This window comes from Capsicum annuum, chromosome 9 (genome assembly GCF_002878395.1).
Source record: "Capsicum annuum cultivar UCD-10X-F1 chromosome 9, UCD10Xv1.1, whole genome shotgun sequence".
Classification (NCBI taxonomy): Eukaryota; Viridiplantae; Streptophyta; class Magnoliopsida; order Solanales; family Solanaceae; genus Capsicum; species Capsicum annuum.
The window spans coordinates 180,087,830-180,232,008 of record NC_061119.1 but is presented as its reverse complement, the minus strand read 5'-3'; the positions used below and the strand labels follow the sequence as shown (position 1 = coordinate 180,232,008).

General features: G+C 34.1%; 2 protein-coding genes and 1 long non-coding RNA gene across 9 annotated transcripts; 2 read left to right on the top strand and 1 right to left on the bottom strand.

Moving 5' to 3' along the window:
- Nucleotides 1-49,693: 49,693 nt before the first annotated feature.
- Nucleotides 49,694-55,484, top strand: LOC107852303 (vesicle-associated protein 4-1). Its single transcript, XM_016697368.2, has 7 exons — nt 49,694-50,058; nt 52,442-52,512; nt 52,944-53,025; nt 53,144-53,262; nt 54,742-54,819; nt 54,904-55,023; nt 55,122-55,484. Exons 1-7 carry the CDS (start codon nt 49,917-49,919, stop codon nt 55,185-55,187), a joined length of 678 nt encoding a protein of 225 aa, XP_016552854.1. The 5' UTR covers nt 49,694-49,916; the 3' UTR covers nt 55,188-55,484.
- An 878-nt stretch (nt 55,485-56,362) lies between these two features.
- Nucleotides 56,363-123,307, bottom strand: LOC107852302 (cyclic nucleotide-gated ion channel 4). Of its 6 annotated transcripts, none has more exons than XM_016697366.2 (8): nt 122,563-123,307; nt 117,891-118,106; nt 96,294-96,607; nt 95,673-95,781; nt 70,718-70,954; nt 57,510-57,596; nt 57,253-57,395; nt 56,363-56,902 (listed from the first exon to the last, which is right to left on the bottom strand). In XM_016697366.2, the coding sequence occupies exons 1-8, from the start codon at nt 123,115-123,117 to the stop codon at nt 56,530-56,532; spliced, it is 2,034 nt and encodes a 677-aa protein (XP_016552852.2). In that variant the 5' UTR covers nt 123,118-123,307; the 3' UTR covers nt 56,363-56,529. The 6 variants fall into 6 exon arrangements, with proteins under 6 accessions (XP_016552852.2, XP_016552851.2, XP_047253064.1 ...); XM_016697365.2 differs by having other exon boundaries at nt 57,498-57,596; nt 122,563-123,281; XM_047397108.1 differs by lacking the exon at nt 70,718-70,954 and having other exon boundaries at nt 122,563-123,284.
- A 106-nt stretch (nt 123,308-123,413) lies between these two features.
- Nucleotides 123,414-132,656, top strand: LOC107852304. 2 transcript variants are annotated; one of them, XR_007045168.1, is made up of 3 exons: nt 123,414-123,704; nt 129,966-130,059; nt 132,082-132,656. It is a non-coding gene; the product is annotated as an uncharacterized LOC107852304 (long non-coding RNA). The 2 variants fall into 2 exon arrangements; XR_001669380.2 differs by lacking the exons at nt 129,966-130,059; nt 132,082-132,656 and adding an exon at nt 126,994-127,545.
- The last annotated feature ends 11,523 nt before the right edge of the window (nt 132,657-144,179 follow it).

The following is a 144,179-nucleotide window of genomic DNA, read 5'->3' as shown; positions in this document are numbered from 1 at the left end:
TAAACTAAAGGTAGCGAATTACCAACAAGGATTTGGGAAGGTTAAGCTCCCATCTAATGATTAATGTTGTAACAAGATTGATCAACTTTAGATAAAATCAGTATGAATAGAATGATTTCCTAAGTTTGAGAAAATTAGGGAGTTCAACATCTAGGAAGGTTGAGAAACACTTAAATGGACTGTCAAAACTGATAATTTGGTGTTTTCCACAAATCATGAGAACCCAATACTACAGTTATTATTTAATGGGGATTAATAATCATAGTGATCACAACCCTAGTTCCTCTCTATCACTGATTTGAACTATTGAAATTTTAGTTTTGATATCTGAAGCAAGTTAAAACTTTAACATTTGTTTGGTCATCAAAAACCCCCATTTTATCTTTTCGTATCATTTATTTGAATTCAACTTATAGCTATAGTTTCAAATTAGTTTAATCTCCACTCGCATTATTTCTCGTGGATTCAAACTCGACTCCAAAGTTGGGTAAATATATTGACGACGACCACCTTTCACTAAATTGACGTTTAAGTTGAGCGTTATAAAAAAAGGTGTCATTATCGGGGAATAATTTAGCGTATTGAGTTGGTTTGAAATTCTAGCCTACTTGCTTGAATTCAAACTTGTAAATATTAGTTTTTAGTTTTTTTATGTCTTTTTTTAGATAGATTTTTATTTTAGTTTACTTATTACTATGGCATCATGGAATAAACATGAGCTTGGTGGTTGGAAATCTTATCTTGATGATCCATGTCCATATTGTGATGGACCTCACTTTTGGCAAGATTGTAGATATACTCCCCGTAGGGAGATGTGTGCACCATCTCCATCCTACCGGGAGTATGACTGTTCTTTATGCAGTGGTCAAGATGGACATTAGAGTAATTGCCCAACTGCTCCCCCTCCCCCTATTGCACTAGCCTAAATTTTAATTTTCCTTATGAGTTTGATAGGTCTTATGGTCAAGAAAAGGAATAACTAAGCACCAGTAAGAGTGGCATTGAAGCTATGTTTTAATGAATGTTGGATCTCCAAAAAAAAATGTATGATATCGTATGTGATATGCGTCAAGAAATGAAACTAATCATTCATGAGGAGATAGATATAAAGGTCAATCATTCAAAGCATTCTTCTATATTATGTTTAGATGATATCTTGTCTGTAGAATCATTTAAAATAATAGAAGAGTGTGAAGATGAGGAGCAAGAACCCTATATGGATATTGATCTTGATGTTGAGCAACCCTCAGTGATTTCCCAACCAACCGAACCAACCATGAGAGATGATGCCAATATTGAGGACATGGTGCTAGAGGCAAAAGAAAAAATAAAGAAAATCTCTAATAACGACTTTAGCCTAATTCAAAGTGATGATGTCGAGAAGGTGAATAAAAGTGAGTGTGTAGTATATAGTGTAAATTTTGAAGTAGGATTGATTGGGCCTCATTCAAAGCACTTTTCTACATTATGTTTAGATGATATCTTATCTGTGGAATCATTTAGAATAGTAAAAGAGTGTGAATATGAGGAACGAGAATCCTATATTCTAGATTTTACATTAGACAAGTAATATAAAAACACACACCTCACTTTAAGGCCAAGTGGTTTACCATGCTCAATCCATTACTCAACTTTCTAATTTTTGTACCACCATCCTATGATCGAGGCAAGAAAATAGACTCTATGTTAGGGGTGAAATTCATATCCACAAGGTGGAGGAAAAAACTGAGTTGGGTCGTGCCGCGACTCTAAATTAGGCGCTGCTTGGGAGAAAACACAAGGTATTTTGTTGTTTGTATTCGTATTATATGATTGACATTAGATCATCGCACCCATTGTGACATGGATATGTTTATAACTCTCTTGTTTTGGTTTGATGCATTTGGTACATTGTATGATTTTAAGTTGAGGGTGGGGCTACTTGTGGGTGTTGATGTCCTCTTGGGGATTTTGCTGTCGTGCCTCTTTTCCCCGGAATCTTGTTCCTAGTACAGCTGGCATGTTTAGGCGTATTGTGATTTATTGTAAAATATTATAGTTGACTTGGAGAAATACAATTACGTTAGGCAGTTAACATGTTTTTGTTGATTTTTGAACACCTATCCAATGGTCTGTTTTATAGCTGTGTGATATGCATTTATGTGTGACCACTATGCATCTTGTTTTGGCATTAGTACTAGTGACATGATAATCATTGCTAAACAATTGCATGAACCAAATGGGTAGTAGCTTGTGATGTACCTTTGTGCCATGTGTATGTGAGCTACTACCTAGTTCCAGTTATGTGTTAAATGCAGAACTTGCCCAGTTGGTCTTGTCTTAGTTGTAGGATAGCAGTTAGGAAAAGGTCATAGGCCATTGTTGATATTAGTTCACTTTTAGCCTAAATGACCTTCCATGTGTGAATAATATCCCTTGATCCTGATTTTGAGATTGAATGCCTATTATTTTTATATTACCTATCACCTTCCCATTTGTATCACAATGAACCTATTTTGGTCATGGTCCTCCTAGGACATTGTGTACTTTGACTTAGGAAAATAGCCTAAGTTGAAGGTGGACATCATAGGGGCGCGTGATGTAAAGTGAGTATGAAGAAGGGTAATAAAAAATATATGCAAGGCTGGGTGTGGAAGAAAAAGAATGAGAAAAGAAAAGTTGTGAAAAAAAGAAAATGAATGAATAAAAACTGGACCCAGCTTGAATGTGCTTTAATCAAGAAAGGGAGAAATAAGGTAAAGGTTGATAAGTGAGACCCCAAAAATAGTGTAGTGTCAAAGAGGCTTAGTTACTTTAAATATCTTTGTGTATCATACCAGCCCCAAGCCTACATTACAAGATGAAGAAAAGTCCTTTAGTGATCCTAACTTAACTGTCTGAAAGCTTTGGTAATGAAAATAAGGGCAAGCTTATGGTATTTGGCAGACATTGACTGGAACTTCTTTCTGAGAGTGACTGTCTCTTGACCGTCCCCGCATTGACATGCTTGAGTTCACATATGAGTGAGAAGGGACCTCTTTGTTGTAAGGGCACACTAGTTACATTGTTAATTGCTAACTTGTTTGGATAGTGTAATCTTGGTACATGCATGGTTATTGTTGATGAATTGATGTAATATCTGGCTTCCTTTGTGTTGCATTATTTTCCTTCAATAATATGCACAGTTGTTCTTTAAATTAATTGACCATGGAGATGGTGAAGATGTTTTGAGATAATATGGATGGTTGACTGCCAAATGTACTTTGTATCCTCTTAGTTGTGTTTTAGTTGCTTGAGGATAAGCAATTGCTTTAAGTTGAGGGTGTTGATGTGCAAGTAGATGCTAAAACATTTGAGGCTTTTAACTAAGAATAATTGAAAAGTCTTAAGCCACTTTTGTTGTTTTTGATTGTTTTCTCGTTGATATTGCAGTAAAAGTCAAGATGCAAGAGAACCAATAATAATGGAAGTAAAAGAGTTGATTTCTGAGCAAGTAGAGAGGGAAGTATAGCTGACAAATTATTTGATAAGTCGTCAGCCTTGTGATAAGCTATCAGAGTTGCCGTCAGCCTTAGACAGAGAATGAGATTCAGCTGGAAGAAGTGATGAAAACCTGTGATAGGCCGCCAGAGTTGTGATAAGCCATCAGGCTCGTCGTCAGGCTTAGGCAGTGCTTGAGAACTTGAAGTGAAGAAGAGATGACAATTCTGATAAGTCGTCACATGTCTGATAAGCCGTTAGGCTTCATCGTCAGCTAAAGAAAAAACTTGTTAAAATATGAAGAGGAGCTGACGATATTCTCTATACGGCATCAGACTCCTGATAAGTTGTCACACACATCGTCGTCTGTCCGAGAAAATACTGTGATCTGTGATTTTGTTTCCATAATTAGGATAAAGTATTTAAAGCATATGTTAGAGTTTTCTAATCATAAAAGGGGCGGAACATCTTGAACTTATTCCAAAGGCAAAGACAGCTCTTTTTGGGGCTCAAAACATAGAATTCAATTTTCAACTCTTTATTTGTAAGTTTAATTACTTTGAATGATGAACAATTGTTGCTATCTCCTTCTTTCTCATGTGGAACTAAAACCCACAACTAGGTTTGTGGGATCTATGATTATTCCCCCATAGATTTAATAGTTGGTTAGGGTTGGAGTGATTGTGGGGACATCTTGATAATTCTTTTGTTATGATTGTTATTTATTGGTTGCAAACAATAAATCCCGCCTTATGTTGATTTGTTCGAACTGAGAAATAAACTAAAGGTAGTGAATTATCAACAAGGATTTGGGAAGGTTAAGCTCTTATCTAATGATTAATGTTGTAACAAGATTGATCAACTTGAGATAAAATCAGTATGAATAGAATGATTTCCTAAGTTCGAGAGAATTAGGGAGTTCAACATCTAGGCAGGTTGAGAAACACTTAGATGGACTGTCAAAACTGATAATTTGGGGTTTCCCACAAGTCATGAGAACCCAATACTACAGTTATTATTTAATGAGGATTAATAATCGTAGTGATCACAACCCTAGTTCCTCTCTATCACTGATTTGAACTATTGAAATTTTAGTTTTGAGCTCTGAAGCAAGTTAAAACTTTAACATTTGTTTGATCATCAAAAACCCCCATTTTATCTTTTCGTATCATTTGTTTGAATTCAACTTATGGCTATAGTTTCAAATTAGTTTAATCGCCACTCACATTGTTCCTCGAAGATTCGAACCCGACTCCAAAGTTGGGTAAATATATTGTCGACGACCGCCTTACACTAAATTGACGTGTAAGTTGAGTGTTATCAATAATCAGAATAAATGAAAGGAATGGATATATGGTAACACCATAGCTACATATTGCTAAGTATACATATATACATATATAAAACAAGGTCTACTCAAAGTACAGTCTATATGATCAGACTAGCTGTTTAAAACCTTTTAACCATAGCAGGACCTAGTGCTAGAATACTCAGGGCTCCAGTCCATATATGAAATCATTAGATGATCATGCATAATAATATAATCATAAGATAGAAGAGGTTAGAAAGATACCTCAAATCTCGATACCGAATCAATGACTAATTTTTCATAAGCTAGCCATAACAACAATTATAACAATGATAATAACAATATCAATAATAACTCAAGTAACCAACTAGTCCGGACAACCATATAACTAGCTAATCCTATCATGTACCCCCACTATCCTATGCTCATAAGGTTCAATCAACATAAAACACACCACAAGGCATATTCATCATCCATACCTATACAACACCCCCTCCCCTCCTCATATGGGCTGATAGATATAGGTGCATACTAGTGATAGGCGATGTATATGCAAGGATAAATGCAACTGAATCCCCAATACCATAATTACCATCATCGTTATTATAACCATTATTATCAAAACCATCATAATCATCATTTGAACCTTCTGACTTTGTTGGGTATATAATTGTCATACATCGGGCTAGCTGAACTCAAACCAATAGAAGTACACATAGGCATATCAATATAATCATCCTCTAACCCTTTTGGGTAGATCATCATAATCATTCTTCGGCCTTGTCGGGTATCAATATATCTTCACAATGTCCTCCGACCTTACCAGTTATATAAGCATATCATTGTAGTCATCCTCCAGCCTTGCTGGTATATAATTAGTATCATTATAATCATCAAAACATATATATAACATCAATACGGAAATTTGTCAATGGGTTTTTTCCCAAAATTTATATCATCAATACCGTATCTTCCTCCGTTCCATACCGTAGAGATGTGCATTTAGATATAATAGGTGCACGGACTTAAGTCATAGTTAAAAAGCGTGTAAATCCATATATCCACTACCTAAAGGGTAATGCCCTAAAACTACCCCCTAGACTGTCACACAGTGCTTAGGAACACAAGTGATACCAAGCTAACCCTTGTACTGGCATAACTCGTGAACAAATGAATAAGATACATAAATCTAAAAGAAATAAACAGAAGAGAAGTCTTTGCTAAATATGTTCAAAATAGAATTATTTAAATGATTACAACTCTGGTCATACAACTCAAATCTAAAATCAAATACATCAACTCTATTGACTGTTTATGAACCTCTACTAATATTGACTTTAGGTAGCCGGGACATGACCTCCAGCTATCTCTAATCAATATAACTGAATAAAAGAATAAGTACTGAAACTATTGCTGACTTGAGTCATTGAATCAAAAGAACTTATCACCTGCTGACTAAAAACTGGGAACTGTCTGACTATGATGTGCTATAACTGGTACCTATATTTTGAGACAATATAGCACATAGACATATATGTGGATCAGTAATTCAGGAATTTACGGAGTATGTGGGGTGAATACATAAGTAAAATAATAACTGAATATACTCATAAACTTTCAAATAATGCATGCTAAGTGTAAATGACTCACCTAGGGCTTGAATAAAGCAAAAGCTATAAAATCATAAGCATGAATAATAATGCATAATGACAAACTTTGTGAGCCATAACACTTAGTTCTGAAAGCTTTACTTTTAATCTTCTTAGGGAGGTTATTCTAACCGATATAAGCCATGTAATCTATCATGGATTCCAACATCTTACCCACATTGGGGAGAGATGTTCTACCCTTGACATCAGAATAGAACCTAATCTATAGTGATCACTATTACTAACCCACTATAGGAATTAAAACCTATGGTGACTCGTAGTTCTGGGAAAGTAGGATGCACTAAATTCACACCTCCTACTCGGTGCTAAATACTACTCCCATACTACCTATATGCTCATACTGTAGGAAATCCAACTTAAAATAGCATAGGGGTTTATAATGAAAACCAGTTATACTTCTCTTTGCTTTAAATTGCAATAAGAATGGATAAATGTGGATTCCATCTAATAGTTGCGGATTAAAAGATTAATTCTTTCTTTAAATCTTGATAATAGCTTGTCATAGAGTGCTTAAAACATTATCTTCTTGAAGTCTCAATACTCAAACTTAGGGCTTAAAACCCATGCATTTAAACTCATTTCAATTCATAATAAAACTTCATGTTCAATAACAATCTTGAAATACTTCAACAATGACTAGTCAAGATAGTGTAATCTCATTCATAATGTAAATTATGTAAATTAAAAGCATAAACATAAGAACTTCTTGATTTACCAAAGGCATTAAATCTCATGAAAATCACATGCGTCAATCTCATGAAAATCACATGCGTCAAGAATATACATACTTGGGTATGAACCCTACTTTAAAACAAGTGAATTAAATCTTACAATCATGCAATTTGGGCACAAGGGTAAAAGGATACCCTTGTTCATAACCCTGTATACCTTATTAGGGTTGATTTGATGTAGAAGCTTGACTTTGAACTCTTAAAGATGTTCTTGAAGGTTCTTCTTAAAGTTCTTGGATTAAGGGCCTCAAATTCCTAATTATCTTGAAGAGGATGTAATGGAGTTTTTGAGTGTTTGGAGTTTTTGGAGTTAGGTTAGGGTTTCTTGGAGAGAAAATTGATGGAGAATTGGTGTATAATACTTAAACCGTCATTTAATCTTATGTTTTCACGACTTGGGGTGATGGTAATGACCTAATTGCCCCTCTGGAGATTAAAATTGATGGAGAATGCTAATTGCTCACCCGGCACGCCGTAGCAAAATCACGTTGAGCTGCTAGAATCGAAATCCAAACACAACCCAAACCTCATCGGGAAAAAATAAAACATACCTGAGGCATGCTCCTTACACCACTGAACATGAATCAACTCAAAAACCATCGTCTCAAAGCCCAGAAGGTCAACTAAAAAATCCTCAAAGTTAAAAGTCAAAATAAGGCTAAGTCTTCAACACTTAGCTAAATTTTTAGGTTCTAAGTCTCTTATGAAAGCATTAGGAGCTGAAATAAACTAAGCCTAATACGGGGCATTACACAGAGTGTACTTTGGACTAAATTGTTAGAAAAGTATAGAAAGGGTTAGAATCTCTCACGACCAGAATAATTAGTAGTATCAAATTATGGACCAAAATCTGTCTCAGCTAAATATTTAAAACATCATTATTAATCTCTTTTACATATAAGTTAGTCATTAAGACCGACATATATTATAATGAAGAAATCTATTTTTAAGGTAGAAAGTGGGCTTGAATCGTTATTTAGTAACAACGGCAATAAGATTATAACCTAATCGAAATCATATCAATCATCGATGCAACGATCATGAATGAACTGAATATATGCATGTTATTGCCAGTATTTAAACATTGGAACCATGAGCATTAACATATTAATAAACTACAGTTATATCCTTTACAAGGAAAAATGCTTCCTAGATATCCAACCAATATCATAACATGGCATTTGGCCCAATAATTTATTCGAAATAATTATAACATCATAATCACGTCCTTAGGCCCATATATGTATCCGAAACTCATATCAATAATTATATTTAATAATAATATCATATCTATAAGCAATAACATATTTATGAGTCATAACATTTATGAGGCATAACATCTTTATGACTCATAATGCATATCTATGATCATTTCACGTGTAGAAGGTATAATATCAATAAGGCATCTCATATCTAGGAGGCATAATGTCAATAAGGCATCTCATCTCTAGAAAGAATAATATCAATAAGGCATCTCATGTCTAGGAGGCATAATAGCAATAAGTCATCTCACATCTGGGAGGCATAATATCAATATGGCATCTCATATCTAGGAGGCATAATATCAATAAGGCATCTTATATCTAGGGGGCATAATATAAATAAGGCATCTCATGTCTAGGAGGCATAGTATCAAAAAGGCATCTCACATCTAGGCCTATATAATCAAGCGTGTTGATGGACCATATCATAAATCAAGTTCGGAATGCCATAGAATAACTACAAGCCATAAGTTAAATCCGGGGAATGTCATCATAATTTACCAAGTCATGAAGTAACCTTATTCTAAAGTCTCAATCGTCTCAACTATGCCTATCATTCGTAAATAAGTCCACACGGGCTAACACAAGTCATGGCCTAAGGTGGGCTGGAAAAGCCCACTTCTAATCCTTAATTTCCATACTTAAGCAAGTTATACCCCCCAAACTCAGATAAGGTATCTATATTCACTTCTTGAAGGTACATAAGTCATAATCAATCCTAAGACAGAAATTCCAACTAGAGACATGAGCATTTAAGTCAACACCAACTAAATTACGATGTCAAAATCACTAGAATAGCCCAATTAAGGTTATTCATACTAACCATGATTCTAATGCTTGAAAAATATCCCAAACCTAGCATCATATCATACTAATTTTGTGAATTAGTTCAATTTAGGGAGAAGGTAATAGGATTCGAAACATGTAATAAGCATTTCGCCTTACGGGTCAATACCCTCATCTAATCCCTAAACATCAGTAATCAAGACTAAGTCATTCTACCCATAAGCAATCTTAACATTCACATTCACATAGAATACAAACATGAATCATCTTATGAAGAAGAGTAGATAGAAGCCTACCTCAAAGCCAAATTGTAAATCCTTAAATTGTTCACCAATGTCCATCATCACTTTATAATCCCAAAATATCTTCAGGCTATCAAAATTGAAATCTACTGATCAACACGAGAATAATGATACCCATATTGTACCATTGTACTTTGGGTCAATAATTACACCAAAAATCTCAAATGGGTCCCACCTATGGAGATCACATTTTTGAGGTGAACCCAATGTTCATACATGATCAAAGAATCATAACCCTCAAGAACAGGTGAAAACCAAGCCAATTTGGGGCTCAAATCAAGACCTAAAGTTATTTGGGGTTTTGGTTAAAAAATCACTAAAATCTACCAAGAAAAGTGGTAATCGTACCTCGAATCAGAAGATAATTTCTAAAATTAATGTTAATCAAGATCACCAGCCACCCACAAGTCTCAATTTTAAGATATCTCACCATTTAGGGTTTTTTCTCTCAAGAGATGGGTGTAAAGTGAGCCACAATAAGGCAAAAAGGGGCTATTTATACCCATACCAGGTAATCAGGTGCTGCAATTGCACACCCAGGTGTGCAATCACACTATCTGACCTTAGCAACAAATGTGGAAATCGCCACACCCTTGGTGCGATTGCACTATCTCCACTAAACACCGAATATCAGCTAAAACTCAAAAATTTTCCTCGTTACCGCTAAGGCATTTAGATTTATTCAAAATCCAATATATGCAAATGAACTATGTAACCACACTAAATTTAATGTTTCAGATACAATGGCAAAGTTGATTTCCCATCCAAGGTCATTTCGTCCAAATATGGGTGTCACACCTATTTTTCTAATTTTCTAACTTTTCGACCAATAGGTCAAAATAAGATCAGGTGCCTCGGGACCTGAACCAATGGTCTACCTAGACTAAAATCGATACTATAGAGCTATTGGCATAGATGAAATTTGCATCCGAGATAATTTTACTAAAGTTTTTACCCGCTAGCCATTTTGAATCAGTGATGACTTCTTAAATGGAATTCGCGCTAAAAATTAAATGAACTGCCCGATAAATGATTTGTCAGTCCTAGCAAGTCATAAATGACTTAGGGCAGCCATGTAAAAGCTCTAATAGCTGAAATAAGTGGAAATATGAAAAATAACCTCAAGGGTCATTACAATATCCACTACTAAAAAGATTTTCATCCCTAAAAGTCAATGGATAGAAAGATCACAAAAGCTCAAAAGGATGAGGTACTAGGCCCCCATGCTCCAAGCATGACTTCCCAGATAACCTCCATGAAGGTAGAACACTTTTGAGGGATTTTACCACAAGTATCCCCTTTTCAACCAGTTCTCACTTAACTTCCAAATAGCCAAGCCTAAACTTCAACCACCAGTTGGACTCCAACCGAACTAAAATGGAGGATACACGTAAACCTGAACCACAATACACTAATACCATCTCAATACCCACACAAATCAGCAAAGGCTTATCCAAACCAAAATCAAACCAAGGCATGCATTATACAACCGACTCCTAATCCAAATATAACCTTCCTTTATCATTCCACACCTGTTATACACTCCAAACCAGGAGAAAAATCACCTGAGTCTTGTTTGTACAATCTCATCACCAAGCACTCGAAGAACTAAAGCTGATACACTAAAAGTCCATTTGGAAAATATGAGAATAAGCTTATAAGGTGCTATTTGGGCACACAAGTAGAGAAGGAATACAATCTATGCCAAAGCTATAACTGGTTTGGATGGTAATCAAACTGAAATCTAGAAGATCAGGGCACAACTACTCATCACTGAACTATCCGCTCTAGGATTTCTCATCAATCGAGAATGAAACCATACTGAATGCCACTCAAGTATATTACTCCCACTGAGTATATCATCCAAAATTCCCAAAGAAAATTGAAGAGTTGTAGTAAAAGCTAAAAGAACCAATAGCAGGTCCATTGCTATCATCTAAGCACTTGAAAACCATAATCCACCTAAACTTAAGAAGACCGAATAGGAGAACATAGAGTAGGCTCATCCAAACAATAGATGACATCCTAACTAAAACATATCTAAAAACAAAGAATGCACTCAAGGTCTACAACTCTAAGCTAAAATCCCAACATCAAGGTTAAACCACGCAGTCTCAATGGCCTAAACCAAACCTAAAGATGGATAGGCATTCATACTCCAAATCTATCATGACTACTAAATTGTCATTCCTAGGCATCAAGTCAAAAATTGAGCCAATAAGTCTATATGAATGACAACTACTCAACTCCACCTTAGTATCCAAATCTGACATATCTGAGCAATATTATATCGAGCCAAAATCAAAACATAGATGAAGAACAAAATTACTATAGGGATAAACCATCCACTAAAAATGCAAACAACCAACTCCATATCCGCTAGAAGGAATGAAATATAGCCATAGGACAAAAATCACATTGAAGGATAAATCACCAGTCAAAAAATTCAAATAACCCACTCCATATTTGCTAGAGATATGAACCACCAAAACATACTCAAGGACTCATAAAGGCCACAAACCATACTAGTAATAACATAAACTCTAGAAACTCAAAGAAATGCAACTTCAGCCGAGAGCCAACTAGTCCAATACTCTACCTCATCAAAGAATAGTCTAGGCACATATCGTCGAGGAGGAACACCCCACCAAGCCTCATAAGGCGAAACAAACTTGAAATGGGGATTTCTAAAATCTATCTAAGTAGGACAATCATAACTTGATCAATTCATGAATCACCTTACTAAGAAAGAAAATACCAATCTCAACATCAAAGCCAAGGTCAATACTACTACCAGAAATGAACCAAACAACTCAAGAAGTGATCACAAGAAAGAACACCTGCCTCTAACTCTCTAACTTCACTTTAGACAAAAACAATATCATGATAAGAAAGGAAAATCCAATCTCTGCACTCGTACCAAGGGCAAACCATTACTAGGAAATGAATCCAACAACTCTAAGAGATAAATCTAGGACATCTCCATATCAATATCAAAATCACTATCGGGCGATGAAATAGGCATAAGCAAAGAATGGATCCAAAATTGGTCAAGCTCAAAAATAAGCCACATAGAAAAGGATAGACAATGCAATAACCTTCACAACCCAGGAGGTATGTCAAAGAATCCTAAACTCAAGAATGGGAAATACAACTAAATTGACAATTCAAGAACCATACAGAACCATAAAAGATCAATTTATATTTGATACCTCAATTAACTCCACAACCAATCTAACACAGTCAATGAAGGAGGAAAAAATCAACTTTGCCTCTCTATAGGGAAGAAATCATCAAATTGTGTTATTACTATTCAAGCCACTGAATAAGAATAACAAAGAATAGAATTCTAACTAGATTACACTAGTCTAAATAGTTAACCAACAAGGATCAAAATCATCAAGCAATAACAGCAATAGCAATAATAATTCAACATCAAAATAATGAATACGGCGTACCAAAATAAACATTAATTTTATGTACCACTCAAGATCCATAATTAGGTCAATGTGCCAAGAAAAATGAGACTCAAACCCAAATGCTACACCCATAGAGATAAAATATCAATACAACTACTATATCCACTACTCAAGGAAATAAGCTACGAAGTAGTCATATAATTATGATTTCAATAACAAGGCACACAATAACCAATATGAACTCATCAAGGTATATAATCACCAAGGGATACAAAGACCCCAATACACATAACTAAAAAGGGTAAATAGGAGGGAAACAAAAGCATGCCAAATCATGATAAAATTTTCAACCACATGCTTGACGAATCTAAGGGAGAGTAAACTCAGACTAGATGACTAAATCATTGATTAGGTTGCTAGGCGCATTATCTCTAATTGAAGATGCCTCCACATGATGAGGCTAATTTGAATGAGCTATAAGACTAGAAATCCCAAGTCGAGAACACTTCCTAGAATAGTAACTGATCTCTCCAAAACCAAAACAAGTTTCTATAATATTTCAAGGTGCCACACACTCTGATCCAAAATAGTCGCTATGGCCTGAAAACCCATACTGATAACTCCGCAAGGTCTGATAGAAACTTTTCCTGCTATGATCATTATGACTGATTTGAGAACTAATTATAGTTTGAAATACTACTTATGCAAGCTAATAGGCTACTAGTGAAGCTAATTGCTACTAGAAGGATCCTTACTCTTAGTTGAAATACCAATAGCCCTATACTGATGGCATGGCCTCTTGCCTCTACCTCCATAAATCTCAATACATGATCTCTCGATGTGTCTTGTATAATTAATAATATAAGAGAAGGAAGACCTAGTTACCATCAAGTGTTCTGACACTGAATGGAGTGGCAATGCGGATACTCTAATTAACCCATGTCGTGTGCCTAGCTCTAAAGAGTATAGCTTAAAAATATGTCTGTCCCAATCTAGAAACCTAATATTGTACTCCAAACACCAATAAATCCAACTCTAGCATGAGAACTACTCGATGACTCGAATGTCATCCATGGTTAGGAGGGATCAAAAACATGACTCTGGTCCCTAATATTAAACCTTAAAGGGCTAAAGTAGTCATGAGATCAATTAAAGCCTAAGATGACCCTAAATCCTTTGGCTGATGCTGAAGATCTTTGATATCTATCGATGAATCTCTAGTCTGTTGCTTCACTGAAGCACTGGAAATATGTGTCAAAGTTTTGTCTACATACTTTGACCATCTCTCATCATTCATTTGGAATAGAATAGAGTCAAAGAATATTCTTGAGGCTCATAGAGTCCAGGCACACGACAAGGAATCAAGAAATGAATTTCCTAAGAATGTCTCTATAGCCTCTTGAAGATAGGTTAAGGATATTTTTTCACCAATCCGCAAGACTCTACTAAGCACTTAGCTCTTGTACTAATACACCAGTGAACCTAGGCTCTGATACCAAGTTGTCATGATTTAATTTCTTAAGTCATAATGGTGCCTACTATAACCTACTAGTAGGTAAGCCAATCCCATGATCCTGAATGGCTAGTAACGGACTACCCAAATAGATTAAAAAAAAGAATGCAGAATAAATATAATGAGAGATCAAATGAATAATATAGACCCAAAACCTAGTGGTTTTAGTACAAGAGCTTCTACATAACAAGATTTTGAAGTAAAGTACAAAGAATACATTGATACAAGCCACCTCTGAATACAACATAGAGGCTAGTCTAGTGCATAACAAGGAGAAAAGTAATACTCAGAATGTTGGGAGCTCACTATATGTCTTCTAACCATGGCTTATCCATACAAAGCACCCACTAATAGTTATAACTTATATGATGATCTGCAGGCTACACAAGTATAGTATGAGTACCAAACACATGGTACTTAGTAGGTAACTACCGACTAAGATCCAAAGATAAAGCAAATATATATAACAAATAACCAAAATGGAAAACTATACTTGAATGTCCAGCAACCACATAAGACATCCAGTAGGATAATAAGGAAAAACTATCCTATTCATTTCTAAGAGACTAACATAATCAAGCTAAGGAAGTAATAAGAATGCCCTATCTTATTCCAACCATGATTAGGAATCTCAATACTATACCATATATCACTGGCTAATTATAAAGCAAGAGTGAAAGGGAAATACATATAAGTATACAAGGTAAAGAAATAAATATACAATCTAAATAAATGAGGAAAAGGGATATATGATAACACTATAGCTACATATAGATAAGTATGTATATATACATATATAAAATAACGTCTACTCAAAGTACAACCTAAATCATCAAACTAGTTATCCAAGACCCCTTAACCATAGTAGAAGCTAGTACTAGAATACTCAGGGTTGTAGTCCATATATCAAATCAATAGATAATCATGCATAATAATATAATCTTAAGATAGAAAGGGTCAGAAACTCACCTCAAATCTTGATACCAAATCAATGATTAATTTGTCATAAGTTAGCCATAAAAATGATAATAACAATATTAATAACAATACGAATAACCAGATAGCTTGGATAAGCAAATACAAAGCTGAGCCTATCAAATACCCCCATCGCCCTAGGCTTAGAAGGTTCAATCAACATACAACACACCAAAAGGCATTTTCATCACCCATACTTATCCAACCCTCCCCCCCATATGATTTGTAGATATAGGTGCATACTAATGATTGGTGATACGCATAGAAGGATAATGCAATAGAATACATCATACCACATTCACCATGATCATAACAATCATTATCATTCTAACCATTATCATCATCATAACCATCATCATCATAATTATCATCATCATAAACATAATCATCATAAACACTCTCCTACTTTATTGGATATATAATTTTCATTCATATGGCTAGTCGGACTCTAATCTATAGATGTACACTAGGCATATCAATACAATCATTCTCCAACATTGTCGGGTATCAATATATTATCACAATATCCTCTAACCTTAGCGAGTATATAAAAATATCATCATAGTCATCCCCTGGCCTTATGGGGTATATAATTAGTGTCATTATAATCATCAACAAATATATATACATCAATACTAAAATCGTTCATTGGGTTTTTACCCAAAATTTGTATCATCAATACCGCACCTTTCTCTACCTCATATTGGAGAGATATGTATTTAGATATAATAGGTGTATTAGGACTAAATCATAATAAAAGTGTAGAAAGGGTCGAAATCTCTCACGATCGGAGTTAGTAGTAGTATCAAATCATGGACCAAAATCTATCTCAGTCAAATCTTTAAAACATCATTATTAATCTCTTTTACATATAAATTATTCATTAAGACCGACATTTATTATTATGAAGAAAACCATTTTTATGGTAGAAAGTGGGATTTAATCCTTATTTAGTAAAAGAAGTAATAGGATTATAATCTAATTGGAATCATATCAATCATTAATGCAATGATCATAAATGTACCAAATTATTCATACCATCACCAGTATTCAAATAATAGAACTATAAGTATTAATATATCAATAAACTATAGTCACATCCTTTACAAAGATAAACATTTCTTGGATATCCAACTAATATCATAACACAATATATGGCCCAATAATTTATTCAGAATAATTATAACATCATAATTAAGGCCTTAGGCCCGTATATGTATCCAGAACTCATATCAATAATCATATTTATAAATCATCTCATATTTATAAGTCATAGCATATTTATGAGTCATAATATCTTTGTAAGTCATAAAGCATATCTATAATGATCTCATATCTAGGAGGCATAATATAAATACGGCATCTCATATCTTGGAGGCATAATATAAATAAGGCATCTCTTGTCTATGAGGAATAATATCAATAAGGCATCTTATGTATAGAAGGCATAATATTAATAAGGCATCTTATATCTAGGAGGCATAATATCCATAAGGTATCTCATGTCTAATAGGTATAATATCAATAAGGTCTCTAATGACTAGGAGGCATAATATCAAATAAGGCATCTCACATTTAGGAGGCATGATACTAATAACGCATAAAATGTCTAGGAGGAATAATATAAACAAGGTATCTCATATCTAGGCCAATATTATCAATCATGATGATGGACCATATCATAAATCAAGTCCAGAATACCATAACATAACTACAAGCCATAAGTTAAATCTGGGGAAAGTCATAATAATTTACCAAGACATGGAGAAACTTTATTCTAAAGGCTCAATAGTCTCATCTAAGCCTATCATTTGTAACTAAGTCCACAAGGGCTAACACAAGTCTTGGCCTAAGGTGGGTCAAAAGAACCCACTTCTAATCCTCAAATTCCATACTTAAGCAAGTTATATCCCAGACTAGGATAAGGTATCTAAATTCACTTTTTGATGGTATATAATCCATAAATTCCACCTAGATACATGAGCATTTAAGTCCAGACAACCTAAATTATGGTTTCAAGATCACTAGAGTAGCCCAATTAAGGTTATTCATACTAACCATGCATCTAATATTTGAACAAAATTCCAAACCTAGCATCATATTGAAACATCATGGGTTTTGGAACCTTGGAATGTTTCTTGGATTTCTGGTTTTTGGAAATCATACGTAATATGATCCAAATGAGCTCCACTCTTTTGGGATCTATGCTTCAAGGGCAAAACCTTAAAATCTATGACTTGATCATCCTAGGGAAGCTCATACAGGATTGTATGATAGCTTTGAGCATAGGAATATCTATATTTGATGATGTACGCCCTTATTGAATTGAGTCATGTCGTATTTCAAAGATAGCGTGGAGTTTACGAGGTTCACAAATCAAGGAAGGCCATTTTTGGCCCACACATGGGCATTTGGTATTTAGGGCCACTTTTAGGCCCCTTGATATTTAGGGCCACTTTGGGCCCATCTTGTAATAAGTATCCCTTGTCTATAAATAGCTAGTTTTCCTTTATTTTAGACTTAGTTAATTAATGATGATGAATTAAGATACACTTACGAGTGTTTTTATTGAAACTTATTGGGAGTTTCTTTGGTTGTCTAGAAATGTGGGTGCTCGAGATATGTTTCCATTGTGTTCTTATAAGAGGTTGGTGTTATCGGTAATTGATAGGAAGGCCTAGGGTTTAGTATACCCTTGGTTGTCCTCTCGTTATTGACTTATGTCAATCTATCTATCTTTTACTTTATCATTTCATTTCCTTATTTCTGTGTTTTTGTGATTTTATTTTTAGTGTGTTTTCTTTTTTTGTGTTGTTATCATTTTTGTAGTTTTGTCTTGTATTATTTTTAATTTGTTTATTTCTTATTTTGATTCTTGAATTCAAATTCCTTATGTTTATGTTTAAAAGGAGTCATCAATAGTTGTTTTCTCTCTTTTCTCAATTGTACTAAAAATTTATGGGTGGAGAAACAATTGATACCCTTAAGGAAGCTCTCATAGAGATGCAATAAATAGTGTATAAAATAAATAGATCCATGACACGAATTGAAGATACATTGGAAAACATGGAGAAATGACTTATTAACCAAACACCGGGGTTTAACCATCAAAAGTGTACCCCAAGACCTCAAGAACATATCTAATTAAGGAATGAGTCTCCCCAAATTGAAAAAGGCAATTCCAACATGGATCATTTGTTACTTGCTAACCATGATACTAGAATTTTACCTAGAATCACTCCTTCATTTGTGCAGGTTAATGAACAAACTATCTCAAAGAATGAATCATGGAAAATGCCTTATGAAAATGAGCCTAAAGGCCTAACTAAATTCTTGCCAAAGGATTCCAAGCTTGGAAAATATGATGCCAAGTCAATAAAAGAGTTGGATTTGGGGATGAATCCTCTTCAAGAAATGGAGGATGATAAGAGCCAAATGAGTTTCAATCTTTTAAGATCTATGCTTCAAGTGCCAAACCTTATAATCTATGACTTAATTATCCTAGGGAAGCATATACAAGATTGAAGGATAGCTTGGAGCACAGAAATACCTATATTTAATTATGTCCTTCTTTGTGGATTGAGCCACTTTGCATTTTGAAGATAGCATGGAGTGTACGAGGTCCACAAAGCGAAGAAAGGGTATTTAGGCCTACATATAGGCATTTGGTATTTAGGGCCACTTTTGGGCCCCTTGATATTTAGTGCCACTTTTGGGACCATCTCGTAATAAGTAGCACATGGCTATAAATAGATATTTATCCTTTATTTTAGACTTAGTTGATGAATAATAATGAATTGAGATACACTTGTGAGTGTTTTTATTGAAACTTGTAGGGAGTTTCTTTGGTTGTCTAGAAATATGGGTGCTCAGGATCTGTTTTTGTTATGTCCTCATAAGAGGTTAGTATTATCGATAATTGATAGTAATATCTAGGGTTTAGTATACCCATGGTTGTCCTCTTATTATCTACTAGTGTCAATCTATCTATCTTTTACTTTATCATTCCATTTTCTTATTTTTGTGTTTTTGTGATTTCACTTTTAGTGTGTTTACTTTTTTTTATGTCGTTATCATTTTCGTAGTTTCATCTTGTATCAATACGATTAGGGGTACTAGTTGTATGATGGGTTACAGTTGGTATGGTCATGGTTATATGCTAACCAGTGTTGGTTGGTGGGTTGGATTAGTTTCTAGAATGGGTATGACTTAGGTGGGTACGAGTCGTATGGTGGGTGATGATTTTTATGGTTTGATTTTTCCATAACTTTATCTAAAACTTGGTAACTTAACTTGGATTTGAGTATAAGTGTCTTACCCTGAGCCATAAGTTAGGATATAAGATGTACCATTTATTCATATGGTGGATAGTATCCACTCTTCTTAATTCTTTTATGGGCATGGGTTAGGGGTACCAATAGTATGATTAGGTACGAGTGATACTTGGGAGTAATATGTGGGTTAGTGTGGGGGTTAAGGTTCTGGTTAGGATACGAGTGATGGGTACCACTCATACCCTAGAGTATAGATCATGTGGGGTGGTTGTACCCACCTGCGGGAATTTTTATGCAGTTTATATTGGGGGTTATCTGGATATTTACCCTTTAACCCCTTGGGACCCCACAACTCTTTTGGGATATTATTTACCCTATTTTTCTAATCTTAAACACTTATAAACTCTCTTAAAACACTCTCAAATTCTCTCAAGGCTTTGAGATTAAGGTAGATCAGGGTTTCATCTAGAGGATCAATTTATGGATTGCTAAGGTTATTTCCCTCTATCATTTACTAATCTAAGGAAACTTACTCCTCGCTCATTGTTAGTTCCAATAAGAAAGGATAATTTATAAATTATTTTCATCGAATGAAAGTTGTATAATTTTAGATTTTCAAATATATGTTGGGATTTTGGTTATAATGGTTGGTTATGGTTTTCCCATGTCTTTTTCTTATGGTTTTCATATTATAATGGTGGTTTGAACAATTGGTTGCATAGGAATAGTTAATTGGTAACTGGTTTTGGCTTTGGAAATAATATGCCCCCAACATGTTTGATAAAATGCCTATAAGAATGTATTTGGTTAAATTGTTGGATTTTCATAGAAATATTGCATGGTATAACTTGGCAATGGAACCCTAAATTATTTAAATGGTTGAATGTTTAAATGGTAAGGTCTTAGTGGTTATGGTTAGTCTAATTGAAAGCCTTGTGGGGTACAAGAGAATCCCCCAAGCAAACATATCTATGAAAAATCTTGTGGGGTATATGGGAATCCCCCAAGACCCTAAGTAATGAAATATATGGGTACATAGGAATCCCTTATCTATAAAAGGTTGGATAAGGACATTACTTGTAACCTATAATCGGTATGATGATACCACTACTTATAGTCTTTGTTAATAGTAAATAGAATAGTGGTTTAGTTGCATGGAAATGGTTTTAATTGGACAATAATGGTAAGTTGTGATAGCTAACCGTGAATGTGTGAGTCTAATGGACGGACACTAGAAACTCATGTTTGTCGACATGAGGGTTGGCCATGGCGACTTTATATGATACTTATGAGGTACATAGAAATCCTCTAATTACACTTGTATATATGTATCATGGAGAGCGAAGGGTACTTGGGAATCCCCTACTTTTGTGGTATCTCTTATTCATATGACTACATGCATCGGGGCTTATTCAGGGGGCTATACTGGACCTATATAGCTCGTAGGTGGTTTTAGGATGATTAAGCTACACATACCCAGGTTAATGGTTTTAAATGCATGTTAAACCCAGTTTTCTTTCCCGATATGGTTATGTGTATATAAATATATATGTATGGTTATAAATGTATATGGTTGGTTTACTTGGTTTTAATGGTTGATATTATTTTATCCTTATCTTGAGTTTCTTGCTAGCATTCACCCTCCGATAGGCTCTATTTCATATCATGAATTTTTTTACATACTTTAGTTATTTTATGGATATTGGTTTTGACTATGGTTAGGGGCATGTCCCAACCAGATATTATTTTTCTTTTGAATAAAGGATTTATGGGACCACTATAGGTTGGTATGCATGGTGTCGGTATTGGAGTCAGTCTTAGTATTTGCATTGGTATTGGGGCTAATATTGTTTGGCTAAACTTATGATTGTTCCATCCTCTTATGTAATGCTATGAATAGGAACTTGGTTATCATTTGGTTTTGGTTTATAGTTTAGTTATTGGTTGGTTTTGGATGGTTGGACTCGCTTGTGTCAGTCACGGGAATAGACCTATCCCAAAGTCTAGAATTGAACAATTATGCTATCTTGTTATATGCTCAAAATTTAGCAGACTCAAGGTAGGTGGCTGGAGGTTATATTGGGTAACAGGGGTGGTCTCCGATCCTAGTTGGACTTAGGATGCCCATTACGATAAGGCTCTGGGTCAGGTCATGTGAAGTTTGTATCAGATCTTTAGGTTCATGGTCAATCGAGGAGTCCATAAAGTCGTGTCTAGTAGTGTCTATTTTAGGGATGTGCAGCATTCCACACTCATAAGGGAGAGGCTATGAGGCATTTAGGAACTATTTCTCTTTCTTGGTATTCTATTTTCAAGCTTGGAGTCTAACATCTTGGATTATTCTGATTTTTGTTTGCTCATCTTTTAGATCATGCCTCGATGATCTAAAGCTCACAGAGACTCTTTTATCCCAGGCTAATGTGATAAATGTGGAATTTTGTTAGTCGATTCATAAGATTGCTCAGTTGGTAGCTTCCCAAGATGAGCGTGGTGTATATGGTATTTCATCTTTTTAGGCCACAAATGGTTGGCCAATTCATGAGGTTGAATCCTTTAACTTTTACTAGTGTTAAGGTGAAGAAGCATCCTCAGCATTTTTTAGATAAGATGGAAAAGATTTTCAGGATGATGCAAGCCACGAATATGGAAGGGGTGTATATTTTTGCTTATCAGCTAAAGGATATGGCATACCAATGGAATGAGGAATGGCATCAAGCGAGAGGTGAGGTTAATGACTTATATTTGTGGGAGACTTTCTCCAATGCTTTTCTAGAATGCTTCTTTTCTCAGGAGTTAAGGGAAGCGAAGGCAGAGGAATTTGTTAATCTAAAATAGGGGAAGATGTCAGTCAAGAAGTATGCCTTGAAATTCCACCAATTCTCTAGGTATGGTCCAGAATTGGTGGCTGATATAAGGGACAAGATGAGAAAGTTTGCTTCAGGACTATCTCGAGATTTGATCCATGAAAGCAAGACTGCATTGCTGATCAAGGACATAAATATTTCTAGGTTAGGTGGTCATATGCAATAGGTGGATAATAAAAAGAGAAAATGGGATGAGATAGGGGAAAGGCAGGGTAAGAAGTTCAGGTTCTCTGAATAAGGTACTCAACGGCAAAGTGGTAAAGATGGTGGCAAGAGGACAAAAAAGAAGTAGGGGAGTTCTGATTCCTTTTCCACAGCTAGTTCTCTCTGCCTGAAGCAGTCAGGTGATAGGCGTCAGTAATCTCATGATAGTAGGGCCCAATCAGCTTTATTTTTTCTTTCTTGAAGGTTCTATAGTCAGTTACATTAGGGATTCTGTGATGAGGAAAGGTATAAGTATTTCAAATATCATCAACTAAGCCATGTACTTAAAAATTATTTGGTTGGTAAGGTTGCTTTGGGAGCGAATAAGGCTCATATTTCCTCTTCATCTACTCCTACTCCAAAGGGCACTACTTTTATATCTATTTCATCTTTAGTGTCAGTACAGGCCAGAATCAGTTATATGCTCTCACTACTCGCCAAGAGTCTGAGGCATCTCTGGATGTTGTTACGAGTATGTTGAAACTCTTTTTTTGATAAATTTATTATTTACTTGATCTGAGGTCTTCTCTCTATGTGCCCTATTTGTGGCTATGTATTTTGGTTTTGATCCCGAGGTTATTTTGGATCCTTTTTTTATTTCTACCTTGATAGGTGACTCTGTGGTTGCTAAAAGAGTCTATAGGGGTGTGTGATATCTGTTAGTAGTAAGGAGACTTTGGTGGATTTGTATGAATTAGATATGGTAAACTTTGATATTATTTTGGGGATGGATTGGTTACACTCGTGCTATGCGTTCTTAGATTATCAAACCCGTAGGGTTGTCTTTAGGTTCGATGGTGAACTGGTTATTGAATAGGAGTATGGTTCCCTAGATCCTAAGGGAAGGTTTATTTCATATCTTAGAGATTAGAGGTTAATCTCCAAAGGATGTCTCTATCATTTAGTCCAGGTTAAGGATTCTAACTCAGAGGGTCCTTCTTTGCATTCGATTCCGGTGGTGAATGAATTTCCTACGGTTTTTTCGGATGATTTTCCTGGTGTTCCTCTGGATAGGGAGATCTAGCTTGGTATTGATTTGGTTTCATACACTCATCCAATAGTTATTCCTTTTTATAGAATGGCTCCGACTGAGTTGAGGAAACTTAAGGAGCAACTTAAAAATCTTTTAGATAAGGGTTTCATCTATCCTAGTGTATCCCCGTGGGGTGCACCAGTGTTATTCAAGCATAAGAAAGATGGTTCCCTTTGGATGTACATTGACTATAGGTAGTTGAATAAGGTGATGGTTATGAACAAGTATCCTTTTCCAGGGATAGATGACGTGTTTGATCAATTTCAAAGTGCCAAATCCTTTTCTAAGATAGTTCTTCGATTTGGGTATCATTATCTTAATATTAGGGAGGTGGATATCCCTAAGATATCTTTTCGTACTCGATATAGGCTTATTGAGTTCTTGGTAATGTCATTTGCATTGATTATGCCCCAGCGACATTTATGGACTAGATGTGTAGGATATTCCGTCAGTTTTTGGATCTGTTGTCATTGTGTTCATTGATGATATTTTACTGTATTCTAAGAGTGAGGTGGATCATGACAATCACCTCTGGGTTATGTTGCATACCTTGAAGGAGCAGCAGTTGTATGCCAAATTCTCTAAATATGAATTTTGGTTGAACGTTGTCACTTTTCTGGGTCATATTATTTCAAGTGAGGGGATAATGGTGGATCCACAAAAGGTTGAGGTGGTTAAAAGGTGGACTAGACCCACAAATCCAATTGATATTTGAAGCTTCTTGGGTTTCATGGGGTATTATAGGTGGTTTGTGGAGAGCTTTTCAATGATAGCTGCCTCATTGACTAAGTTGACTCATAAGAAGGTAAAGTTTTCTTAGTCGGATACTTGTAAGAATAGTTTTGAGAAGTTGAAGGATAAGATACCTTCATCTTCGATTTTGACTTTGCCTGAAGGAAATAAGGGGTTTGTGGTTTATTATGATGCATCCCGGGTGGGGCTTAGTTGTGTTTTGATTCAACATAGGAAGGTGATTGACTGTGCTTTTAGGTAGTTAAAGGTGCATAAGAGGAATTGTCCTACTCATGATTTGGAGCTTTTAATGGTGGTATTTGCATTGAAAATATGGTGGCATTATTTGTATGGAGTGTAGTGGACATCTTTTTTTATCATAAGAGTACAGTATGTGTTCACTCAGAAAAAGCTTAATATCGAGTAGAGAAGATGGCTTGTGCTTCTCAAGGACTATGATATAAGCCTTCACTACCATCCAGTTAAGGCTAATGTGGTTGCTAATGCTATTAGCAGGTTATCCATGGGGAGTTTAGCTCATATGGATAAGGAGAAGCGGGAATTGGTGAAGGATATTCACCGATTGGATAATCTTGGAGTTCGTCATTTGGATTCCAAAGATGGTGATGTGTTGGTATAGGAAGTGGTTCGGTCAAATTTTGGTGCAGAGATCAAGAAAAAGCAAATGTTGGATCCTATCTTGATGAAGATCAAGGGTGATTTTGGTAGGCAAAAGGTAATGGTATTTAAGATTAATCGTAATGGTACCTTGAGGTACCAAAGGAGGTTATATGTTCGGTCTGCGTGAAAGGATATTGGCTGAGATGCATGAATTGAACTATATTATGCATCTAGGGTCGATAAAAATCTATCATGATCTCAAGGAGATGTATTGGTTGAATGGTATGAAGAGGGATGTGGCTGATTTTGTGGGCAAATGCATGGTGTGTCAACAAGTGAAGTTGAGCACATGAGGCATGGAGGTTTGTATCAGGAAATCAAATTGCCGAAATAGAAATGGGAGGTGGTCAATATGGATTTTTTTACTGGTCTTCCTCGATCTCAAAATTAATATGATTCGATTTGGGTCATCGTGGATAGGATAACGAAGTCGGCTCATCTCTTGCTAATTAGTACTAACTTTTTGGCGGTGGATTACACGAGGTTGTATCTTCATGAGATTGTGAAGATGCATGGGGTACCTATTTCGATCATGTCTGATCGTGGTATGCAGTTTTTATCTCACTTCTGGTGGTTTTTTTCAGAAAGGGTTAGGACTAAGGTTAGTCTGAGTACTGCTTTTTAACCGCAGACAGATGGGCTAGCAGAAAAGACTATTCAGACATTAAAGGATATGCTTCATGCATATGTGATTGATTATAGTGGAAATTGGGTTGAGCATCTACCGCTTGAAGAATTTTCTTACAACAATAGTTATCATTTTAGTATTAGGATGGCTCCATTTGAGGCATTGTATGGTAGGAGGTGTAGATCTCCTATTGGGTGGTTTGAGCTTGGTTAGGTGGATATGTTTGGCTAGGATTTTATTTATCAGGCTATGGAAAAGGTAAAGGTGATTTGGATAGGCTTAAGGTTGCCCAAAGTCGCCAAAAGTCTTAGAGAGATGTAAGGCGTAGAGACTAAGATTTTGAGTTTGGGTATAGGGTATTCCTAAAGGTGTCCACCTTGAAGGGAGTGATGCGGTTTGGTAAAAAGAGGAAGCTCAGTCCCAGGTATATTGATCCTTATGTGGTTTTGTAGAGGGTTAGTAACGTGGATTATGAGTTGCAGTTCCCTTCTAGTTTGAACTCCATTCATCCAATATTCCATGTCTCCATGTTGAGGAAGTGTGTAGGTAATCCTTCATTGGTTGTTCCTTTGGAAGGATTGGGTATCTCGGATTTTTTGTCTTATGAAGTGACCCCGGTAGAGATCTTAGATCGATAGGTTCGTCGGTTATAGACCAAGGATGTGGCCTCGGTTAAGGTTCTTTGGCCGAACCACAAGGTGGAAGAGGCTACATAGAAGCGGAAGAGGACATAAAGTTCAAGTATCCACATTTGTTCTAGGCTACGGATATTCGTGCGGAAGGTATGTGTTCTTGATCACATCTTTGTTTTCTGACTTTTTAAAAGAAAAGGTAGATTTCCTTACATCTTTATTTAAGTTTTTTAACGAAAGAGTAGAGGCATCTAAGGGATGTAAATCATGTTTGTACTACTTTGTCTGTCATTCGGGTATGAATGATCCTAGTGGGGGAGACTGAAAAATCCTGAGTTTTGGAACATTGAAAAATTTCCTAGATTTCTAGTTTCTGGGCATCATACGACTAGCAAGTACTAATCTTATGATGAGGTACAATTGGTATTGTAATACCCCACATTTTGGACTAGAATGAAAATCCGTCATTCCTATGCGTAGACGTTTCAAAAGCCTTGAATCCTATGTAAATTTAGTGTGTTAATCAATTATGCAGTGTGGGAATCTATTTGAGCATGAATTTAGATCATAGAGGTTCCCTAACTCAAGTACAAGTTGAAAGCTTTTCAATGGTTCAAGTTTTAATGAGCATCAAAACTTGGACCAACTTTAATCAGTCATAACACCCTGTATATATTGAATTAGAGGGACTACTATATATCAAATGAAAGCTCTTTGAATTATATTTCCGACGATACCAATTTTGCCCAAATCCGACACCCGAGAAAGAAGTTATAACTTTGCAAAGTGGAGTACATCGCCTAACGTAAGGTGTGCGATGCACAACCTAAAGTATGCCATAAGGTGTGCGATGCACAACCTAATGTGTGCGATAAGGTATGCGAAGCACACCCTAATATGTGCGATAAAGTGTGCACCACACATGTTGTAGTCCAGGTGGCTTAAACAGTCCGTTTTGGGGACAAAATAGTCCATTTCCCACCCCTATATAATGCCTAAACATGAAATAAAGCCCTTATTTCACCAAAACATATTCTTTCTCTCAAAATCCTTTCAAGAACACAAGCTAGGGTTTTCATAGAAGATTCAAGTTCAAGCAATTCTCTCCATCAATCTTCATGTAATTAAGAAATAAGGTATGCGTAGGGTTCATCCACGAATCCCTTTCATCTGTGGAGCTTAATAACCATGTTTTAAATAATAAATTATGATCTTTATGTTGTTGTGTGATTGTGTTCATGTTGATGGTTATTAATTGTGATTCAAGATGGTATCTAAATATGTTTCCAAGAAGTGTATGGGCATGTTAGTGGGAAACCCATGAATTTGGGTGGTTCAATATTTCTAAATTTGTTAAGTACACCTATGCTTAATATTGTGCATGTAAGGTGTTTGATAAAATGCCTAGAATGATAAAAATCATGTATTATAACTTAGGGGTGAACTATATGATAAATTCATGCTAGTCTATTATGTTCAAAGAGCTCACTTGTCATTGTTGTGCAATATATGTGTTAATGGAATGTACATGATGATTGGGGAATGGATTCATAGTGTGTCTATATGCCTTCCATGCTATGAACAAGATCACGATTTTGAAGTATCACATGAGTTATCCCCAAATTATTACAATATGAACTAAATGTTATATGTTTTCCATTTCCTTATGCTTAAATGGTTTCCATGCTATCGTTATGAACAGTATATGTTGTCGGAACGCACATGATATTAGAATACGAGATTCACGACTTAACTATAATCATTCCTATTCATGTTAGATATTATGATAACCATATACTTCATGAAATCCCTCACTTATGTATTATAGATTGTTATTGATGGTCATGTACTCAAGAAAGTCAAGTTGTGTCAGTTTAATTCCATCGAGTCCTGGGGGTAATTGTACCCAAAAAATATAGTTGTGTGCCTAGAGCCATGTCATGTTATCACGATACTCTAAGTTAAGCCATGTTCTATAGAATTCAATCAGTCATGTAACTCAGGAAAACTCAGTAATCTCAGTAATCTCAGTAGTCCAGTAATCTCATTAATCTCAGTGCTCAGTAACCTCAGCAACCTCAGTATTCATCATTAATCTCAGTAACTTCAGTACTCTTAACCAGTCCTCAAAACTCAGTACATTCCGTCAGTCATCGAAATCCAGTAAACTTAGTTTAGCTCCACTAAACAATACCACTAGTATTAGTCCAGTTAATCAGTATCAGTTCAGCTAATCAGTTCAGTTCAGTCATATAGTTCATCTTAGTTATTCAGTTCAGTATCCTTCAGATGGGAGTAGAAGTTAGCACCGATTGAACCCAAGGATGGAAACTCACCTGCCAGTTCAGGGTGTGATTCTTAGCAGTCATCCTTGTGTTCCAGAACTACGTAGCCAGTGTAGGTTGAGACATCTTAACCTATCAGATTAGGGTTGATGAGGTGGCTTAACTTGTGAGTTTAGGGTTCCCACCGTTCTCATTTGAGTACCTACCAAATAAGGGTCATTCACAGCTGTTCTTACCAGTGGGGCGGTGTTGACACCCCTCCAGTTGGGATAGAGACTGGACCCCAACTTAGCTATATGCGTTATAGGGCATGCCGGTTAGACAACTACTTCCCACAGTCTCAGTTTCATCCCCAGTCTCAGTAAAAAAACTCAGATAATTTTTCAGATTTCAGGACTGTCAGATACAGTCAACTCAGAAATAGAATCGAACTCATATAGATCCTTCAGATTTATGGACTGTCATACATAGACAGTTATGCTATCAGTTATATCAGTTCTCAAAACTCATGTTATTAGTCACATCAGTTATCCGAATTCATGATATCAGTATTCAGCTTCAGGAATGTCAGACACAGATAACCAGACCAGTTTTTCATAATCAGAGCTGTCATATACAGTTATTTATGTATCAGTAACATAGTACTAGTCCCTCAGTATTTAGTAATATAGTATTAGTTCCTCACTTATTAGTGATTTACATACTCAGTATTCAGTTTTAGGACTTTTAGATAGTCAATCAAACCAGTTTTTCTGAATTTGAATTATCAGAAATAGTCATTCATCTATTCAGTATCTTGGTATCAGTACACTCATGTTGTCAATATTCAGACTCAGTAGTCAGTATCTCCACGAGTTCAGTTATAGTTACATATGCATGTATGTATTCTCGCATTCATATCAGTCAGTATTATTCATGCATATAACCCTTTGCATTTAGCCTACCTCACTCGTATACTCGGTACATTCAGACATACTGACATATTTGCGCTATGGTGCTTTCTCTTATGTTACACCGTAGGTTCAGAGGCACGAGCTCTAGATCAGCAGTAGCATTCCAGTGTTCAGAGTTTACAGTGAGTCCTTCTCATTCGAGGATGATATGATTATTGCTTCATTTACTATTTTAGTTCAGTTTCTAGATGGTGTTAGTTGGGGACATATCCCATCAACTCCTTATTTAGACAGTTTAGAGGCTTTTCAGACTATAGTATGTTCAGACAGTTATTTTAGATTTGTTTTGGTATTGTTATACCATATTTTTAGTTATGTATTAGTATTGAACCATATGGACTTTCAGCTCATGTTTCCACATTTTTCAGTCTTTTATACAGTATACAAGTACAGATATTAGTCATGGGTTAGCTTGTGGTCCTTCGGGGTCATGAGCACCGTGTAGCATTTTGGTTTAGAAAATTGGGGTGTTACAAAATTGGTATCAGAGCCTAAGGTTCAATAGAGTCCTAGGAAGTCTGAAAGCCGCATCTATTAGAGTCTTGTACATACATGTGTTGTGCACCATACATATGTGCAGGAGGCTATGAGATGTTTTAGGAACAGTTTCCCTTGTTTCATGTCTCAGATCATTCTATAGCAAGGTTCTCTAAGAAACTCATGTAGATTCTCATCATGCTTCACTCATGTTAATTCCACCTTACTTTCAAGATAACGGAAATAGTAAAGCTCAAGTCCAAATGATAGGGCTTTCTCATACGGTATCCTATCAGTTAAGTTATGGTCCAAAGTAGTATGGATCTCATTCATGATCAAGAGAAATCATTTTCGAACCCAAATTAAGATATGCCATCAGATCCCTTCTCAAAATCCTATGCTAGCATATGACCCAGAGTTAAAAGCATGAACCCAGGAGTTTAGCAGTAGACAAGTTGGGACGATATCTATATTGAATAGATTATGTATTCATGGGATTTGTTGTGCTATAATGAATTAGTAGGCTTGAACAGTGTGAGTTAGAAATTTAAGTTTATTGACTTAAATTAAGCATGAAGGTGTGAATGAGATATTAGTAGTATGTGAGGAAACAGAGGCAGATGATGTGTTTAGTAAGGCGAGCATGTGTTGATCAGAGTGTAAGTATGTGATGATGATTTTAGTGCAGTTCAGAGATTAGTTTAGTATTTACAGACTTATGATGATGGCTTACAGCTAAGAAAGAGATGATAAATCAAGTAACCAAGTCAGGCTCTCAGATTCCAGTAGTAGTGCCAATATGTATAGAAAAGCAATTAGGGAAGGCGATTCTCGACCCATTCTTATCTTAGCGTAAAGATTCGTACTTCAGTCAGCATAGATCCTATGCATGCTTCATGTCTCAGATTTCATGGATATAGCTTATGTTCACACGTATTCCATAGAATTGTGTGTGATTTTAGTTCCCAGTATAGAAAGTTCAGTTCTAGATTACTCAGTGTTACAAATCATGTTCCATGAACTTAGAAATTCTAGACTCAGGTCATGCAGCTCATGACTCATGTACATGTATCATGCTCCCCAGTATACTTAGTTTCCATAACTCATGCTACGCCCCACTGATCAGATAAATTCAGACTATATCATGTATATACTCAGTTCAGACCTTTTTGGTAAATCCATGTTGTTGATATTCTATTCCTCAGGTTTCAGTCATGTGTCAAATTCAGTTAGTATCCATTCATATTTTAGATACTCCTGATTTAAACCCTTCAGCGAGCTCTCTTTATGAGAATAGTGTAGTGTTGAGAAATTGCTTAGATGGGAGAGAGTTAATGTTTCATTTTAAGAGCAGATTATTGCATGCATGTTTTATACAAGGGTGTAGATACGAAGATAGGATTGAATGGCCTGTTAGTATGCAAGCAAAGGGCTAGCAAGAGGTAGTACTTAGAAATTGGAAAGAAAATTCAAAGTGTGAATGTATATTCAGATCCTTGACTTATGTCAGCCTTCATTATGTGACTATCATAACTCAGTTTCCATCTCAGTGTTAGTTTCAGTACTAAACACTCAGTAATTAGTGCTCAATCTCAGAATTATGCACTTCAGTATGAGTCAAAACCTCAGTTTCAGTATTCAGTTATCGGGACCCAACATTTAGTTCCAGTATGGATCCCAGTTACAATCTTAAGTTATAGTGTCAGCTTCAGATCTGTAATCAGATCAGAAACTCAGTTTACTTCCAAACTTGCTTGACCCATGCTATAGCTATCAGTTACTCAGCCAGTAGTATTTTAGTACCTCAGTCTACAGGATGTTTCCTAATCATTTTATACGCCTAGCCTTGCATTCTTGAGGTGATACAGTATTGCTCATTCATGCTCAGTTACCTTATGTTATTCATTCAGTACCTTCTCATATGCATAATACTTTATGGCCTCAGCTCAGCTACTCAGATTAAGTATAATTCAGTCTTGCATACCCAGCATTCAGTTACCAGTTACTCAGTTAATTAGATAAGTCAGTATGTCTATGTATTCGTGCATCACACTTCAGTTTTAGATCTTAGATAATTAGTCACGAGTTTGTACCTAGGTGCCTTATGCATCTCCTCAACTTCCTCAATATCTTAGCAAGGTCAACCCAACATCCTTCAAGGGACATAGTGTCCCAAGGGGGACATACACTATAGCCCCTAAAAATCCATAATTTAAATATGTCATTTTCTTTGATGAATCTATCATGGAGGAAGTGTTACTTATGAGCCGACCCTCTAGCTTCAAAACTCAACAGTAAGCCATGTACTCAATGGCTCAGTGTAGCCACGATACGATACTCTATCCATGTCATGCATTACATACTCAGCTCAGTTTATGTATCATGTTCCAGACTCAGTTATGTTCTTATGTTTCTGCTCATGCATATTGAGTAATCAATCTCAGACTCATCGGTATTTTTAGTTCATGGTAGTAGTCTTGTTTGAGCTTACTCATTCTCATGTTCAAATTTCAGTACAAATTTGGCATTAAGCTCCATGGTCAGTTCCCAGTTCAAACTTGGTATCTTTATCATTGCATATTTATTTGCATGATCATAAGATAGTTCAGTCATATATTCGTGCATCAGATATATGTGATCAGCTTATTAGTACTCTCCCTCATGTACTTATGAATCAGTTACGCATGCATCAGATATATATGTTCAATATGATATGTTCAGCTTATCAATCATGTCAGCCATGAAATCATGATCAGTCTTTGATGCTCTATATTCACGTCAGTTGTCTTTTCTCTTATCTCAGCCAGTCTCATTCGAGGATGAATGTTCCCAAGGGGGAGATATTGTAATACCCCACATTTAGGACTAGAATAAAAATTCGTCATTCCTATACGTAGATGTTTTAAAATTCTCAAATCCTATGTAAATTTAATGTGATAAATAATTATGCAGTGCGGGAATCTATTTGAGCATAAATTAGATCATAGAGGTTCCCTAACTCAAGTACAAGTTGAAAGCTTTCCTATCGTTCAAATTTTAGGGAGCGTCAAAACTTGGGCCAACTTCAATTGGTCATAACTCCTTGTATACATTGAATTAGAAGGACTACTATATATCAAATGACATCTCTTTGAATTATCTTTTCAACGATACCAATATCGCCTAAATCCAACACCCGAGCAAGAAGTTATGACTTTTCAAAATGGAGTACGTTGCCTAACGTAAGGTGTGCGACGCATAACCTAAAGTATGCCATAAGAAGTACGATGCACAACCTAATGTGTGCGATAAGGTGTGTGACGTATACCCTAATGTGTGTGATAAAGTGTGCGCCATACATGTTGTAGTCTAGGTGATTTAAACAGTCTATTTTTAGGGCAAAATGGTCCTTTTCCCACCCCTATATAAGGCCTAAACACGAAATTAAGCCTTTATTTCAGCAAAACATATTCTTTCTCTCAAAATCCTCTCAAGAACACAAGCTAGGATTTTCATAAAAGATTCAAGTTCAATCAATTCTCTCTATCAATCTTAATGTAATTAAGAAATAAGGTATGTGTAGTGTCCATCCATGGATCCCTTTCATTCGTGGAGCTCAATAACCATGTTTTAAATAATAAATTATGATTTTTATGTTGTTGTGTGATTATATTCATGTTGATGGTTGTTAATTGTGTTTTAAGATGGTATCTAAATGTGTTTTCAAGAAGTGTACGGGCATGTTGGCTGGGAACCATGAATTTAGATAGTTCAAGATTTCTAAATTTGTTAAGTACACCTATGCTCAATATTGTGCATGTAAGGTGTTTGATAAAATACCTAGAATGATAAAAATCATGTATTATAACTTAGGGGTGAACTATATGATAAATTCATGCTAGTCTATTACGTTCAAAGAGCTCACTTGTCATTGTTGTGCAATATATGTGTTAATGAAATGTATGTGATGATTGGGGAATGGATTCATAGTGTGTTTATATGCCTTCCATGCTATGAACAAGATCATGATTTTGAAGTATCACATGAGTTATCCCCAAATTATTACAATATGAACTAAATGTTACATGTTTGCCATTCCTTTATGCTTAAATGGTTTCCATGCTATCGTTATGAACAGTATATGTTATCGGAATGCCCATGCTATTAGAATATGAGATTCATGACTTGATTATAAGCATTCCTATTCATGTTAGATATTATGATGACCATGTACTTTATGAAATCCGTCACTCGTGTATTATTGAACATTATTGATGGTCATGTACTCAAGAAAGTTAAGTTGTGTCAGTTTCCTTCCATCGAGTCCTGGGGGTACTTGTACCCGAAAAATGTAGTTGTGTGCCTTATGTCATGTCATGTTATCATGATACTCTTAGTCAAGCCATAATCTATAGAATTCAGTCAGTCATGTAACTCAGGAAAACTTAGTAATCTCAGTAATCTCAGTGCTCAGCAACCTCAGTATTCACAGTTAATCTCAGTAACTTCAGTACTCTCAACCTCCTTAAAACTCAGTACATTCCATCAGTCATCGGAATCGAGTAAACTTAGTTTAGCTTGATAACGCTCAATCTACAGCTCTCGTGGGAGTGTAAAGCGGTCGTTAGCAAATATAGAACCCAACCTGGGTTGGGTATCGATCCCACAGAGAATAGCTTGGCCAACAAGCAAGAGAAATTACTAGACTTTTAGTGCAAGTCTCGTAGGAAAGGGGGGATTGTAGTATGTAACCAAAACAAGAATGTAAGAACTGAAAATAGCAAAATAAAGAGAGATTGTCACGTGTGTTGTAAACAATGAGAATTGAGGCGTTGGGGTTATGTCCACCTTCTGAGGTATACGTCTCTATTGGCTATGAGTGTGTAGAGTCTTGACATGTAATTGCTTATAGAGAATTGTAGTCGATGGTAAATCCAAGCGTCTCTCGACCTAAACAAGGACTATTTCACTTTAACTCTCTCGAGCTTAAAGCGTGACTAACGGTACGAATTCTCCAAGAAGTTAGTCCAGGTACGGCACTAGCTTTTTAATAGGAAAGGGTGTCCTACTACCTTGACATTATCTCTTTTCCAGACAAATAACTTTTCTCTCGAACAAGTCAGATGTTAGACTGGCGTTGGTCTATGCGTCTTCTTTTCTAGACAAATAACCTTTCTCTCGAACAGGTTAGATGTTAGAATGGCGTGTTCTTGTGTTTGAACCGCAAAGAATGTAGATTTAAGATGAAGAGAATAATGATATAAGCAATATACTTGTCTTGAACTCACAAACTCATAGCTATAGATAGTAACTCATTCGGCTTCCATAACCCCAACTAAGAGATTTAGTTACCCATGAATGCGAAGGATATCACGTTTTGCATGGTGGATGGCGTGAATAGTAGGTGTTTGGCGTGTGGTTTTAGTGATTCCGTAGCAAGTAACGATTCTCTTGTTGTGGAATTTAAGAGTAGAAGAATGAAGAATTGAGAATGGGTTGTAGGAAGATGTCTTAATTGTAAGGAGATGAATGAATTGTCAGAATGTCTCCCCCCCCTTTTCTTCTTCTTGAAAATCTCTAACATGATAGGGTATTTATAATACTCCTATCCTACTCCTACTAAACTAATAAAATAAATAACCAAATCCTAATATACTAATGAAATCCTTGACCCAATTGTACTAGGGTAAGGTTACAAAATTATAATCCAAATAGAATGATGAAACACATAACCTAATTGCACTAGGTTAATGTATTATGGCAAAAATCCAGCTTTGTGTCTGTAAGTCCCAAAGTCTTCAGAAATGCTGTTTTAGCCCGGGACAGATTTTCCATGCAGCAGATTTAGTCCTTTATGCGTCCAGCTCCTTTCCATCTCGTTTGTGAGCTTTCTTTTGCGTCAAGTAAGCCATAAATTGCTGTATTTTGCATCATTTATACCTGAAACTTTCCTAATCACATTTGTTAGCTCATTTACAGGAAAAAGGACTAAAAGTGTACGAAATAGATAATTAGTTCTCGAAACTAGGCTAAAATATGGGCAAAATATATTGATATAGGCGCGTAATTTCGCCTATCATCATAGCTCTGGTAAACAATACCACTAGTATCAGTCCAGTTAATCAGTACCAGTTTAGATAATCAGTTCAGTTCAATTATTTAGTTTAGCTTAGTTATTCAGTTCAGTGTCCTTCAGATGGGAGTAGAAGTTAGCACAAGGATGGGAACTCACCTGCCAGTTCAGGGTGTGATTCTTAGTTGTCATCCTTATGTTCCAGAACTACATAGCCAGTGTAGGTTGGGACATCTTATCCTATCAGATTAGGGTTGATGAGGTGGCTTAACCTGTTAGTTTAGGGTTCCCACCATTCTCATTTGAGTACCTCCCAGATAAGGGTCAGTCATAGCTGTCCTTACCAGTGGTGCGGTATTGATACCCCTCCAGTTGGGGCAGTGACTGCACCCCAACTTAGCTATATGTATTATTGGGGTATGTCGGTTAGATAACTACTTCCCACAATCTCAGTTTCAGTCCCAGTCTCAGTAAAAGAACTCAGATAGTTCTTCAGCTTTTAGGACTGTCAGATACAGTTAACTCAGAAATAGAATAGAACTCAGATAGTTCCTTCAGATTTATGGACTGTCAGATACAGACAGTTATGCTATTAGTTATATCAATTCTTAGAACTCATATTATCAGTCATATCAGTTATCAGAATTTATGATATGAGTATTCAGCTTTAGGACTGTCAGACATAGTTAACCAGACCAGTTCTTCATAATCAGAACTATCATATACAGTTATTCATGTTTCATTAACATAGTACTAGTCCCTCAGTATTTAGTAATATAGTATTAGTTGATCACTTATTAGTGATTTACATACTCAGTATTCAGTTTCAGGACTTTTAGACAGTTAATCAGACCAATTTTTCATAATTTAAACTATCATAAATAGTCGTTCATCTATTCAATATCTCAGTATCAGTACACTTATGTTGTCAGTATTCAAACTCAGTAGCCAGTATCTCCATGAGTTTAGTTACAGTTACATATGCATGTACGTATTCTCACGTTTATATCAGTCAGTATTGTTCATGCATATAACCCTAGATTTAGCCTACCTCACTCGTATACTCAGTACATTCAGAGGTACTGACGTATTTGTGCTATGGTGTTTTCTCTTATGTTATACCATAGGTTCAAAGGCACGAGCTCCAGATCAACAGTAGCATTCCAGTGTTCAGAGTTTGTTATAAGTCCTTCTCATCCGAAGACGATATGATTATTGCTTCATTTACTATTTTAGTTTAGTTTCTAGATGGAGTTAGTTGGGGATATGTCCCATCAACTCCTTATTCAGACAGTTTAGAAGCTTTCCAAACTATAGTATTTTCAGACAGTTATTTTAGATTTATTTTGGTATTGTTATACCATATTTTTAGTTATGTATTAGTATTGAACCTTATGGCCTTTTAGTTTATGTTTTCATATTTTTTAGTCTTTTAGGCAGTATACAGGTACAGATATCAGTCAAGGGTTAGCTTATGGTCCTTCGGGGTCATAAGCACCATGTAGCATTCTGGTTCAGAAAATCGGGGTGTTACAGGTATGGTTTTGGTCGTATGCTAACTAGTGTTGGTTGGTAGGTTGGATTGCTTTCTGGAATAGGTATGACTTGGATGGGTATGAGTTAGATGGTGGGTGATGGTTTATATGGTTTGATTTTTCCATCACTTAATCTAAAACATGGTAACTTAACTTGAATCTGAGTATGAGTGGCTCACCTTGAGCCATAAGTTAGGGTACGATACATACCATTAACTCGTATGGTGGACAGTGTCAACTTCTCTTGATTTAATTACAGGTATGATTTATGAGTACCAATCATAGGATTGGTACGAGTGAGAATTAGGAGTTTTATATGGGTCTGTGTGGGGGTTGAGATTCTGGTTGGGATACGAGTGGTGGGTACCATCATACCCTAGGGTACGTATCGAGAGGGGTGGTCGTACCCACCTGCAGGAACTTTTATACTATTTAAGTTGGGGGTAATCTAACATTTTCCCTTATAACCCATTGGGACCCAATGACTTATAACTCTTTTGGGACATTATTTACCCTATTATTCTAATCTAAAACACTTAGAAACTCTTAAAACACTCTCAATTTCTCTCAAACCTTTAGGGTTAAGGGAGGCTAGGGTTTCATCCATAGGATCAATTTGGGGCTTGCTAAGGTGATTTCTCTCCATCGTCTTATAATCTAAGGCAAGTTTCTCCTCCCTCTTGTTAGTTCCAACAAAAAGGCATAATTTATAAAAAAAAATCATGGTATAAATGTTGTATGATTTTAGGTTTTCAAATATATGTTAGGGTTTTGGTTATAATGATTGGTTATGGTTTTCCCATGTCTTTTACTTATGGTTTTCATATTATTATGGTGGTTTGAACAATTGGTTGCATGGTAATGGTTAATTGGTGACTGGTTTTGGATTTGGAAACACTATGCCCCAATATGTTTGATATTATGTCAATGAGAATGTATTTGGTTAAATTATTGGCTTTTCATTGAAATATTGAATGGTACAACTTGGTAATGGAATCTTAAATGGTATAAATGGTTTGGAATGGTTAAATGGTAAGGTCTTGGTGGTTATGGTTGGTGTAATTGAAAGCTTTGTGGGGTACAAGGAAATCCCCCAAGAAAACATATGTATGAACAATCTTGTGGGGTACATGGGAATCTCCCAATCAACCAAGTAATGAAATCTATGGGTGCATGGGAATCCCTTATTCTATAAAAGGTTGGCTAAGGACATTGCTTGCTAGTTATACGCTGTATAACAATATCAATACTTATAGCCTTGGTTAATAATAAATGGAATGGTAGTTTGGTTGTGTGGTAATTTTTTTAATTAGGCAATAATAGCAGAGTGTGGTAGCTAATCGTGAAGGTATGAGTCCAGTAGACGGGAACTGGAAACTCATGTTTGCCGACATAAGGGTTGGTCATGGAGACCATATATGATACTTATGAGGTATACAAGAATACTCTAAGTACACTTGTACATATATATCATAGAGAGTAGAGGGTACTTGGAAAACCCAACTCCTGTGATATCTTCGGTTCATGCAGCTACATGCATCGAGGCCCATTTAGAGGGTTACACTAGACCCATATAGCCCGTGGGTGGTTCTAGAATTGTTAGTCTACACATACCCAGGTTAATGGTTTTAAATGCATGTTAAACCCAGTTCCCTTTCCGGCATGGTTATATATATATATATATATATATATATATATATGTGTGTGTATGGTTATAAATGCATATGGTTAGTTTACTTGGTTTTAATAGTTGACATTATCTTATCCTTATCCTGAGTTTCTTGCTAGCATTCACCCGCTAACCCATCTTTGGGCGGTTGTATCCCCACGTGATGCATGAACCAATCATTCTAATCCTCTTACTTAGTGTTCGGATTTAAGATCGTTTATTGGATTAAAGAGGTAAAGTTCCATACTCTGAAAGGCTCCATTTTATATCATGGATGTTTTTACATACTTTGGTTATTTTATGGATATTGGTTTTGGCTATGTTGGGGTCATATCCCAACCAAATATTGTTTTTGTTTTGAATAAAGGCTTTATGGGACCACTATAGGTTGGTATGGATGGTGTCAGTATTAGTGTCAGTCATAGTATTAGCATTGGTATTGGGGTTGATACCATTTGGTTAAACTTATGATTGTTCCAATCTCTTATGTTATGTTACAGATAGGAACTTGGTTATTGTTTGGCTTTGGTTTATGGTTTGGTTATTGGTTTGTTTTGGATAGTTGGGCTCGCTTTGGTCAGTCACGGCAATAGACCTATGGTAATACCCCATATTTTCCTAGCCTAGATTAACCCTCAATACATGGATTATCCTAGATAAAATTTTTGAAATATTCAGTAATTTTCAGATTAGAGCCCGCCATTACATAGGAAATTCAATTAGCTTTCGAATTATATAAAATTTGTTGAAATCTGACAATTGGGTAAGAAGTTATGGCGATTTTAAGTTTCAGTAGTTAAACATCATCATTCATGCCAGTAGTACGTCATTCTCCAAGAACTCATCAAATTAAGGTATGTTAGATGTTCATTCATGGATCCTTACCTTTCATGGAGCCCACGAATCCTTTTTCAATATACAAGGTTTATGATTTATGATTTTCATGTTTGAATTAGATTGAATTCATGTTCATGATGTTGTTTGAGTTTTAATCCATGATGTAGAAAACAAGTTCCAAGAATTAATTCTAGTATGTGTTGAATTACATGATATTCATGATAAACCCTTCAATTTGCAAGTTGATTATTATAACCATGTTAACCCTAAGTGTTTATGATTTAATGAACCAAGTATGCATCTTATGTGTTTGACAAATTATCTATGAGAATGAAATAATTCCATTATAGCATGCAAACATGTATTCCCCATTCATGTACAAGTTAATGCATTACAAGTGTTTGATGGAATGTCTCTATGAATGAATTATGACCAAGTGAACATTATTATGTTATTCAAGATTATGCTTTTCTTTACTTTTCATGCTATCGAGTCTTAGGGGTATTTAATACCCGACAACTTAGCTGTTTATTTAGAGTCAGTGTCAGTTATAGAATATTATCAGTCATGTCATGATCAGTAGTACTCTCAGTCCATTATAGAACTCAGTAGAACTCAGTCAATTACAGAATTTAGGAAAACTCAGTAATCTCAGTGAATTCAGTCCAGTACAATCCAGTATAACAGTTCAGTGTCTTTCAGTTGGAAGTAAGATTCAGCACCTAGTGAACCCAAGGACTGGGGATCACCTTCCAGCAGAGGGTGTGATCCTTAGAAGAAATTCTTGCATTCCAGAACTACATAGCCAGCGTAGGTAGAGACATCACACCTACCAGTTGAGGGTTGATGAGGTGCTCTACCTGCCAGTAAAGGGTACCACCATTCTCGTTTCGGGAACCTACTAGTAGAGGGTAACTTTTCAGCTTGTCTTTACCTGTGGCACAGTATTGACACCCTTCCAATTGGGGTTATAGATTGGACCCCAGCTCAATTATCTTATCTTATTTGGGGCATGTCGGTTAGATGATTACCTCCTACAATTTCAATTTCGATCTCAGTCTTCAGAATAGAACTCAGTTCAGTTCTGCAAAATCAAGGCTGTCAGATACAGTCACTTAATTATCAGTAATATAGATTATCAGTGATCTTAGATTATCAGTATATTCAATTATCAGTTATTAGATTCAATTACAGTATACTCAGTCACAATATGCACAGTATGTTTAGTAGTTACAGATCCTCTATATATGTAATCCAGCTCTTGCATATCATTAAGTTAGTTATTGTTCATGCATATGAACCCATGCATTAAACTTTACCTCATTTAGCATACCAGTATATTCCCACTACTGACAGCATACCCATTTCTTGGGCTATGATGTTTCATATCATAGGTTCTGATGCTCAAGTTCCTGACTGCGCTAAGCCAGATTCAGCTAGTAGTAGCTGATTTAGCAATGAGTCCTCATCTATCGAGGATATGCTTTTACTTAAGTACTTCAGCTTAGCAGTATTTTAGTAGATGGAGTTAGTTGGGAGATTATCCCATCAACTCCACTTTCAGACAGATTCAGTTAGAGGCTTTTCAGACTAGATTTTCAGACAGTATTCAATTTTTTAGATGTTATTATTCATTATCAGTATTTCAGATATTTTGAACCTTATGGTATTTCAGCCTATTATTCTGCATTTATTACAGTATTATTACTCAGTACTCACAGTAGATATCATTCATGGGTTAGCTTTTGGTCCTTCGGGGTTGTAAGCACCATGTGATAACTAAGGGGTAGTCTTGGATCGTCACACCTATCCCAGAGTTGGAATTGGACAATTATGCTATCTTGTTATATGCTCAAAATTCAGCTGACTCAAGGTAGGCGGCTAGAGGTTGGTTTGGATAACGGGGGTGGTATCCGGTCGTGGTTGGACTTGGTATCCCATTATGATAAGGCTCTAGGTCGAGTTATGTCACATATCATACGCATTCTGCGAATAGTTTAATTTAGGGAGAAGATAATAGGATTCTAAAAGTGTAATATGTATTTTGTCTTACGAGTCAACACCCTCATCTAATGTCTAAATTGAATAATCAAGACCAAGTCATTCTACCCATAATCAATCTTAACATTCATATTCACATGGAATATATAACATACATTATCTTACGAAGAACAGTACACAAATGCCTACCTCAAAGTTGAACCACAAATTCTTAAATCATTCACCAATGTCTATCTTCACATCATAATCTGAAAATTTTATCACGCTATCAAAATCATAATTTACTCATCAATACGAAAATAACAATCCCCATATTGCACCATTGTGCTTCGGATCTAAAAATGACACTAAAAACCCCAAGTGGGTCCCACTTTTGAATATCACATTTTTGTGGTCAACCTAATGTTCATATATGATCAAGGAATCATAACCCTCAAGAATGGGTGAAAACCAAGCTAATTTAGGGCTAAAATCAAGCCCGCGAGCTATTTAGGCATTTTGGTCAAGAAAACACTAAAATCCACCACGAAAGGATTGTAATTTTACCTCAAATTGGAAATTAATTGTGAAAATAAATGTTAATCAAGCTTTCAAGTCACCCAAAAGTCTCGATCTTAAGATATCTCACTCTTTAGGATTTTTGCTCTCAAGAGATTAGTGAAAAGTGAGCCAAAATCGGGCAAAAGGGGACTATTTATGCCTATACCAAGTAATCATGTGTTGTAATCGTACACCCAGGTGTAAAATCGCACTATATAACCTCAGAATTAGATGTGGCGATCTTTACACCCTTGGTGCAATCACATTATCTCCATTGAACATCAAATATCAACTGAAACTTGGAAATTTTTCAAGTTTTCTGTAAGGCCTCAGGATTCATTTGGAATTCAATATACACAAATGAACTTTGTAACCACACTATATTTGATGTTCCAAACACAATGTCAAAGTCATATTTTCCATTCAATCTTATTTCTACCAAATATGGGTCCCACACTCATGTTTTTAATTTTTTAACTTTTCGACCAATAGGTCAAAATGAGCTCGGGTGCCTCAAGACCCAAACAAAAGGTCTACCTAGCCTAAAATCAATATTTTGGAGGTTATGGCATAGTTGGAATTTGTATGCGAGATTGTTTTACTAAAATTTTTGGCCGATGGCTATTTGAAACCAACGAAGAATTTTAAACAGAAAATTGACTCTAAAAATCAAACGAACTTCCTAGTGACCAAACTGTAAATCCCAACAAGTAATAAATGACTTGGGGCAACTATAGAAAATCTCTAACACTAAAAATAAGTTAAAATATTAAAAATGACCTAAAGGGTCATTACACATCTTGTTGGAAAGACCATGGCAATATAATCGGCCGACTAAGCATGATGGGAGAACCAATTGATATTCCTTTGAAATGAATAGTTGGAAGTTACACTACATCCTCTCTCACCCTCACAAGTAAATGAAGCCCATCAAAAATTAAAGGAGTTGATGGAGAAAAGAAAAAAGGTGAAAGAAGATAAGACCATTGGAAAGGAAGGTGGAGAAGGTGAGAAAGTAAGAAAATTAAAGGGAAATGAACAAATGGTGATGTTGGCTAGAAACAAAGATATCTTCAAAGAGCATGATGACAAAACACTCATGCTCCATCTAGTTTTAACACTAACCCCCCATCTACTTATTTTATTCCCTATTCTATCTGTCTTTTTTACAGAATTATAAAGATGTATTCCCCAAGGAACTTCCAAAAGGGTTACCCCACTTCGGGTAATCAAGCATCAAATAGACTTTGTATCGGGTTCTCAATTACTAAATAAAATGGTATATCAAACTAAACCTTTGAACACTAAAGAACTTCAAAGACAAGTTGAGGAACTCCTCAACAAGGGGTACATCAAAAAAAGTATGAGTCCATGTGCGGTCTCAATGTTGCTAGTGCTGAAGCAAAATGGGACATGACGCATGTGTGTTGATTGTCGAGCCATAAATTAAATAATGTAAAGTATCGCCACCTAATTACCCATTTTAATGATATGTCTGATGAGTTGAATGGCTTATGTGTGTTCTAAAAATAGATCTTAGGAGTGGGTACCACCAAATCTGGATACAATCGGGTGATGAGTGGAAGACCGCATTCAAGACCAATTCTGGTCTCTATGAATAGATGGTCATGCCTTTTGTTTTTATCAATTCTCCTAGTAATTTGATGCGGTTGATGATTCATGTGATGAAACTGTTTATTGGAAAATTTTTTGTGGTATACTTTAATGATGCCCTAGTTTATAGAAAATCCCTTAAAGAGCATGTTCTATATTTGCAAAGTGTGTTTGAACTGCTTAGAAAAGAAAATTATATGTCAATCTTGAAAAATTCTCTTTTAGTGTGACTGAAAGTAGTGTTTTTAGGATTTGTTGTAAGCTCAGGAGGACTCAAGGTGGATGAATCTAAGATTGACTCCATCAAGGATTGGCCAACTCTAAAATCCATTAGCAAAGTATGAAGCTTCCATAGGTTGGCTAGTTTCTATAGGATATTTGTCAAAAAATTAACACTGTCATCGCGCCATTGACTAAGGTGATCCAGAAGGGCAAACCTTTTAAGTGGTGTGATAAGCAAGACAATGCATTTAAAGCTTTGAAGGCTATGCTTATCTCCGCTCTTTTTTGCAATTACACAATTTCAATAAGATGTTTGAAATTGAATATGATGCAAGTAAAGTAGGAATAGGTGTCATCTTAATGCAAGATAATAACTATTGCCAATTTTAGTTAAAATCTTAAGGGAGCAACTATAAATTATTCCACATATGATCTAGAGTTATATGCCTTAATTAGAGCCTTGAGTAATTGGCAACATTATTTGTGTCCTAAGGAGTTTGTGATTCGAATCGATCATGAATTCTTGAAACACCTCCGAGCCAAATATAAACTCAGTAAAAGGCATGCCAAGTGGATTACTTTCCTAGAGACTTTCCCTTATGTAATTCAATACAAAAAAAAAAAAAAAAATATAGTAGCCGATGCATTGTCTAGGAAATATGTGCTTATCTCTACATTGTCATCTAAATTATTGATATTTGAGTGTCTAAAGACGATGTACCCCGAGGATCCCACATTTTTTCAAATCTACCAAGATTGTGAAGAATGGGGTAGGGAAAAATAGATCAAGAATAGGGCTTCCATACCCTATTCCAAGTTTGATGGAATCTTGTTCAAAGAAAAAAGGTCATGTGTGCTCTCTAGTTCTTAGAGAGAGTTATTTGTGAGAGAAGCACACGATGGTGGTATGATAGGTCACTTTGGAATTAAAAAGACCCTCGGAATCCTAGAGGAACAGTTCTATTGACCCAAGATATGGAATAATATTTTTAGAGTTTGTGGCTAGTGTATGAATTGTAGAAGTGCCAAATCGCGCCTTCTTCCTCAAGGATTATACACCTACAACCATTTTCCTATGCCCATGGCTTGACATTTCCATGGATTTTGTTTTAGGGTTACCTAGGACGGGGAGAGGTAAGGATAGCATCTTTGTGGTGGTTGACTAATTCTCAAAAATGGCTCACTTTATACCATATCATAAGAGTGGGGATGCACCTAATGTAACCTCATTATTTGTTAAACATGATGTTAAATTTCATGGGGTTCCAAGAATCATTATTAATGATAGGGACTCTAAGTTCCTTAGTCTCTTTCAAAGGTCATTGTAGGGTAGGCTTGGTACGAAATTGCTTTTCTCAACGTCGTGACACCCACAAACCGATGGTCAAATGGAAGTGGTAACTAGTACTTTAGGTTATATTCTCCGTTCCATGATTAAAGTTAAAATGGCTTCTTAGGAATATTATCTACCCCTATTCGATTTTTCTTATAATCGTGTTATCCATTCGACTAGTGGTATGATACCCTTTGAATGTGCTTACAGTTTTAACCCACTTAGCCCCTTAGATCTCACTCTTTTGTCTAGTGATGTTGTGATAAGCTTAGATGACAATCAAAGAGAGAAATCAATAAAGAAGTTACATAAAAATGTGAGTCTTCACCTTGAGAATAAGAATCATGAAGTGGCAAAAAAAATGAACAAAGGTCGAAGAAAACTTTTTCCTGAATCGAGAGATTGGGTATGGGTATATCCCTGAAAGGACTGGTTCCCGACACAAAGGAAAGCTAAGTTGATGCCACTAGGAGATGGCCCCTTCTAAGTGCTTGAGAGAATAAATGACAATTCTTACAAAGTTGATCTCCCTTTGGATTATCAAGTACACAACAACTTCAACATATGTGATCTCTCACATCTTGATGTTCTAGAAAATGATTACCCAACGGATTTGAGGCCAAATCCTTCTCAAGATGGAGAGGATGATATGATTCTGAGCTCCTAAAGATCCTTTCTAAGTTTCTCAAAATCGCTTACTAGGAGCCAAGCCAAAGAACTTCAAAAATTGCAAGCTATGTTCATCAAAAGAGAGGTGTTGGAGTTTGTGTTGATACCTACCAAGGGATACTATGCGTTGAGAATTGGTTTAGGAAGCCAAAATAATAAGGAAGAAGGCGGACTTCACTGATTTGGTGCGACTAAGGGTGTGATGTCCTGCCACCAAGGCGACTGGCCATCCCTAGAACGGTCCTAGGAAGCCCAAAGCAGTGGCTTACTGGTGCAAGGCGACGAACAGAGAGACTGACTATCACAGGTGCAACTGGACATCCTAGTGGCCATCACTAAAAGGCAGAATGTCCACTTCAAGGGATTTTATCATTTATTGATAGGGTCACTTTTGGGCCCTTGCTTAAGTAGAAACTCTTAGGGTTTATTTTCATCAGTTTTTGTTGAATATTGAATGAATATTGCACTTGAGAGTGTGATTGGTGAACTTATATTGAATGTTTGTTTTGTAATGGGGGTTTTGAAGGCGTTGTACCCCTCTTGGCCCACGTAAGATATTTGATGTTTGAATCTATTAGATTAAGGATTTTTGAGTTTGAAACACTCAATAGTTCTTAATTTCTTAATAGTTTCTTATGCCAATCCTTCTATCTTATATCTTGAATCGATTATTCTTAGTTTTCGTAGTTAGTTCCTTGATTTTATAGCTTAGATTGCATCAAGAAGTGAGTGAAAAATCAAAAGACACTAAATGAATAGGACGAATGTAGGGAGAGGCTGGTGATAATGGAGAAATAAGAGGGAGAAAGAAGGAGTTGAATATATCTGGTATTAGCTCTTGCTTCTTTTCTTGGTACTTCAATTTTGGAAAGAGATAAGAAAAAAGGAGACTATAGGAGAAAAGTTTTTTTGTTTCTTTTTTTAGTTTTTTTTTTTTTTTTTTACTTTAATGGCGTTTCTTTTTATCATTGGTTATATTATTCATTTTATGACAAGTGATTTACACGCTCTAAACCTAATCTCTTATTGTGTAATTTGTGTTCATTTGACATAGTTTGAATATAGTTGAGGTGTTCCATAGGTGTAACCATTACTTTAGGTGTTTGAGTGAAAAAATCGAACAAGTTCAAGAGGCTGCTTATATATTATTCCACTAATATGTAAAATTTACTAAAACACAATCAACCACCATAAAGGTTATATACCATTTATACCTATCAACTGAATATTGTATAAAGTTAATGCAAAAATAATTTTGTTATTCATGTATTAAATTGGGCCTTATCTAGTAATTAGGGGTGTCAATGATACGGTTCGATGGTTATTTTATAAAATTTATATCATTTCAATTTTTTGATTATATTATTTTATAGAACCAAAACTAGACTATCGGTACAATTTAATTAATTTTCTATATTTTTAAAATAACATATAAAAGTTAGAAGATGCTATCATGTATTCTTACTTGTATATGACTTTGGCAAAAATTCTATCGACATTTTTATTGTCTAAAAGGTGATGAATCAAGAAGTCATAAAAGAAAATAAGAATAGAGGTTCATCCCATTAATTTAAGGTAGTCTAAAACAATATTAAGCAAAGTGTAAAATATAATTTACATCACATGAGCAAAAATAAATCAATCAAGATGAAACTCAAAACGGAGTCTGCTTACATTAGGTATCCAATAAAAGAATATAAATCATAAGAGAGTGAAAATATTTAAGAATTTGTAGCTTGTTATCCAATACCGTTAGAATACTATTTTTTACTAGTCACTACTCGAGAAACGAGATGCTAAAACGAATTTAATTTTGATTGGAGTGATATAATATGTTTTGTGTTGGGACATTGAGTGTTAATTACGTTGCCGCATGTAGTCACTTCCATTACCCGGATCTAAAGAAATTCTTTTAATATTTTATTATTGTTAAACTTAATGTATTAATATGGTTTACATGTATATTAAATTGGTACGGTTCGATATTTTTTTAGTTAAGTTTTATAAAATAATAAATCAACCTAATCATTCGATTCAATTATGAATTTATATAAATTGTAGATTTTATTAAGATAAACCTAAAAGTCGATTCTGGGAGATTCAATTCAATCAGTTAAGCTGATTTTTCAAAACAATTGACACCTCTACCGGAAAGCAAATGTCCCCTAAGTGATTTTAACTTATGTGCAATTTTCGAATTCATACTCTCCTCTTTCATCTTTATTTGTCCACCTTTTTATTTTGAGAGGTCCAATAATATTTATCTAATTTATAGAGTCAATGGATAATTTACATGTTTCTACTCATTTTATCATTATTATTAAATATGATTTACTGTCGAATATATTTTTTAAAATATTGAATTTATCATATTTAAAAGATAACATGATAAAATTATTCCTCTTTGTACTACTTTTTAATCCTTATACTAATAGAAAACTAAATAAGTAAAAACGTAAGGAGTAAGAAAAATGATCATTTATTAACTGATTTGACAAGTTAATAAGATTACCGAATTCCATAATGACCTTAAAAAAGTCTTCCACGAAAAACAATGTCAACAATACTCATGGACTTTGAATTAAAAAGCACAAATAAATTGTTTAATTAAGTAAGAATCTTTTAAATTTTTTAAATTAGGTGGGAGGGATAAATTTTTTTTGAGTTTTTTTTTTTTGATTTTTTCGTTCGAACAACTTATCCCAGTTATAGAACAACCTGAATTATTGTTTGATAACTTTGCGAAGTTGTTTAACAACTACCAAAGTTATTCAATAATTGTGCAAGTTGTTCAACAACTAGGCACAAGTGTCTACAACTGCACCTAGTTGTTGAACAACTTAGCGTAGTTGTTAAACAACTAATAGAAGTTGTTCAGACAATTAATGTAGTTGTCCCACAACTATCTCAGTTGTTCAAGAGATTTAGGAACAAATTTATGGAACTCACTTATTCCTTTTTTAAGTATAAATAACATAAATACCAATCTTTTTGAAAATAATTAACCTCTCTTCCACATTTTTAATTACTTTACGTTTTTTTATATGTTCGGATTTTTGTAACATATTTTAGATAGTTAGGAATTTTTTTGTAATATTAAAAAACATAAATTGTATATTTGCCTAATTTTTTATTTTTTATTGGAAACTTGCCAGCCCTTCTGGCTTATTTTTCTAAATACTCATGCCCCTAATAAGTAATTTATGACCTGAAATTGAAAGTTAACCATCGGAACTACACTTTTGCCTGAAATTTATGGCTTCCGACTCCGCCACCGACCAGCACAAGCAACAGCAGTCCGGCGGAATACTCGGGTGGCTTTTCCCCTTTACTAAATCAATATTACCGGCGAGGCGTAGACTCCGGCTTGATCCTTCTAGTAATCTCTACTTTCCTTGTGAGTCCATCGCTCCTAAATTCCCTCTCTACTACTCTCACGAGTTTATTAACATTCGAAATTACTATTTTATTGCATTTTAAAGTTGTTAGATATGAAGATGAAGAAGTGTTATTGTTTGAATTTTTCTTTGAAACTGTTTTGCCATCATTTTCTAGTTTATTTTTCCAGTTTTTTCGGTTAGATATAAAATTAAGAGTTATAACGGTAAAGAAAAAAAACCTAAAATATCTCAGTTTTTTGAGATATCACCAAATGTTTATTGAAAGACATCTCAACTATCAGTTGTTCACTTTTACTACCTGAAATACCTGAACTATAAGGTGTGAGTTGTTCAGGTAGGAAAAGTGAACTACTGATAGTTGAGATATGTTTTAGCGGCTTTGGAGATAGGGGTTAGGGTGGCAGGACATAGACTATGATCCCAAATCTAAGTTCCTGTTCCCTGTGTGAATGCTTACAGCCTGTTTGGATGGTGGTTTCCCATGGTATGGTATGGTATGGTTACCATGGGAACCATGTTTGTTTCCATGGTTTTCTAAAAATGGTGGTATGGTATGTTACTATTCCATGGTTTGATAACCATGGAATGAAGCAATTTATTGAACCACCAAATTGGTGGTGTGCCATGGTTTTCATTTCTCTTTTCCAACTATACCTTTATATAATTTTCTTTAATCCTATTTTATCCTTATCAACAAAATACATGCTAAGACTACGCATTTGTTAACAAGATCGAAGATTGCAGGACTTCCTGTTAGCAATATAAAAATTCAAAGAGTTAGACAAATGATTATAGTTATTTAGTAGTAGTAGTTTTATTGCCAATAAAAACTCAATTCGATCAAAAAAAAATTGAAAATTGAAATGGAGGGAAATAGAGTGAATGCACAAAAAGCATATACATGGAAGTGATTTTTGAACTCTAAGATACATACATGTATACCAATTGTTTTATTGATTGGGAAGTACTTCCCGATTGCATTAGTTTGCGTTCGTCAAACCTTTGTTTAGCAAATACCCTTGTGAATTTGGCGTCTTAAAAGGATCATCGGGTAGCTATGAGAAGCATCAAGAAAGAAAGGACAACTGGTTACGCTAACACTAATATGGATAAAAGAGTTGATATCTCAAATGTATTACAATTAGAGGCATTTTAGTAAATTTACCTGTTACCATACCGTACCATCAAACCAAACAAAAAATTTATTATTAAACCGCAGTGAACGATATAGGCCATCCAAACATGGTACCATACCATACCATACCACACCATACCATACATTATGAAATCATGGCAAACCACCATCCAAATAGGCTGTTAATGGGGGCTTTACAGAAGTTGCTCCCACTGCCATGGATTCTTTAGTTTCGTGTTCTGATGGTTGATTGAATTAGATTCCTTCCTCGGATTGAGCCAGTGGCAAGAACCAAATAAGGAACAAAGAGAGAGGCGCAACTCAATTTCAAAGGTTAGGGGCGATAGACACTCGTATAGCGTGAGATGTTTGGGAGAAAAGCCCCATTTCATGGTGCTTTTGTTAGGAGTTTCCCCTTAAATCTTTTATTAGTGTAAAGTTAGAGCTAGCTGGACCTAACAGAACTTTCCACTTAGATCACACCTGGAATGTATTTTTCTATTTCCGATGAACGTTTAGTGATAGTTCAGGTAGGAAACTAACACACCTGATAGTTCAGGTATTAAACTCAAAAAAGAAAATAATCCAGGATAATATAGGTGTGTTTTTTACCCTTCACTCTAAAATTAAATGATACTTGTCATGTATGGAGCCATAGCAAGTTATGGGTTCTGCAGAATCCAGTAGTTTGGCTAGAATTTTGTATTTGTGTTAGAAAATTCATTTCATATGTACAAATAATATATTCAAAACTCAGTAGGTCCGGGGGTCTATCGGAAACAGCCTCTCTACTTCTTTGGAGGTAGTGGTATGGACTGCGTACATTGTACCCTCCCCAGACCCCACGATGTGGGAATATACTGGGTTTGTCAATTTTGTTGTTGTAGTAGGTAAAGCAAATTGTGGTTCAGAACCCATAAACTCTGTTTACTAGCATAGGGTGGAGTATTGAATACTAACAATTAAGTGATATGTAAGTCGGAGTTGTGATATTTGTAAAGCAAAATGGTTTCTGTCCATAAAAGAAAGGAAGATACCTTTTGGTGGAAAGTATTTTCTTGGAAAAACATATCCATTATTTTAGGTAATTAAAATCTAAAAATTGATTTTATCAAGGAAAACATTTTTCCCATGTACCAAATAATATAATTTTCATGTTTGAAGAGCTGAAATTCTGTTTGAGCTAGGTAATGTTGGCAATTAAGATAGAATGATTGTTGCTGTTTTGCTTTTGTGTTCTGAAGATGAACCGGGAAAGCAGGTGAAGAGTGCCATAAAGATTAAGAACACAAGCAAATCTTATGTAGCTTTCAAGGTAAACTACTTTTGCCTATTTCTTATGTTTGCGACCTTTCAAGCTTTTGGCATTTAGAAAAATTGCTGATTTTGAATTTTTAAGAGTTGAAACACAGTCTCATTATGAGGTGCCATTATTTTTTTACTGACTACCATTTTTTCACCACATTTTGCACATGGTTGATTACTGTTTTATAACTTGCTTAAGTAATAAAATTTGTGATGTGTCTTGCAGAATTAGATTTGAAAATATTGCACATGGTTGATTACTGTTTTATGACTTGTTTAAGTCATAAAATTTGTGATGTGTCTTGCAGAATTAGATTAGGAAATATTGCACATGGTTGATTACTGTATTGTAATCCATGTGGATGATAAAATATAAGCAGTGGTTTAAGCTTCTAAGTCCTTTTTGAGTTTTTAAGTTTCTGTTCCTTTTGAATTTTTAAGTTTCAAACTACTGCACCAAAGAGCTGCTACATGCGACCTCCCGGAGGCATTCTTACACCTGGTGAAAGCCTGATTGCCACTGGTATTAATCTTTCCTCGCTTTTATTTCAATTAATTTTATATTCTATTTGTTTTGAGTGGAAAGAAGATATTTGTTTTTACATCTTCCATTTATTTTTTATTATGTATCCGGTTGTCAGTTTTCAAGTTTATTGAGCAACCTGAGAACAACGAGAAACCTATCGATCAAAAGACCAAGGTAAAGTTCAAGATCGTAAGTTTGAAGGTGAAAGAAGGAACTGATTACGCACCCGAGTTGGTAAGTTTATCAAACTTCTAGGTCTTGAAAATGGCAAGTTTCTCTATTAAACTAAAATTCTTACGCTATCACTGTTCTTGGCTTGTATGGATGTGTACTTTCTTCTGTTATGCATTGAACTTGTTACTGACAGAATCCTGTTTATTAGTATCCACGTAAAGCAAGTTTTTAAACTTGAAGGAAATGAAAATCTCCAGATGGATTGGTTGGATCATGGTTTTGAACGTACTTTATATTGGAAGCCATTAAGTTTCTTGTTTCCTTTCTAATCCGTGTATCTTCTTTGGGTAAAATCCAATTCAATTTGCTCAAAGATATTTTAGAAACAATGATTTATAAGCCTTTATAATCTTTAGTGTTTAATAAAAATAGTACTTTTTTCATCAAATGTTTTGAATGTAAATAAGGGAGCTCCATCAAAGTTAATAACTGAATATTCTATGAAATGCTAACAGCCTGGCACATTGACATCTTATTGGATAACTGTTTCTTTCTAATTGCCATTGAATATATTAGTAATTTGTTAGGTGATTGTTTCTTTCTAACTGTTTTTAAATATATTACGAAGTAATTCGTTAGATGAGATTACAAGCTCTGTAGTTGATGCCCTTTAGGTAAGAGACAAATCTGTTTGCTCAACAGTCTAAAACCAATTGTTGCTGGCTATATTCATATGGTGTAATTTCTCTTCATCTTCCATGCACTTATTTAGGAGATGTTCTAGACATTTTGGTTGGGTTCTAGAAAAATGTAGATTGCTGCAAAGTTTTTTCTGTAGGTGATGCCTGAAGGATTTTTCCCTGAAACCTTCTCTTGGTTAAAAAAATATGAAGTTGCAAGAAAAGAGATGCTTTGTTAGTATCAATTCATTCCCTGAATTGAAAATTCTTTGATGGAATCTTATAGAAATGCGTTTATAATCCTATCTAAACCATGGCCTTTCATGTGTGTCTACATATTTATGTTGTTCTTTGCCAGGAAACCGATAATGATTTATACAATGAAAAGCCTTTGAGACATAGGCTTGATGTGAGGCGCTAATCTCAAAAGTTCAATCAGCTAAACATCTTAATATTGGCTTTTATGATAATCAGAGTGCCCATTACCAAGATTAGAAACTTCTCGGAACTTAATGATATTTAGTTGCTTCTGCAATCTATTCCGAATTATAATTTTCTGCCTCCTCTGTTGCCAAACAAAAATGAGAAGGATAACAATGTCATACATAACCCATTTCTTCCCAATTTTTCGGTCAAAATTTTTATCATTCTGGATATGAATGGTTCTTTTTTCCTTTCATCATCATGCGTTACTCCTAGGAATGTAGTCATGGGAGAAACTTTGTAGTGTAAGAAGTAAATCATAGGTCACAACCAAAACTAACATGTGGGGTTTCCGTTGCCCTTGTATCAAATATCTGGTTTGTAGCAGAAGTAATAGCTCTTGGTGGTGTAGCCCTCATTGGTTTGTTTTATGCAGTTTGATGAACAAAAGGATCAAGTCACTGTTGAGCGTACTCTAAAGGTGGTGTTCTTGGACCCTGAACGCCTTTCTCCAGTAAGTGTTAACCATGTTATATTTGTTTGTCTGTACATTGTGCTAATGGACAGTCTCCAACCAAAGTAATTTGAATGATTAAAGGAACTGGATAAACTAAAACGTCAGCTGGCCCAAGCTGAGGCTGCAACAGAAGCTGAAAAGAAACCTCCAGTAGACACAGGTTCAAAGGTTGTGGGAGAATGTTTAATAGTAGATGAATGGGTAAGTGTATCTGCTGTTTGTGTAAAGACATGAATCATTCTATGTCCTGACCTACTTCATTCCTCTAACAATGTGTTTCTCCTCATTATGCATTATAGAAGGAGCGGAGGGAGAGATATCTTGCTCGACAACAGGTTGAGGCAGTGGATTCAGTAAAGCCGTAGAGAGTGTTTTATGTAAGTGCATCTTTTTCCAGAATAGCAATGTAAAATCAGATCCACACTATACTTGCCTTGCCTTGGATTGATGGTAGAGACGGGCGCAATGCTTCATGTAAAGAAGAACAATTATTGGAGATTTAAGATTGTATAAGATTAGAAATAATTATATTTGGGAAAAGATACAAGTGGCATGCTTAGAGAATAAACTGCGAGGCACTTGATATGAGATGTTCTGTATAAATCTCCAAATGTACTGATACATAAGGTGGGGCAATATGATAATTGGAGGCGTTAAAAGGAGATTTGCTACACCTAATTAAAGTTGTGTAAAAAGTATCTGTCATGTCTGCTCAAGAGGTTTCAATCTCTTGGACTTCATGCGCGTACTTAACAAGGATTATAACACAACAGAAGGAGGTGATACACTAACGCTTAAGTAGAATACACTTCAAGTCTGTTCATGAGGAATTCTTATGGTGGTTAGGGATTTGTATATTAAGATGGAACAAGTGTGAGTTGTAAAAAAAAAAAAAGGTTGTTTATACAAATTCACTGGTTCTACAGTTCCATTCATTAAATCTGAATTTCTGGCAACGTGAAAATAAAATCATGAAATTTAGATGGAAGATACTTCGTCTTGCCCTCCGCATTATAAGAGGATAATAGGTAAGTAAATAAAATTTGCTAATACTAAAGCATAAGGGCAGGTTATTCTGAAGCAGATTCTGGATGCCTGCTCCTGGCGTAATGAATTACAGAACTTTAAGCAGCACAGTTTTGAGCTGTGAAAAATTAGAGCCCAAGTAACTTTTAAGCTAAAATAATGTTTAAGCACTTCTGTAGTGTTAGGGTGGGAAAAAAATTGAACATTTATTTTAAGCCACAAAAAAAAAAGAAAAAATATATCAAAAGCCATAAATTAGAATTCTTAAAGACGCTTAAGTACACTGTCCCGCTCCAGTTTGTGAGACCTTTTTTAAATTTAGACACAAGGTAACTTAAATTTCCTGCTTTATCGTTAATCTCAAGTTTTTACAACCACATGAATGTTATGATGTGTTTAAGACTACAAATCTCAGAGATCATTTATTTCTTAAACTCAATTCACGTAAACTGAAAAAGAGAGATTACTAGACACCACATTAGAAGTCAAAATAACATTTGTGCATGCTAGGAAATGAATGGATAACCGGACATATATATAGACGGCGGTGATGTAGCAAGAACATTTCTTGTCATGTGCTCTTTTCTCATAACAGAAAAGAATAGCTAGCAAGTCTCCTTAAAGCAAAAAAAACTATATTACTGCATAGGCATTCCACAGAAGGATTCATCTGTTGCTCTTTTAAAAATCAAAGTCATCCTGATTAGGCTTTGGTGAAGTGAGCAAAGCCGTATAAAGCCTGAGCCTGTCCTCCGTTAACGAAGAACATCGAGACAATGGTCTTCTTGGTCGAATAAAGGACAATGATGTGAGTGTCAACCGATGTCTATATCTCCTCCAAGCCAACTGAATAGCAACGGCCGCCCAAGTTCGCCATCCTGGAGAATAATACCTTGCGCTTCTCTTCACTTTCTCATTCACAAATGTGTAGCGAAAATGCTGAGTGACGTACTTGACATCGTCTGCTTCGAGCCCGAAGGCTTCCGTCGTCTCGAGAGTCACTAGTGACGATGAAGACGGCGGTAACCGCTCTACGAAGGGTCTCCGAAGGCACCTGTTGGGCGAAAAAGTGAATGAAGAACACAAGATTTAGGCTTGAAACACGTTAAATATAGGATTCCCCTTTGCAGTATTGTTGTGGGATTGAGTGCAAAAGTTTCTGGGAAGTCAAAAGGGCTTATTTTAAAATTTTAAGGTGTTTAGCCAAGCTTTGATGAGAAAAAAAATAAGTTTTTCAAACGTAGAAAAGGTAAATATTTCTCCAGCAGCTTTTTGGAAGCTTTAACCTAACACAAATTTTTTGGTTATAATATTGACATAAGTGTTTTTCAAATTGACTAGTCAAAAATGAAAAAATACTATTGAAAATATTTTATTCATGTTTTAAATCAATTGAAAGAGTACCATGAGAGAAGTTCGTCGCCACTGAAGTTTCCGGGGCCTAACATGCAACAGCTTTTGACACCGTCTCGAAGTACTTGACTGCTCTGCAGATGGCCTCTAACTATGAACAACATTCTCTGAACTGGATCACCTTCTCTTGTTATCTTTCAGAAAAAACAAAACAAATGTATAAAATGGTCTCAACTCCTGGCTACCTTTCTTTTCAAAAAAAATTATCGACTAATTAATACAAATGTTTACATTACATTTGAACTTACTGTTTCCCCTTTGGTAAAAATCAAGGACTTGACACGATCACATATGTTCTCCAGGACCAAGTTATCCATATGTTGAAACAAAGGCACCTGAAAGAAATGTGTGCAAAACATAATTTGTTTGGGCAATAAATACGGATGATTCTGGCACAGATATGTTGAGTTGATGGCATAAATGATCACTCAAATTTACTTTATTTCATCAAAGTCGATCGATTATCTTTTGTAACAAAAATAACATAACTACTCTCAAATAAGACAGAAAGATACTGTGTACACATGATTTTTGTCCCTCCCCGAGTTTAATATATTTTCCGGCATTAAATATTTTAATTTTTGTCTAATATTTATCTTAGCTTTTATTTTATTTTTAATAAGTTTGGTTTAAAATAAATAAAAAATAATAATAAATAAAGTTACATTTTTGATATATTTTTATTTTAAATTTTTAATTTTTATTTCTTTTTGTTTTTAAAATAATACGAAAATTCAAAAAATATCTATTTTACTTTTAATTTTAATAAATAGGCTAGCAGTTTTATTATTCTTATAATTATATTTATTTTAGACTATTTATAGACTTTTATTATATTTTCTTAAATATAAAAATTAATTAACATTTTTTTATTTATATTATTATTATTATTATTTATTTTATATATTTTATATTTTAATTTATTAAATATTATTATTACAATTAATAGTAATAAAAAATTTTTTTAAAAAATTCAAATCCTAAACTACCAAACCTCTCTCCCCCTTACCTGTTCCCCCAAAATTCCTTTAGTTAAGGAAATTCCCTCATCCTCAGAAGAAAAAAAAAAAAAAAAAAAAAAAGGAGACGTACATTTTGATAGAACAACACAGACACGGGCATTATCAGACACTGAGAGAGAAAAAAAAACAGAGCAAAAAATCAAAGATAAAACATAAACTGAGAGAAAAATATAGAGTAAAAAAAGAAAGAGGGAAGGAAAAAACAAAGAGAAAATAAAGAAGAGAAAGAGTCGAGATTTGAGTATCAGAATTATATTTGAAGTTTTCAGTGACGACATTCGAGTTCCTGCTTTAATTTATCAACAGGTTCATATTCAGTTCTATTCCTTACTTTTATGTTCGACACAGACTCCAAAACATGATTATAGAATAGTTCTTAATTTAGTTTTGGTGGAATTTAAAGATTGATATCGTTACGTCCAATATATATCTTTTACTGTATGTACAAGTGGCTAGTGGCTAGTTTGATTATTTATTACTATCTAAAATATAAAAATTCGTTCATGTTTATATTTGACACCATGTTAATCTTTGCTTAGTGATTTTGTAAGCTATTTATTTTATATATTGTTTTTGTTATTATAAGCTTGTTTATTGATAATGTTACTTAAATGACGATTGGATTTAAATCATTGATTATCGAAAGTTGACTCTTTATGTTGGTTGAAATTGTGAAGAACTATGATGAGCTTTGAATTTTATATTAAGAAAAGATTAAATTTTTCTTGAAAGAATATTCGCAAGTTTAGTTATTATCATTGATTAGATTAGTTAGCAGTTTAAAATTCTTAGAATATGGTTTCCTTTTAAACACAAAAATTAGATAAGGATTTGTTAAGATAAGTCAGTCTTTACATTTAAACTTAATTTTTTTTTATTTTATTTTTTTTCATTCAAGTTAAACTTTTTAATAGATCTAAAATAATTATTTTTTTTAAATAGATAAGACTTTATTCATATAATATGGTTATTTTATTGTACATATTTTTATTTTATTTTATTTTTGTAAAAAAAATATTTGTTTATCATATTAATCGTAGTGGACATGTTTTCGGGAAATACTTTATTACAATTTGTTTCGAATCTTATTTAAGTTAATCTGGAGTATTTTGTAGGCTTATTAATGTGTTAAGAATACTAAGTTGTGCTAACTTATTGATTTGGTTTAATTTCTTAGTGATATGCCGATAATAGATTTTCAGGCCTAGAAAATATTTATAACGAGAGGCTCATTAATTAATGCGACGTAAAATAAGATTGGTTACGAGAATTTGTTCAAAACCTGTCACAATAAAGAAGAAAATAGTCAAAAAAAAATTATAAGATAAAATTGACTAGAGTTTACAAGAGACAAAACAAATGCCTTTGACGTTAGATGAGTTTTAGGCACGTTTTAAAGTATTTGTCTCATTTAAGAATGCGGCGTACGCATCTTTATGAATGTTTTAAAATAATTCGAAGATGCAATATTGCACTTCGACAAAGATTGTTATAAAATTAACTTATATCGACTTAATCTAAGAATAATAGACAAGTTTTAGTATATTAAAAATGAGTGAATCAAGGTCTTAAAACATAATCTATCAACATAGTTTAAGTTAAGTATAAGTTGATAAAAGCGACCGTAATAGAACCACGGGACTCAAGGAGTGCCTCATACCTTCTCCTCGGTCAACAGAATTCTTTATCCGGTCTTCTATTTTCGTGGACCAATAAAGAGTCATTTCCTTTTTATTAGGGAGTTAATAAGGTGACTTTGAACACCATATCTTAATTCCTAGTGGCGACTCTGTAATTAAAATAATCTCTATTCAATTGGAAAAATCCTTCTTTCGATCCTTCGAGCAAAAAAGGGGTGTGACATCTCGGGCGACTCTGCTAGGGATAATCAGAATTCGAGCTTTTAATATTGACTTTTAATTGCTTTAATTATTTTTGATATTGTATTTGTTGGCCTTATGTGCTATTTGTCGCTCATTTACTGCTTTGATATTGTTGAACTATATTACAAACTGTCTTCTCTCGAGCACCCCTTTGAGTCTCTAAAATAGGATAGGAGGAATGCAGCGCATGTATCCTATCATATTTTTGAGATAGTCGAAGTACCAAGGCACCTGGTGAAATTTGTCACATATGTTAGGCGAGGTTCGGATTAGCAACAAAAGCGGAGTGGCACTGCTATCAAACAAGTTGTCCCTCCCCGACTCGAGTGTCCGCTCGAGTAATCCAGTCTAGACACCTATCCCTATTAGGCTAAACTTAGAAGAACAGAAAACTCAGAATACGGTTATCCCTATTAGGTTTCGTTTTATTTGCATCATGTGCATTTGACTTAACAGGACTTGGCACAGGGATCGGGTCTGTCTAGGACAGATGGCCCTCTTTATAATAACCAACATGTGCATTCAACATGCTCTTTGACATTTATTTGGAAGGTCATTTGATTGTTGACCGACTTTCGGCAACTTGGTGAAACGCAAGAGAGTATTTTATCCTCAAATTTAACGAATTATTTTCCAAAGAAATTAAAAATATATATAGTTTTTCAGGTCTTCATGAACTACGAGGGTCTCATTCTCACTATTTAGAGGGATTCGTAGGAAGCCTTTATTGGGGTACGGCCCTATCTTTTGAAAAATTATTCATAGATTTATTGAAAAATATTTTTAAAATATAATTACTTTTATAATTATTTTTGGGATAATACTCACAAAAATACCTGAACTTTGATCGGATTTTCAGTTGAGTATACTGAATTTTGCGGGGGTCTTATTACCCCCCTATACTTTTTTTTCATATTTTGATGGCATATATCTGCCACTTGGACCATTGTGTGTAAGTCACACGTACTGAGCGCGTGAAATGTTAAAAAAATGCTATAAACCTTTTTTGTCAAATAATTCCTCAATTTTCAATATAAACCTTTATTTTATTTTTTTCCATTAAAATAATACTCACATAATCATTGTTTTCACTCCACATACAGTGAAGACCACTAACTATACACACACCCTGCCATAGAATTGAGAGAGGCGAGAATCGAGAGAGGGAGAGAGAATCTAGAGAGACATTGAGAAATTGAGAGAAACAAGAGAGGAAAACAGGTCGTTCCTCAATTTTCCGGCGACCAGGGCTCGCCAGAGTTCCGACAACAGCCGAATTTGGGAAACATAAACTACTGATTTTGTGATTTGAATAAAATTATTGAAGAAAGTTTTCGATTTGAATTTGAAATTTGGAAAAAAAAATTCTTAAAAAAATAGTATGAACTAAATAAAAGTCAAATTTTAAGAATTAAGAATCAAGATTTTGGTGAAAAAATGATAAAAAAAAAATGACGATTACCTGTGTTGCTTGTAGGAGAAATATGAAATTATTTGTAGTATTATCAATATTTTGGAATTATTTATAGTATTACCATTGTTGTTTGTAGGAGGAATATGATTGTAATGGTGAAAATGATGAAATGGAGGGAATATAGTAGTATTACCATTTTGAAAGAGCGCGTGTTTACACCTCCAGCTGCCAAAAACTGAGTATTGCGTTTTGGGGGGTTAATAATTCCACTTTAAAAAAGTTTGAAGGGAAATTAATTCTACTTAAAAAAGTCTAGGTAGGTAATAGGACCCCCGCAAAGTTCAGTATGCTCAACTGAAAATCCAGTCAAAGTTCACATATTTTCCTGAGTATTATCCCATTATTTTTCCAATCCTCAAGCCCAATTTTTATATATCTTAATAGCTCTAAATCATTAAGGATCATGAGACTAAGTTTTTATGAAATAAAAATATATATAAATCTTAATAGCCTTGAACCTTTAAGGATAATGAGACTAAGTTCACATATATTTCACGAACTACGCACACCTGATTCTCACCTTAATGAGATACGTAGGCAACCCATGTCGGATTTGGTGATATTCTTTAAAAAAAAAATTGAAAATGTCAAGTTTTGACACCTTTGCTATCTCAAAAATCAAAATAATATTAAGGTGGTTGATTTATGGCTAAATTAGCATCTCACCAATACAACACCTGGTCTAAAGACCAGGCAAGATGACCCACAAAAAATAATATAGGGCCTAAGATGAGGTGGTGTAGACTGTTAGAAATGAGGAATAAAAAGAAATGGCTAGAAAAGTGAAAAGTTTGGAGCAAAATATGAGAAACATGCAAGTACTGGGAAAGAAAAAAAGAGTTCCTTAAGAGGATTTGTACATGTTTCATAATGTTCACTTCCCTTTAGAGTCCAAAACACGAAAGTTGGACATGTACGAGGGTCATGGTTATCCTTCAGCTCATCTGAAAAAGTTTTGTAATCAATTAAGAGGAGTAGGGGGAAAGAGAAACCGCTGACGGCTTACTTTGGAGAGAGTTTAACGGTGATGTCTCAATGATGGTGGAGACTCCATTAAGGCCGACGTGCAAATCAGTGGCTAAAATATTAAGTTCGGCAATTTGAAAGGAGTTTTGGTAGTCTGTTTTGTTTTTCTTTCTGCTACCCGAATTATTTTAAGTTTGTAGTTCGAAATCTATCTTTTCTTATTTTATTATCATTTCTATCCAAACCCTTCTATCTTTCCGTCAACAAATGTGTGTCCTTTTTATTTTTACTTTTCAATATATATTGTTTGATTGTCTTTTTTTTCTTTAAAGAGCTCTTCTATGGTGATTCTAGTGATGTGACATGCATGTGGAATTCACAGACTGATCTTAAAATCTAATCTAATTTTGAAACACTTGATCAAAAAGATGGAGTTGAAAGAAAAAGCATATAAGAAAATAAGTAAAGTATTGAGATGTTTGGTGATCAAGTTAAAGTCTCACTTAAATAGATTGGGGCAATCACTTTGCGAATCAAAAAATGACTAGGTCATTAATGAGAAAGTCCATCTCAACTTCTTCAAATGGATCAATCAAAGGTTATATAGTCTTCATTTTCAGGAGAAGCAAAAGAAAATTAACTTCAAAAACGCACGAGTCCTTTAATGGGAGGAATGTGAATACAATTGAACCTTTCTGTTTGATAAGTACATGAGAAGTAGTGACATACGTACTCAGTCAAGGTTAATATTAAAAAAAAATATATATGATCTTTATGTTCACTCTCAGATTGCATGTTAAGTGCTTGCATTTTTTAGGATTGATATGACGAAGGCATTTTATTCTGCTATCCAAATGTTGTGTTATGTTTTATTATCCCTTTTGATCTTTAATTTTATTTTATTTCGTACTCCTCTTTTGGAATCAAAATAGTGTTTGAAAAATAAAAAAGAGGGTGTCAAGAAAGATAGAGTCAGAAAATTGTCAAGAAAAAATGTCAAAAAGAAAATAGAGTCAGAAAAAATGCCAAAAAAAAAAGTGGAGTTGAAAAAAAAAATTCCAAAAAGAGAAGAATCAAAGAAAAGAAAAATAAGAGAGTCCAAGTTCGATTAAAAGAAAATGAAAAGCAAGAGAATGACTTGTCTGAACTACGTTTGACTTGATTCTTGCTATGACAAGATACGTAGGCAGCCCTACTCTGGAGTTCGGTCCAACTAAAAGAAAATTCAAGTTACCCATAATGAAATAAAACTGGGACAAAAGCTAATTTCCTTAAAGAGTCGATTTCAAAAGTTGTATGCTTCATCCAATGTTATGTAAATTTTTTAGCCTCATGCCGCGCTTTCTTTCTAACTCTTTCCAAAAGTCAAGTTACGACCAAAGATAGACCTTCAGATCAATCTTTGAGAATGTCAAGGCTAAACATGTTATGGGTGCATGATATTTCATATTTTGGGCGTCGTTTTCTTTCAACAACAACAAAAAAGTCTTATTAGTGAAAACCCTCCTGGGCACCACAAGACGACACAAGTTGTGAGATCAACAAAAAATGAGAGTTTTATTGGTGAAACCCTCTTGGACACCATAAGACAGCGGTGAGTTGAGAAAAAAATAAAAATGAGATAGGCTCGTTGGCAACAACCCATTGAGGTGCCACTAGCCAAAAAAGGATTGTATTTGAAAGTAACAAGGTCAACAATGCCTCAGTTTCATATTCAATAAAAGGGCAAAAAATTGATCATGATTAGTGTGGAAAGATCAAGTGGTTTAATTCAAAATGTATGTCATAATCATTGGAATCGGTTACCACACTCAAATAAGCTTTTCTTTTTTGTCGTTTCGAAAAATAGATGCTTATTGGCTTCTTTTTTTTTTCTTTTTATTATTTTTATTTTTATTTTTGATTTTTGTGTCTTTGTGGTAAAAAAAAAAATCACAATCGTCATCTTTCACGTATTTTTGAGTCAAATGAGGAAGGACTTCAAAATTTGCTACCAACTCATTCAGTTGTGCAAAGCAAGACAAAGGACCGACACACAAAAATAACATATTTTAAAAATAAAGAAAGGTACTCGAGAATGCTTGTCATCCGACAGTTTTTGGACTCATAGAAGTATAAAGGGTGTATTTGAAGTTGAATCTAGAGGCATCATGCAAGAGAAATATGATTTGAGTCAAAAAAATTTGGTAGTCAAATTTGGGGTCGAAAGTATGACAAATCAACAATACCTATCAATGATTTTCAATGGAGCTGAGCATCGCAAGTGCACAATCGATCGCCTCAATAGCCAAATGCCGCAAATCAACCACCGCATTTTTTTAAAATTTAAAATTTCTTTTTGTATGAAACAAAAACACATGTTACCTTCAAATCAAGGGCTTCAAAGCCTAAATATCAAAAGATGCAATTCCTCACTTTTGAAAATGCAAGAGGCAATATTGCTACACATGTTTAGTAATCACAATTATGGTTAAAACTCGTCATCCATTACTCCTAGAAAATGCACTTTCTAGTTGAGTCATTTAACCCCTAGAAGATGCACTTCCTAGTCTGGATAATTCAAGATTCATTTGTTTGGTAACGCACTTCATAACTTGAACATTCACTCCTAGAAGATGCACTTTCTAATCGAGTCATTTCATTTAACCCCTAGGAGACGTACTTCCTAGTCAAGGTATGTAAGTTTTCATGTGTTAGGTAACACATTTGCTAACTTGAACCTTCACTCCTAGAAGACGCACTTTCTAGTTGAGTCATTTCATTTAACCATTAGGAGATGCATTTCCTGATCTGATTAATTCAGTTTTCATTTGTTAAGTGACACACTTCCTAACTTGAACTTTCACTCCTAGAAGACATACTTTCTAGTTGAGTAATTTCATTTAACCCTTAGAAGACGCATTTTCTTGTCTGGATAATTTAAGTTTCATGTGTTAGGAGACGCATTTTCTAATTTTGGTCATCAATTTTACTCTGAAGAAACACATTTCTTTAGCAGGGCCTTGATTCACCCTCTTTACTAAACTTTTTAAAAGTTGTGATCTGATGATACTCACAAAAGTTTCTAGTGCAAACTGGGGAAAAAATTTTATTCATGTGTATGGGACAAAACCCTCCTGAAGAATGAAAATTTATTTTTATGCTTAGGACCCTCCTGAAGAATAAGAATTTATTTTTTACTCAGGATCCTCCTAAAGAATAGGACAGGACCCTCCTGAAGAATGAGAATTTATTTTTATGCTCAGGACCCTCCTGAAGAATGGGACAGGACTCTCCTGAAGAATGGGAATTTATTTTTTGCTCAGGACCCTCCTGAAGAATGAGACAAAACCCTCCTAAAAAATGAAAATTTATTTTTATGCTCAGGACCCTCCTGAAGAATGAGAATTTATTTTTAAGCTCAGGACCCTCCTGAAGAATGAAAATTTATTTTTTGCTTAGGACCCTCATGAAGAATGGGACAGGACCCTCCGGAAGAATGGGATAAGATCCTCTTTAAGAATGAAAATTTATTTTATGTCAGGACCTCTTGAAAAATGGGATGTTATTTTTCTGTTTCACAGCCCGCCTAAAGAATATGGTGAAGAAATAACAAGTCAGGAGCCCGCCTAAAGAACAGGGTGAAGAAATAGCAAATTAGGAACCCGCCTGAAGAATAGGGTAAACATTATCAATTGCAAGTTCAGGAGCCTGCCTGAAGAATAGGGTGGAGATTGTCAAGTTCAAATTAGAGAAAAATCTAAAGAATAAATCAATTATTAAGTTCTTCTCTAATGTCAAAAGTCAACGAGAAGGAATTTTTTGTGTTTCAAATGCAACTCAGAATAACGACTATCTCACCATTTAAAAAGTCATGAAGAGTCAAGTTAACACTTCAGAAAAGCAGCATAGATAGGATCTTTCACTTGTATCTTTATTTTATTTTTGTTATTCATTTCAATGTAAAAGCAGAATGTCATGAACCGAAAACTCGACGAAACCTCACTCGACTTCTAATTCGTTCACTCACCATTTTACCTTTGACCTACACATGACCTGATTCCCTTATAACCTGGGATATATAGGCGGTCCAAAATCAGGACTCAGTCACATCTTTTTTTTATTTTATCTTTATCCTCATTTTTTGAATAATCGGAGGATCAAAAAACATCTCTGTCTACTTCTTTATATGAAAACTCTTCGAGATTTCACACAAAGAGGAGCAAAATGTAGACACGTGATTTTTGACCCTCCCCGAGTTTAATATATTTTTCGACATTAAATATTTTTATTTTTGTCCAATATTTATCTTATCTTTTATTTTAATTTTAATAAGTTTTTGTTTAAAATAAATAAAGTTACATTTTTATATATTTTTAATTTTATTTTTTATTTTTTTTATTTATTTTTATTTTTAAAATAATACAAAAATTCAAAAAAAATATATATTTTCCTTTTAATTTTAATAAATAGGCTAGCAGTTTTATTATTCTTTTAATTGTATTTATATTAGACTATTTATAAACTTTTATTATATTTTCTTAAAAATAAAAATTAATTAATTAATATTTTTTATTTATATTATTATTATTTATTTTATATATTTTAATTTGATAAATATTATTATTACAATTAATAGTAATTAAAAAAATTAAAAAAAAATCAAAATTCAAATCCTAAAACTACCCAACCTCTCTCCCTTTTATCTGACTCCCCCTTACCTATTCCCCCAAAAATTCCTTTATTTAAGGGAATTCCCTCATCCTCAGAAAAAAAATGAGACGTACATTTGACAGAGCAACACAGATAAGGACATTACCAGACACTGAGAGAGAATAGAAAGAGAGAAAAAAAACAGAGAAGAAAACATAGAGTGAGAGAAAAATAGAGTAAAAAAAGAAAGGGAGAAGGAAAAAACAAAGAAAATAAAGAATAGAATGAGTCAGGATTCGAGTTTCAGAATTCTGTTTGAAGTTTTCGGTGACGACATTCGAGTTCCTGCTTTAATTATCAACAAGTTCATGTTCAGTTCTATTCCTTACTCTTATATGTTTGACACAGACTCCATAACATAATTATAGAATAGTTCTTAATTTAGTTTTGGTGGAATTTAAAGACTATGATATCGTTACATCCAATATATATATTTTACTATATCTATAAGTGGCTGGTCTGATTATTTATTACTATCTAAAATATAAAGATTCGTTCATGTTTAAATTTGACACCATGTTAATCTTTGCTTAGTGATTTTGTAAGCTATTGATTTTATATATTGTTTCTGTTATTATAAGCTTGTTTATTGATAATGGTACTTGAATGATGATTGGGTTTAAATCATTGATTATCGAAAGTTGACTCTTTTTGTTGGTTGGAATTCTGAAGAACTATGATGTGCTTTGAATTTTATATTAAGAAAAGATCAAATTTTTCTTGAAAGAATATTCGCAAGTATAGTTATTATCATTGATTAGATTAGTTAGCAGTTTAAAATCCTAAGAATATGTTTCCTTTTAAACACAAAAATTAGACGAGGATTTGTTAAGATTAGTCAGTCTTTACATTTAAACTTAATTTTTTTATTTTTATTTTTTTTAATTCAAGTTAAACTTTGTAATAGATCTAAAATAATTTTTTTAAAATAGATAAGATTTTATTCATATAATATGGTTATTTAATTGTACATATTTTTTTTAAAAATATTGGTTTATCATATTAATCTTAGTGGACATGTTTTCGTGAAATACTTTATTACAATTTGTTTCGAATCTTATTTAAGTTAATTTGGAGTATTTTGTAGGCTTATTAATGTGTTAAGAATACTAAGTTGCGCTAACTTATTGATTTGGTTTAATTTCTTAGTGATATGCCCATAATAGATGTTCAGGCCTAGAAAATATTTATAACGAGAGGCTCATTAATTAATATGACATAAAATAAGATTGGTTACGAGAATTTATTCAAAACCTGTCACAATAAAGAAGAAAAGAGTGAAAAAATTAATAAGATAAAATTGTTTCAAATTTATAAGAGACAAAACAAATGTCTTTGACGTTAGATGAGCTTTAGGCACGTTTTAAAATATTTGTCTCATTTAAGAATGCGGTGTACGCATCTTTATGAGATGTTTTAAATAATTAGAAGATGCAGTATTGCACTTCGACAAAGATTGATATAAACTAACTTATATCGGCTTAATCTAAGAATAATAGACAAGTTTTAGCATATTAAAAATGAGTGAATCAAGGTCTTAAAACATAATCTATCAAAATAGTTTAAGTTAAGTATAAGTTGATAAAAGCGACCGTGGTAGAACCACGGGACTCGAAGGGTGTCTCATACCCTCTCCTCAGTCAATAGAATTCCTTACCCGTTCTTCTGTTTTCGCAGACTAATAAAGAGCCATGACTTCGAACACCATATCTCAATTCCAAGTGGCGACTCTGTAGTTAAAATAATCCTTATTGTCACTTTAATTGGAAAAATCCTTCGACTTCAACCACGGGCAAAAAAGAAGTGTGACAGATACTATACCACGTTTTGTATTATTAGAATTATTCTAACTTCGGCCGAGAATCATAACAATTCAACAACAATAACATATTTAATATAGTTTCACAACTTAGGTGTGACGCTAAAGGAAAATTGTATGACTTTTCACTTTAAAAAGTATTTTAATAACTTCGGTAATACTTTAATAAAGTCAGATTTTTTATGTTACAAAAGATAATTTGATAACTTCACTTGAAATAAAATGGGACAATACTCACAAAAATACCTGAACTTTGATCGGATTTACAGTTGAACATCTGAACTTTGCGGGGGTCCTATTACCCCTTAGACTTTTTAAAATGGATTTAATTCCCCCTCGAAACTCTATACCCAATTTCGGCTGCTGGCAGTGTAATACACGCAACAATCTCCTTTTTACACGTGTATTTACACGCGCCAACATCATATTTACACGTGTCCAAAAGGGCAAATATATGCCATTAAAACACAAAAAAAAAATAAAAAAATCTAGGGGGGTAATAGGACCCCCGCAAAGTTCAGTATGCTCAACTGCAAATTCGGTCAAAATTCAGATATTTTTGTGAGTATTATCCCAAATAAAATCAAAACTGAATAACCATCAAACCCCACATTAGGCCCATTTGTGTTATTCAAATATTCCTTATTAACTACCATTACACTTATCAATCAAATTCCAGAAATGGCCATGAAAATTATTTTCTTTTTTTCGAAAAATTATTTCACTTTAGTGAAAAAAAAGTGAAAATAAGATACGTTTGGCCATGAAAATTTTAAGTATAATTCCGAAATTGTATTTGGAAAAGTAAAAACAAGTTTTACTTGTTTTCACTTTTTTCCACTCCTACTTCCCTCACAAAATTTCAAAAACAACTTTAGTTTATATTCGTGGTCAAACACAACTCCAACTCCAACTCCAGCTTCAACTCCAACTCCAACTCCAAGAATTATGATTTTCATGGTCAAACGGGGCCTAGTCAACAGCATAAATTTCAATAGTATGGAGTTTAACTATAGAATTGTGATATTTTACATAATTATTGAAAATATCGATTTGGGGTCTGTCGAAATAAAAAATTTGCACCCGATACATCCAACAAAGCTATATTTTTTTCTTTGTAAAGATACATAGTTAGCCCCCAATATATTTTTTTTGATTTCAGGTCCAGAGATATATAATACATTCAATGAAGAAACATCTTTTCCTTTGTAAAAATACATAATTAGCTCTCAATACATTTTTTTTCGATTTTAGGTCTGTCAAGATACATAATTAGCTTCTGATGCATCCAACAAAGATACATAATTAGTTGAGATTTTTGTAATTATTTTGTAAGGGTGGAGATTTGTGTAAATAAAGTAAGTTAAGGTGTATATTTATTTTCTTTTTTCATGTTTGTTTATTTTCTTTTTTCGTATATTTTTGGTCTGCAATTAAAAGAGCGTCTTTTTTTATTTCTTTTATATTTAGTAAAATTTTCAATCACAAATATCTTTAATTTAAGATCACAAGATTCAAAAATTTTTCTTTATATTTTAAACTTTATGACTAGTCAAACTAAGAGGCTTAAATTGTAATGGAGGGAATAGTAAAAGTTTACCTGTCTAACCAAGTCCAAACAAAGATGATATTTGATGTCTCTTCTAAGACCCTCGGGGAGGTTGCTTATCATCTCGCATTCATCAACTCCACGTGTTGCTGCAAATCTTTGCCGTTCATAATTTCTGACCCTTTGCTTAAATACTTGAGGCAATCTTCTTCTCCTCATCCACCATTCTACATTTCTCATTTTTAGTTGCATTGCCTGTTTCTTTGATGTTGTTGCATGCAAGAATACCTGCACCAATATTATGTTATGTCCATTATACACCATCATATACTCCAAGACCTATCTAGTAGTTTCTTCTTTTCTATCTATTTCTAATGAAAGTGGCAGAGACAATTTTAACTAGAGAATTCAAATTATAAAAATATAAATATATGAAGATGTTTTGGGAATTCAACATATTTTTCTCTATATTTACAAAATAATTTTGATCTTGTATATTGCAAAACTTTCACATATTTGATTGATCAAAATTTTTTTACAATATTTTTAAAAAATAATTCTTCTAGTGAAAATAGGAGAAACAATTAAGATCCACAGGTGAAATTTCACTTTCCTATCTCCCATGACGCCTCATGGCTCATCACACCCCCTCCCTCACACCCTCATCTCTCCCATCCATATTCTTATGATGTTTGTTTAAATTATGTACAAATATCGTTAGAACAATGGTTTTGCTTATACCAAACACACCCTCAATCTATTTTCCTATATACCAAACACACACACTCTATCTATTTATTTATTTGGTTGCGCGAGTTCACAAATATTTCATGATATATTTTATAATTATCTATATTCTGTCAGTTTGTCAAAATTGTTATATAAACAAATGAGATTCGTACTATGACATCCAATCTAAAGAGATCGTGAGTCAAATTCAAAATCCTTGCTTTTTTTATATTACTACTATAAACGTGTTTTTTTCTCTTTTGCACCTCTTCTCTGCGTCACATATAGGTAGCAAATTATGTGATTTCTTTGGCATAATTATATTTGCACTGCTACTGAAAATTTCATCCTAACTTGGTGATTTAAGGTGAGAATTATTTTTGGATGAAATATTTTGATGTTTGATGACCCATATATTGCCTAATTTTCTTAATTCAAAAGAATGTAATTTTACTTATGTTGTGTTTCGGGTACTTGAAAATCTCATCTACTTTTGAATTTTTGGATGGAGCTATATGAATTTAAATATTGCGTTTATAACACGATATGTTATGCTACAGTTGTCCCTTATTTGAATAGATTATTGAGCTGAATTTAATTTTAAAAGAAGATTAAGCATATATAAAGGAAGTTAATTAAGAAGATGTAACATGAAATTTGAAAGAATTTCTAATCACTTACTCTTTTCATTTTATATGATAGAGTTTTATCTGACTTTTATACATTTTAATATTACTTTCCTTGGATTGTAAGTGATAACTACAAATTTAGAATCTGAAGGAGTGCCGATTCTACATAAATTATTCTCGTAATTGTAATTTGAATATTATATGATTTGTGATAGTGTTTTAGAAATTAATTTCGTAGTCTAAGTAATTGGATTGTTCTGTGCTTGTAGGATTGTGTTGGGTTTAAGTCCCTCTTGCCTTCTCATGTTTTGATGATCGACAAACCTAGTTAAAGGATCAACTATGTAAATCGGTGTTCCTAATTTCTGTAGTATATTATAGAATTATCTTTCGTCCTATATGCTAACTGTCTAGTACCTTCTGGCAAATGCATCATAATAGTGGGACGCTCTGAGTGGTCTTTATCAGTCTTATAAGAAAGGATTTCTCCCAATGTTCTTCATATCTATTTACCATCTTGAGGAGAGAAGCTCAATTTTTCCATATTCAAAAAGGATATTTTCTCAAGAGAAAGATGTCTTCTTGTTCTGACTTTTCAAGGATTAATTAACTTAGAAACTCTTTGCTCACAGTGAAAAAATCAAGTCATTATTTCGATCATTTATTTGTAAACTCATTTCTCAATTGAGAGATGTGTGTGAGTAGTTTGTTTATACTGAGTTCATGTCAAAGTGGTTCTTTAGCTAGAGTTAGCTAATGGGATCTTCAAGTAGAGTTATTGCGAAAGAAGGGTGGTGATAGAGTTATTGCTAATAAGTAGGAATTAAGAGTGTAATTCCTAGATTGCATAAAGTTTTAACTGAAACTGTTACTTAGTGATTAATGACGTGGTTGACAAAATCCTATCGGAGTAGGTCGTGGTTTTACTCCCTTGAGAAAGGAAGTTTCCACATAAACATCTCGTTGTTATTTTATTTAGTGTTCTAGTTGTTCTCCATTTATCTCATACAAAGGTACCGAATCAGGTCGTTATTATCAAGGTGGACTTGTATAAACCGTCAATTGGTATCAGAGCAGCAGTACTTCCTGAAAAGGTTAACACCTAGGAATGATCCTATTTTCAATGGCAACTCTACCTAGTCTCGAGGAAGGACAATCAACCACTCGACCACTAAGTTTTAACGACCAGTATTACAACTGTTGGAAGACTAAAATGCATGACTTTATCGATAGAAGATAGTCAGTTATGGGACGTTATCTGAGATGGGACCTACGTGCCAATTGAGGTGATTGAGAAATCTCTCAATCAGTTCCTAAGAGAAGGAAAGACTACAACGAAGTTGACTGAAAAAAGATTGAGAAAAACTACAAGGCCAAGAAAATTCATTGTTTGTGGAATAGGACCTGATGAGTACAATTGGGTCTCTACTTATGAATATGCCAAGGAGATGCAGGGGCTCTGTAGAATGCTCATATGGGAACTAGTCAAGTTAAGCAATCAAAGATTGACGTGCTTACCACTCCGTACGAGCTTTTCGAAATAAGTAAAGAAGAATCCATTCAAGAGATGCGTACTCGATTCACATCCACTGTGAATGAAGTCAAATGCTTGGGAGAAACATTTAGATGTACAAGTTTAGTTAGAAAAGTCTTGAGCATCTTTCCTTCCTCATGGGAAAACGAGGTAAATGCTATTTCAGAAGTTTTTAAGCTAAAAAACTGCATAAAATGACTATGGATGCACTTATTGGGAATCGGAAGACCTACAATCTCAAACGTCAATAAGATCTTGGTAGAATAGATCCCAAAAAAGAAAATAATATGGTTTTTATGGCTTCAAAGAGTGAATCCACTAGTGACGATTACAATGATTTAGCATATATTACTCATAGATTCCAACAGATGTTGAAAAGGAACAACAAATTTTGAAGCAAGAGAAAATTAAACAGGAAATTCAAAGGGAACAACTGGTGTCACAAATGTGGAAAATTGGGTCACTTCATCAAGGATTGCCCTCTTTATAAAAAGGACTATAAGGAGTACACCAAAAGTAACCCAGAGAAAATTCGAAGGATGGACCAGGTCCCGGACAAGTTCAAAAAAAGAGAAGTTGTTGATAACATAGTTAAGCAAGCCCTGACTGCCTGGGGAGATACTTCAAGTGAATTAGAACTAGGGAATAATGAGCATAATACTTCCATGCTGGCTCTTGAAAAAACACACACAAGGTTTGACTCCTTATTTGCTCCCATGGCCAAATCTAATGAAGAAAAAGAGGATGAGTTGACTTTTCTTGATGTTCAACTTTGAATTTAAAGAGTTATTCCAATAAGGATTTGAGATCATTGACCGATACATTAATTAATACTTATCATGGTTTTGTAAATGAAAAGGATTCCTTACACAATGCTTTAAATGAATATGAAATTCAAGGAACCTCTTTGTCCTCAAGGATTCATGATCTAGAAGAAGTCTTAAGAAATGTCAAAAATGAAAATAATGCATTAAATGCGAAGTTGACAAGTCATTCTAAAAATTACTTGAAAGGAAAAGTGAAGTCTAGCAACATTTAGATTGATCGTGAGACTAAACTTGGCAAGATCAACTTAGTTTTTGTAGCCTAACTTGAATGTAATAAAAATCTTTAAAACAATTGGTTATAAGAAAAGAGGAGCTTAAGAAATATCTCCGATAGGCTACTTCTTCAGAGATTCTTACTGATATAAATAGTCTGAGGTCTAACACTAGTGAATTTCTTGGTGTAAAAGGAAGAAGATTCTCTATAACTCTAATAGCAAATATCTGTCCTAAATAATTGGCTATGCACTAACTGTGGTCAAAATGGCCATTACAAGCAAAATTGTCAATCCTCTATCAACGGTAGAAAGAAAAACCTGAAATATTCAGATCTATCTAAAACTCTAAGGGACTAGGTCCCTTGATGACGAAATTCATCTTACCATCTAGACTAGAAGAAACATCATTCACCATTTTCCCATGTCAAGGGACCCAAGATTATTTAGGTTTTCAAAACTAACAAATGACTATTCTTGAAGGAGGGAGTGAGAGCAAAAAAACAAATGGGACAAAGCTAGTACATGGACAATGGTTACTTTAAGCATATGACTGGTAGAATTGAAAATTTTCTCACTCAAGACTGTCAACGGAGGCAGTGTGTTTTCTAAAAATGGGTAGAAGGGTTATGGTATTGTAGTTAGTTAATTTGGGAAATTTCCTAAATATGTTTTTAAAATTGCTTATTATGTTGATGGATTGAATAATAGACTGCTAAGTATGTCTTAGATCTGTAACAAAGAATTAAAGAACAGTGCACTTCAGCCTCATGTACCGAAAGAAACACTAAAAATGGAGACATTATTCTAGTGGCTCACAAAGACAAAAAGATGTATTCTGCTAATCTTTATTCCATATTTGGTGAAGATCTATAGTGTCTGAGTGTGGTAAGAAATAATGACGTGCTATGGCATAGGAGGCTGAGTCATGTTGACCCTATTTGTATATACAAGCCGATATCAAGGGAATGGGTGTGATCTACCTAATAGAAAGTTCGTGGATTTTAACGCATTTGATGCTTGTGTTAAAAGAAAAGCAACTTCGTCTCACATTCATGTCAAAGAAAGAATCCAACACCTCTAAGTACTTGATACCACTCATATGGATTTTGTGGAATTTTGAGAAATACAAGTTGTGGCAAAAAGAGGAATATGTTTGTGAATGTTGATGACTATTCAAGGTTCACATGGACCATATTTTTTAGAAGTGAAGATATTGCTAAAATAAAGCTAGTTATTTGTGGTGTGTACAAAGATATTTTGATAGAAGAAAGGATCCTTGATCTCTATGTTATGAACAGGTGCTTAACCAGGTCATTGCTGATCCAAAACTCCCCATGAACTAATGTTTGAAAGGAAACCTAAGACGTCTTATTTTAAGGTGTCTGGGTGCAACTATTTTATCCTGAGTAATGGTACAGACAACTTTGGAATATTTGATCCTAAAAGTGATGAAGGAGTTTATCTGTGTTATTTATTTTAAAGAAAAGCTAACAGAGTATTCGAAAAAAAGGACTTAATATGTTGAAGAAAGTGTTTATGTGATCTTTTGATGAGATGAATGAGCCTGAGAGGAGGAAGGTCCTTAAGATTTTATTGATCTGGATCTACCAATGAAAAACTAAACCATTATAAAAGGTAAGAATGAACTGACAGGATCAACCTCCTCTCCTACTCAGGATCAAGGTACACCTGAATATGCATCCACATCGACTGATGACAACTACTTTTTTATTGATCAAGAACTTTAAAGGGATATCTTAGAAGAACCAGGTACCAATCTGCTACAAATAAATTTGCAAGTGTCATATTGAAAGCACAAGAACTCTTATCTTCTCGAATTAACTCAGGAGTGAACGTTCAATCTAAACAAGAAATATTTTACCTCTCGACACTCTAGTCTTGACCCATAAAATTTTTGAAAGAAATAAAATGTGGGACCTGGTACTTACTGTCATAGGGATCAGGAGGGTATTTATAGATGAAGGTGTTTATTTTGGTAACATACTTGAAATGAATCAAGATAGGTGTGCCAAGGATTAATCAAGAAGAATGGATGGACTGCGAAGAAACATTCTCCAGCTACTTAAATAAAGGCTTTTTGAGTTCTAACTGTTGTTGCTGTAACGACCCATTCCATTATTATTGAAAATATTTGTGGTGAAGGCATAAGAACCTAATTTATTATAAGTTATAGGATTAATTATTTAGTATAATAATGTATTAGACCTGAACAAAGGTCATACAATATCCCTAGCACAAAGTTAAGTTGGAAGTTTTCTTACCGATTGAGTTTTGAGCTAAAAGAGAAAACTAGGGTCAACTTCAAATGGCCATATCTCCAAGAATATAAAGAGTTAATAGAGTCCAATATCAACCAAATAAAAAATGTCTGAGTTTTCTTTCTAATGCATTCCACTGTTGTTAATCCATTTTTGGTGTAAAAACTTATGGCTATGATGCTACTCGGGCAAAAATTTGACCACCCACAATAGTAACATTCAACAATAATTGAACTTCTGCAACAGTAACTAGTTACAAAAGCCTATTTTTGATGTTTTTGGAGTTTTTAACTAAAAATATTTGTCCCAAGGACATAAGGGTGATTTTTCAAGACCTTGGGTGAAAAATTCTTCGTTGAGGTAAGTTCCTCCTTCATCTTCTTCATTTTTCAATCCAATAACACCTTCAAATCATTAGAACAATCCTTAGTAATGAAATTTTTGGGAATTGGATCCTAAGTTTATGATATTTGGGGAAAAACATATGGGTTGGGTTAATATCACCTAGAATTACTTCTATATTATTAATTAATAATTCCTAGGATGAATTAGTATTCTAAAACGTGAATTGATGGTTGGGGATCAAGAAATCTATAAAAATGGTATCTTTAGCCTTGAAACTTTAGTAACGGAGATGGATTCAATATGATAGAAATAGTTAATGGTTAATTGACCTCTGGTGACCATGAATAATGATGTAATTAGTGGGTTGAATTCCCAAAGCAGTGATATGAAGAGCAATTGCTTAATTACTCCCATAATTATTTATTTCTAGAGGATTGGGCTAATGGAGGCATGAAAGAATGAAAAGAGTAACCTTGGTGTGGCTTGAGTGTTTCAAGATCTTCGATTGAGGTAGGTTATGATTTAATATGTAGTAGACCTGGATTAGTTTCATTTAATAACTATATTTGACATGAGATTTATTTAGGCCTACAAACATGGAGTTTGGATGGATAAAATATGAAATTAACGTAATAGTAATATAATTGCGTCTTGTTGATTTTGTATGAATCTTTGATGGGTGTTTGTATTTGTATGAATTACTTGATGACATTCAAAGTTTAATATGTGAATATAGGTAACAATATACTCCCTCCGTTTAAAAAAAAATGACCTACTTTGACTTGGCACAAAGTTTAAGAAAATAAAGAAGACTTTTGAATCTTGTGGCCTTAAATTAAAGTTATGTCAAATATACCAAAATGCCCTTTAATCTTGTGGTTCTAAACATGTCATGTGGAAAGTTGAAACTAAAGTATTGCCAAAAAAGGAAAGGGGTCATTCTTTTTTAAACGGATTAAAAAAGAAAGTAGGTCACTCTTTTTTAAACGGAGGGAGTAAGTATTAGGTGAACTTGTAATCCATAGAACTAGTCTTTAATATATTTAAAAAGGTGAACCCGATACTGTGTATGCTTGGAGTATGAGATATTCTTGCTAGAAGATATTTAGAAGAATTTATTGAGATAAGAGGATGTGACGTCAGAACTTAAGAACTTAAAGTTAAGTTTGTCTAAGTGCCAGGAAGTAAGATGTGTGACGATGTATGACTCTTGCTAGAACTGCAAGTTGAATAGACCCAAATGGTTATGTGATCAACTTAAAGGGATATGTCTTGAACTTAATGATGACTTGAGTGTAAGATTTACTATTTGGTAACCGTATTTATCAATTTTAATAGGAAAAAAGAGTTAAATTGGTGAGAAAAATAGAATAATGAATTAGAGTATAGATATCAATCATGGTGGAATGTGCACTCCAAAAATAGATACTTGATGGTCTTCAGACATGTATGTGTGATGATTGGGGTAGATAATGCTCATTTGAATAATTAGTGAATTAGTCTTCGGGCATACTTGTGATATTATGTATTAGTGGATATTCATTATTTACTGGAAGTGATGAACTTATTAACTTTTGACTACATTTAATTGGTTGTCATTAATAGAATTTTTGCTTGGATCGTTGTTACTTGTATCTGATTTGAATTGGGTATTTATGATTCGTTTTTAGACATTACTAGTAATTATTGACTACATCCTGCATTTGCATTTACACTGATGTTGATGATGAATATTGTGATAGTGTAGAGATGAATTGCTAATATTGATGATGATATCGAGATCGTGATGAAATTATTAACGATGAGAAAGACATGATACGCACATCTTACATGCATATAATTATCATATGCATTTACATGTATGTATGTGTGTGTGCATATATGCGTGGTGAATTGTGTTGAAGAATCTCCTTAAGTTTATTTGGTTCTATGTGTGGACTGATAATTTGATGAGATATTATGGTTTCTTAAGTGGACCGATTATGTTTATGGTTGTGATTGTGTGTTCCAACAAAGTGTGAATAAAAGGTATGTTCTGGATAGTGTATTTCTTATATTCTTGTGTATATACTTATATACATGATTTATATTATAGTATCCCTTCTTGCAAAATTGTTGGTGCTATTTATTGTTTTGGTTGTTGCAATCCCAATAGTTAATAATAGTTTAATTTAGTGCGAGTATTGTCATGAAATATGATTAATGAGAGAAATATATACAGTTGTTGTAATAAGGTAAGTCCGTAAAAATTATGGGTTAGATTAATTCATGGAATATAGTTAGTTAGTCACACCCCGAAGATAAATTAATATTGCTTAAGTAAAGGAAAGATGGTAAGGTTGAAAGTTGAAGTAAGTTGAGTTTGTTCAGATATTAAGTTTGTATGCCTGTCATGGTTTCATCTTGTTTGCTATATGTTGTTATATGATTCTAATCCTGATTGATTGATGATACCTATCAGCACGTGTGGTTGTACTAATACTACACTTACTATATCTCTATTCGGGAATATAACCATGTTGTAGGTCAGTTGAAGTTTCTATAGGTATAGCGGTGATTATTCTTTAGCAGCTCCTGTCTTCATACACATACATGGATGTTGTGTCTCGAGTCATCCTTCCATTGTTTAGTGCTATTGTACCAATTTATATTAGGTTTTGAGAAGTTATTTTATAGAATTCTGCAATTTGTTTTTGTAATAAAATATTATTTTGATTAGAAGGTTTCATCGTTTACTAATGCTTAAAGTTTGATATTGTTTCTGTAATAATTAAAGATTGGGTAGTAAGGATTCTTTCTACAATGCTTAAAGATTGGATAATACGGATCTATATAAGGTAAAGTTAGATATGTGCCCGTACAATTCGTGATTTGAGTCGTGACAGTTGTTTCCTAGACGGAGTCCAAAATTGTTTCAAGTGAATGTAAGAATGCCCTTCTGAATTGAAAATTGAAGGAAGAAGCCTAATTTAATAGTCTCCTCATTCCGAGTTATGAGCATGCAGACTATGTGTTTTGGTAGACAAGGTTTATTATGGTTCAAAACTAAATCTAAGAGCATGTATCAAGATTCACTATAGTGAATTGCGGGATCATCATTAACTCTATAGAGGAAATCAAAAAGCAAAACTTGGCTACTCTATCAACTGCTAAGATTGAGAATAAATTCATTGCCATGAGCTATGACTCAACTGGTATGAATAATGCACCTGTTTGAAGACTTTGAAGCATTCAGTTTATGAAAATACGGGGAACATGCTTAAGCTTTTGTTGAATAGAAGGTTCAAGTTGCCAACACCTCATGAGGGCTCTTGGTAGAAGCCATTCTGGAAGAAGTCACTCTAATTATGGTTTGCTTTGTCGAAGCTTTCTTCTTATGGCTAAAAAAAGGACCCATACATGAGGTAGATGACGAGAATTTTCACTCAATCTGTATATCCTTACAGGTATGCGCTCGTGGTGAGGTCCCACTTAAATAAAGATAGAATATGTTTTGAGAATTAAAGAAATTCTCTGATCACTAAATGCAGAGACCTCATCTCCTGTACAACTTGGTATGCCCATCCTTACATAATGGTTATTAACTGTGCACTTGTGCCAGAATAAAATTTTCCCACTTTTCTAAGATCCTGTCGTATTGGTCCTCTCTTTTAAACTTTTATCCCGCCTCTAAAGAAGGGGAGACGTTACAAACCTTTTCCGACAGATAAATCTCCATCGTTTATATGCTTGATATACTTTTCATTCCTATAATTCTTCCTCAATCTATCTCTGAACCTCTTCTAAAAAAAGACCTAATATAATATACCTCTTTCTTAGGTCTCTATTTCCCAAACCAGAAATGTCTCAAACAAAATCTTCTCCTCTTACCATGGAAAATGGCTCTATTCCTTTCTCCTTACCAAAGTGTCTCATAGAAACTCTCCAAATTCCTCTAACTAAAACTAGTTCCTTCGTGTCTGAAACCATCCAATCCTTTTCAAATCTAAAAAACCCACTTCCCTGTTATCTGATGCTTCTGACTCCAACTCCCCTCTTGTCCCAGAATCTCGTGAGAAACAAAGAATGTCTAAAATCTAACATGACTTGTCAAGGGATGGTGTTGAAATAACTAAAGATGAAACTGGTAATAAAATGTCATGTCACCCTAAAGTAGGGCAAGCAGATTTTGCTAGGAGTCTGGTTAATAAGGACATCTCTGAGACCGCCATAAAACATAGTAAAGATAATGGTGCCTGCTCTGAATTTGGTCACTTAGTGGAACTTGTTGAGATACCAGGTCTCTTTGTACATCAAAAAGGGACAATGAAGTAAAGAAAAGGTCCTCACATCACGAGTATTATGTGGTCCCTGATAGTGATACACTGTTTCTTACGGAATTTGTTGAGGCTATCGCAGGTAAAATAAATGAGTTGATTCCAAATATCTCTCCTAATATAGAGATTTCCAAAAACCCAGTCTCATTAGTTTATATGAGTTTTTCCATAAGGTATGAAATCTATGATTTGCCCCTCCCTTCTTAGCAAGTTCTTACTAAATGAGAATAAAATCCAGATACCGAGGGAGATTTTATTAAGAGTCTTTAAGCAAAAACTGAATGTCACCTCAAATAAAGCTCTGATAAACTTAAGAGAGAGACTTGGTACTAGATCAACATCCGAGGCTAGCATGATTGAAGGAGTTGTTTCTCTAACTAAAAATGAAAGATCAGAAAGGGTTCCCAAAGAAAAAGTGATTAAGATGTAAAACGAAAGTCGTTTCAGATCTCTAAGTTAAATCAAGAAGAGGTTATACCAAAATAAAAATGAAAAAGTGTAATTATTCCACAGTTAGATTCTGAGATTGAGGAGAGGAATCAAGACATTCACAGTCAAACAATGTTTTTTGGAAGAGTATTTGACCCTAATATTACAACCAAGTTTGGAATGAGTTCTCTCATTATCATTATTGATGCACATACTTGGCTACACTTGTTCAATGCCACAGGTATTGTATACGTCACTGAAGTTAGAGATTTTTATGCTGATTTGGTGTTTACAGAGAATGAGTTGTCACTTATTGCCACTGAAATATAATTAAGTTTACTTTGACAACCCCACTGCTTGAAGAGATTCATGGCGTGCCTACTTTTGGATTTAGACTTTACACAGGACAAATATGTTTTGGAGACATTTTTGGATAACATCTCTAAGACAAAGTGAATGTTGGGCAACTTTTAGTTACTCAAAAAAGGAAATGAAGCCTGAATTTCAACTTCTTTTTGATTTGGTTAATAAGGTGTTTCTTTTAAGAGTTGAAGGACGGTCAGGTGGAGCTATACTAGATTTGTATCTAATGGAAGCTCTTAACTCTTGCACTCCATTCAGTCTACTTAAAATCATGATCAAGCATATTACTAAGTTCTGTAAGTTAAAGGAAATCAATCATGGTATGGCATATGGATTTCTTCTCACATGAGCCTTTGATTATTTTGGGATACGGCAAAGACCTGAATCTTGTACTATTGGAGTAAAGAGGCAAAAGTTCACACTCACTACTCTTGAAGAGTGTGAGTGTGTTAAAATAAAAAAAGGAGTTGGTCTTCTCTCTACATTTTTAAATTTCATTGCTACACAGACACAGAATAATATATAGATAAAAGAGCTGAAAACTGTGGTTGTTAAAAGGGATTATGAGATTGCAAGATTGAAAGCTCAGCTCACTGAAGTCACATAGGGAACACGAAGCACCCCCGGTGTCTTAAACAAACTTCTTATTAAGAATACCAGGTTAAAGAATGAGAATGCACAACTTAAGGATGAGAATGTCCGGTTAAAGATCACGAATGATGAACTGATTATTGGCAATCATTCTTCTGTGAAACTTTTTGATCAACTCTTTATAAGTTCTTCTGTGCTTCCCACCCTACTTGTGTAACACCCCGCATTTTTGAGCTAGAAATCGAACCGTCGTTCCTACGTGCATAAGCTCTAATTCCATGGTTTATGCTTAGATTCATGTGTCACGATCTTTCGCTTAAGTATATGAAGTAATTATGAGGTGAAAAATGTTCATAGAAATGGCCTAAAGCAAAGTTGAGCTAAGAACCTTCCAATCATCCAAAATTGGATATTCGATTCTACAAGGGTCTACTTTGAACGTGGATAACTCTTGATACACAGAGAATTTTTCAGCTCAAGACCCACCAAATCGTAGATAATTGAATTACCTTTCCAACGATATCAATTTTGCCAAAATTTGATAACCGAGCGAAAAGTTATGGCTTTTTCCGTGTGAGGCAGTAAGCCGATGCGATCATGACGCATCGCGTCGACACGAAACTAGACGCGGATATAAGGCTGTTTTACGCATTATTTCAATTTCTAATGGGTCTAGGGGCACCGTGGTCATTTCCCCTCACCCAAAATCCGTCTATAACATAGAATTTCAGCCCCAAGAAGCCAAAATTGCTTATTTTTCACTTTTCCTCTCAAAATCAAAACCCTAACTCCTTCCCAAAATTCAAGAACTCATTCCTAAGATCAAGAATTCCAAGAAACGGATCAAAATCCGGGCTCCATCTTTCAAACTAAATAATTTAAGGTACGTGGGGTTTATCCTAAAACTACATGGGCTTGTTGAAACACTTGAATATGATTTAAAGATTATCAATCACGAAATTACAAAGGAGTTTTAGAATCTATGTCTTAATTATGCATCATGAATGTTTTAATGACATTGTTGTTTTGGCCTTTAGGTCTTTTCCCTTTAAAATTGATTTTTACGTATATGTATATGTATGAAAATTTAGATTGAAGATCGTTTGAGAGCACAAATTATGAAATCCCTCTCTTGTGATGAATTTAAGTTTATGATCTTATTGTGAATGGTTTGAAATGCATGATTTATAATTTGAAAATAGTTTTCTCAATATCATAGTATTTGGGCATGATTTAGGGATGATGAAAGGGAGTTTCTTGATATAATTATGTTCTTGTGTTAAAGAGAAAGAGTTGCATGTGATTAAGAACTTTGATATGACAACCTTGTGTATTTGAAATGTTGAAAAAGAGAGTTTCTTGCATGTGTATACATGAGTTTTAAGAAAGAGTTCTTTGAATTGATTTATTGATATGGTGGTCCCAAACCTTATGTTTTGAAAACAGAGATTATAATATGTTATTAATGGCTCAGAGACACGACTTGCAAGTCAATGGTATGACGATACCATATAAATGTATGTTATAACAGAGCTAGAGTTTTTCAAAGTTTGATTTCAGAGAATGAAATGTTTTAAAGAGTTGAAAAAAGGCTTAAAGAGGGTTAGGTGGTTACCCGAAGAAGGCTTGAGTTCAAGTAACTCTTAGCCTAAAACCGTATTTTGCTGATACGGGTATATTATTATTGTACGTTGGCGATGGCCCTGTGGCGTAGTAGAGACAGAGACTCCAGCCCTTGTGGCAAACTTGGGTTGGGGGCTTGGCTGCCGAGTTAATGGCAGATTCCATATAGCCCGTGGAATTTCAGAGTTGTAGGGTATACCACCTAGCGCAGAAGTAAAATAAAGAGTGTCACAGAGTTCAGATGATTTTATAGAGTCTTTTAAATATGCATATATGATTCTTACCATATGATATATTTATGAACTGTTTTAAATTGCTCTCATATATGTTGAATAAAAAAAATATTATTTTGAATTTGCTCTGCGTACCAGTACAACTGTATTGACCCCCCTGCCTTCCAGGGTCTGAGGCTCAGTCTAGAGGTCCTGCTAATTCGTAGAGCTTTCAGACAGAAGCAAAATTTGCGGTGGTGAGCCTCTTTATTCCGGAAGGCATGTCTCTTTTTAGACATTTTTTTTGCTTTGGTTTTGGTCCACTGGGGGCCTTGCCCCAGGTTTCAGACAGTTATTGATGTCATGTGTAGTATAGATTTCGCAGACTGAGAAAGATGTTGTTTAAATGTTGATAAACCTATTTCCGCATTGTTGCACAGATTTCAGAGAATGACCATGATTCCGTATTGTTTTGTATTTTCACAAATTTTCTTATACTATATGAATATTGTGGATGATTACCAGATTTAGAAGGGCACTCGGGCCTTCATTGTTCGGGATGCTCGTTATGGCCAGGGCCCCGGCTCGGGTCATGACAACTTGATCTCTCTTGTCCATCCTTTCATTCCTAAAATCTCTATTATCTTTTATTTTGTTTGGCATTATGTGCATGCTTAGTTTCCTTTTTCTAAGACTTATATTCTATCCTGTTTAATAGTTCTTATTGATTTTCTCTAAAATTTAATATGAAAATGTCATTAATCTTATTTTTGTTCTGATCTCTTATCATGCATGTGTTAGCTTTATGAACTTGAGTTGTATTTTGCCTTGCATTTCTGTTTTATGTTACTGTACCTTCTTTTTAATGATGTCAAAAGAGGAAAAGTGGAAGAAGTGTAAGATGGGATAAATCTGGTAACTGATTTGATAGTTATGTGTTCTTGGCGCAAGGGAAAAGTATTGGGGTAAAATAGAAGTAAAAGTGGTTGATTAAGGAGATGTTGTGATTAATCTGGTAATGATGTTCTTGGTGTGAGGGGGAAGTGTTGGGGAAGTGTGAATATGTGTTTGTCATCATGAAAAAGGAAAAAAATATTGGGTTCAGGTCCCTCTTGCCTTTTCATAGTTTGATGATTGACAAATCTAGCCGAAGGACCAACTACATAAGTTGGTGTTTCTAACTTTTGCAGTACAGAGTTGTTTTTGTCTTATGGGTCAGTTGTCTAGTACCTTCTGACAGTGATAACAGAATAGACGTGGGACACGATCTACAGCGGTCCTCATCAGTGTCCTCCAATGAGAAAGCTTCTCTCCCAATGCAATTCATATATATTCATCATCTTGAGGAGAGAACCTCAATATTTGCATATTCAAAACGGATATTTTCTCTAAGCAAAAATTTTCTTGTTGTTCTGATTGTTCAAGGATTTATAACTTAGAAACTCTTTGCTTATAGTGAAATATGTTTTTATTTCTAAGTTAATCGAGTCTTTATTTCTATTTGTTCATTTGTAAACTCACGTCTCAATTGAGAGATCTGTGTGAGTAGTTTGTTTATACTGAGTTCATATTAAAGTGGTTCTTTAGATAGAGTTAGCTAATGAAGTCTTTCAAGTAGAGTTACTATGAAATAATAGTAGCAATTTAGTTATTGCTACTGAGTAGGAATTACGAATTTAGTTCCAAGATTGCATAAGGTTGTAATTAAAATTGTTTCGTAGTGACTAGTGAAGTGGTTGGTGAAGTCCTATTGGGATACGTCGTGGTTTTACTTCCTTAGGCAATGAGATTTTCACGTAAACATCTCTTTTATTTACTTTACTACTATTTTATTTAGTGTTCTTCATTTATCTCATACATGGACTAGGCACCGAATTAGGTTCTTATTGTCATATTGGAATCATATAAACCATCAGTATGCGTTGGAAGAACTTAATTTTATTTTTTTTTATTTATTTTTAGAAAATGACCCAGGGTGGGTCAGGGGTAGAGCAACACCCCTAAGATTTTTATTTCATAAAAACAAGCAAGTAAATTGAAGGGTACCAAACCAAAACATCCAGAATATACATAATACATGACGATGAGGATTAAGCTATCTAACAAGCAACCTAGTATCTTAATCCTAATGTGCAGATGAAACTTAGTAAGTAGGTTATGAAAAACAAAGGAAGGTGCCAAGAAGCAAGCCACCGTGATTCTTCTCAATTTTCTTCTTCTGAAGTTGGAAACACCCAACCTATCAATACTGAAGTAACCTTTCACCTTTACAGGGATCTATTGAATATTAAAGTAATAATGAGGGTGGTTAATATTATGACTTATTTTAGATAGAGAATCAGCCACAAAGTTGGCCTCCCTATCGACATGTTCACAGATTAAAAGATGGAACTGGGACATGAGTCTGCTAAGAGACTCAAGAGAATGTTGCAGGTGCCAAGGAGGTATAGCTTGTGATCGTATCCACCTAATAAGTAACTTAGAATCAACTTCTAGGATCACTTGTTGAATTTCTTTGTTCAAGCATAGGACAGGCCCCAATTGATTGCTTCTACTTCAGCCTGGTTATTAGTACCATGCCCAAAAGGTATGGCATAAGCATATATGAGGTCACCATAATGGTCCTTTATGACACCTCCAGCTCCTGTCCTCTTCGAATTAGATAAGGCACTGCCATCAGAGTTCAACTTGACTACATTAAGGGTGGTTTAGCCCAATATACAGGAGTGGCCTTAATCTCATGAGTACACTTGTCAACAAATGTAATTAACTTTTTCCAACTAGCTGGCCAACTAATGTAAGGAAAAACTGTGAGTAACAAGAGAGAGATATCCTTGTAGATTAGGAATTTCACTTTAGAAAGATTAGATTGCTGACCACCATATTTAATAGCACACATATTTTTCCACAAATTCCAATAAATAAAGACGGGAAGAGCCTGAGTAATTAGTTTGTGAGCAGCATTTACATGTTCCATCTTCAACCATTTTATCAAGGTATACCTCAAAGGTAAAGTGACATGATGAACACCTAAAGAAGCAACGAAGTAACTCTGAATAGTCCTGGCAAAATGACTTGCCACCATAATGTGTTGAATTGAATCAGATCTAGGATAATAAGAACAATAGCAATCCTTAGGTGCATGACCAAAAGTGTTGAGCTTCTGTAGGTAATTTCTCTCTTAGTGCTCTCCACAGGAGAAAAGAGCACTTGAATAGGATGTGTTGATGCCAGGTGAAGGAATTAAGCATGGTAGAAGATTTATGCTCTCTTATCAAACTACAAGCAGAAAAGCATTTGATGTCTCCACTAGAATTGAGCCTCCATATTGGTTGATCAGCGATTCTATGTTGAAACTGGAAGGGGATGTTCAGAATGAGTAGCATTATTTTAAGGGAATTACTTTATTCAATTTCTACAGATTCTAGGCCCTATCAGTCAAGGAAAAAGCAACCTAGACATTATTAGATCTGACCCGATCAATTCTAAAATTGTGTAAAGCACCCACACCCAACCAGCTGTCCCACAAAAAAAAAATAGGTACCAGATTTGGTTCCAGTAAATGTGTTTCCAAGATGAAGCTTATTCTTCATCATATGCTTCCATGCCAAAGATTGACCATTCTTCTTATTCTTCTTCTTCACATTATTAGCCCTTTAGAAATACTTGGCTCTCAAAAAATCTCCCCACAAGATATCCTTGGTTCTAGACCACCCACCATTGTTTGTACTGCAGAGAAACACAAGCCTCAAAAATGTGTCTAACACCAAAACCTTCTCCTCCTAAGGAAAATTGGGATTCCTCAAAGACCAATGGTACTTCTTCTTGTTATCTTTCCAACCCCAAAATAAATCAGCAAATACACCCACAAGCTGTTTAAGAATTGTCTTGGAGGGCATGCAGGCTGACAAAATGTGAATTGAGAGGGATGCAATACATGCTTCACCAGAGTTACTCTACCACCATAACTAATGATTCTTGAATGCCAACCAATAATCAGTGATGCCACTCTGCAAATCATCTTTGACTAATGACTGATTCTCTGTCTTTTAATATAAATTGGACAACCAAGATAAGTAATGGGACTTTGCTTCTGCTTAAAACCTGTTTCAGCCAAAATTCTAGAAATAGTAGAGGGAAAGGCATTATCAGGAAGAATAAAATGGCTTTTGTCTTTGTTAATTAATTGACCAAACACCTTTTCATACTCAGCTAATGTCTTCATGATCAACCTCAATGAACACCTTCTACCAGTAGTGAAAATAATATCATTAGCAAAACTGAGATGATTAATCTGAGAACCTTTCATTACCATGTGAAATCCATAATAGTGTGGATGATTCTGTAAGTTACTTAAGAATCTGGATAACACCTCAGTTCTAAGAATGAACAAAGCGGGTGAAAGAGGATCATTCTGCTTTAAACCCGTAGTTGAGTGGAAGAAACCATGCCTAGTGCCATTAACTAGGACAGAGTACTAATTATTTGACAAGGTTCTCCAAATCATGTCTACAATAACTTTATCAAATCCAAACCTCGTAAGAATCAAGGAAAGAAATGACAAGAGACCCTATCATAGGCATCTAATTTGATAACTATATTTCCACCAATAACATACTTCTTAATGCCATATATAATCTCCCAAGCAAGCATAATATTTTCAGCTATATTCCTTCTTCTAATAAATGCTGACTGATTGGGGGACATGAGATTGGAAAGAACGGGGGCAAGTCCAAGACAAATAACACTGCCCCTAGTCTTTTTGTAAGTAGCTAAATCATGAAATAAGACCTTTTCTATAAGAGATAACAAGGGTTTTACCACTTCAAGGCAGTAACAATGCCAAGGAAATTTAGGTGAAATAGCCCAAACCGGAACAAGAGGGGTTTCTATCAGGCATAAAGGTTGGTGTTAACAACTGAAACCTCATCAACTGACCCTGAATATACATCTCACCCTTTGACCACACTGTGGAATGAAAAAATTCATTATACAAATCAATTTACAAGTGTTTAAAATTGAAAAAAGTGAGTTTAACTTTTCGTGTAACTCAGTCTATAGAATAAACTACTTCCTAATAATCTCTATTTTAGGCATAGTGTTTACAAATTTCCCAATTAAAATGTACTTGCATCTATGAGCAAGTTTGACCTTGTAGTCCTCCTTGGATCTTTTGGACTAATAGGTTTGATGTTATGTCAATTCTAGCTTTCTCGATCTATTCAAGTGAGACATTATAATGCAATCACATTTTCTGATCCAATAGTTGTTTTCGTTTCTGTATTTTTGATATCCACTAGGTTAGACTGGTTGGTTCTTTGAACCTAGTTTTAGTATGACATCTATATTTCGGTTTGTCTTATTTTTTCAAGGGTTTTATAATTAGTCCTTGAATCCCTTTCATATGATGGGAGTTGTCGGTAAAAGGCACTGTCTTACTATGCACCATTCATGGTTCTATCGTCGAAAATACTTTATTTAAAGACGGTGAGGGTGCAAGTCATTTTGTGATTTTGGGAGGTTCAATAGGGATAAGCTCAACTTTCATAGCTTTTTGAGCTCGCATCTTAGTAACCAAGGAATGAGATTTAGAAAGAGGTGGATCCGGGATATTTGGTAATTAGATTTAGAAAGAGGAAGATCCGGGATATTTGGTAATTTAGGCAATGTAGATTGTTTTTCAAGAGGAGGGAATGGAGCAGCTTCTTGCTCCAATTATAATATGGGCATATGCTTGGATTCAACCAGTGGTGGAACTATAAAATTTTACGACACTTCCATTGGAGCATTATTAGGTTCATAAGCTTGTGGCTGACATAACAACCTCCTTAAACCTCTGGACCAACCCTAAGCTCCTTACTATGATCGATGGCACTATCACCCTGCTCAACCTTAAGCCCCTTCAAAAGATTGGGATTTAGAGAACTAGGTTAGATAAACTCACCATTAGATAGCTTCAGATGAACATGAGAATCAACCACATCACCCTGGACGCAGAAATTGCAGTTGCACTTCCATGAACAGTACCTTGAGAGACAGGAACCCTAATTCCCAAACTGGTGGAGTTAGATGTGTTAACTCTTGGGGCTTCTTGGACCGGGGCACACCTATCAACCCCAGGAATGGATTGGTATACCAAATTCATCACTATACTGCATAAACCTATTAGATCCCAAGATTTTAATGATTTTCTTTTGATAGATCCATCTCGTTTTATTGCGATTTTTGAGTTTAATAATGATAAGAAAAGATAACAGGACTATTACAAAGTGTTTCGAAGCTTCTGAAATTCATTACGGGATATATCAAAACCCTAAAATAGCTAGGAACCGCATTTAGGGCGTTCCATAGAGGTATGACACGCCCTTACATGAAAACCAGTGGTTTGGCATGATAAAGTCATACCGCGCTGGTTGGCTTGTGCGATAAGGGCGTGCCATGGTCAAGTGCGCAAAAACACTAAATTTTGATTTTGAAAAATTTTGTGAGTTTTTTTGATTTTTTACCTCTTCCCACAACAATACTAAACATGATTTTCACCCTTATAAGTCAGAATACTTGATTCATCTCTTACCTAAGGGGTCGTTTGATGTGAGACGTAAGGGATAAGTAATTTTGGATATAATGAAAATCATTTTATCTCATGTTTGGTTAGAGGGATTAGTCAATACTGGGATAACTTATTCCACCATTTACATCATAGTGATGGGATAACTTATCCCATATACATGGTGGGATAAGTTATCTTGGATGATTTCGGGATAACTAATCCCAAAACTAGTTATCTCGGGATAACTATTTCCCAACCAAACGACCCCTAAATTCTTAAGAACACCAAGTAAGGGGTTTTCTCCGAAATTCAAGATCCCAAAGCTCAAGTTTAAGCTTTCCTTACATAAAATTCATCAAGTTTAGGTATATGGGGTTTGAGCAAGGATATTCTTCTGTCCTTGTGCCCAAAAATTTAATTTTTATTTGAATATGAAGAAATTAATTTACGAGGGTTCATATCCACTTTTCTTATGCTTTACGATTATGATGTTTCCTCATGAGTTAAGCCTTGTTTAGTACAAGATTTTATGTTTACTTATGTTTTTATCCATGAAAATAATCTTAAGCATTGAGTTTGATATTTTGATTTAAAGTTTCTATGAATTGGTAAGTGATTACAATTTTGAGCATAAAGTACTCAGTTTACAAGAAGTTCAAGCTTATTAGTTCATGTTACAAAGTATGACGACATGATTAAATCTTCATTTTTGACTTTATGACCTTAGATAAGATATGAAATTCACATGTTTCTTTGTGAGTATGATTTAAGCAAAAGAAGCATAGTTGATTTTCAGGTCTATAAACTCATACACTATTTTAAGGTGAATTTCATAAGTATGAGCATACGATTATATAATAGAGGAGTAATATTTAGAATTGAGAGGAGAATGTTGGCTTAGCGCATTTTATATTTCAAAAACTATATGCCACCATAGGTTTAAGATGCCTCGCCAGAGAGTGTCTCCTTGCTCCAAGGGGCTAGTTTAGTGATTAGGGACTAATTTAGTGATTACTCTAAGTTAAGGTCTATACCTATGGCAAGGGTGGAACAACTCTCCTCAATGTAGATAAGACATTGAACTTCATGCTAGCTCACATAAACTATGTCAGTTATAAAAATCTTCTACAAGAAAAGTAAAGAAGAGTTTAGAAACTAAATGTAATGACTCACAAGCTTTATCTAGATATTGTTTTATGATTTATGCTTTATGAGATTTTAGCTTTCAGTTTTATTTATGATCAAGGTAAGTTTATTTACAGTTAGCATGCATGTTTTATGAGTATATTTAGCTTCAATTTTAATTATTGCATTTACCTCCATATACTCAATAAATTACAGAAATACTGACCCCCCCCCCCCCCCATATATATATACATACATATATTTCTGTGGCTATATTGTTTGATAATGTAGGTTCTGGTATTCGTTCTCAACAGTACGATTAGTCGCAATCATCATTTCCTATATCTTGTTAGTTGGTGAGTCCTCATGATTTAAGGGCCAAGATTATGGTTACTTTAGATGTTCATTTATTAAATAAAAGTTTAGACATTATGTTTTCTTTTGGATCAATTGGGATCTGTCCCAATGAGTCTTTAGTTTAGTTAAACGCTTGTCAGAAACTGTCAGATATTTTATTTTATTTTGGCATTTAGACTTTTAGTTATGGTTTTGTTTATCCTGTTTTTATTGAGTTTGATATTTCAAGTACAATTCAACTTATATAAGTTAATATTTCAGCTTATGTTTACACTAAGTGTTTCTTTTTTATTGCTGAGTGGGAATCATGGGTTAGCTTTGGGGCTACTTGTAATCCTAAGTACCATGTGATATTTAGGAAAAGTCTCAGGGTATTACAAAATCACGATCACCAAAAATAGAATGCACTCTGACAATAGTAAACTTTGACAATCCAGCTGAGCTTGAAGCTCTTTCACTTGGCTCTGATGAGGGGCAAGATTGAAAGCACACCACTGGCGAACTATTCGTAACATTACCAAAATCGCCTTGACAAGTACTCCCCTCTGGCAAATTGAAATATTCTAAGATTTGAATAGTAGATGGATTAGGAGATGTAGAATCATTTCCATGGACTGGAATTAGCTCAAGGAAGTTTGATTGCACTTTGGAAAGTAATTGATTGAGCTCCTCACAACCGGTCAGTGGAGTCCTGAGAATTGTGGGAAACAAGTGTGGCTGAACATTTGTGGGGTGAAGATGTACTACCATGGCGCAGCTATTGAAGCTAGTCCGGTGGCTGGAGAGGTTCCACCGTCATCAATGGAGCCATGCTAGCAAAACCAGTGGTGAAATTCGACAGAAAAGTCGGACAATTTTAGAGAAAGAAAATAAACACCATAGAGAACTTAATTTTTATTGAACATGCAATTATTCTTTTATGATGAGCTAATCCAATTGACAATCAATGTAGGAGCTAATTATTAGTAAACTTCAAATTTTGAATGTGCATGATGCATTAAAACATATCAAGCTAGGTTAAACACATTTTAATATATTCATTTTATCATATTTAATTTGTTTTTTGAACTCATTTGTTTTTCCTTTAATTTATTTATTTTTACATTTTCGTTATCCTATCAATCTATATACACATTAGAAAAGTTGACATCTTTGTTTGGTTAGAAATCCTATATGTTCTTTTTTACAAGATTCAACTTTGTATTCCATTTCATTAACCGTATATTGTATCTTTCTTCTCTTTTTGACATTTTCTCTGATCATTCTTTTTATTAGTAATATCTAAAAGATAAAAGATAAGTAATTTTAATAATTATAGTAAACTATTGAAGAGTTATTTCACGAGGAAAATCAAAAGATTATGAAGACAATAAAGATTTATAATAAATGAACAGTCATAACTCACAGTTTGGGGTTAACACAAATATAATAAACAAACAGTCACAATTCATCCATTAGGTTAATGAATTTTCCAATCTTTTCTTCTATTTTTTTATTTTCTTCCAAATGTCAACTTTTTAAATTTTCTTTCAGAATTTCATGTTTGGTTGGTTAAATTTTTTTAAAAATATTTCCTAAAAATGACTTTTCTAATAAAAGTAGGAAAAACAATGAAGATCCATAGATAAAATTTCATTTTTCCTAAAATTCCATCCCACCCCAACCCCCATACTCTTACTTCGTCCCCCCATCTCTTATCCCATCCTTATGGTTGTTGCTTAAATTATAGAGAAAAGATATAAAATACTTCTAAACTTTTTAGTGTAACTTTAACATTTTAACTTTATGGGCAATTATTTATCCTTTAAATAACTTTTAAGTGAATAAATTTCATCACTAAAAAAATATCAAAAGCGCGTAATTTTCTTAAAAAGATGATTTTACTACTACTAATATATCTATCTATATATATACAAATTAAAAATAAAAAAAATCACCCCTTATCCCACCCTTTTTCATCTTCCTCAAACCCACCCAACCTCCAACCCCACTAAAATCCTCTTTCTTCCTCATTAACCCCCCCCCCCCCCTCTTCTTCCCCTTCCCCTTCCTTCTTCTTTAAATCTGCCCGCACACCACCACTACAAAATCTCCCCTATCACATCCACCTACCCCGTCCTACAAATCCCACCCTCGAACTCCCTTCTTCCTTAAACCCCTACCCCTTTCTCCTTCTTCAATCCCTTACCCCACGAACTCTGTTTCTATTAGAGAATAAAAAAACTACATTGATATATTTTATAGTTTTGAGAATTAATTAATGTTCAGGCCAAATCTTGAAAAAAGAAAATTATATATAATGAAGATTAAGATTTTTTTAGATCAATTTTTTAATTAGCAAAAATTGAAATTAGTCAACAAAGAAGGTTCTAATTAGGTGAAGGACGTGTTCATGAAAGAGAAAGAGAGTACGAAAAAATATTAAAATTTAAATAATTTTTAACATGACAAGGGTATGGCACTGATATGGTAATGACATGCTGCGTGTGTAATACACTTTCCATAGTGAGAGTGATATTACAATTTTAGGGTGGTACTTAATTCATTTTAGATTTATTTAGGGGTATTTGAATACCAAAAAAATTAAAGTGATAAAGTAGGTTCGACTGACAAGTTTGGAGGTGATTTTGTGTCTTTTCTCTAAATTATACTCCATATAAGTATTTTTAGTACTGCTTATTTATCAAACACCAAAAAATTGTTAAGAAAACCACTAAATTTCTAAGAAAATATTTTTCTGATATTACGAAACGCACTCTCTACGCTTTTCTTGTTTAATCGTGAAATTCTAGCTTCTACTAAACTATAGCCAACAGAGTCAAGATTATTAGATCCATCCCAGTCTATTACTGCATGCATGTATATGATTATATGAAAGTTACCTTGATATTACCAATCAACATGGTGACCAGAAGTAGACCAGTAGTGAGAACGATGATTATGAATATATCTTCCAGCCAATCTGTTGTGCTCTCCAAGTTTCCAAAAGTACTGTCAAATTAGCATTTATTTAAACATAAAATTCTGATTTGTTGTTTTATACCGAAGTGACCAAAAAGTAAATTATGGGTTTAGACCTACTATTTATCATAATTTTAATAGATTTTTTCACATATATTTATGTTTCGCATAAAAAACACTTGATTCAGAAATGAATATGGTGTTATGAAAATGCTACATATCCACCTTTGGTTGCTTCAACAGGTGCCTTGTGCTCATGATTAAGTGAGACGTTTAAAAGAGAGACAAAATACAGACTTTGCTGGCTATTTAAAACTATTAAATATTCTTCTTAATGAGTGTACAAAAATCTTGAAAGACAGTATGAATGAAAGAGGTTATTAATGGTAAGAAAGGGTTCTCATATATACGAGAGTCTTCTAATTCTCAAGAAAATTCTTTCTTATTAATCAAATCAAGTAGTACAAATTTTATGTATCTTAATTTATAGTCCAACCTATCGATAGACTTTTAAATTAAGTAGATAGAAGAACGTTACGTACCTGAGAGTCATAAGACCCCAAAATATGGGAAAGAGTATTTTCTCAAAACGATTTTCATTAGTGATAAGTTGAACAGTCCATTTATAAACTCCATAATCAAAATGGTCTTCAGAGGCTAGGCATGTTGACCTTGCATTTTTGTTCTCCCCCCATATGACTCTACTTTTGTGCTTTACCAAACTGTGTGTTCCATAAAATATTTGCTCTTCACAGGCAAGCATTCTGAGGCCACAATCGTTGGTAACTCTACACTGTTCTTTTAAACATTTTGCTGCCCTTTGGATTCCTAGCAAATACCAACATGCTCCCACTGCCTGTATATATGTATATTGTTAGTATAAAAAAATATTTATATGATCCAATTGTTTATACGATAATTTTGTTATAGAGCAAACATTTATTATAAGTATTGATTGGTAATTAAATAACAATGTTAACAAGCTTAGATTATACTTATATGAAAAGTTCCTTGCACTTTTCGTGTAAAATGTTTACCCATGATTTTGTTTTCATCTTTGTTCAATTTTTTTCTTCCCTAGAAGTTGACCTCTGCTAAGATTGTTCTGGCTAATTATAACATGCAAGAATTAAATATTTCGGGAGGGTTTTTCTTTCAAGTTTTTTTTTATTATTATTGTACATACCCTGTTGTTCTATGTTTTTAATGATGACTACGAACATTCAGGGACCAAGTCCAGTACATGCTAGTAAAAGTTGCTTTAAGGAATAATGCACGTCATTTATGTTTTATTTTTCTCCAACTTTTTTACATACAACTCTTAGTCAAAATAAGATTTTTAGTTTTGGTACGAAACTAATTAGTTATTTTTTTTTTTGTAGAAAATAGATTTTCTTTTATGGTAAGTTTAATTTATTTTTTGTTTTAATAGCACTATTTAAGGAGAAGTTGATGATCAATAATAAGTAGTTTTACCAGAAAAGAAAAATAAACTTTTCTGCGTCTGTTCTCTTTTAACTCATCTCTATTTTTAGTTTTTAAGAGTATTAAAATCAACAATTGGTAGCAGAGCTATTTTTCTTGAGGGACCTGTGAGTGAAGAGATGGATTCTGAAAATAGTTTTTCACGAATGGCTCTACCCATTTTTTATGGTAAAAATTATCAGTTATGGGCCGTGAAAATGGAAACTTACTTGGAGGCTCTTAATCTATGGGAAGCTATGGAAGATGATTATGAAATTATTCTGTAGCCAATAATCCCACCACAACCCAAATCAAGAGTTACAAGGAAAAGAAAACCACGAAATCTAAGGCAAAGGCAACTCTGTTTGCTTCTGTTTACAAGAATTATGTCTCTCACATTACCAAAAGAAATTTAAAACTATGTGAAGAAAGAATCCTCGGAATGCTAGTACTGAATTTAATAAAAGAGTTTGAGTTGTAGAGAATGAAAGACTGAGATTAAAAGAGTACTCTGACAGATTACTTGGCACTGTTAACAAGGTAAGATTGCTAGGGACTGAATTTAAAGATTCAAGAATTGTTGAAAAATTTTTTGTTACAGTACCCGAAAGATATGAAGTATGTATAACTATCTTGAAAAATACACATGATTTGTCCAAGATTACTTTAGCGGAGTTGTTAAACTTATGAGGCATAATAATATGATTAAAGGAGCCTTAATAGCCAATCAAAAACTCAAAGAAGGGGTCAAAATATAAAAAAAATTACCCATTTTATGAGCATTGTGGAAAAATGGGTCATCCACCATACAGATGTTGGAAAAGGCCAGACGGGAAGTGCATCAAGTGCAATCAACTTGGCCATGAAGCAGTGATTTGCAAAAGCAAATTTGAAATCATGAAGCAGATGCACGTGGGGTCAATGAAGAAGAAAAAGACCATCTTTTTGTTGCAACATGTATCTCAAGTAAAGTTTCAACAAATTTTTAGTTGATTGGTAGCAGTTGCACCAACCACATGACTTATAACAAGAGTTTGTTTACAGAATTAAAGCTTACTGAAATATCCAAAGTTAGGATAAAAAATGGTGACCAGATTCTTGTTGAAGAAAAAAGAATAGTTGTCATCAAAATAAACTCAGGTAATAAAACAATTTCAGATGTTCTTTATCTACTTGATATTGATCAAAACTTGTTGAGTATTTGTCAGTTGGTAGAAAATGGATACAAAGTAACCTTTGAGGATAAATATTTCTTCATCAATGATGGTGCTGGAAAATAAGTTTTAAACATTAAGATGAGAGGTAAACATTTCTTATTTGATCCAATGGAAGATGTTTCTGTCGAACATGAAAAAGATCATAGGCTGAAAAAATTAGAAGATGATCCTCTAATTGAAAAAGCACAAGCAATATGTGAACCACCTAAGTTTAAATAAGATTTCAATGATCGTAAAGGAATGGAAGCAATGGAGGAGTTATCTATGTTTCAGTAAAATAAAATAGGTAAATTCAAATTTAAGATGCAAACGAAGCAGGAAGACATGCCAAAAGAATTTAATAGTCAAGGGTTGCATTCAAGACAAGAAGTGAATTTAGTTTACTACAGGCCAAAAGATAAATCTACAGATTTATTCACAAGGTCACTTTTGGTTATCAAGTGTGGAGATCCTAAGACAGAAGACCAAAATTATAGTTCCTAAAGCAAGGATAAGTGTTAAAAATTGCTTTAAGGAATAATGCACGTGATTTATTTTTTATTTTTCTTCAACTTTTTTACATACAACTCCTATTCAAATTAGGATTTTTAGTTTTGATAGAAAATTGATTAGTTATTATTTTTGGTAGCAAATAGGTTTTCTTTTATGGTAAATTTAATTTACTTTTGGTTGTAATAGCACTATTTAAAGAGGAGTTGATGATCAATAATAAGTAGTTTTACCAGAAAAGAACAAAAAACTTCTTTGAGTCTCTTCTCTTCTAACTCATCTCTATTTTCTGTTTTTAAGAGTATTAAAACCAACACATGCTTTGTTGAAAAATAGTTGTATACTGTCGCACTCTGCACAGTTTTGTCCTGTAGCATAATTATTGTGTAGGTGCATAGTGTAAAACAAATGGAGTCCTGGTCCGATCAAATTTCATTTAATATTCTCACACTTTATGTAAGCAAAAGGAACAACTTTAAGAAGTTATTTTTGTATCTGATATTTTTGTGAAGGTTGCAAAAACCCTTGGGCTCAAGATCTTGAAATTTCATTACTTGAGTCATATCCTAGAAACTAATTTAATCCAATGTTATGAGTAAAGATTTCTTTTGATTTTTGTTTGATATTGCTTAGGTGGAGTTACCTAAGAATGGTTGGCTAGAGTTAATCAACTGTGTGATAGGTGAGATAGAGTTGTCTGGAGTAGGTTTGTATAGAGGTATTACAAGCTTTAGGATTTAGAGTTAAATCCAATTAGAGTATGTAGTCAGAGTTGATTGATTATATTGAAGCTTGAGAAAGCTTGTAAGTACAGATTGTGGTTTTCCTCCCTTGAGCAAGGAAGTTTCCATGTAAAAATTGTGTGTGTCAATTTACTTTGCATTCTTATTTTATTGTTACTTATTACTTCTTAGGGATTTAGTCCCTTAGTGGTGATGAACCCTTAAAATTCAACAATTAGTATCAGAGCGGTGAACTCTAAATGGTTAACACCTAGAGTGGATCTTTGGTTATGGTTGCACCACCAAATCTGGAGAAATAATAGTCAACCACCAGACTACCTCGATTCAATGGTCAATACTATGGTTGGTGGAAGACAAGAATACATGATTTTAGCATGGTTGAAGATAGTGAGCTATGGAATGTTATCCTTGATGGACCTTATGTTACTATGAAAGAAGTTAAGAAAGGAGAAATCACTAGGCTAGTTGCTAAAACTCGAAGGTAATACAATGAAGAGGATCACAAAAAGATTGAAAAGAATTTCAAGGCTAAGAAGTTCTTGGTCTGTGGCATAGGACCTAATGAGTATAATCGTATTTTTGCTTGTAAGAGTGCTAAGAAGATTTTGGAATACTTATGGACAACTCATGAGGGAATTAGTCAGGTCAAAGAATCCAAGGTGGATATGTTGACCATTCAATATGAAGCCTTCTCTATGAAAGAAAGTGAATCCATTAGGAAATGCACACCAAATTTACATCTATCACCAATGAATTACATTGTGTTGGTGAGGTTAATGCATATAGCAAACAGGTAAGAAAGATATTGGGAGCTTTGCCTAAGTCATGGGAAAGTAAGGTTAATGCCATTTTTGAAGCTAGAGATTTTAGAACTCTTACTATGGATGAGTTAGTTGGAAATCTGATGACTTATAAACTGAAGAAGCAACAGGATCAAGAGAAGGAGGAGCCTAAAAAGGAGAAATCTTTGGCTTTAAAATCTTTAAAATCTGAGTCTAGTGAGAAAGATGAAGAGGTTGCCTACTTATTTAGAAAGTTCATCATAGCCATGAAAAGAAGTTAGAAGTTTCAAAAGAAAGGAAACAAGAGTAGCCAACAGGTGCAAATGAGTTATGTCACAAATGTGGCAAACCTGGACATTTAATTAATGATTATCCCTTACACAAAATGTACTATTAAGAGCATCTAAAGTCAGGAGGAGATAAATCAAAGAAAAGGGACCAGATCCCTGATAACTCTAGAAGAAAACTATAGTAGAATATGTAGTAAAATGAGCCTTAGCTGCCTAGAGAAACCCATCAAGTGAGTCAGATGAATTAGAAATGCCCGAAGATGCCTCTACGTTGGCTATAGAAGATGGTGAAACCACTTACAATTCTCTCTTTTCTCTCATGCTTTTCCATTCTGATTCAATAACAAACAGAGCATTCTTTGCTTCGAATTCCATTCCTTCAAACAATTCTATCACACACGGCGAATCGAGTTCAAAGAACTCTCCCGGAAGCATGCATTGACAAACTATTCGACATAGGACGGACCTAGCTGATTGATGTCATAAGCAATCTTCCTGGTCTAAGAGCAGCCTCAAATCGGAAGTTCACACTCAGCGTGAAGGAAAGTGCTTATACTCTCTCTGAGCCCTCCATACAGTGGCACATCAACAGCCTTGCCTTAGTTCTCTTTTCAGCGCTGATGGAAGCATGCCAAGGCGAAGTTGACGATCTCTTTAACCTTTTTCCGGATCTTCATCTTGCCCTATGAGCTTATGAAGAAGAAAAAGAGGTAAGAGTAATAAAAGCATTCAAAGTTGATTCATGGATAGTGGATACTCTAAACACATTACTGGAAGAACTGACTATTTTTCTCTCTTAAGTCACTTCATGGTGGAGGTGTATCTTTTGGCAATGGCAAAAAAGTTTATATTCTTGGTGTTGGGAAGATTTAAAAGTACTAAAATCTTGCTATTAAAGATGTGTACTATGTGAGTAGTTTAAAATACAACTTACTAAGCGTTTCTAAATTTGTGATAAAGGAAATGGAGTAAAGTTCTTATTTGATTGGTGTATTGTAACTAGTTTGAAAATAGGAAATGTTATTCTTAGAGCTAAAATATGCAAAAATATGTATGTGGATGATCTAAACTCAGTTCTTGGATTTGAATTGACTTGTTTGAGTGCTCAAAGTGAGAATGAGATATTTGTCATACAAAATTGGGTTATGTAAGCTCTTCTTTACTTAACAAGTTAGTTTCGAAGGAGCTAGTCCATGGAGTTCCAAAGCTGTAGTTTTCAGACTCTAGGTTATGTGATGTTTGTGTTAGAGGAAAACAAACTAGGTCTTCATTTAAGCAGAAGAAGCAAGTAAGTACATGTAGACTTCTTGATTACTGCACACAGACTTATGTAGACCTGTAAAGGTTTAAAGTTGAGGAGTAAAAAAGTATGCTTTTGTTATTATGGATGAATACTTTAGATTCACTTGGACTATATTCCTTAGAACTAAGGATGAAACTTATTAAGTCTTGGTGATCTTTGTTAAACAAATTCAAGTGAAGCTGAACATGAAAATAACAAGAATATGATCTGATCATGGAATTGAATTTGAGAATGCTAAAGTTGAGTAATTTTATGCTAAAAATGAAATTAGTCACAACTCTTCATCTCCAAAAACTCCACAACAAAATGGTGTAGCTGAGAGGAAGAATAGGATTTTGATTGATATAGCTAGAACCATGATAATAAATGGTGTTGTTTCTAAGATTTTTTGGAGTGGAACTATGGACATTGCATATTATGTTACCAACAGATGTCTGATCAAATCTATACTCAACAAGACTCCTTATGAACTTTTATTCAACAAAAGGCCCAAACTTAATTACTTCAGGCCTTTTGGTTACAAATGTTTTGTTCTAAACAAAGTACGAATAAATTGGGAAATTTGAAATTGTATATGATGAAGTTATATTTGTAGGCTAATCCTCTACTAGTAAAGCTTAATGGTCTATAATAAAAGGACCTTGTGTGTAGAGGAGAGTGTGCATGTCAGCTTTGATAAATTAGGAAACATGGAAAATCCTACAGGAAGTAATGCCACTAATATAGAAAAACTAATTCCTATTCAAAGGTATGGTTCAACAGAGGTTGAGTTTTAAGGTCAAAATATTTAGAATAATATAGTTGAAGAAAAAGAAGAAGAAGAAGAAGAAGAAGAAGAAGAAGAATGATGAGGATAAGAACCGGACCCTCAGTTGTAGGAGCTTGCCTCTGATGAGTCCCAACAGGAAATTTAGGACCATGCCTCTTATGGACCTAGTCACAACAGACCCCAATCAACATCAAAAATATTAAATTAGAATCGTAAGTCATCTCACCCGCTTGAGAATCTAACTTCTCCCCTAGAATGTGGAATGCAAACAAGGGCATAAGCAAAGAACTTTATGGCTTTTTAGCTTTCATATCCTTAATTAAGCATAAACATGTGAAGCAAGCCCTCAAAGATGTTGACTAGATAAAGTCTATGCAGGATGAACTTCATATATTTGAAAAAAGTAAAGTCTAGCACCTGGTCCTCAGACCTGCTAACAAAACTATCATTGGGACAAAATGGGTGTACAAAAACAAGAAAGATGAGAATAACATTATTATAAGAAATACAGAAAGTTTTTTTGTACAAGGATACAATCAATAAGAAGGAACTGATTATGATGAAACTTTTGCTCTTGTTGTAAAGATGGAAGCAATCAGAATTCTTATTGCATTTGCTACTTATTTGGGTTTTAAGCTTTTTCAATTGAATGTGAAGAGTGCATCTTTTAATGAAAATCTGAAGGAAGAAGTCTATGTCAAGCAACCTCTAAGTTTTGAAGATACTGATCTTCCACATCATCTGCTGAAATTAGATAAAGCTCTTTATGGGTTAAAGCAGGCTCCTAGAGCTTGATATGAAAAACTATTAAAGTTTCTTCTGAAAATAATTTTAAGAGAGGGGAAATTGACAACTCCCTATTTCTGAAGTCTAGGGGAAACAACTTGATAATTGTGCAAATTTATGTTGATGACATTATTTCAAAGTAACTTCTAAGTCGCTATCTCAAGAATTTGCTAAACTGATAGAAAGTGAATTTGAGATGAGCATGATGGGTAAGTAGAGTTTCTTTCTAGGCCTACAGATAAAGCAAACATCTCAGTAAACAATGACATGTCTAGAAAAATACATCTAGGAATTGATAAATAAATTTATCATGGGGTATGCCAAGCCTAGTGATACCCCCATAGGAACTAGCTCTAAGTTGGATACTAATTAACCTGGTCCCTCTGTAAATGAGACCATGTATAGTGGGATTATTAGATCTTTACTATATCTTACTGATAGTAGACCTAGAATTGTGTTCAGTATGGCTATATGTTTTAGATTACAGGCTTGTCCAAATGATTCCTATTTAAAAGCTGCCAAAAGAATTTTCAGATATCTAAAAGGAACAAGGGACCTAGTCCTATTCTATCCTTCTGGAGACAATTTTAGTTTAATTAGATATGTTGATGCTAACTATGTTTGATACTTGATGGATATAAAAAGTAACTCTAGAATGTTTTTTTTCCTTAGTTCATCTCTCATTTCATGGGGTTCTAAAAAGCAAAACTCAGCTGGTCTATCTACTGCTATAGCTGAATATATAGCTAGAGCTTCTTGTTATGCTTAGTTACTTTAGATCTAATAGAAATTGAAGGATTTTGGAATTGTTACTAACACTATTTCACTGATGTGTGACAACACAAATGCTCTAAATATGGGAAAGAACCCCATGCATCACAAAAGGACAATGCACATTGATGTGAGACATCATTTCTTAAGGGACAATGTTGAAAATAGAGCAATCTATATGAAGTTTTGTAAGACTGGAGATCAAGTGGATGATATATTCACAAAGGCTCTCCACGGGGAGCAATTTGTTAAGAACAGGCTAAGGCTGGGTCTGATCAAGATGAATTAACCTACTTTAGAGGAACAAATTCCTCAAATTTTGGCTATGATTAGGAAACATGTATCATTGTTTCAATTTGTGCAAATTAGTCTAACTTAGTACCATACCTTTACAGGTATGCACACATGGTAAGTGAACCCTTGAAGGAGAGATGATGAAATAAACATAAACTAAAAGAATTTCTTTAAAGCAAGGAAGGGACCTGGTCTCATCCAAAAGGTTAGTACCATGTGTCTCTTTCATAAAAAATAGCATAAAGTGACTGTTTGAAAAGTAACTTGTCCTTTTCTACCTATCTTAAAGCTATCAAATCATTTAAATATGAAAAGGTGCACCAATTGGTACCAGACACATCCCTTTCCCTTTAAGTCCAAATTTTACATTCTTTTATTTCTGTAAAACCAAATTAAGTCCTTTTTCACCTCTCACTTAATCCTAAATTCTCATTAAACTCTTTTCCCCCCTCTCAATGGCTATCTTCATCCTCTTCATATTTTCTTTCTTACCTGTAAATTTCCTTCCTTAAAAAACTAACATATCTGACAAATCCACTTCTTCAAACCCATCAAAAGAGTTAGAAACCACTTACTCCCCCACACCCTCTACTGAAAACCCTTTCTTCGTCCATTCTCTATCACTTGTGTCCATGATAGAATCCTCCAGGGAAGAAATTTCTAAAATTATAGAACCTAACCCACAAAAAGCCTTTGTGGTTGATACCAGTGAGGCATTTCAGTCACCCATAGAGACAAAATTACCAGCTATTTCTACTCCCTCGGGAACCTTAAAAATGGACACTCCCCCTCAATATCCCAAAGAACCATATTCCCCTACTCTCTCTGAATCCAATCTTATTTGTTGTTCAAGAAAGATATCCTAGTCAAAAAATCAAATCCTTCTAGTAGTATCTTAGTTGAATAAGATTAGGTGGATGAAAGCATAATTCGGTTGGACAGTGCACAAATAGAGAGTACTATAGAGATGGAAGAGAATTTGTTTACTTTTAGTACAACCCCTGGAACTATCGAGCAACCTGATATAGTTATGTAGCCTTATATGGAGGATAATTATAATAAGGATGATGATAATGTATCCCTAAGATGGGCTATGTAAAAGCAAAGAGAACGTAAAGGTAAAGAGAAAACTAATGAACCAATTAAAGTGGTTAAGTCATATACCACAAGGAATATAGAGAAGAAATTATTGGAAAATTCCATGCAATCTAGTAAGTTTGCCACAACTAAGAGGAGAAGGCTAAAAAAGGGTACTATGGTTAATGAAGACCATGATGAGGTAGTTGATGTGGGAGAAAGAGAGAAAGAGGTTGATGTTGATGTTAGTACTACAACTAAAAGGAGAAAAAAGTAAGTTCAAGAAGGGAGGAGGACCAAGTCCTCCTAACTAAAGACAAAATTGGTCACCCTAAAGAAATATATTGGAGTGAAAAGGATAGTTCTTGAGGGACCTTGTCTCGTAAAGAAGAGCTTGCTAGAAGAAGAGTCAGAAAATGGCTTTAAAAAGAGAAAGGTGTAAAAACATGAGCAAGACCTATCAAGAGAAAATAGAAATCAAATTCTGAAACGCTCAAAAAGTTCTCTCAAGAAGAGTATTTTACTCTAGAATATTCAAACAACTAGGAATGGTGGAACTAATAGAGTATGTCAGACATCAGGGGTGGTTTTACCTCTTTGAGGAACCAGTCCCTTTTTTTATTTGAAATGGGGGATAGAGAATTCTTTTACACCATAAAATTTGCAGAAGATGGCTTGAGTTAGACTAGTTTATAATGTCTCATGTTTTGATGATGATCACTTGTCTTTAAAGGACCAGGTCCATGGCTCATTATTCTGATACTCTGAGGTTATGATTTGTCATCATCAAAAAGAGGAAAAATTGATGCTTCATGTTTTGATAACGATCAGTTATCTTTAAATGAGCAAGTCCTTGGCTCATCATGAAGTGATACAGCTATCACACTCTGCATAGTTTTATCTACTAGTGTAACTAACTATAGAGGAGTGCAATGTACCTATTGTGATACATGGTTCAATCAAAATTCAACCCTGATTTATTTACTACTATAAATAGATAAGGGTGCCTCTTATTTAACCAGTTTTTACAAACATAATGAATCAAAGAAATGATGAAAACTCATATTGATCAATTTTCAAATCTCTGTGTGTATGTGTGCTTTAAGTTTAGTTTTTCTTGAGTCAAGTCTTAGTTTTTAATTGAATTACTCATCTTATAAGAGTAATATTTTTCTTCTGTTTGTAGAGTGCTTATGTAGAGTTACCTAAATTGATATTGGTTAGAGTTAATCAATATTGAGAGGAGATCTTGGCAGAGTTGTCAAAGAGAGTGTGTAATAGAGTTACTACAAAATAATAGAGCTTAGAGCTAAGCTCAAATGGATGTCTGTAATCATGAGTTTGATTATAGTGTATTGTTGAGTTCTTGTGAGGGCAAGATGCGATTTTTCCTCCCTTGAGCATAAAGGTTTCTATGTTAAACCATTGTGTCCTTTACTTTTCTACAAGGTTTTATTTCTTTACTACTTTACTGCTTTATTGCCTACATCTGACTGTAAGGGACCTGGTCCTTTATAAGGTGGTGCACCCCCCATGATTCATCAATTGGTATATGAGACAGGAAACTCTAAAAGGTTCACACCTAGAGTAGTTTACTGATCATAGCTGCCCCACCTAATTTGGAAGGAGAGAAATCTACCACTAGACCACCCTGCTTTAATAGGTAGTACTATGGGTGGTGGAAAACTAGGATATATAACTTTACTATAGCTAAGGAAAATGAGTCGATGGATGTATAACTTGATAGTCCTCATGTGTTAGTTAGAGAGGCCAAAGAAGGAGACATAACAAGAATAGTTGTCAAAACCATGAGAGAATTTAATGATGAAGATCGTAATAAATTTAAAAAGAATTACATGGCTAAGAAATTGCTTGTGTGTGGTATAAGACCAAATAAGTATAACATAATTTCTGCTTGTGAAAATGCTAAGGACAATTGGGACTGCCTGAATATAACTTATGAAGGAACAACTGATGTGAAGGATTTAAAAGTTGATATGCTGACTACTCAATATGAAGTTTTTTCTATGAAGAAAAGAGAAAGAATACAAGAAATGCATACTAGATTCACTTCAATCACAAATGAGCTGCATTGTCTAGGAGAAGTTATTCCTATGTTTAAGCAAGTGAGAAAAATTCTAGGTGTTCTTCATAAGTCATAGGAAAGCAAAGTGGATGTTGTTACTGAGGCAAGGAACCTGAAGACTCTTACTATAGATGAACCTATTGGTTAGCTGAAGACTTATGAACTCAAGAAGCAGCACGGGCATGAATAGAAGGAAGCAAAAGAGAAAATCTCTAGCATTGAAGGCTTCAGAGTATAACTCAAGTGAACAAAACAATGATGTTGCTTATTTGGCAAAAATTATTATTAGAGCAATGAAGAAAAGTAGTCAGTTTTAAAGAAGAAGAAGTAGCAGCAAAAAGGTAGGTACCGCTGAAGTTTTGTCATAAATGTGGAAGTCCTGAGTATTTCATCAAGGATTGTCCATTGCAAAAAAAAAAAAATAAACAACCAGGAATACCTAAAGTTTGTAGCTAACAAAGGAAAGAAGAAGGACTAGGTCCTAAGAAGTCAATAAGAGAAGCTGCAACCGATTATGCAGTGAAATAAGCTTTGGCAATCTGAGGAGATTCCTCCAGTGAATTTGATAAAGCTGAAAAACATTAAAATATGTCTATGATGGTTATAGAGGAGAGTGAAGTCACCTGTGATTCCTTGTTTTCTCTTATGGAAAACACTGATAATGAAGAAAAAAATAAGGTAACTCTCTTTGACATTAATGAAAATCTAGATAACTACTCTGCTAGAAAGATAAAAAAGTTTGCAAAAGTATTGATTGATTTTGTATGTAATTGACTGCTAAGAAAAATACTCTGGAAGAGAAAATAGAAAATAAAGAGCTTGAATTAGTTTCCTTGACTCTCCATTTATCTAAAACCAAGGAACTATCCACAAAATTGAAATCTGAGAATGTGAGTTTAATGAGTCAACTAGAGAAAGTAAATGATTCTGATGTTAAAGGGAAGAAAGAATCCTTAAGACTTCAAATTGAGATTGTAGAAAAATTGAGAGATTCTCAAAAGCACCTCATAACTACACTCTATGTTAATGAAGAATTAGAGAGGGACCTGGTCCGTAGAAGAGAAGATCTTAACAAATTCTTAAAATAGACCACATCCTTACAAATCCTTTCTAATTTAACTAGTCAGGGAGTCAAAAATGGTAAAGGCCTTGGATATCAGTATGGAACCCGCTCACTTGGGTATCCAGGGAAGGTAGTTCACGATGCCAAAAGCAAGGTCTATGCACCTCTATGTACACATTGTGGAAGGGATAGGCACTTGAAGGGGAATTGTCAAAGTTGGGTCAACCCTAGAATGAACAATGCTAGATACGTCCAAGTAGAAGAATTCCTATCTTAAGGGTTCGAAATCTTTGAAAATGTAAAGAAGAACTCACTACCTAGTTGGGCCAAGAAAGACTTAATCACACCTTTTTCTTTCTATTGGGAACTCAAACTCAAATAGGTTCCCAAATCTAACAAATGACTTTTGTTTACAGTGGGTGAAAGGGATTACAGTAAGAAATGGTTTATGGATAGTAGATGTTCAAAGCATATGACTGGAAGAACTGACTGTTTTTTCTCTCTCAAGACACTTCAAGTTAGAGGAGTCTCATTTGAAAATGCTGAAGATGATTGTCAAGAACAAAGTGATACAGTTGAGAAGGATAAAGGTGATGGTGACTCAATATCTCAGTTGTTGATTGCAGTTTTAAGAGAAACACTACAAAAGGGGTTTATTCAAAATATCCAGGGTCCAGTCCTAGTAAAACTCAGACCAAAATATCAAAATTAGAGGCACAAATCTTCTCACTTCCTTGAGAACATGACTTGACCTTTGGAATCTGGAGTCTAAACAAGAGCTCAGGACAAAAATTTCATGGCATTCACAGTAATCCTATCCTAATTTGAGCCCAAAAATATGAAAGAAGCTCTAAAAGATGCTGACTAGATCAATGCAATGTAGGAGGAGCTTTAGTAACTTGAAAAAAGAAGTATATGTAAAGCAACCTCCAGGTTTTAAAGATGTAGATCTTTCCCATCATATTCATAAATTAGACAAAGATATTTCTGGTTTAAAGCAAGCACCAAGGGCCTGTCCAGCGGTAGCAACTTACTAATTGTTCAGATACATGTCGATGACATAATCTTTGGAGCTATTTTTAAATCACTCTGTGAAGAATTTGCAAACTTAATGGGGAGTGAATTCGAAATGAACATGATGGGTAAGTTGAGTTTCTTCCTAGGCCTACAGATCAAGCAAACTTCTTAAGGAACAATGATTTATTAAGAGAAGTACATCAAGGATCTACTGAAGAAATATAATATGGAAGATGCCAAGCCAATTGAAACTCTAATTAGGACCAGTTCAAAGATAGATAATGATGAAACTGGTCCTTCAGTTAATGAGACCATGTATAAAGAGATTATTGGATCCTTACTATACCTCATTTCAAGTAAGCCAAATATTGTATTTAGTGTGGGAATGTGTGCTAGGAGTATCATTTAAAAGTTATAAAAAAATTCTCAAGTATCAGAAAGGGAGAGGGGGCCTAGTCTTATACTATCCATCTAGAGACAATTTTAATCTGATAGGCTATGTTGATGCTGATTATGCTGCATATTTAGTGGTAAAAAACACCTTAGAAATAGCTCATTTTCCCAGTTCTTTCTTAATTTCCTGGGGTTCTATGAATCAAAATTTAGTTGCTCAATCTATTGCTGAAGCTGAGTATGTAGTTGTAGCTTCTTACTTGCTCAATCATTGTGGGTCAAATAGAAACTAAAAGATTTTTGGGATTATCTCAGACACTATCCCTCTGATGTATGACAATTCAAGTTCTCTTAATATGGTTAAGAGTCCATTACGACATAAAAAGATAAAGCACATTGATGTAAGAGATCATTTTCTAAGAGATAATGTTGAGAAGAGAGCTATTTGCATAAAAGTTTTGCAAGACTGGAGATCAATAGATGACATCTTTACAAAGGCTTTTCACAATGATCATTTTATGAAGGACAGGTTGAGATCAGAGCTGATTAAAATAACCTAAGCTACCAGATAGATCAGTTTTCCTCCATAAATTGACTATGATCAGGAGACAGGTATCCTTAGTAGAGTATGTACTCATTGGTCTAACTCAGTAACATACCTTTGCAGGTATACATGAATGGGAAAATTTTTGTAGGAAAACAGATGAGACAGGCATAAGTGTTTGGATTCAATCAAGAAAGGGAGGGACCTGGTTCCTTCTCTTAGGTTAGTACCAAAACTTTGTATTTTAAAAATTCATAAAAATCTGTCTAAATAGTCATGTGTCTTTCCTTCTCTGAGTAAAAGTTGTCAAATCCCTATAAAAGTGAAGGGTCGCATCTATTAGGACCAAATGTGTCATTTATTTCTAAAGGTCCCTCAATAACAATGGTCACTTCCCTTAAATATAAAATCATATCCTTTTTCTTCTATTTATTTTCCAATTAACTCTCAAATAATCCTCTCAAAAATTCGTCTTTTTCAGAAATAAGCCGTTCTCATTCACTCTCTCACAAAATCTTCTCAATGACAGAAAGTTCTACTCTTTCAAGCCCCACTAAAGAATAAAAAATTCTTCAAACCTCATCACTTCCGTCTGAAAATCCCAATATTGAACTTCCTGATCCTTCTATGTCCAAAACAATAGAAGATTCTTTTTCTAATCTTCCTCAAGAATAAGAGATTGTTCCGCCCACTACAACTTCCCTTGAAATTCCTTACCCTCCAAATGAACCTATTTTAGAATAAACTACAAATACCATGGAAACCCCTATTGAGTCTGCCATGGTGATGAACCTGAATTAGGGCTTTGTTTCACTAATTGAACATGAAGTTTCTCAAACCAAAGTTCTTTTTTCCCTAGAAGAACAAAAAATACTTGAAGCTTATAAATCACTTAACGTACCTGGTTCCCCTACTCCCTCGAGTCAAACCTTATTTTTGCTCAACTATGTGATGAATAAACCTATAAAAAGATCTGATCTTTCTAGTAGTCTAGATTGGGTGGCTGAGAATTTACATTTAATCCTGCTTGCTAATGATCCAAGAGAAATCTCCCTTAGCGACGAAGCACCAGTAGAAAGTGAAAAGGAAAGTGATCCATCTTCTAAAGGAGATGTTCCTAAAATTGGAAAGTTTGTACAACCTTCAAATGAGGAGGATGAGGATAATGATGATGAACCACCGCTGAGGTGGTCAATACTAAAACAAAGGGGAAGTAAAGGTAAAGAGAAAGTGGTAGACACTGGTATAAAGATTGCCAGAACATATTCAACTAGAGGATCCGAGAAAAAGTTGTTAAAGGATACTATGAAGGCTAAAAAGTCATATACTTCAAAGAGAAGAAGACTGAAGAAAGTCGTTATAGTGGAGAATAAAAATGTCGAAGTTGTAGATGTTAGAGATGGTGAGGATGTTAATCCTAACATTGCATCTACAATAGAAAAGAGAAGAAAAAAAGTTTATGTTGAAGGAAGGACCAAGTCCTCCACTTCAAAATCTTGAAGCCTTGCTGGGATAAAATAAAAACACATTATAGTTAAAAGAAAAAAGAAAGTTTCTGAGGGACCTAGTCCCAAAAAGAGAAAAAATGGAGAAGAAGAACAAAACAGTGGTTCTAAAAAAAGAAGGAAAGATAAGAAAGAAAAGTTTGTGTCCATAAAAGAGAGAAATGAAATATTGAAGTCACAAAAAGTGTTGACTAGAAGAGTATTTGACTCCAAGATTCTTGAAAAACCTGGAATGGTTGAGCTTGTAAAGTATGTACGACATCAAGGATGGTTGTATCTTATAGAGAGACCAGTTTCCTCTATCTATAAAGATGAAGTAAGATAGTTTTTCTATACTGTCTAATTTTTCGAAGATGGGGAAAGCCTAACTGTAATAGTGCAAGGAAAAAAATTAAGTTGGATGAAGAAAATCTTGGAAAGATTCTGGGTGTTCCCATTATGGATGTGAAGACTGTTTCAAAACAACAGCCCTCAACTGAGTTTATGGTTGATGCATCCAAAATGGGATGAACACCTGTAGTTGGTGTAAGAAAGAAGTTTTTCAAGGGTAAGTTTTAATTGGTGTTTAAGCTTATGAACAAAGTAGTGCTTCCAAGATTTGAGAAAAGAACCATTGCTTCTGATGTAGATTTATATGTGATGGAGTACCAAAGAAAATTTGAGTTGATTAGTCTACCTACATTGATGATCTAATATATATTCAATGTAATCTATGAGAAAGATTAAAGGCATGGTATGCTTTATTGATACTTTTTTACTAGGGTGTTTGATTATTTTGGAGTACTCTGTGAAAAGAGAACTCCTGGTACAACAAAGCAAATGTTCAGCTTAACTACTTTGTTTGAAAATGAGTGCGTTGAAGGGAAAAATAGGACCATGTCCCAAGTATTAGAATTATTGCAAGTTCAGGAGAAGTTGAGTATGGAATTGGAGGAGATGTGAGTTGTTATAACTGTAAAGAATGTAGAAATTCTTACACTGAAATAGAAAAATCAGCATCTGTCATTTGAGGGGCTAGGTGCCAGTGAAACACTTAGTGCAGAGAATGTAGATTTGAAAAAGAAAGTCTTATCACTCACTAATGAGGTCCAGAATTTGAATGTTGAAGTAAAGGACCTAACAAAGCAGTTATTGGATTCTCATGCTGCTACAAGTTGTAGAATGAGGATGCTTCTTAAGACCTTATCCCCTAAACATCCATCCACCTAAGCCCCATCTTTTCTGTGCCAGTTTTCTATTCTTGATTTCGATGTGGCTTTTTGAAGATCGATGTTTTATATTTTTTTGGTATGTTGTAATGGTACTAATCCTATTTAATTTGAATGAATTCCTTATTTGTGTTTATCATCTATCTTCTTTACTTAAGTTGTACACTCATGTTAGTGTTGCCTTAGTGGCCATGATTTAATCAATTTGTGCTTATTTACTCTTGATTTACTGTTCAATCTTTTCAATGATACCAAAAGGAGAAATACTGAATTCATTATGGTATGGTAGGGATCATTATAGTAGTGACCAGGTTCTATGAACTACATCTCAATGTGGCTATAAAATAAGGGAAATAATAATAGGGGGAACATAACAAGAACATAATCAGAGGAAACATATTGGTATATTGGTATTTTGACAGGGAGGAGCATTGTGTATAGTGATAAGGGGGTCACTCTGATTGAATGAGGTAAATGAATTATGATGATTCAAAATCTATGATTTGTTATCATCAAAAAGGGAGAGAAATTGATGTCTCATGTTTTGATGATGATCAGTTGTCTTTAAATAACAGGCCCTTGGCTCATAATTTTGATGTTCTAAGGTTATGGTTTGTCATCCTCAAAAAGGGAAAAAATTGATGTCTTATGTTTTGATGATGATCAGTTGTCTTTGAAAGGCCCTGGCTCATTATAAAGTGATATAACTGTCATACTCTGCATAGTTTTTTCTGCTAGTGCAACTAACTATGCAGGAGTGCAGTGTACCCGTTGTGACATATGGTCCAATCAAAATTCAATCCTGATTTATTCACTACTATAAATAGATAAGGATGCTTCTCATTCAACCATTTTTTGTAACCATAGTGAATAAGAAAAAAGGCGAAAACTCATAGTGCTCAAGTTCCAAATCTGTGTGTGTATGAGCGCTTCACGTTTAGTTGTTCTTGAGTCAAGTCTTAGTCAGTATTTGAATTACTCATCTAATAAGAGTTGTGCTTTTCTCGTGTCTATAGAGTGATTAAGTAGAGTTACCTGAGTTGATATTGGTTAGAGTTAATCAATACCGAGAGGAGATCTTGGCAGAGTTGTTAAAGAGAGTTTATAATAGATTTATTACAAATTAGTAGAGCTTAGAGCTAAGCTCCAATGGAGTATGTAATCATGAGTTTGATTATAGTGGATTATTGAGTGCTTGTGAGGACAAGCTGTGGTTTTTCCTCCCTTGATCAAGGAGGTTTCCACGTTAAATCATTATGTTTTTTTACTTTCCTATAAGATTTTATTTCCTAACTGCTTTACTGCTTTATTGCCTGTAGCTGACTGTAAGGGACCTGGTCTCTTATAAGGTGGTGCACCCCCTCCCAAGATTTATCAGTTTAGTATAAGGAAAAAAGGTAAAACTGGATGAGGAGACCCTTGGAAAGATTCTAGAAATTCCCATCATTAGAGTCATTTTTGTAAAGAATTAGTAACTTTTAGTTCATGAAGGATGCTTCAAAGGTGGGTGGGACTTTTACACAAGTGTTAGAAAGAAGTTCCTAAAGGGTAAGTTCCAGGCGGTGTATAAGTTTGTCAACAAAGTGGTAATGCCTAGGTCAGAAAAGAGGACTGTAGCCTCTATAGTTGATATTTTTTTGTGATGGAATGTGAAAGAAAGTTTGAACTTGTGAGTTTGCCAGCCTTAATGATTGAACACATGCACAAGGTCGTACATGTTAAAAAGGGTAAGAATGGAATGTCATATGGGTATTTTCTAAACAGAGTGTTTAGTCACTTTAATATTGTTTGTGAGAAGGGCATGTCTGGCACTGTAAAGAAAATATTCACTCTGAACATACTAATGGAAAATAAGTGTGTTGAAGAAAAGGTGAGGACCATGTACCAAGTGTCAGAGTTCATTGCTACCCAAGAAAATTTAAGTATGAAGGTGGATGAAACAAGGATGGCACTAGCTTCAAAGGAAGGAAGAGATTACACACCTCAAGTTGAGGAATCAACAACTGTCATCAGAAAGACCTGGTCCTTCAGAGGAATTGATGGCAGAAATGAAGCATTGAATGCATAGGTTACTGCTTTAATAGAGGATATGAAAGAGCTGAATGCTGAAATCAAAGACCTTACTAAGCAACTTCTGAACACTTACTCTAGTGAGAGTGCAAGAATGGAGATGTTTCTGAGATTTCCTGCCCCCAAACCTCCACCTTCTTAAGCCCTTCTTGTTCTGTTTTTCCTTTGAGTCAGTTCTTCTTGTTATTTCTGTAGCTGATCAGATTAGTTTCTTATGTTTTTTTGGATGGAAATGTATGGTATGATATGAATGGGACTTTTATTTGTGTCTATTATTTATCTTTCCTTTATAATTGTCCATTCATAGTAGTGTTTCCCAGTGGACATGAGTTAGTCTATTTATGCTAATTGCTGAACTTGGTTTATTGTTTTTACTTTTTTATGATGCCCAAAGGGGGAATAATGATCTCACTACAACCAGGTAACTCAGTGTTAACTCATTTGAGACCTAGTCTCTAGTGGGTTCTAATGTAATAATCATGAAAGGTCTACTGTTAATAGGGGAAGAAATGCCGATAATAGGGGGAAGAAAGATATGTGATGTTGTTGATATGGGAAATTTGAAATGAGATCTAAATTCTTGTGGTTGTGTTGAAGTGAGGGGGAATTTGAGTGCTCTTAACGAATATAGTTTGTCGTCTTCAAAAGGGTAAAAATTAATGTTTTATGTTTTAATTATGATTATGAAACATTCAGGGACTAGGTACAATATATGCTTTACTGAAGGAAAGTTGTATATTGTCGCACTTTACACAGTTTTGTCCTGTAGTATAATTACTGTGCAAGTACACAATGTACAATAAATGGACACCTGATCTAATCAAATTTCATCTAATACTCTAACACTTCTATTTAATCAAAAGGAATCAACTTTGAGAAGCAGTTTTTGCATCTGATATTTTTGTAGCGTCAGTAAAAACCCTTGAGCTCAAGATCTTGAAATTCCATTGTTCTTTAATTTTTTTCTTAAGTCATGCACTAGAAACTGATTTACTCCAGTGTTGTGAGTAAAGATTTCTTTTGATTTTAGTTTGATCTTGCTTAGGTAGAGTTACTTAAGAATGGTTGGGTAGAGTTAGTCGACTGTGTGAGAGGTGAGACAGAGTTATTTGGAGTAGATTTGTAATAGAGGTGTTGCAAGCTTTAGGATTTAGAGTTAAATTCAGTTGGAGTATGTAAGTAGAGTTGATTGATTATAATGGACTTGAGAAATCCCGTGAGAACAGGTGGTGATTTTCCTCATTTGAGTAAGGAGGTTTCCACGTAAAAATCATGTGTGTCGATTTACTTTGAGTATTTACTTTGCATTCTTGTTTTACTGTTACGTATTCCTTCTTAGGGACCTGATCTCTTAGTAATGGTGAACCCTTACTATTCAACATACCCGTTGCAGGGTGGATTCTGTTTTAATTTGATCCAGGTTTTAAATTAGTATTTCGCCAAAAACTAAACTTCTTAGGGACCTAACCCCTTAGTAATGGTGAACCCTTACTATTCAACATCCCGTTGCAGAATGGATTCTGTTTTAATTTGATCCAGGTTTTAAATTGGTATTTCGCCAAAAAGTAAACTTTCCACCTCCTTAATTTTCATCGAAAAAAAATAAATTTGATTATTACTTGGTAAAATAAGATGACTTTGAAAAGAACAACAAATAAAATCAGAGAACTTTAGTGGTCAATCGATCCACCGGGAAAGTTAATGGTCATGCTAATTTAATTCAATTTAATTTCAAATAGCATAATCGTGGCTAGCTAGGAAACTATCTATACTAGTGACCTATTCAATTTATTACTGAAATTTTTGTGATCTAATCACTAGATCAAGCAAATTAGATATGTGTTTTCCTTGATTAAAGAAACAGAGTACTCGATTTATTTTCATTCGTTTATATATCTTTATTCAAAATACATCAAATATCATGGCTAGCTAGGAACTGTATATACTAGTTACCTATTCAATTTATCATTGAAATTTTTGTGATCTAATCATTGGATCATGCAAATTAGATATGTTTTCTCTTGACTAAAAAAATAGATTACTCGACCTATTTCCATATCGTTTATATATCTTTATCCAAAATACATCTAATGTACTACTAAAAATAAACGCGAGAAGTACTATCAAGTAAATTGAAAATAATATTCTACTAATTTATCTAGAACCTAATAACCTAATAAGATTTCCCAATATATACATAATCATAAATAAAAGTAAGTACTTTTTCGAAATCCAAATCAAAATTGGGTAGTTTGTGTGTACACTTACGTGGGAGGCAACAAAATAAGCGATCAAGTTGAGAGCAATTCCCCACCAAACAGTGCCAAAAATGTAGCCAGAGAGACTTTGCATGCGTCGCAATAGGCAAACTGAGTGATAGATTTTGGGGAGATACTGAAACAGAAACATTATTAACAATACAGTCATCACTGTTGTTGTTGATCCTTTCTCCAGTAATTCTGGAATCCCTACCCACACCACTATCTGCAATAAATATTTAATTAAATTAAACATCCATGATTGATTAATTATTTTCTTAAATTTGCGCTTCAATTTGTTTGTCTATTTTGATTTGAAATGATTTAAAAAAAGTAAAGAAGATTTTTAAGTCTTATAATCTTGAGCTAAAAATATATAGAATGTATCAAAACGTCCCTTAATCTTGTGGTTTTAAAATACCAGCAGAAAATTTAAAATTAAAAGTTACCAAAAAGGGAAAAAGATCTTTTTAAAAGACAAAAAAAAAAAAAGAATAAACCCAATAAATTGAAACTAAGGGATCAGAGTACTATTATTCAGCCACAGTACGTTGTTAAGAACAGGGGCGAATTCAGGATTTTCAGTGAGGGAGTTCAGTAGTATATATACGGACTAGTCGAAGGGGGTTCAACCTCTACTATTTATATATACAAAAAAATTTTACCATGTAAAAATAGTATAATTTTTCGACGAACGGGGTTCGGATGAACCCCCTGGACCCTATGTAGATCCGCCACAGGTTAAGAATTTGGAATTCTGGATACTCTTATGAATAAGGTAATCTTTTTATTTTTCGTTGGCGTTTGATCGATCAACTAAAATCTTGCGGCTTCAAGAAACTCTTTATGCATATCACGATCACAAATTCGAGTTTAGTACCCTTTTCTGTCCATACATATCTATATCTCTATCTATAATCTATATTTATATCTATAATCTATATTTATAATATATTAAAAGTGTGAAGATTTTTAAAAAGGTGATTTGAACTTTTTGTCCTTCATTAAAAAATTTTATAATAGACAAAATTGTCTTTTCACTATTTATTTTAATTATTAATTAATTATTAAAAATTTAAAGAGTCCTAGAAATACCAGAAAGGCAAAATATATGATAAATTTAAAATACTATTCAACTTGAGTTCTTTTCAAAGTCATATTAATTACTCAGACTTTAAAAATATTTATTTTGGGGTTTATGGACTTTCTAATCAAGGAAAGTTTTAAAATAAATTTTGATTTTTAATAACTATTAATGATCACGTTTTTTTCCAAGTTTAAGAGTTTTTCCCTTTTATTAGGATTTGGTCAAATTTTCTACCATAATTAAAGTTTTTTCTTATGACAAAATATTTTTTTTAAAAATATTTCTTTCATATTTGATTAATCTTTTTTTGGAGGAAAAAAATTTGGACTTCTATAAATAAGGATTCTTTATTGCTACAAATAATACAATAGCATCCACAAGTAAAGTATTCTATTTTGGACAGATTATTCTCTCTAAGTTTTATGTGTGTAATATTAGTGTTTTGATATGTGTAGATCACTTGACTAAAGCATATTAAATCTTATAATGTTTTTATTATAATTTTCTTTGTAATCTTATTTTGTGAATATTTGTAATGTAAGCGTCACATAACATCATGATATTTCAACTTCAAGTTCAACAATTTTCTAGGTTTATGAATATATTTTTGATCTTAGAACTTTATGAATTAGAGCTGTAATTTTTTGAATGGATCTTTAATTTTGTGATTTTTAGATTTGTTTTCTTGTGAACAAAAATATTTATATTTATATGTGCTTGGTTAATAGAACGATTGAAATTTTTCATAGGTGTGGGCATGTATTAAATTATAACGTATGTTAATACCTCATGCAAATGATTATGAGGCCAAATTTTGACTTTTTCTTTTTACAGGTTAGAAAAATTTCCTGTTAGTTTGAGTTTAAATTGTTAAGTTGCTACTCAATTAATCATGTTCTTCATTTACATGAAATTGCTATGTTAATAGAACGATTGAAATTTTTCATAGGTGTGGGCATGTATTAATTTATAACGTATGTTAATACCTCATGCAAAGGATTATGAAGCCAATTTTTGACTTTTTCTTTTTACAGGTTAGAAAAATTTTCGGTTAGTTTGAGTTTAAATTGTTAAGTTGCTACTCAATTAATCATGTTCATTATTTACATGAAATTGCTATGTTAAAGCACGCATCAAAAAAATTAATTTAAATAATAAAAAAAATTTAAATAAAAAATTAATTAATTATAGAGTCCTAGATTAATTAACGGGAAAGATACTGTGGTTACATAATGCATTAAATTAAGTATATATTTGAAAATACCTTAGGCCCAAGGATGAGTGATTGGGTTAAAATAAATCTAATAAACAGAACGAGGTTTAAATTCTACTACTTTTAAAACCTAAAGAATGTAATTTTGTTCTAAAAGTATTTTGGAGAAAAATACATTTAAAAACACTTTAAAAACTTAGTGAAATACTAATAGTTGCTTCAAAGTAATTTCTAAATTTATTAGTTAAATACAAATTTTTTCTTTCCAAAAAATAAACATCGAAGTAATTTTATAAAATTAAATTCATTGAAATTAAATACACGCTCGGAGTGAGTATACTAAGCCTAGTATTTTTAAAATGTTTGTTTATCGAATGGGAAATTCGATTTGTTTGAAAATACTCCATCTTCTTACTTTTGATTGTCCATAATGGACTTTGTACACCGTTTAAAATAATAAGGGAAGTGCATATTTTTCGATTGATATATGAAAAATGGACAATTAGAAGTGAAATTAAATTGGGATTAGGGAGTAGTAAGAAATATGGTAATCGGAGTCTACTTTCCTTTTTCTTTTCTTCTTCAGCTTCTTTTGTAAGTTACGAAAGCAAACAACTATTTCTTCTCAATTAAATTATTTATGCAATTGAAATAAAACATTCTTAAATTTTCTCAGATCAAGAAAATGTTCAATTAGATTTTCTTTTCTCTTTGACCCATTGTGCATTTGCATGATTTTTTTTTTCTTGTTTAACTCATTTAAAAAACCCAACAAATTTCTATATTTAGAGCGTCCTTTAATTTTAAATTTGAGCACATTTAATCACTATAACAAGAATTGCTAATTTTCAATGGAATCCGCTGAAATTTTGTTTTTTGATTGGTAACAGTTCTAACGTATTCTTTTTGCAAAATCCCTCACCGATTGAGCCCATTTTCAAAGGGACGTTTGTACAAACTTAGCCAATTTTTGGACGTTTGTCGATTGTGGACATTTGGAAATGCAAGGTAAGACTAGGAACAATACACCCTTGTGGTGGGGCCTTTCCCCAAACACCGCGTATAGCGGTAGTTTTAGTGCACCGGACTGCCCTTTTTTGGATGATATATTTTTCCTTTTTTGGAGAAATTGACATGGTATGGGTATTTTAGTATGTTATATATCTTTAGCGTATGAGTTGAAATTTTTGAACTTTTTTCCTTAAATTTGTGTACAGATCTGACATATTCATAATAAGATGGAGGGACTACAAAATTAAGTTGACCTCTGAAAATTTTTGCTTCAAAAGGAGGAAAACAAGAAGGAAAAACGCTGAATAAACCAAGGAAAGAGATTAAAAGGAACTCTTAAAAACTAGTATTTGTTTGTCTAATATTATAGATCGACCAAATTATTACTTTATAAGTGTTTTGTAAGCTTAATTACGCATTTGGTAAATACCAAAAGAGTTTATTAGGCAAAATTAATTAAAAGTCCTAAACTCATCTTATGATTTTACAACTTACAAGTATTTTTGGTTTGACAAAATATTTTGTGATTTAATCTCTAATATCTTTGTTAATCTATACATTCTTAAAACATAACTTTTACTTTTTTATTCTATTATCGCCATTCATCTTTTTTTTTTTTTCAAATGTAAAAGTACTATAAAATTTATTTATTAAAAATTAGCTTCAAGGATATTTCAATCATTTTAGAAACAGCATAAATAGTTATGAAACTCAGTTCAGTTTCCGTATTGCTGGTGATTCGGAAGGTAAATAAAATATGGAAGGAAAATAGACTTTGGAGATATCCTGGAGGTCCATTACTCGTCACTGGATTGTCGTACAAATGTGTGTTAGTTCCTCCGCCTGTCTCACCTTTGTGAACAAAGAAAAGAATCCTATAGCTAGACGGAGCTAAACTTTAAATTTTTATCAGTTCGTGATTTTAGTCTTTTCATATTAGGGTCTTAAAAGTAATAATTTGAGGTTCTAAAAGTAATAAATTTATATATATTTGATAAATATCTCAAAAATAATATAGAATTATGATCAAAGTTATTAGAGGCAACCAAATCCGTAAGCTAGATGTATTCTAGCTTTGCCCCCGCATCTGCATAAAAGTTATCACTGCATGCTTAAGAAACAACGGCCATGACATATGCATGCATGCCTCTTTTTCTTCTTTTACTAACAGTTTCAAACTAAAATACAGACATGCATCACCAGTTATCATCCCGATATACCTACCTCATTAAGAAAAATCGTATCATAGTATCATTTTCTTTTATAAAAAAGAAATTCTTTGTGCTTAGCTTGTTTTATTAATACCTAAAAATTTAATCTATTAAAGAAAACATAATTTTACTTAGTTAATTATATTCTCAACAAACGCACCTGAGGTAAAGGAAGTATGACGAAGAGATCGAAAAAGAAACCCTTCTTGGATTTCAAGTATCGTAAGGCCACAGAACGTCGAAGACTTTTTTCATGGTGTATCCGAGGATGACTACTAGTATTTTCTCCCTCATGAAGACGAAATTTGTGCATCTTGAATTGGAGCCACATGTTCCATAAATGTAAAGCATCAGTCATGCACCGGAGAACTGTGACTGTAACCGCAAACCAACCGTCGATAAAAAGACACATACAACTCTCGCTTATAGAAAGAGCGTAGAAAAAGAGAGGATCCACGAAAAGACCCGTGGCACATACTAGTAAGAACACTCGGTTCCATTCTTGTACCCAAGGTGCTCTAGGGTCTATTACTTTCCAAGAGAAAAAGTCTATCAATCCTCCTCCACGACGTTCACGACCACAAATGTTGTAGTCATTAGAATTATTTTCTTCTTTTTCCTCTTCTTTTTCTTCAAGGTTATCTTGATCTTCATCGTCATCGTCACTATGATCACTATAATTATACGATAGTTCAAGTTCATGATGACTAGCCATTAATTTTCTTCTCTTGATTCCTTTTTTGTGCTAATTATTTCTTATATGGGTTTGGGATAAGGAGGGTGTATGGCAAAGGGTGATTTGATGAAAGGGATTGGCTTTGGGAAGAGAGAAAAGAAGAGAATATATGCACTGAATTTTTGGAAGTAAGAGGGATTTGAACAATGACAAGGAGAGGGCATAAATTATTGTAGATATGGGAAGAGTAGCATAAGTTGACAAAAATGATAGGAACTTCCTTGACTGCCCTATCACTACCAAAAACACGTCATTTACCCACGGTTTATTAGCCACGGTTACAAAAACCGTGGCAAAATTAACCAAATAATAAGAACTTCCCTACGCATAAAAAATCGTGGCAAAAATTTCGTGGCTAACACGCGTAGGTATTATTTTTGCACTTTCTGTCCAGTTCTCTCAAAAGCGAACTCCTTTTCCCCCAAATTTTATTTACCCTAAACCATCTAGTTCTGAATTTGACACCAATCCAGTACAACCCAGCTAGAACGAAAATCAATTCTTCCAAAAAATTAACTCTTCTTCACTTCAATAGCAGTGAAAAGTGGTGAAATTACTCCTTCCAGGTAACAAATCTTTGTAGTTTAGAGTTTTTAAGGTCAAAATTGAAAATAAGGTTCTATATTTTTCTTTTTTATTGAAATGGTGAGCTTACGAAATTAGCAATTTGATTTTTGTGTGCGTGGATTTTCTAGTTTTTAAGAATGAGAATTTTGATGGGTTTTATGAAATCTGCAATATTGATGGTTTTTATGTTATTATTTTGGAAATTTTGATGAGTTTTATGAATCTGCAATTTTGATGGATTTTATGTGAATATGCAAGAAAAATAGATCTGTTAAAGTTTCATAGGAGTATGATATTCCAGTATTTGAGATATTCCAAACTTTTGACAACTTCAGTAAGTAGAGAAAGGGTTTGGTGCTTCTAACTCTAACATTACTAAACGAGTAAATTCATTTTGATATGAAATATGAAATATATACATATAGTTTAATGATTATTTTTAATAGAGACTAACAACTCTTGATCCGCTAATGAAATTGCAAAACAAGTACAATTCCATTTGCTATTTGTAGCTCCTCAACCACCAGAACAGACACGCTTTTATAATCAGACCACTTGAGTTCTTTTTTGCTGATGGGGTTGACCTCAATGATCTTGTATGGTATGTCATAGTAGTCAAGGAATGCTGAAAAGAAAATTTTTCTGGGGAAAAGACTACGGCACACACTACGGCTATTCAGGGATATAATGTCAAAGAAAGTAAATACATTTTCAAAAGACACTGTATTATGAAAGAGTTAAGTGACTGTAAATTGCATAAAGTATATAGTTTACAGAGGTGAAGCATATTTGTGGGAACTAGAGAATCTAGATATATTGTTTAGGAAGACTTTAGGAATATAACCATAGAATTATTATTTTATTGCCAATGAACTAGCTCTAGAAAGAAAAGATATTTGAAATATCAAGTCATACTCGATCAACTACACGATTACAAAGCTTCTGTAATGTTTAGAAAGTCATTGCTGATTAATACTTGTTACTTTAGAGGAATAAGTATGCATAAGATAACGCTATAATAGCTTTCTATAATGCCAGAAACTGCAATGTATGTGCTCACACAACCTTTTTTCTCTATAAAAAGAGCCAATACAATACAATAGTATTCATATTTAGACCAATAAAAGACATTTCATTTCTCAACAAACCAAACACAAAGTTCAAATGTAGAGAAGACAATAGGAAACATAACAAATTCACTTGGTACAAACTGAACTAACCAATAATATAAAATGTAGAAAATATTTAGGATTCATATTGATCATCAGAGGCCTCCTCATCCTCATAGTCTTCATCGTCATCTACTGTCGCATCTTGGTATTGTTGATATTCTGTAACCAAATCATTCATATTTCTCTCGGCTTTAGTGAGCTCCATTTCATCCATTCCTTCACCTGTGTAACAATGCAAGAAAGCCTTGCACCTAAACATGGCTGTGAACTACTCACTCACCCTCCTAACTATCTCCTAAAATAGAGGTTGAATTGCTAATAAATGTTGATGCCATCTTAATCCCAGTTGGTGGGATATCACACATGCTTGACTTGACATTATTTGGGATCCATTCAACAAAGTAGGATGAGTTCTTGTTCTACACATTGATCATCTATTCATCTACCTCCTTGGTGCTCATATTTTGACAACTTCTTTTTAAATTGCTTTGTTATGCTCTATTTTAGTCGAGGGCCTTTAGAAAATAACTTCCCTAATCTCTATCTCTACAAATAGTGGTAAGGTCTGCGTACACTCTACACTCCGTAGACCCATACTTGTGGGAATACATTATATATGTTGTTATTTTATAGTTCATTGTGCTATCAGAGTGAGAAGATGAATGATCTTTCGCGTATAACTACATAAAGACACATACATGTATTTGTACAATATCCAATAATCTAACGTGCTGTGAGAATTATCTTTTGTGATTTTAGTTATTTGATGTCAAGATTTCTTATTGGATTTTGACCATTTGACCTGAACATGTTAGTGAAGAGGTGGAACGAGCATTGGCTAAATTAGGCCCTATCAGAGTTGCTGGAAGGTTATAATTTTTATAAGTTTTCTAGTCGTTAATAGCTTACTACTACTTATTAGAAAAGACTCGTTTGACCAAGTATTACGTTTCTCTCTAAGAATTCGAAAAGTACACGGCGAAATACGAGGTATTTTGTTTTTTTCTTTTTCATTTTTGGCATGTCTGTGGGACAAATTTCAAAAAAGAATTATTGAGAATGTTCCTCCATGATTAAAGATTCATCTTTATTATTATTTGACATGTTTGCTTGCTAGTCCTTTGATAACTTGATCATTGTATGTATGTATGTATGTATGTATATATGTGTGTTTTCTTTTGACATAACATTTCATACTGCAAAAGCTTTATGTATAAAAACTTGATTGGAGGCTATCTTTTTAGATATTTGCATCAGTGGTCTTTGGCTCTCCATTTCTTGTGATTTTTTTCTATTTTTAATCATTGTTTAAACTAATGACATTAAGGTGAAATGTTTAAAGTACAAACTTAATATTTTTTTTTTTTGAATTCAGTGGTATTCTGCAACTGTTAGTAAGAGTTTCAGTTTTGTAGAACCTTATTTGAATCTAGTGAGTGAGTAATTGTTTGTTTTGTAAGCATTTTCATTACCTAAGTTTATTAAGATCTTGGCCTTATTAGTCATGTATTTTGATTTTTCATATTTGAAATAGTTTTATTCCATCATGATTGGCAAGAGTTAGATTTGGAAGCCAATTAAATCAAAAGAATTCTCAAATGGTGTAGTTCAGTTTTTGGACTTTGCATTTTCAAAAGTGTCTGTAGATGGAAAAATTTCATGTCCTTGTACTACATGTGGATTTTCTATTATGCCTAATAGAGCTGAAGTGCTTAGTCATCTTATTCAAAAGGGATTTCCAGAAAAGTACACATATTGGTTTATGCATGGTGAAAAACATGTAGTTTCCAATGTAGCATCAACATCCCGATTACAATCTGAGTCGGTTAGATATATCCATGCAAGATATGCTGAAGGATGCTTTTAGTGTCTTTGATGATAATAATTTTCAAGATTCTGGTCCATTAAATTTACTAGATAATGACTATTTTTGGGGTGCTGAAGGCTAAAGTCAGAAAAAGAGAAAATTAAGGAGTTGTTAGAGGATGGGAATCAAGAACTTTATGATGGTTGTGCAAAATATAGTAAATTGTCATTCATTGTTCATCTTTATCATATTAAGGTCTTATGTGGTGCAACTGATAAAACATTCTCAATGATTCTTGACCTGTTAAAGGATGCTTTTCCCCATGCAAGACTACTATCATCATTTTATGAGTCAAAAAGATGATCAAGAGGTTGGGTTTGAGCTATGATAAAATCGATGCATGTCCGAGTCATTGCATGTTATATTGGGGAACACCTGAGGATATAAATAGAGATAAATGCAAGAAGTGCAATACTTCCAGGTATATATCAGAAATAAATGATGTTGGCACAAATGCTGAAATTGATGATCAACAGAAAAGAAAACCAAAGCCAGCAAAAGTGTTGCGGTACTTTCCACTTATAGCTAGATTGAGAAAGTTATACATGTGCTCTACGACTGCAAAACTCTTGAAGTGGCATGCTACAAAGGCTAATCTAGATGGTTTATTACGACATCCCAAAGATGGCAAAGAATATAAACATTTTGATTTATGCTATCCCGACTTTGCTTCAGAAACTCGTAATGTGTGATTTACTTTAGCTACGGATAGTTTTAATCCATTTGGGATGCTTGTGATGTTGTACATTTATAACTATCCTCCATGGTGTTTTATGAAGTAAACTTCTCTTATCATGTCAATGATAATTCCTGGTCCTAAAATGCTTGGTAACAACATTGATGTTTACTTACAGCCTTTAATTGCGGAGTTGAATCAGTTGTGAAATGGTGTGAGTGCTTATGATTCCTCAACTAAGGAAATGTTTAGATTGTGTGCTACATTGACGTGAACCATAAGTGATTTTCCAGGTCTTGACAACTTGTCTGGATGAAATACACATAAATTATTTGCTTGTCCATCATGTAACTTTAACACAGATTCAACGAGACTTAAGTTTGGTAGAAAAAGTTACTTTGTGAGACATCATCGGTATTTGCCACATGATGAAAAATATAAGTACCACAAACAGTTGTTTAACCTCTTGTAGGGTTCCAAAGAGCTTGTCTTAAGGACTTAGTACTGCATTGAAATCTATAGATATAAGCCAAGGTAAGGTAATATTGCTAGCTAATAAAGTTAGATATTTAGCATTTGCAACACCTAGTCTAATTCCTTTCACCCTCTAATTTTGTCTCATCACATTATCTTCAATAATAAACCACTTCTCTAATTGCATAACATTATTTTTTTCTTAATCGGGTGAGTTATCAGAAAAAGTGTTTTTAAAAAGTTAATGAGTGGTGTGGTTCAATAAAAGAAAGTTTAAGATACACTCCATATTCATTATATTCTGGCTATCAAAATACCATGATGAAGCTATTCTCAAGCAGATCTGGTTCAGGCAAATATGTTACTACCTCCAATTCATCCTTTTCAGTTTATTTCAAAAAGATGTCTCTTTTTATCCTTGACAACTACTTAATTCCAAATTTCCATACGACACTTTTACTTTCTTAGACTTTGTGCCAAGTCTAAACTAGACAGACAAATTAAAATGAAGGATAATAATCTTTCTTGATTCACTGTGTCTTGATTTACATATTCAATTTAAATGCATTTCAGAAATCATCAATATAGCTCAATTACCATGAAATCTAAGCATCAGGATTTCCATCCTATTCTATATCCTTTTATTAAATATAATTACAGTTGTTGAAACATAGGAGTTAGGTACCTGGCCCAGCAAGCTGAGAGCATAACAATTATATCCATTTTGAGAAAAGAAGGGAAACCAGTGTTCAACCCAGCACCAAGCTATATGAAAGCTTCCTTTTTTTTTTTTCTCTTTTCTACTTCAAGTTCTTATATTTTGATGTTGCAGATTTCACTTTGTAGGTAAAAGAAAGAAAAGTATCAAAGCAGTGACTACTGCTTACTGAAGCTAGTAGAAAATGCCAAACTTTCTTTTGAATTGATATAGTAAAATAAATCTATTCTTTTCATATTCTAGAAAAATATGAAGAAAAACGCAAGAAGTCAACACAATCATTGTTAGTGAGCCTACGAGGACAGCAAACTGAAAACCATAACATAACTTTCCAATATTTGGATCAACAAAATGATCATGTTGTGAATGAGAATATGACAACTCCTACTCTCAGTGATGAAAATTTAATTTCTTTTTCAAACTCTAATGAAGTTAGCTCAAAAGTGAAAGAGGAGCCGCTACTTGTCAAGATTAAAGGTTAGAAGTAATTTTATTTTATTCTTTCTATGAAAGCTAATTGCTTGTTAAAATGGTAGATACTTCAACCGGAGAAATCACAACTCAAATTATGCAAGTAGATTGAGTTTGGAACTTAGAAAAAAATAGAAAGTCATGGTGGAACTCAATGGAGATGGACAAGAAAGTGATAATGGTTCAAACTTGCTTGTGAAATTTCTTAGTAAACTTTCTCAAAGTCTGTATTGTGTCCTATATCCTTTGTGATACAAGTAATGCGAGAGCTTATTGAGGTAACTACCTAACTTCATTGTCATTCAATTAGTTTATTTTTTTATTGATATATATTGATTTATGAATACAAATAAATTTGAAGAAGCATTTTGAGTTTGACTATGAAGCTAGAGTTGATTGGGTGATGCAATCTTTACGCGATAGGTGGAGGTCCTTTAATCTTTTTTTTTTTTTGATTTAATTTATGATTTAAATCAATCCAAAATGGATAGACCAACCCATCCAATAAATTACAAAATCAACAACACATATATAAAAAATAGCCGGTCCAACTAATTCGACCCGGCCTTTCAAAGAGTCTATAAAAAGGAGGAATAGGGTTTCTAAAATGAGCTAAGTGAAGCTCCACACTCATAAAGCTTCCACCGCCTCCAAATATAAGTTACGAAATGAATACTTCTATCCCAACAAAAGTAAAGAAGAGCTACTTGAGAAAACTCTCAAAAACATTGATTCTGTGTTGATTGGACTGCTTTTGTGCATCACTATAATAAGGAGAATATGAAAGTAGTGGATTAAATAATCCCTCAAGGTTTTTTTTGTACAATTCTGTGTTTGTGCCCCTTTACTACTGCTAATTGAATTGATTTTTGAGAATTACAGAAACAATGTGCACAAAATGCAAAAAAATAGAAAGAAACTTAAAGTTTCGCATACTGGTGGTAGCAAAAGCAATGCAAGGAGAGGTCGTCAGATGGTAAGTTTCTTAATATCAAATTTTATTTGAAAATCATTTTATAAAATGTGTTTCATGCTATTTATTTTTTATTTTTATATACTTGGTTAATGGTAGAAGCAAAAATTGGGACAACCTGTGTGTCGAAGTGAGGTTATTTTGTCAACTTTATTGAAGAAGGATAGAAATTTTGTGAATGAAGAAAGGAATATTTTAGATGTAAGATTCATATACTTGTCCATATTCAAATTTCAGTAGATATATGCCAAAACATTCTTGCTTTCCCTTTATATTTTTCTTGCCTTTAGCTATGCATGTACAAGTTTATATGTGTGTGAAGTTTCTTGTTCGTGGCATGAGTGTTGTCTATGGTTTTGGATATATAGTTTTTAGTAGTATCTTGTGCCTCTAGTATTCATATGGAAGATTTAATAATTTAAAGGGAGAGTAGCCTTCAATATTATGTGGTATTGTGTCTGTTTAGCTAAAGCTGCTGGGGAAACTCTCAAGTTCAATATGGCTATAATTCTCCTTCCAGTATGCAGAACAACTCTTACTCAGCTTAGAGAAACTATCCTTGGTTCAATTATTCCCTTTGATGATAACCCTGCTACACCTGACTAGAGTGAGGGTGAAAAGTTCAAGTCCTTCACTCTTTGGGTCATTATTGTATTACTTCACTCTTGTGCTATTACTCCACAGGTGCTAGGAGAAATCTGAGTCAAACCTACTTCAATGAATTAAGTACCTAATGGCAAAAGTCTCATATTGGTAACAAAATCCAAATTGTGACAAACTCTTATTGCTGCTACCTATCCTAAACAACTTGAATCAATGTCTTGTAGAGAATGATAACTCAATGTCCATAACCTCTATATGTCTTAAAGATTCTTTACAAAATTGTTAATGTATAACATCCCCGGTTGTTTGAAATTGATTCAAAACATAGATAAATAGCAAAATATCATATGACAGCTGCAACGATTAGCTTCATGCATGGAATTTTTACAAAGAAAAAAAAGGAATAGACAAGAATTCATCCTTGTTGTGTTCTATAATGTGCCCTTTCAGAGATTTGTAATCTCCATGACATGTTGGATTTGGAGCTTCAATGTTTCAACTCAAGTTTCTTCATTATATGTTCTCATGTGTTATTCGCGTACAATAAATTACAAGTTTTCCATTACTCTACGGTTTGTCCAATTAGGGGCTATAATTGTAAATGCTTTTTACTTTTGATGACGGATATGGTTATATACACTTTTACTAGCTATACTTTTCATTAAGCAAGTTTTGGTTTCTTCTAGATTCTAATCTAATGACATGACTTAAGGTTCATTGTTTCTAGATTTCCTATTGCCCTAAAATATTAAAATCTGTTCTTGAAACTACGACAAATTAAGGTAGGTTTACTAATTAACTATTTGAGAATTTTCTGACATCAAGGTTTTCTTATAAATGGGTGCCACTTTGATACTGAGCTTTTATGAGATAGTTAAACTTGTTTAGTTGAGTACTTACTAGCTTGTAAATATGTTAGGTAGGTCATTTTGAAATCTCATAATGCAAAAATGACCTGTTATTTTTTTCATCCAAGGATTTCTAACATAATAACATTTTGACTGATTTTTATCTTTATAAACTATCAGTATAGCTCCTTGACACACTCGTGATAAACTATATATAGGTTGATTGAGCTGGTAAAACAGTGACTGACAAATCTATTTCATGGATTTCTTTTGTACTTTAATAGGCCCACCGAGCTCTTTCTGAAGTTTGTTTGAATATTTACTATACTTACAAAACAGGTTTGGATATTCATACCCAACTTTTGTCTTTGTAAACTGACATCAGAGTGTGTGAAAACTAAACAATAGCTTTGACGTGGGTTCTATTCTCAGCAGACAACATTTTGGTAGTATTTTGCTTGTAGGATAAATTGGGTATGTTGTTGGGTATGTTGTTGTTGTAATTGCTTAAATTATCTATAACTGAGAAATCTTATTGGTACGAGAATGTCTTATTTATCTATTTTGCTTGTAGGATAAAATATCAGAGCATCTACCTGAAGATCAAGAACTTTCTATCAGTTATGGTATTCCTTTGAAGATACTAGCTCATCCTAACGACGCCATTGGAAAAGTGTTTGGACCTGAACATTCTATATGTGTGTATGATTTAGGTGGTAATGTTTGTCCTTTAAAGGCTTTTGGAATGTCCAGAAATAGTCATGTGAATCTTAGTAGCTCAAGCAGTATATCTCGTGAACGGGTTAAAGACTAAGCAGTATATCTCGTGAACGGGTTAAAGACCTTGAGAAACAGGTAGAAACCTTGAAAGAAAAGTTGACCGGATATGAAGAAACCAAAGAAAAGCTTGCGCAAAATGAGAATCACTTGGCATCTCTTCATAGTTCTTTACAATCTAAATTTGGTAGTGAGTTGATTACTTTGAAGTTTGGACTAATCTTCTTAGCCTTTAGTATATTTTGAAACAAACAACAGATATGGTGTTTCTTTAACTTTTAACATTAGTATTTGTGGTATCTTTTATGAATATTTAAGATTTGGACCTTATCTTTTGTGACTATATATTGAAAAATATAAGAACTTTGATAATTATGTTACAATTAATATCAATCGTGTGTATAATGGTCAATTATAAGTGAATGTCTATCATTATTCAGGAATTAGTATCAGACTATCAACGTATTTAAAAGGTAAACAATTGCAATATATATATATTTATATTTAAAAAGAGTTGGGCACTTTTGCCTTGGTTAAGACTGTGGCAAATTTATATGCAAATGTAAGACCCCGTAAAAATCGCATGTCAAACTCAGCTCGTAAAGCTCCATGAGAGATTCCAACACTTACAAATTTTTTTTGCTAAGTATTCAAGTTCAACACTTACTCTCATTTTAGACCTCCTAACTTTGGGGATTTATTTGATGACCTTCCCGACCTCCGTTTTTAGATTTTCAAGTTGTGTTGTGATGGGAAAAGTCCCTAGTACATATTGGACACATTCTGGGTGCATTTTGGGCGCATTTCAGTGGCTAACTCACTGGTTTGAAATGCTTCTGCATTCCGGACGTATTTCAGGTCAAAAATTTTAGTCAACTTCACACTATCATAACTTCCTGCATATAATGAACTTTTAGAGCTGCTATATATCAATAGAAATATCTTTGAGTCTTATTTCCAATGCAATTGGTTTCATCCAATTTGAATATTGGAGTAAAAAGTTATGATCAATTTAATTCAGCCTATCAGCCTGAAAATAACAGAGGACAGCTGTGTTTTTCTCTCTTTCTCCAGGGGTATTTTAGCTTTCCCACCTCTATATATATTTATACAAATACAATATTCATCATAATTTAGCAACATATGCTTGATTTCTCTCAAAATTCATCAAGAACAAGAAGAGGGTTTGCAATTGGGGATTTAATTTCAAGAAATTCTCTCCGTCAATCTTCGTAAAATGAAGAACTAAGGTATGCATAGTGTTCATCCATGGATTCCTTTCATCCATAGAGCTCAAGAATCAAGTTTTAAGTTATGTATCATGAATATTTTGTGGTGGGATGATTATGTTCATGTTGATGATGTTAAATTGAGTTTTTAATTCCATGAGTTATCTCAAGAATCATGAAAACTAATTTATTTTGTAATATTATTCATATGAACTCTATGTTGAGTTCTTGAAATTGCAAGTTGGACGTTGATGATCGTGTTGTTGGTGTTGAATGATTCCCAAGTTGGGATCTTTATGTGAAATCATGAAACTATGTTGAAAAATAAGTTGAAGTCCATGAATTTGGTGATTTATACTTTGTGAAAATTTTATGATTTCACCTATGCCTAAGTTGTTCATGAAAGGTGTTTGATTAAATGTTTAAGAGAAACAAGAAACATGTAGTATAGATTAATATGGCCTAAAAGGTGAATTCATGCCATTGACCTCATGCTTGAATGACTTACATACTATTGTTGTACAATGAATATGTTGTTGGCATGTCATGATGTTAGAGTATGAAATTATGATCTTGATTATATACATTCCTACCATGAACAAGATTATGTTAACTATGTACTTCATGAAATCCCCAACTTATTTTATTATGAATGGTCGATATTGATCATGTATTCAAGAATGTCAAGAAGTGTCAGTTTCCTTCTATCGAGTCCTGAGGGTACTTGTACCCAAAAAATATAGCTATGTGCCTAGAGCCATGTCATGTTTTCATGATACTCTCAATCAAGCCATGTTCAGTAGACTTCAGTTAGTCTCATGACTCAGGAAAACTCATGTAAAGGCAGTATTAGTTCAGTTTTACTCAGTACTCAGTAATCTACGAAATCTCAGTAATTCCGTCAGTCTATGGAATTTAGTAAATCTCAGTATCAGTATAATTTAGTTCAGTATTCAGTTCAGACATCAGTAAACTCAGTCAGCTAACAAAACTCAGTAGCATTTAGTCAGTTAATAGAATTCAGTAGTGTTCCGCTAGTCATCGAAACTCAATAAACTTAGTCCATGTTCAGTTCAGTTAAACAGAACAATCAGTAACAGTTTAGTTAATTCTAGTATGAACTAGGAAATCAGTTCAGTATAATCAGTTCAGTGTCATTCAGTTGGGAGTAGGATTCAGCACCGAGCAAACCCAAGGATGGGAACTTACCTGCCAGTAGAGGGTGTGATTCTTAGAAGTAGTCCTTGCGTTCCAGAACTATGTAGCCAGCGTAGGTTGAGACATTAATACCTTTCAGTTGAGGGTAGATGAGGTGGCTTAACCTGTCAGATGAGGGTTCCACTGTTCTCATTAGAGTACCTGCCAGATGAGGGTCACCCTTCCAATCAGGGTAGAGATTGGACCCCAGCTTAGCTATTATAGCATATTTGGGGCATGTCGGTTAGATAACTACTTTTCACAGTTTCAGTATCAATCTCAGTAAAAGAACTCAGATAGTTCTTTAAGATATCAGAACCGTCAGATATAGTCAACTCAGATACAATACGGAACTCAGCTAGTTCCATCAGATTTAGGACTGTCAGATACAGTCATTCATGCTATCTGTTATCAAAACTCATATTATCAGATATACCAGTTATCAAAATTCAGTTATCATTCATGATTTGTTATCAGTAAATACATGTCATCAGTATTCATACTCAGTAGTCATGTTATCATGAGCTCAGTTTCAGGACTTTTATATACGGTCAATCAAATCAGTTTTTCATAATTAGAACTATCAGAAACAATCATTCCTTTATCAGTAATATGGTATCAGTATCCCAGTATTCAGTAATACAATATCAGTTCCTCACTTATTAGTGAATTATATATCAATATCAGTAAACTCAGTTATTCAGTATCTCAATATCAGTAAACTCAGTCATTCAGTAACTCAATATCAGTAAACTCAGTCATTCAGTATCTCAGCATCAGTAAACTCATGTTGTCAGTATTCAGACTCAGTAGTCAGTATCACCACTAGTTTAGTTGCAGTTATGTACGTATGTATTCTCACGTTCATATTATCAGCATTGTTCATGCATATAAAACCCTTTGCATTTAGCCTACCTCACTCGTATACTTAGTACATTCAATCGTACTGACGCATTCGCACTATGGTGTTTTATTTGACGCCATAGGTACAGAGGCACGAGTTTCAGAGCAGCAGTAGCATTGCAGATTTCAACAGTCAGTGCTCCTCTTCATTCGAGGAAAGTATTATTATTACTTTATTACAATATTTCAGATTAGTTTTTCAGTTCATGGAGTTAGTTGGAGACATGTTCCTTCAACTCCTTATTCAGTTCAGTGAGAGGATTTCGGAATAGATGTTAGATTAGATGTTCAGACTTCAGTATTTATGTTTCTTTTTGGTATTGTTATACCATGTTATTCAGATATGTATTAGTATTGAACCTTATGGCCTTACAGTTCATGTTTTCGCATATTTTATGAGATATTATGCAGTTTACAGGTACATATATCAGTTATGGGTTAGCTTATGGTCCTTCGGGGTCATGAACACCATGTAGCGTTTTGGTTCAGAAAATCGGGGCGTTACAGCAAAGTATATATTGTTTAAAAAAACTGAGAACTTTTGCCACGGATAAAACTGTGGCTAATTTATATGCAAAAAATATATTTCTTAAAAAATGGGCATTTTTGCCACGATAAAAATTGTGGCTAATTGATATGATAACAAAAAAATTGAACAAATTAACCATGGAATGACCGTGGCTAAATGCACCCGAAAACTGTGGCTAGTAAAATGTTACCACGGACGTTAAAATCGTGGCTAACTTACTCGCCACGCCCTTGTTAGACACACCTTTAACAGTGGCTAAACTATGTAGCCACAATTTGTGTACCATATAGCCACGGTTTTGCACTTGGCTAAAACACATTTTTTTTTGTAGTGTATGTAATTACAAGGATAAATACCAATAAATTGGCCATAAAATGTAGCCAGCGAATTTGGTTTTTGAAATTTTTGAAATTAATATTAATGTTTTAAAATTTATATTTGCAAATTCAGTGTAAACAACATCTGACAGCAATGCAAGTTACGACTGTTTATAATAGATCGTTGCGCATAACATATGCTTTAGTACACCAAAATGCTTTTTTGTTTTATTTGCAAATTACTACATAATTAATAAAAAAACACTTTTAATGGTGTTTGGTTGGAAATACTATTATTTTTACCACCTAAGAGTACTGTTCGATATCTGATAGCTAGGGGGACCTTAACATGGGACCAAAAAACTTCCATCTTTTGTAAGCTAATGTATGTAATATACGTAAGAACCATTTATCCTTTTGGATAAAAGGCATACTTTGTGTAACCTTTTTTTTGTCATTTAAACCCCTTGCGACTTTCATTTTTCATTCGAGTTTTACTTCAGTTTTTCCATCGAAACAACTAATTTACTTACTAAATTTGCTAGACAAAACGATTAGTGGTGAATTATATTATAATCACCATAGCAATTTGAACTTTGGAGTCGTACTGCTTTGTACATATATATAGTCTCTCTTGCTTCCCTATCCCATTAGTCTATTATTACTTGTCGACCATGTATGCTCGTGTATATATATGTTTGGGAGCTAAAGATATAGACTCATGTTATCATGTTCACCGCTTTTATATATGTCAATCTGGAACATCATATATTAAGTAGAATAAGAGACAAGGTAAAGAATACTCGTTATACAGTGCTAAATTACACTGACGGAAAAAAGGACTATTGACAGTATATGTAATACTATTTTTTAAAAATTTATTTTTACAAATTACTGCACAAGTAGTTCAAATTTTTGCAGTCGTAGTATATGTAATACTATGTTTGCAATTTTTTTTAAACACTCTTTACCACCCAACACTATTCTATATCCGATCGGGGACATTAATATAGGTGATGGGATCAAATAAACTCCCATCTTTTGTAAGCTAATGTTTGTAATGTAGGTAAGAGCCATTTAACTTTTATGGGGAAAAGGCACACATTGTGTTACTTTTGTTTGTCATTTAAACTCTATGTAACTTTCATTTTCCTCCAAGTATCTTTCAATAACTTCCATGTTTCCATCTAAAAATCGAAAAACTATTATAGCACGAGAGACAATTGTTCAAGCTTGTTTTTAAACAATGTTCAAGATGGTACATAAGCAAAATTAATTACATTAGTACCTAATATGTGAAACCAAACTATTAGTAGTGAATATATATTATTATTTCCCTAACGATTTGAACTTTTGGACCGCAGCACGTATAATCTCTCTTGCTTCCCTGCTTTCCACTTAAAAAAAAACACGCACATACACACGCTATCACACATGTAGCGAAGTAAGGGATTCGTTCATATTCTTGGTAAATTTTAGAAAACCACGATTGGTCTTGAAAGAGAATGATAAAAATAACATATCGTATCAACGGAAAATTCTATTTTATACATTTTTGTATTATCAAAGCGCTACACGTATGATAAAAGAATAAGGTAAAATTACTATTTGTTATTTCATGTTAACTATGTTAATACTATAAAAACTATTAACACAAAAAAAAAGACTTGAAAAGGGTTAAGGTGGGGGGGGGGGGGGGGGGGGGGGGGGGGGGGGTAGTTTAGGAGAGAGAAGAGAGAAGGGAGAGACAGCGAAGTTGAGTAGGGCTGGTAGATTGTGGGAAGGTTGGCAAAGGGGCAAAAGTCATATCCACGAATAAGTTTGAACAACACAGGTTCTTCGCAGTTTCCCCCCTTTGTTTTTTTCTTAATCAATTATTATACTAAAGAAAACTATATATATGTATGCTACAAATATTACTAATTGTTATATTATCAGAATTGAATCACAATTCCTACGGAAACAGAATTTAGGTACAGAGCCGTCGTGAACTTGAACACATCATCTCAATTCCTATCAATATTCCTTCAATCATCACTTTCCATGCTTCTTATCCGTCACTTTTATAGTAAAATAGATTTAAAATACTACTCCCTTCCTTTTAATTTATTTTTCAGTTGCCTTAGTTTAACTCCGCACAAAATTTAAGAAAATAAATAAGACTTGGATTTTATAGTCTTGAAATGAAGATCATGTATGTAATGTATCAAACACCAACAACATTATGCCTAATGTAGCCAACAATGTTGTAATGATCCTTCAAGTCATTTTCCATATTTCCACTCACTTTCTCTATTTAGAGCTTTCCTATAGCTGCCCAAGTCATTTATGATTTGCTAGAACTGACAATTCGGTTACCGGAAAGTTCTTTTAGTTTTTAGAGCCAATTTCCTGTTTTGAAGTTACCGCTAGTTAAAATTGACTACCGGACTAAAAATTAAGTCAAACGACCTCGTATGCCAATTCAGACAGTTCCAACAACTTCGGAACGCTATTTTAGGCTAGGTGGACTCTTAGTTCGGGTCCTGAGGCTCATTTCGGACTATTGGCCGAAAGATAAGAGAAATGACACATGAGTGTGGGACCCACTTTTTATTGAAATGACCTCAGATAGAAATTTTAGTTGCGCCATTAAGTTTGGAACGTCGAATTTGATAGGGTAGCATAGTTCGTTTGCGTATACGGGATTTCAAATGAACCTGAGGGGTCAGCGGAGACTTGGAAAATTTCAAGTCTCCAGCTGATACATTTTAGCCGGTGTGATTGCTAAAGCGATCCTTTAGGATCTTTCGCGGAAGGCGTATTTATGGTCTTTCGACTCTTAAGAGGTCTTGGCTGGCTCAGCAGATGTCGCTTTTGCGGCATGTTGGCCGCTAAAGCGCAAGCCTTTTTAGCGCCAACTGATCGCTTAAACTGCCTGTCCCATCAACATGGGGACTGCATTTGCAGCACCTAGGCACTTTAGCCCTGACCGCTAAAGTGGCCCAGGGCACACTTTAGCGGCACCTGGTGCATATATTAGCCTAATTTCTCCCATTTTTTCACCGATTTTCCAGATTGTAAAACCCTATAGTGTGTGAAAACTTGAGAAACTATTAGTGGGTGATTTTAGAGTGTTCATAAGCATGAGTAACATATTTCTTCTCAGAATTTGTGGTAAGCTTCCATCAATTTCTGGATTAAATACTTCATCTTTTTCTAAATTTTCTAGAATACTGTTGGATTGATTGTAGCACCATTAGAGCTCGAAATTCGCCATTCTTGAGGATAAATGTTCCTTGATCTTAGAGGGATGTGTTGTTGATTTTGAGAGCATGATTTCGCAAATGAGTCCCACATTAGATTTTTGCATAATTTTAAATTCGAAGCATAAAAGTGCAATATGGGTATCATTGTTCTCGTTTTAATGAGTAGATTATAATTTTGATAGCGTGCCATCTTACAGAAGCTTTTAAAAAAGGAAAATAATTGATTTAGCGAATTATTTGGTATTTAAGTAGGATAGATTTACCTTCTTCATAGATTGAACTAATTCATAATAAAATTATGATATTACGCTAGGTGTGGGATGAGATTTAGGTATTGAAGGTATGATTGACATAAATACTATTATTTGGACTGTTTAGCCTATTAAGGAATTGTAATTTAGGAGAAATTGATTTAGTTGCACACGATTTAGCTAGAATTGGTATCTTAGGGCTAACTTAAACTTATGTAATATTTAGAAGTTAATTTAGATACCTTAGACTAGTCCAGGGTAAAAATTGCCTTAGAACCGACTTCGGGAATTAGAAGTGGGCCTCTCCAACCCACCTTAGACCAAGATTCATGTTAGCTCTTGTAGACTTTTATACATATGTTATACCCCTTTAAAATGCTTATTTTGGATATTAAGGAGATTTGTTTCATGATATTTATGATAGTTTGGTACTTGGGAGTTGGTGCTAATTTTGGGCCAAATCCGGTGGTTATTTGATATTGAGTTTCAGTTTAAGTCCAATAATTGATATGGTATTAGTGATACGAGTTTTGATCCAAGTCCAAAAAATGATGATAATTATAATGATATTAAGTTTCGATTCGAGTCCGACACTAAGAGTTATTTATGATATGATATGGTATGGATAGACTCATAGTTATAGTTGATATTCGGTAAATTTATGAATCTTCAGTATTTACTTTTCTTTTATTGTACCCGTAGGGCTTATGAGGACCCCTCACTGGGTTATTTACTTTTTTTTTTCGTATTTACTAGCTTTTGGGGGCCAGTCTTGTAGTATTATTATGCCTTGTTTCATATTATATCTTTTTTAGTTATTTATTTACAGTGTTGGAGATTATGTCACGGACCGAGGCTATCCCCTAGTCGCGACAACGGTGCTTAGGTCACAAGTGATCATAAGCTAACCCATGGGCTGGTGCCTACAGTGAGCACTGAATAATATACTAATAATAAACATGTGCAGAAATAAATGAATAAATCCCTAAGGTTCAAATGCTGAAAATATGATTTAAATCATAAGTCTGAACGTTTGATGACATACTAAAAAGAATGATCCAACAACTAATAAACTGACTAACTATCTGAAAGACTGAAAACATCTGAAAACATCTAAACTGAATGAAGAGTTGATGGGATAGGCCCTAACTAACTCCAAACTAAACTAGCTGAAATGAAAGGCAAAAATAATAAAATAATATAACAGGTCCCCGACATATAAGGACTCACCACAACTGTTGTTGCTGATAAGATGAACTGTCTAAGCGCGATCAGGAAATTGAGCGTCCGAACCTATGATATAAGACATTATAGCACAAAAAAAAGTATGCGTTCAGTACTTTGAATGTACTGGTATATGAGATAAGGTTAGGATGAAATGCATAGGTTCATATACATGAAATAATGACTGGCTGAATAGCATGCAATAACTAATGCATAAAAGATGCCAAAGCTGTAAAATATGAGAATCCATGACAAAACATATAATAGATACCAAAATAGTCTGTAAATTGAAATACTGAAATCTGGTAACTGAATAACTGATGAACTGTATGCTATGGTCAAGAAAACCTAAAATGAATTCTGTACTGAATACTGAACTGAGACTGTGGGAGATATCATCTAACCAACATGCCCCAATCTGAGCTAATCGGGGTTCAACCTATTACCCCAGTTAGAAGGGTGTCAGTACCGTTCCGCGGGTACTAACACTGGCTGTGTGGATAACTAAACTAATTTTCTGAAGGACTAATGAGTCACCCTTAACTGGAAGGTGCTCTAGTGAGATATGTATTACCCTTAACTGGCAGGTAAACACTTTATCAACCCTCAACTGGCAGGTTGATATCTCTAACCTACGCTGGGTATGTAGTTCAGGAACTAACAGACTGCTACTAAAGGTCACACCCTCTACTGGAATATGATCCCCCATCCCTGGGTTCGCTCGGTGCTAAGTCCTACTCCTAACTGAAAGACACTAATTACTGGACTGAACTAAGCTTAACTAAGCTAGCAACTGATCATGATACTAACTGTATGACAACTCTCATGGTTTATCTGAAATCATTCTGAAGATACTAGAATTATGTAAACAGCTAAGTATAGAGTGTTCATAACCCTCCAGCACTAAATAAATATAACAATAAGGATATATGAAGCTTTAAAAACCATAGTAAAGGATCATTGCTCAAAACCCAACATTTAGACATTTCATCAAACACATGGGAGTCATGAATTTAAGCATGGGAATGTGTAAAACATGTGATTGAAAATGTAGTTACAATACTAAAACCATGAATTAGGGATATAATATGAGGATTTCAATACTCAAATCATATAAGGGCTCATTCCATCAAAAAATACTTTTACCATAACTTGTAATCAAAATCAATAACAACTTCATACACATAATTTATCATAAACATGTAAAAACTCATAATTTGATATCGAAAGGGAATTCTTGGACTCCATGGGTGAAAAGGGCCCACGGATGAACATCACACATACCTTAAACCTTAAATCTTGAAAGAGAAACACAAATCTTTAAGCTTCCATGAAGGTTTTCAGATTTGGTAACTTGATTTCTTAGTTTTCTAGAAGAGAAAATGACATTGATGAACTTGGGGGATGATTAGGGTTTTTTTTGTGAGGAAAATTAGGGGAAAATGGGAATATAATGCCCTAACCGTTGTTTTAATTCGTGTTTTTATGAATTGGGCTGAGGAGAAAATACTCAATTGCCCCTCAATGAATTAAATTAGCAACTGGAACATGGATTAAGGGTTCACCACGATGCGATAAAGGGATCATCACTATACCCACCACGACGTGTCACTATCGCGGTGAGGTTCTGGAATTAAAATCCAAACACGACCTAATCCTCGTTTGAAAATCCAAAACTTCCTCGAGACATGCTCCCTACACCCCTAAACATGAATTAACTCAAAAACCTATGTCTTGCGGTTGGGAAGACCTATTTAAAAATCTTTGAAGTTAAGAGGCCAAAAATAAGACTAAGTCCCCAACACCTAGTGAAATTTTTAGGCTTTAAGCCTCTTATGCATGCCACTAGAAGATGAACCAAGCTAAGAAAAGTATGAGGTATTACAATATCTCCCCCTTGGAACATTCGTCCTTGAATGAGATTGATTAAGCTAAGACTACTGGGGAAACTGAGATCACATACTGAACATGCATAACTGAAAACATAATTACATGACAGAGCCTGAAACATGATACATGACTGAACTGAATTCATGAATGCATGCAAATACATGACAATGATTATATAGCTAGAACTGAGAATAGAAAAGAGACTATATAAGGAAAACTATAACCTTAAGCTGAGTTTGATTTTGCGGAGAAAAGATAAGGGTACTTGGTACGTATATCTGCTTCTTCTTCCCAAATGGCTCCCTTAATGGACTAATTCTGCCGAAGAACTTTGACCAAGGGAATTAGTCTACGAATTTGATAATCAAGGATCTCGATTGGGATTTCTTTATAAGAAAGGCTATCTTAAACATCTGTGCTTTTTAAAGGGACTACAACAGCTGGATCACCTATACACTTCTTTAACAAAGAGACATGGAACACTGGATGCAGTGATGAAAAATCTGCAGGCAACTTTAGCTCATAAGCTACCTTCCCAAAATAGCTCAAGATTTTTTAAGGCCAACATATCGGGGATTGAGTTTCCCTTTCTTGCCAAGTCTTTTCACCCCCTTCATGGGTGAGATTTTTAAATAGACTGAATCACGAACCTCAAACTCAAGGTCTCTTCTCCTCACATTTGTATAGGATTTTTGATGGCTTTGGACTGTTTTAAGCCTCTTCCTGATTAATTAAACTTTCTCTATCACATCAAACACTAAATCTGGCCCTACCAAGATGACCTTACTTGCCTCAAACTAACCAATAGGAGATTTATATCTCCTCCCATAGAGAGCCTCAAATGGTGACATCTAAATACTGGAGTGATAAATGTTAATGTAGGAGAACTCGATCAATGGTAACTGATCATCCTAACAAAACTTGAAATCAAGAACACACACCCTCAACATATCCTCTACGGTCCAAATGGTCCTCTCTGCCTGACCGTTAGTCTGAGGATGAAAAGCTGTACTGAGATGAACTTGGGTACCAAGACCCTTCTGAAAAGCTTTCCAAAAGTGAGAGGTAAACTGAGTACCTCTATCTAAAATAGTAGACAATGGGACC

What these genes read in the sequence shown, in the direction of transcription:
- LOC107852303 (XM_016697368.2), top strand. Translation starts at nt 49,917, where the DNA reads ATGGCTTCCGACTCCGCCACCGACCAGCACAAGCAACAGCAGTCCGGC. An exon ending in TAGTAATCTCTACTTTCCTT is followed by an intron (nt 50,059 to 52,441) that starts GTGAGTCCATCG and finishes TGTGTTCTGAAG; the next exon opens with ATGAACCGGGAAAGCAGGTG. An exon ending in CTGATTACGCACCCGAGTTG is followed by an intron (nt 53,263 to 54,741) that starts GTAAGTTTATCA and finishes TGTTTTATGCAG; the next exon opens with TTTGATGAACAAAAGGATCA.
- LOC107852302 (XM_016697365.2), bottom strand. Translation starts at nt 123,117, where the DNA reads ATGGCTAGTCATCATGAACTTGAACTATCGTATAATTATAGTGATCAT. An exon ending in TGGGGTCTTATGACTCTCAG is followed by an intron (nt 95,782 to 96,293) that starts GTACGTAACGTT and finishes CTAATTTGACAG; the next exon opens with TACTTTTGGAAACTTGGAGA. An exon ending in GTTTGGACTTGGTTAGACAG is followed by an intron (nt 57,597 to 70,717) that starts GTAAACTTTTAC and finishes CATTTCTTTCAG; the next exon opens with GTGCCTTTGTTTCAACATAT.